Genomic DNA, 124,354 nt, shown 5'->3' with positions numbered 1-124,354 from the left:
TTCCTGGTGCTTCATGGGCAATCCCTCTGACATCCCAAAGGACACACGGGTTCATGGCCAGCACCACCAAAAAAACAGCACTGAAGCCCACAAATCCTTTTGGGGTACCAGCCCTAAATTCAGGAACTGGGCAGATTTTCTGAAATCAACTTATCTTCCACCTTTCTTTCAAAACATATCCACCTATCACACTTGCTATATGCAAGTTGATATTTAGAGTATAACTCAAATTTTTGCACACCAGATTTAGATTTGCCCATTAGGGAAATGTTGTAATTTCAGTGAAAAGTATAAACATTATTTTTTTTGCCTCATTTTCTTTGGAAAGTACCTTTTTATTTGAATCAACTGTAAATATAACTGGCATTTTAAGTGTCCTTTTTTTTTTTTTCTTTTGTTGCAAAGGAAAACCATGATTATGCTCTATCACCACTTTAATCAGGAAATTTGCAGAGATGAGAGCTCAAAAGCTGCCTTAGCAGGAGGGAGGTTCTTACAGTCCCTGTTGTAAACATGCCTATAAAACTTATTCAGAGTTTACAGGCTAGTTCTTGAAGAAATTACAAAACAGAGTGAGTGCAGGTGATACTATTGGAAAGATGCCAAGAATTTTCCTATTTTCTTCTCATTAGGATGGTGGAGCACCATTTATAATCAACTTGTTAATGGTTACTCTAAATATAAATTTTTCAAATCTCAACAGAACCACAATTATCTGTGTTCAATATGCAAATGCACGCGAAAGAAGAAGTGAATCATGCTGATAGGTCTCCTCAGCTGCATAAAAATGGAAAATAAATGGAGGAAGTGATAAAGAAATACAGAAAGTTTAAGCAACATGGGCAGAGTTCAGGGCAACCCTCAGAGCTCTGCTATTCCTCAGCTTTCTGTGCTCGTGGTTGGACGTTGTGTTGTTGTAGTACAAAGAAAGGAAAATATGCAAGGAGTTCTCTTGTGCCTGGGGGAAAGGGCGTAACCTCAGGAAAAGGAAAGTTTTCCTCTGTTTTGAGTCCTAAATCTGATGTTTAAGGAGTGCAGTATTGCTGCTTATCTGTTGAAAGATGAACTCGCATGTTTGGTTCTCCAGAATGAATAGTTTCTAATAGTTTATAGAAGCACAACACTGTCCACTCTGAAGAGACCATGATCACAACTGTGCCATTTTAAACCCTTCTTTGTGGCACAGATATTTATTTTCTGAAAAGGAACTGAAAGAGACTGACAGAGCAAGCAGAAATGTCTGTCTGTAAAGGCAGCGCTGCCTCAATAGATGGATGTTTGGGCTGATAATGAATCCTCCTGGGTTTGTAGAAAACCTCCTATTTTTGTAGAAAAACAGCTACTGGAAAAGCTGGCACTGAGAACACCAACACCACAACAAATGGAACCAGGAGCCACACAAAACGATAGCACAGGCATGGAGGCCCAAGTTGCAAAATAACTGGGTTATCTGGAAGGGGATGGAGACAGAAATCCAGGGAATCACTAACTGAGGAGGCCTGAAGGGAGATTTTTGGGGCTGCTGGAGGCCGGAGCTGGCTGCAGGCCCCGGCACCGCCACGCAGGAGCAGCGCTCTGTAAACAGCGCCTCATTAGAGATCTCTGAAAGGAAAATCGCTGGGAATCAGAGCTGGGAGTGATGCTTGGGAGATGGGAGTGATGTTTTAGAGCTGGGAGCAATGTTTGCAGCCAGCAGATTTCACGTTCCCGGCAGGGCACGGGAGGGATGAGGTTGGGGTTGGGTTTGAAGTCTGGCTTGTGGTGCTGTCTCTTGATACTTCGAGTTTTCACTTTTTATTTTTTTTCAGATTCTGTGCTGCTTCAGTGGGTGGGTCTGGGTTTCATATCAGGGGATGGTGAGCTCTCTGCACAGAGCAGGGAGACAAAACAATTCCTGCTCCAGCTGGGCACCAAGGACAAATGATCTAAACCTCAGCCCAGGAGCACAAACAGTGTGGGCTGGAGACAGAAAAACAAGCAGGGTGGGAGTGCCTGGGCTAAAGCTGGAATGGGACAATTAACTCCAATATGCAAATGGACCAGAACTTACAAAAATGTGAGCTCTCGTGACCAAACCCTCTTTTGCTTCCTTATTGGAGCCATCCAGGCAGAGCCACAGCTGTGGCTCTGGTACTGCCAGGGTGTGGCCAGTGAAGGCTCTTCAATAAATATTCACTTTATTCCCCTTAACTCCATCTAGCCTCTGTTCCAGCTGCTTAAGGGCTCACTCTGCTGTGTCTGAGGCAGGTGAATGAAGGCCAGGCCATTCCTGCAGCAGGAAGAGCAGAAATGCTAAAAAGAATTGAAATACAGGAAGCTGAAATCTTAGAAATTGCAAAGTTGTTTTTTTTTTTCCCAGTTTAATGTTTATCTGTGGAATTTGGCTGTCTGTCTGGAATTTACTGTCTTGCTTTGCCTTTTGCGACCCTACTGGCCTGTTTTAAGCTTCTGGTGTTTTTTAGGGTATTTTAAACATTGCCTTTTAAGTATTTTTTTTTCTTTTGTGGCAGTCTTAAGTAGGCAGGAGGAATTTGCACATGATTGGGCGAAATAACAAGAAATAAATATTTTCCATTGCAATTACAAGGTTGGTCTCCTCCTGTAAATTATTTATGGAAAAATACACTTAATGCCATTACCCAGATTTTCCAAGATAAAGGAAGATGAAGCTAAGGTTGCTGCACTGTAATCCATTAGTCTGGTATGTGTGATGGATCACAGTCAGAAGCAAACCATGTAGAAAATAGCTGTAAGTAATCCTCCAGCTGGACTTTTGGAGCTTATTTTCCACTACCAAGGTGTGGATAGTTCTGGTAGAGCAGAAGAAAACTTTCTAGGCACATAACATCCTTCCTCGCTGCTGTGTTATTGGGAGGGAAGCTTCCTTCTCCCTTTGCACTTGGGGTGAACATGTGTGATTTAAGCCAAACGTGCCTCTAAAGCTCCATTCCAAGAGGTGATGTGCTGCCTCCATGTCTGGAAGCTCACTCAGGAAGAGCTTTTGGCATCCTGCCCTCCTGCCCAGCCTGTCAGCCTTGGGAGGGCTGTGCATATCACACGCCAGAGATGTTGCTGCAGTACTTAAAGGAGGCTTATAAAAAAGACAAAAATGACTTTTTACGAGGAAAGGTAACGATAGGACAAGGGGAACAGTTTCAAACTGACAGAGGGAAGATTTAGATGAAATGTTAGGAAGGAATTGTTCCCTGTGAGGGTGGGGAGGCCCTGGCACAGGGTACCCAGAAAAGCTGTGGCTGCCCCTGGATCCCTGGAAGTGTCCAAGGACAGTTTGGGCAGGGCTTGGAGCAGCCTGGGACAGTGCAGGTGTCCCTGCCCATGGCAGGGGATGGAATGAGATGATTTTTGAGGTCCCTTCCAACTCAAACCATTCCATAGGTTCTATGATTCTTCTCTAGGGACTCCATGCCTAGGGCTGCTCATTGCTCTGAGTTCAATTTTTGTTCCTATCTCCAGTTCCCCTGTCCTAATTGAGTACCTTTGCCTCCCTTCTACATCCTCAAATTGTCATTTTTGCAAGAGAATTCCTGTGCTTGGGTTGGTCTGCAGCTGTCTGTATGTTGAGAAATCAGCTAGCTAAAGAAAACAGAAAATTCTTAAATTCACCAACACAGTTTTCCATCCCTGGGGTTATTAACTTGGCTGTGTTTTTACTATTCAGCCAATTTTCAAAACATGTGATGGGAATTTATTTGCCATCTTGATTTTTCCATTCAGTTCAAATGAAATCCATCAGGAATTGCAGCATCACTAGAGATGAGGGCACTGCAGATGGACAGACTTCTGGGAAAATGAGCAGGCAGACAGCTTGGTGACAGGGCAACACAATGGGACAGGCATTTCCAAAGAAACTACTAAATCAATTCTCTTCCACGGGCCTTGAGGGAGAAAAAAAAAAAAGAAAAAATGATGCTTCTGTAACAGTTTGGATTTGCCAGAGGTGATCCAGATGTATAGGAAGGGTGTGGCATATTTGTAAAGACCAGTTTTGAAAGGACTGTTCGCAAGAGACTTCTAAAATTTATAAAACATTTTGGCCTCATGTGACTGTAATCTCATCTAAAATATATGAAAAGTACCCTTAAAACCTAAAGCTGTCACTGAGCATTAAACAACCAAAATTTGTGAGTCCATGATGGAGTTCTCTGGAGAAAGGGGAGCCACGTTTTCATTTTTCTCATTTGCCAGCAGAGGCCTTTGGTAACACTCCCTGCAAATGCCTCTCGTGAGGCCCCAGATCTTGGGAGTTTCTGCTGGGATTTTGTCTGAAGTGAATAAAACACAGATGATGAATGCATTTGAAAATGGTTATATTTAGAAAACACATCCGATTTATTACAGCTCCAAACCACCTGTGAAACGAGATGAAGAAGATAATTATGGGATGGTGTTGGCCTGCACAAACACCAGGCCAACCTGAGGCTCTGCTGACGTCTGTTCAGGATACAGAAGGACAGAAGAGGTGTTTAAAAGATGGTTTATTGCAAAATCAGTCTCATGGAAGGGTGACACTATAAGGTCGTTACATCCAAAGCCATCACATTAGAAGCCTTGCATCAGAATCCATTATTATTCTAGTTACGATGTCTTTTATAAATTTCTTATTTAATCGGCTACTTCCACAAGGCTCTCTAGCATCTTCATAACCAATTGCTAATTGCTATGTTTTACACATTTACCACAATGTGTCTTTTTCTATCCAGTCACATAACTCTGCAGAAACTTAACTGCTTCATCTACTTTTTATCAACTCTGTAACAAGTTCTATTGTTAAACCCTAAAATCTTCTATCTTGCTTAACATATTTGTTCACTTATATGAGGCCTGTATCTAATTGCTTAAAGCATATTTCTGCTTAAACTGCAAATCTTTATTCTTATTTCGTGTCTGTTTCACAATTCTACTCCAAAGCTTCAAGCCTTCTCCGAGGTCTTAGGTCAAACACTGTATCCATCTCTATCTCTGAGCTTGTATGCTCGAGGCCTTGGGAGCTCTCAGTTCCTGCATTTCCCACAGATGTCCCATTCCCCAGGCTGCCAGCCTTGCAGGAGTTCTGCTGATCTCATTCCCAAACCACTGCAGACCCGAAATCTCCCATGATGTGGAGCCCCGAGCCTGTGGTCCCTCAGAAACAGAGAGGAGCCGTAAAGCAGGGCACAATCCCAAGCGTGGGGGAGGTCTCCTTAGCAATATTTGTGTGGAAATCCAGGAAAGTGGCACTGGGAGCCTCCTTGGCTCCATCACACCTCACCATGTGGAGGAGAACCTTGGCCCTTGCTCAGCCTCTCCCCTGACACACTATGCTGAATGTCATGAAATATCAATAAGAGGAGGCCCTTCCCAGGGCAAATGCCTAGGGACCACGAGAAGGAGAGAAAGAGAAGATCATAAGCAATAAAAGCACATAACAGCATCTCTAAAATGCCAGGAAAACGCTGAAATTGCTTCCTTCCAGTTTTGTTATCAATCCAGTTATAGAAATAAAAAGGGAATAAGAAACTCCCTTGTCTAAGTGCTGATCAAAGGCACCAGCAGATCTTCTTCCTTTTAGTCACAAGTGGTTTCCTTTCAAAAATATTATCATTGTTTCTGAGATAAAACCATCTAAGTCCTGATGGATGGTTCTGGAAATTACTCCCCACTCTGCTGACAAGCTTATCTGGCCTCAAGCGAGGCCGAGGTGTTTTGCTTGGACTTAGTTTGCCATAACCAGTAGGAAGCAAACAAAACCATATCTGAACTGCACTACAGGGTGCATTTGGCTAAATTTCAGACCTTCCGAAACCAAATTCAGAAAACTAAATGATAATGACATTCTTTAGGATAACATTTCTGCACTCAAGAGTACCCCTAGAACTGTTGATCCCAGTAATGAATGGGATATATAACCTCTGAGTGAGAAATATACTCTGTCTTAGAGATCTTATAGTTTAAACATACAAAGAAGGTTAAAAAAGGGAGATGCTGATGTCAAAAAAATCTCTTTCAACCTAAGCTGTTCTATGATTTTTGGAAAAAAAATTACTTCAGATAAACTTTAAAATGCAAGGTAATTTTTATATCCTGCTTTTTTTTTTGGCAAAATTAGTGTGAAGTCCTGTGTGGAAAAATATATTAGTGTTTTTCAAACAGTGAAACTTTATAATTTATGTTATGCCACCTATTAGCAAGAATCTGCAAAGCATTAAAACTTCACTGTGCCTTTAAATCCTATCAATTCACCTCTCAAATAGCCTTGTCCAGCATGCTGGCACAAGCCCTTCTTTATTGGCTACAAGTTAAGTTCAAACAAGTTTATTACACAGCTGTGAAATTATATTGGCATATCTGGTAATGTAAGTCTGACATGAATCTCTGTGCGACAAGTGAAAACTCATTTCATTGCTTTCCTTTCACATTAATTCTTGCATTTCCACTGTTTTCATAAGTGAATGAACTGTGGAAGGTACCTTCAGTATATTGGCAAAAATATGTGATTATGAAGATAAAATTAGATCTTCAAATATTGGCTTTAAACGTCACTAAATTAATCAGTCTAGGGTTGGAATTAAGCTATGCAGAGACGTTGTTATCATATGAAAATGTTGCATTACATTAAATATTTCTTCACCCAAAGTAATCCCAGCCACGAATACTGCTTGTACCCGAAAGGAATAATTCCTGGCTCTTCTGTCTTTAAAACACCATCTTTAAATACAGAATTTTAAGGATTACTTTCCAGTGATGTGTTTGCCAGCTCCATCACATTGAGCATAACAAATATTTCTACATTTATGTGCCATCTTCAGTTCCCACTGGACCTTCACCCGTGACTTCTCAGGCTACACTTAGGCTGTGGATATTGAAGGAACCCCAGGAAAAAAATGACCTTTCAGACAAACTCCACACTGCATTTCCCTGCTGCTGCCTGGGATGTGTTAAACATGCTGCTCACACTCCACATGGCACATGTGCAGCAATTTCAGTCCAGGAAATACCAGACTGAAATGTGAGAGTCGTTACTTTTTGGGATTCAGCTGTTGGCAGGTAGATGATGTCCACAGGGGCTTGCTGGAAGTGGATGTTTTCCTCCAAGTGAACCAAAAAGGGACGTTCCAGACGGACTGTGAGCACAGCAGGGAATTTCATCCCATTTTCTCCAACTGTTCCATATAACCACTGTCATCCACTCATCTCCGTTGTCTCAGTGCTGTCTCGGTTTTACAGTTAAAATAAAATTTACACATTCAACTTGCCCATTTTTGGACAATGCAGACAACTCTAAACCACTGACTAGGGCAGAACTACAGTCTTTCCAATGCTGATGAATCAACAAAATACTAATAGTATTAGGAAAAAATAAAATATTAGTTCTCCTTTGTAATGCTAGCATTAGAGAATTTTTAATCCCAAGGCTGCCTCTCCAGTCCCTTTCCTAGTGATAATTCTGCTGGCTTTGGTCCAGCAGTGGCTGCCAAATGCCAGGGCATTGGGATGTTAACACAAAATCTACAGACATTCTGGAGCATGAAGAAATGTAGTTACCATAATAATAATAAAAAAAAAACCCAAACCAAAAATATTACGTTCTTTGCAAAAAATGCCAGAAATTCCTTTTCTGGCTTTGTCTATATCACTGGTTAACACTGCCTTTCTTAAAATTCTGTTTCTTCTCAAGTGTTCAGCACAGAAGGAAAAAGTAAAGAAAACTCTGGGAAAGTGTAGGTAGAGAATTTTCATTTCTCCAGCAGAATGGGGCTGATGCAGATGGATCTGATGTAAACATCCCCAAACCATGATGATGGTGGGTGCAGCCTCTGCTTGGCATTCACAGCATTTGTACCATGAACTGATCCATCACTTTGAGGTGCTCAAAACAGGAAAACCCCACAATTCCATTTCTGGCTTGGAAAAGGGCTCATGCAGTGAAAATGATATCACAGCACGGGGAAGTATAAGAGAACAAGGAACTTTTGTTTCCATGGCAATCTGAGATCCTTCTCCAGACACAAGCACAAAGGCAATATGCTGAATGATTATCCGAAGGTCATGTTGTTCTTAGGAGAAAAAGTTAGGGAGAATGCACTGGGATGAATTCCCCAGCCAGGATGCACATTGCATTTCTAACCAGCTGAATAAAAATAAAATAAACAACTGCTGAAGGAAATAATTGCCTTCATTATTGGCATCAGTTTATTTTAAAATCTGTTTGCCCAAAGGGAACAGCAGCCTGCTCAGGAGGATATTTTGTACCACTATTTGATATGTTCAGAGACAAATGTTGAGATTCTGGGTATATTTGGCATCCCTCACCTGGTAAAATAATTATATTCCCTTTAAAGTTAAATGTATCTCTTAAAACTGAGTAAAATGTCTCCATGTAAGAGCTTGTTTATGTTTCCAGTCATTTTTTTCTGTGGTAAGAACCACTCTTGTAAGGATCTGCCTTATCAACAAGTGCAAGCAGGGCTTTAAATGCCAGGATACTCAGGGTGAGCAGGTGAGCACAACCTCAGTACCTGTCTCTGTTACACGTGCAAGAAACAGGCATCAAAAAGCCACACAAATGTTCAATGCAGTTTCCTTTGTGTTTCCCAGTGTCTTTTTTGGGTTTCCATTTCCTCTGAGATGGTTTGACCTTGTTGACAGCAGGGGTAAATGCTTTATGCAGCAAAGAAAATGACTTTAGAAAGTGTAATTCTCTTTTCTTGCTCCATTCTGTGCTTCATGATTTACTACAGAGCTGAAGTACAAAGGAACAGAAACTTCACTGGTGTTCAGGAGGAAAGTTATTTTTAGAGTCATTTTGTTGCCAAAGCATATAGAAACCTTATGTGCTACCTCAGAAAGTTACCCTGGAATGGCAAGGAAAACAGAGATGCCTGGTTTTTTGTCTTTTTTTCTTTTTTCCAACCATGAAGCTTTGCTCCAAGTACAAAAATGATTTTCCAAATGAGAAGTTGCAGGAGTCACTGAGCTGTCTGGGTTAAACCTAAATGTGTGGTCACTGATTGTGGGGTATAAACACAAATCAAGACCCTCAGCAAGGACTGTGCTTACAAGGTACAACTTTACTTTCTCCTCAGTGAAAAGCATTCCAGAATCTGCACTTTCCAGAGTCATTTGGGTTGGAAAAGATCTCTAAGATCATTAAGTCTTTCCATTAACCTGCTAATCCCACACATGTCCCCAAATGCCACATCCACAAAGCTTTTAAATCATTCCAGGGATGGGGACTCCACCAGTGCTTGAGCACCTTTTCCCTGATGAAACCTCCCCTAATATCCACTCCAAACCTCCCCTGGCAGGGCCAAGGAAGAGCTGGCAGTGCCTCTTTTTCCAGAGGTGTTGTTGAAATTAGCCCAGCTTAGAGAGCAAACCATCATCTTCCCAACAAATCCTTCTTGGGAACAGAGGGGGAAACCCTGCTCATTCACAGACCACGTTGTGTCTCACTGCAGCAGGACAAACATTTCAAGCAAAGTGTGGAATGACTTCGACACTCTCACTGGCACCGTTTCAGGGAGGGAGGGTGATGCTAGTTACAGTTGTTTTCGACAAAAATCTCAGTTTGCTTTATCTTCTTCCACATCAAGGCAGGTTTTTATAAGCTATTGTGATATTTCCCAGGCAAAAGAAAAGAAACAGCCCTTAGGCCCAAAACATCTGAGCCCTCAGTGATCTTAGCACTTCTGGGCCACTCTTAGAAGAAAAAAACCTCCTTTCCTGTAAGTTGTTTCTAGGATGCTGACAGATCAAAAACATTTTATGGTGAAGGAGATCAAAATTGTGCCTAGAGACAGACTTCTGTGTGGCCTCAGCTGGCTGAATTCATGCACATCCCAAAAAGAGAGGTGGGTGTGGAAGGGGAAGCAGTGAATCCATACCCACACCCACAGAAAGTATTAAAACCCTAAAAAAGAAATACAGGGGAGCTGGTTATTTGCACAGGTTGATACCCAGGAATAGGTATTGATGAATTAATCTTTCTGAAGGGTAATTAGAGACAGAGAGAAAAGAGGGACTGGTTTGTGGTGACTGCAGGAGGAGGAGCAGCAATGGGTTTAGTGCTGCCTCATGTCCTGCAAAGTTCTTCCCCGTGGAATGCAAAATTTCCCCAAATCACATTCCTCAGGTCTTTAATTAAAGTACACTCAAACTTGTATTTTTTGAAAATGCTCCTTGTTATCCTTGAAAATGTAAATACTCGTCTCTCTGTCCATCTTTAAACACTAGAGCAAGTTACATAATGATCTGCAGCTAAAGCTCCTTCAGTTACCAAACAGCCAACTCCTTATTGACGTCACGGAAAAGTTTATTTTTCTACTACTTCTTTAGGTATGTGAATATTCATAATGTTTTCAGAAGACTGGCTGTGCTGCAAATGGCAGCAAAATTAAACACATTTTCTGGAGCTTGTGCTCCGCCCTCAGAAATTAGGACCAAGGAGGGAGAGGACTCTGGAAAGGGAAAATGAAGTCAGAGTATTTGTGAAATCACTAAGAGGGGATTTCCAGGATATTCAGCCTGCTCCCACACTGCTCCCAGAGGCAGAGGTGACAAAGACATCTATTACAGATAAAAGGGCCTGAAAGTTTGATGGGAAGCAGCTTTTCATCAAATAAAGTTTATTTATGTATATATGTAAAATTCAGCAAAGCAGTGAAAAAGAAAAGTGCATTTCATTCCAGTTTTAAAACCCCAAATTTCCTATATTTAAAATAGAAAGGTGCATAGTTTTCAGATTTAAAGGGAAAAAAAAAGTAAAAGTTCAGTATAAAAGTGCAGCTGCATTTTTATAAAAGGCAGGACAACAGACACAACATAATCACTGCATTCCTTTTGGGATAGCAACTAAGAAAGCAAGGATGATCATTGTATGTATGGGACAGGATCACCCACAGCCTGGAAACCAAACATATCAAAAGATATCAAAAGATATAAAAAATATATAAAAGATTTCAAGACATGAAATGATGCTTATTATGGTATTAAAATTATGAGAAACGCACCAAAAATGCAAGCACAAAGCCAGAATAAAGACTGGGGTAACAGATGTAATGATTTTTCTCAGCTGACTGGACTGTGGCAAGAAATACAATGAAATAAAATCTACAAATACAAGAAATACAATATACATGATGAAAATATAAGCTGGTATTTTCAACACAGGAGTAAGAATTCATATTTCATGTGAGCCAACTGTTGCACATTTCCTTCAGCACCGAAGGTTATTTTAGAGGTATGAAAAAGATGAGAGATAAGATTTTGCTCTCAGACAAATCGATTTCATTAACGACACTGGCGTGCGTGTGTGTAGCACAAAACATCCTGCTCTGCTGGGAAGATGTTTCAGGGGGAGCAAATATCAGGATTATCCCAAAAAAGAGTGGGAAAAAGGGCCACAGATGAGCCATGCTCTTCCTGGTTTTCAGCTGGGCTGAATCCAGGCAGCTGCCAAGTACTCCAGAAGAAGCCTCTTATAACTTGGCACACGATGTGTGTTGAGTTGTATTAGTTACAAATACAGTTAGTTAATATAGATGCCAGTTATAGATATAGTTGTGTTAGTTATAGATGACTTGCTGTTAGTTGCTATAAAATAATAAGCCACTGCAATGTATAGGTTTATCTAAAGCTATATGATTCAAAGTACATTATTTAAACAATAAACTGTAAGTTACTATAAACTAATATAACCATATATACATAAACTATACTAATTATATAGATAAAATTATATATATAAACTAAAATATAGCTTTAGATCTATAAGTTATATAGAAATTTTGTTGTCATGTGTATGCAAACTAATATAAAGAAGGGGGGGATGAGATTGATGCTTGCTGGAGACGGATCCTACTTTGTAAAAGTTTAAAGGGCGGGAAAAAAGCATCACAAAAAGGGAATAATAACTTCTGTGGAATGAGGACTATTTGCCACTGTCCCGCATCCCCCTGCGTGCCCGGGGTGGCAGTGCCAGCAGATGACCCCTGCCAGGCTCGGGCTCTGCGCGCCCACCCCCATCTCCCGGGGGAGGGAAGCGCTTTGGCCACGGCCTGGGAGGAGAAGGCTGCCTGCCAAGCTGCCTTTCCTTGGAATAAGCGCTCTCTTGGATGAGCTGCGCGCAGGAGGAGCGAGGAGTCCGGGCACGGAGCGGAAACTGCCGCGGAGCTCGGCTGGGACACAGCGGCACCGGGAGCGGCGGGGCAGGGCAGCAGAGCGGCGGGCATCCCACCTGCGGGGCGAGTGTCCGTCTGTCCGTGTGTCCGAGTGCCCGACTGTCCGAGTGTCTGTGTGCCCGACTGTCAGCGTGCCCGACTGTCCCAGTGCCCGTGTGTCCGACTGTCCGTGTGTCCGAGTGCCCGACTGTCCGTGTGTCCGTGTGTCCGAGTGTCCGTGTGTCCGAGTGTGCGTGTGTCCGAGTGTCCGTGTGCCTGTCCGTGTGTCCGACTGTCCCAGTGCCCGTGTGTCCGAGTGTCCAAGCGCGCGAGTGTCCGAGTGCCTGACTGTCCCAGCGCCCGACTGTCCGTGTGTCCGAGTGTGCGTGTGCCTGACTGTCTGAGTGTCCGACTGTCCGAGTGCCCGTGTGTCCGAGAGCCCGAGTGTCCGACTGTCCGTGTGTCCGTGTGCCTGTCTGAGTGTCCGACTGTCTGAGAGCCCGTGTGTCCGAGTGTCCGTGTGTCCGAGTGTCCGTGTGTCCGTGTGTCCGAGTGTCCGTGTGTCCGAGTGTCCGGCGGTGCCGCTCTGCCCCCTCCCCGCAGCCCCGTCCCGGCTCGGGCTCCATCCCCCGCCGCTCCCGGAGCGCAGTTCCAGCTGCCCAAAGTCTCTTTGCCCTCTCTCCCAATAAAGTTCCGGGACTCGTGCGACAGCCAGCGATGATCGCCCGTGGCCACTCCGGGCTCTGCCTCGCTCTCTGCACCTTTGGGCTGGCGCTGCTGGGGGATGTGTCCCGGGCTGTCCCCATGGACGATCAGGATTATTACCTGCAGGAAATTACCAACAGGGATCATTACTACTCCTTTCCATATCCTGGGGAAGAGTTCTTTCCTTTCACGGAGCAACCCGGAGAGGAAGGACCAATCCGTGCTGCTGAGACAGAGGAGCGCCCAGGGTTCAAACCGAGCAGGAAGGAGTTAAAACAGAAGAAAAACAACAAAAAAGGGAAATCCGTTCTTGAAACGCCACCAGGTAACTTTCCACCTTCTCCTCCAGAGTTTGGAGCCTGCTGAATCTCACGCTGACTGCGACTTTCGGTATTAGTGAATATCCAGCTAATGGCTGTCTTGGTAATAATAACAATAAATGAAGTTGTGGTGGTGATGATGATGACAATACATTAAATTTTAATGTCCCACAGAACAGACCTGCAGAACTTTTGCACACTTTGAAACAATCTCTACTTGAAAGGGAAAGAGTTAAAGAGTCGGAATGTTGTAATTCTGCTGTACTCTGGCTAGTCTGTGGACTTTTCCTTCTTAATTATTCTTAATTACACTTGGCAACTGGCTTGCTGTGAAAGCTGCTGTTCTATAAGTGAAAGAACAGAGACATTTCATAGTAAAAGGTGATTATAGATAGTGACATCTCACCTTATCCCTTGTCACTTTAAGAGAGGCTTCTGAATTAATTTCTCTTCTAAACCTGTGAACTCCTCTGAGATTTCACTTTTAAGCCCTCCAGAGGAAGATATGTAAACAGAGATCTTCCTGGAAAAGACTAAGCCCTAACAAGCTCCATTTAATCATCGACCAGTTAAGTAAAGAAATTAAACAGCAACAAAACCGTCCCATAATAAAACGGCCACCCTTAATTCCATTTTCTAAAGTTTGCAGAAACTCGATCAGCTTTTACCACCCACTTGTTCCCATTAACACCTGATTGCACCACCCCAAAAGAGTAATCCCTTCCTGTGTTCCGTGACTGTCTGGTAGGTACTTTACTGGTTTGGGATACTTAGGAGTGAGTTTGGTCCATGAAGTTTAGAGTGGTAAAATTTGGGGCCAAATCTCACTCCCCTACAGCTGAACTTCCCTTTACTTCAGGAGGAAACTTTATGTTAATGATTGAGGCATATGGCCACAAAATCTGTGATTTAGAACCATCAGTGCAGCAAAACGGGATCGGGGTTGTAGGGTGGCTTTACCTTTGTCCAGTGACATCCAGCAGGTAGCAAACAAAATATTTGAAATTTAATGTTAGCAGTAATAGAAATTAATTAGCATTTGTGCAGCAAAAACTGGGCTTTTATTCTAATAAATAGTGATAAGAAAATGGAATTTCTAACATCTAACATTTCTAAAACCACTTGTAGGGCAGGCAGCGTGGCTTGTCAGGGTAACTCCAGGTAGAAGTCAAGGGTGGTGGCAGATGCACCTTGTCTGGGGAGAAGAGACACAAAACATGTGTGTCCCTGTCCCCTCAGGGTCCAGCAGCTTCCCAAGGGGATGACACTGCCTGGACCATCTCAAGTTCATTATCTCAGTATGGTCATTGCAGTCTACAGGAGAACATTCCAGTGTGTCATTTGTGTGGCTTTTTAAATTAAGGGAAAAGGCTCTGCTTTCCACCTCCACAGACTGAATCAGGTGGATTGACAGGACAAGGGGGAACCACTTCCCACTGCCAGAGGGCAGGGATGGTTGGGGTATTGGGATGGAATTGTTCCCTGTGAGGATGGCAGGCCCTGGCACAGGGTGCCCAGAGCAGCTGTGGCTGCCCCTGGATCCCTGGCAGTGTCCAAGGCCAGGTGGGACATTGGGGTTTGGAGCAGCCTAGGATAGTGGAATGGACTGGATGATGTTTTAAGATCCTTTCCAACCCAAACCATTCCATAAATTCACGACCATGGGAAACACTTGGATATTAAACTCTGTAATTAGGATTTTGATTCCTCACTGTGGTGGAGACAATTGAGATTTCCATGCTGTGGTGGGATGTTCTGTGGTTCAGCTCTGCTTTCACCTTCCCTGTTGGTTTTTCCCCAGTTTTCCCAGCACTTGGGGATTCACACTTGCTCCAAGCATGGGAAGAGAGTCCCATGAGGGCAAAGTTTATTTATCTTTCCAGACTGGCATCTTCCTCCTTCCCCGCCTGCTGCACGGAGCACAGGGGGAGAGGCTCGTGGTGCACCACCAAAAGCAGCTGGGAATGGCTCAGTCTCTCCTTCTGCAGCAAGTTTGGGCTCTTTGGACACAGCTGAGCTTCCAACCTTTCACCAGCCATGTGCAATAAGAGGTCTCAAAGCCTCTGAGCTTTTAGAAAACAGCCAGAGGTACAGCAAGCACCTGATCTCCTCCACCAAACTCCTTCTCCTTGATCCAGGACATTGGTGATTGACACCAACTCAGCCATCTGCACTAATTTACATGGGAAAATTCAGTGGATCTCCCTGGGAGCAGCTGAACAATTTTAACTGCAAGAGGCACCATATTCCCTGAGATGAACACACTCAGTGAGGAGAAGGGTCACCACTTGTTAGAGATGGGAGTGAAAACAGGAGGGTTCCAGCGGGAAGTTTGAGCTGCAGTGTTAAAAGTCCTGGCTACAATATTAAAAATTCCTCTTTTCTCCTCACCCAGAGGCGGGCAAGGGCAAGGTCCTGCCAGGGCAGTCACTCTGATGCTTAGTGCCATGTCCCCATGTCACCAGGGATCAGTTTGGAATGAAGATCTGACGATCTGGCCCTCACAGAGATGTTGAAATACTAATACATACCTGTATTTGCTCACATCTGGATGTTAAGAGGCCAGCTAGAAATAATCATAGCAGCTGTCAAACAGATATCAATAATAATAACCATAAATCTGGCTGGGTAAGAATGTGTCTTCTGCTTATATGTACACAACTGTGTTTATGCATCTCTCCAGAGGTGGAATTAATTTATTGGACATGCAGTAAATACCAAAATTTGGGGTTAGTGAGGCTCGCTGGCAGCCAGGACATGTGGCATTAATTAGTTGTAACAAACAATAGCCTGGCTGGGAGCTGGGATGGGGAAGGAGGAGCAGTGGGAATGTGTGATGTGCCCTTTGGCTGAGCAGCTGGTCCTGATCAACCCCAGCTTTGAATCAAAGTGGAAATCAAGTGGAGAATTCTCAAGGACATGGCACTAAACAGATGACACACACTCCATTTATTTCAGCTGATTACTGAAGGTGGCCAGAATATAGGTATTTTCAGTCTTTGAAATATTAATGTAGAAAGAAATCCACTTGATGCCAGTAGGTTTGCAATTTTTTTCTTTAAAACATTAAAGTCAATATTTGCAAATAGTTAATTCAGATAGAAGTTGAAAGTATCAATCTCCCTCTTTGCCCTTTAAATACCTCCTAAATTTAGTGGTACTAGGTCATCTTTGGAAGGCAAACAGTTGGATTGACAGGTTTGTGTATATAAACAGATTTCCATTTTCTAATTCCGTCCTTGTTTGTATAGGCCTCTGTCCAAAGCCCATTCAAATCAGTGGAAAGAGTCTTGTTAACATCAATGTTTTTCTTTTATGAGGCTTTTAATAGTTTGATATATGGTACCTCAGCTGCCATCTGTGGGGCAGATCCCTTCAGAGTCTGGGGGTCTGACTACAGGCAAAAATTCATCATCAAGAGATTTATAGGGCTGAGGTGCCCAATAACCTCCTCAGTGTAGCCCAAATCTGCCAGAGTGAAGTTTGTAATTATTTTGATTTGATCTACAAAACTGAAACTTGTAGTTCTTGTAGAGCCATACCTCAATTCTGCAAGTGTTTAGAAAATAAAGGAGAGATGTTTATTTGTATGGCAGCACTCAGAGTGGGGCTTAGAGCACATTTGTTCTGTATTTCACAGATCTCCCAGTGTTTGATCTCTGCACAACCCAACATTTGTCTGTGTTTAGCTGAAATCAGGATTTCCTTTGTCTCATCTCATTTGGTGCTTTCCCCAGGCTTGATGAAACTCCTCAGATGCATCACTGTTTACTTGCCCCATATTTGTTTATTTTTCTGCAGTCTTGCCACCTGTTCAATAATGCAATTCTTAAGGGCTTTGGTTTGTTATTTTTAATTCCTGTAGTGCACAGCATGGGCCAGGTCTTTCCTGGGATGTGTGTGCGAGGAGGAGTCAGTCAGGGAAGGCAAGGAGAGGATAAAATGGACAGTGCAGGCAAACATGGAAATAATCCAACAGAGAGAATGTGAATTTATAAAAATAGACCAATAGTACTTTATTTGAGATGTTTATCAAGTAAATGAAAGCTTGGAGAGAGATCAGTGAGTGAATGAGGAGGGAAAGCTGAATCACAGGGATGTTATTCAGGAAAAGCTGGAGATATTTTGGTGCTAAATGGGGGCGAAGATCTGAGGAGTGTGTGAAGTTAAAAACATGACAGGTTTGGGTGTTACTGGCATTCGTGTGGTGATTTTGTTCACTAGAAAGAAGAAATGACAGAGTGACACAGAAGGCATTGAACTGACAGCTGAAAGCACTTGAGACCTGGTCACCAAGATGCAGCAGCACAGAATTTCTCATGTGCTGGGGAACCACCAGTGCTGCTCTTTTCCTGTCCTTTGGTGTCCCCTCTCTTAAACCTTCCTTCTCTGAGCAGCTCAAAGTGGAGCTCTCCAGTGACCTAGAACACAGATTTTAATTTTAAAGCTTTTTGCTTAAACTTCTCATAATAGGAACTTCTAAGAATGGACTTCCTGGCCCTAGGTGGGTATCCCATGAATTTTAATATGACCTGTATTGCATCCTAATTGCCATATGTGACAAGCAATGTGGCTTTTAATGAGCTTCCTTTCATCTGGCAGCCTCTATTTTCTCCTCAGCACTTCTAAAACATGCAGAATAATGTAATGTTCACTATTCCATTTAAGAGCCCATCCTTTAAAGAATGTCACAACAAAAGAGGACAAGGGATGACTAAGAATGAATAATGAGCAATACCCTCAAAATTGGCCAAATCTTTTTGATTAGCATCTTTCCTTACCCATGGCTTCAATGAATAATGTAACATGAGAAAGAAAAAAAAAAAAGGAATAAACACATTTGATTATGCCAGAGAAAACCACTTTCAAAGATAATTCTTCCAGCAGCCTTCTCTGAATCCAACCTCATGTTTAAGGTGAGAAAAATGTCTCTTTAAAAACACATCTTTAAAAAGGGGATGATTTCACTGAATAGATTTTAATATCTCAACCTGAGCCTAGAGCTGTTCCTGAAATGCTAGCAATTATGAGACACTCATTAGCTGAATTCAGTCTTGGGGTTTAATGTTATTATCTGTTCAGTGAGCTGGCTAGACAGGTCAATCCCATGGCTCAGAACCAAATTTCACTTATTTCTTTTAGGTTTTGAATGAAGGTTTCTGTCAGCTCTGTGAGCTTCAAATCTGTCAGAAAGATGAAGTGGTGGAAGTAGAAGTTGTGGTGCAGAAGAAATTACTTTTCTGAATTTTCTATATCTGACCTGGGATTTTTAAGTCTTGCCCAATTCACTGTGTAAAAAGCAAACTACCAAAAGACTGGTGGTCAGAGTTGGGATTTAAGTGTCATATTCACAGTGGTTGCTTGTGATTTTATTGTTATTTTGCAAAGGATGCTCTAGATTTGGTCTTCTTGTCAGGCCTCTGGTGAGGCGATGTCTTGTGGGGTTATTTGCTCTATGGAAATATAAATCTGTGCCTTTAACACTGGGTGCTGCAGGAAACAAGTAAAGCTTTGATGTAGTCAAAATTACTTGCCTTTTAAAATGCACTTTTAAATTCAGTGCCTGGGAAATGAAATGAGGATGTTCAGAGGAAACTGGCCAGCCCAAAGATGGGTCTCCACCACTGCTGCTGTCTGGTTATTTTCCTGATGAGGATTCCTGAGCCACAAATTCCTGCATCGTTCATGGTCAAGCCTTGCTCTTGTGGAGCCTTCTTATGGCTATTTCAGCTTCAGAAGGTGTTTGGTGGGGTGTTTGCATACGTAATCAAGCGATGAGAAACCCCTACATCAAACCATTCAAACACACTGCGGTGTTAATTCACTACTTCTGAGGCAGCCACATTTATCATTTCCTTGTGGCACAGCAAAGGGACCATTTATGATTCCATTCTCCTGTGGTTTTAACATCCCAGTGTGAGCAAGAACAGGCTATTGTGGATGTCTGCTGTGTGCTGGAAGGGATGGAGCACTATCAGATTGGAGCAAGGCTTTTTGTTCCTCATGCACGTGCCAGGCGGTGCGAAATCAACTCGACAGGTGTGAAGGGAAAACTGTTCCTCTTCTCTACCCCTGGCTAAAAATGGCAACGGAAAAAAGGTGAGAAAAACGAGAATGATGAAGAGATGCCAGCGGGTGACTCAGGGAGTCAGAGTGCCTGTGAAGGCATCAGAGGGAGTGTGTGTGGGTCACTTAAGGCATCTTCAGAGCACACGGGCTGAGCTGTTAATCCCTCCAGCCCTGCTCTAATTGAATTACAAAGGATGTTCTGGTGAGTCTGCTGATAGGTATCTAAAGTCCTCTTTTGGACAAAAAATGCTTCCCTTCTGGTGAGGAACGTCCCGGTGTTATGGAACATCCATTTATTATGGGTTAAATGGAGACAGGGAAAGACAAGGGCTTCATTCCTTGTTTGCTCAGTGATTTACGAACAAAAAAAGGCTTTAAGGTGACTTTCTGATTCTGGAGGGGTGTTTAAAGGAGCTGTCTGATAAATGGGAATCAGCCCCAATACACTGTGAAGTATATTTTCTAACAATCCATTTCAAAGAATTACATGAGATACTACTACTTTGTCAGGAGTGGAGAAACTCATTTTACTCTTGGCTTAGGAAGAGTGAATCTTTTCCTGTTCTGACACCTGAATGCCCCCCAGACCTGCCCTGCCTGGGCTCTGTGGGGCTGCCTTGCTGGGATTTGGCATTGCAGAAAAGTGAAAAAAAGCTGGCAAGCTTCAGAGGACCACAGTGACTTCCAGTAGCTGTGACTCATGGCTGGAGCTTGATTTAGGAGTAAAAGTACCCAGGTATGGGATTAATTTTCTGTTTCTTTGTGATTATTTACCTGTAACTGTACAGGTCTGTAAATAAGAGTAAATAATGGAGTTTTGCTCCTGCTTTCACATCATTAGCAGGGTGCTGTAATTGCAAAAGTGCTGCTGCATCCAACATGCCAAGCAAGGAACACTGTAAAAGTAAAAGCTCTGTACATAAGTTAAACACAGATCACAGTTACATGTCTTTTTACTCTGCAACACAGTGAATCTGCTCTGTAGCTTCTAGCTACTGACATAGAAAATATGACTTTCAAAGTGGATAGTGGAAGTGATTAATTGAGGTTTTTTTATAGGGGAGTTAATTACCTACAGATTTATTTTGTGGTTTACTATTTTTTTAGATGAATTGCCAGACAGACTTCTTGTGTGACTGTACATCAGCCTGGGGCTGTGGTGAATTATTTAAGGTGTGTACCTGGCAAAACTCTTCTCCTGCAATCAACGTGATTCCCAAAGACCAAGTCCAACTGAGATCTTCCATGAAGTTGATAGTAAAAAAAAAAAAGTGTATATCTATAGTTAAAGACTTTAAAAATATGGGAATTTTGAAAGTTCTACACTAGGACTCAGCTGGATAAAGCACCAGAGTTCTCAGTTCATGTTGATTCTTTCTTTTGGACCTCAGCAGCTCATCCAGACAGTGGATGATCTGGTAGACCTGGATGACCTGGTAGACCTTCCTAAATCTGATTTTCTTGCTTAGGTTATGGAGCCTGAGTGCTTCCTGTAGATGATTTCTTCCTTACTCTCCCATGTATCACAAATTTAGTGGTTTTCTTGTTGCTTCCCCTCATTTTGGCTCTACAGGGTCAATCCTGGCTGGGACCTAGAAGAGATCCTGAGGGTGAAGCCCAAATGTCCCTGCTTGTCTTCCGGGAGGTCTGCAGTCCTCACTGTCCCCAGATTTGCTTTTTAGCTGTTTTCTCATTTGAACTTTAGAAAGCAAAGCAGCCTTGCATTTCAAGGGGGTTGTGTTTGAAAGAGGGAGCATGGAGCAAGGCCAAGCATCTTCTTCCTTCTCCACATCCCGGACTGAGGGGAAATGCCAAGCCCATCAACCATCCTGGCGTGCTGGGAGAAGGCATTGCTTGCAGTGGGAGCGAACTGAAACCCATCTTTGTCCCTCTTTCCCAGAAAACTGAGTATTTTTATGTCCTCCCCTTCAGAGATACAGAGGCTTATGGTAACAAGTTTATGGCTCCTCATGACTTTCAGGGTGCTCCTGAAACATCTGTCAAAGGAAGGGAACAGTTCAGAGTATTTTGGAAGAGCTGATCTCAGACCTGGCTGTCAGCACTCCTGACACCACTGGTACAACCACCCCTTAGGCCAGATTTGGCTCAAACACACTCTTTTTTTCCTGCCCCAAGATTATTTTCAGTAATTTTATGAATTTTCCTCATGTACAGGACAGAGGATTTCTGAAAACAAGGGACCAAATCTCAACCTTCCCAAAACTGCTTCACTGACTGATAACAGAAACTGCAATTTCAGCCAAGCAGCCTTTCCTATGTGATTGCCTAAAAGTAGAACTTCAGCCCTTTACAATGTGATTTTTCTCCTTTTTCCCCTTAATTGCTCAGGTACTGAAAAAAAAACTGTTAAAGGTTGGACTTGATGATCTTGGAGGTCTTTTCCAACCTGAATGATTCTGTGATTCTAAGTTACAAAAGGCATTTCAGAAACAGTTAGAAGTGTGTTTGTCATCATAGGCTGGATGGAAAGTTCCCTATCCCAGAGGACAGACCCAGCTTTATCCCAGAGTTTGTAGACTGCACTGTCTTTAAATTCCAACCAAAAATTCTAATGAGAGCTCTGCCAAAAGCAAATCTATATATTCCATATATTCTCTGTATAGATGGCTGCTGGGGAGGCTGGAATTTCCCATGGTAAATCTGGAGTGGATTTGGATTTGTTACAGGATGGGGCTGACCCAAGAAGATGGGGATGTGTCCCAGCCTTCAGTGCATGTCCCTGGAGCAGGAGGCTTCCCCCAGGTGAGGCAGGCCCAGCACACACCCCAGCTAAAACAAAGAGAAAAGTGTCTGACAGCTCTCCTAGGGGTTGTTCTGTTCCTCAGGCTCCTCTGGGTAATTCTGGATCCCAGCAGAGGACTGCAGTCCAGACCTCCTGCAGCCTCCCCAGATGAGTCAGCTCAGATCTAGACCAGTTCCTTTGCCTTTCATTAGATACCTGGAAGTGACAAAAAGGGACCCAAAAAACCTTGGTTCCATCTGGCAGTGGAACAAAGGATTGGGGAATCATGCACAGAATCAGAAATATGACTGATCTCTGAGTGTTCTCCCAAAGACCCTTGAAAATGCTGACAAAGTGAGTCCAGGTGCTGCAGAAGCCAAGAGATGGATGGAAGGCATGAGCCCCAGAGAAGAAAAGGGATAAATTCCAGGCTTGCAGGAATGAGGGCCGAGGGGTCTGAGCCTGGCAGTGTGGTATCCAAACTCCTGCAGACATATCTGGTTTGTTCCATCCTCCTGATATGTACTTGGCTTTTTTTGGTGCTTGAATGCGAGTCAAATGGCAATCAGACATGGAGACCCCCTGCTGTCTTACAAGAGCAATAAAATGGGAATTTAAAAAAAATATGGTAAAAAAGTGCTAGTAGGGAGTTAGTGCAGATACAATGCCACAGAACTCTTTGAAAAAATGGACAGAAAATAGCACAAAACTTTTCCTCTGTGGCTCTTTCCATATTTCTACTCATTAATCCTGAATCAGATTTTTTTCCTTTCCAATTAGGAAGTGGAAAAATGAGGAGTTTTATGCTTGGGAAGGTTGCCTTGAAGCTTTCCCTATTCCATGGCTTTTCAAGTGCAGAATACCTGTACTTAACAATACTTTTGGCTCCTGTGGATGGGAAGGAAGCTGGGCTCTCCAAGGCAGCACTGGAGTTAATAAATCCCAAATCATGACCTGAAGTTTTCACATTAACACCTTGATGTTTTGCAGTGCAGATGAATCTCTTGGTGACAATGTGGGCACTTTTCTCCAGGGAAAGGATGTCAAACCTCACTGGGCAACTGATAAAAATTAGATTTTATCTGAATGCTCTCCTGAGCCTTTCTCCTTGGGTCCACAGGCTGGGAAATGCATTGCCTTCAGCTTGGATTGTTGGGCTTTCAGCCTGGAGCAGGCAGAGATGAATGCAGTCAGTTTTATACTCACTAATAACTCATATTCCAATTCATTTGGAGCTCCTGACACACTTTGCTTTGAACCAGTGAGGCCTCCAGTGTGCTAAATGTGGAGCCTTGTGTGTGATTCTGAGCCTTTGCTGGACCACAGCTGAATTGTTAAACAAAGCAGAAAAGATGTTTGGACAGAATGAATTTTGGGAACCGTAGGAAGCTGGAAGAGGGAGAAGGGAGCTCTGAACATTTGGGCTGGAGAGGTGCCCACCCTTGGAGATATTTGTCTGAACCTTGCTTGAACTGCTTTATCTCCTTTGTTCCTTGGAGCTGGAGCTTCACACCAACTTCCCAGCTTAAGCTCCAAACCTTCCCTGCAATCCTCCCAGAGATCCCCAAAAGCAATGTCCCGCTCAATTTTAACATTTCTCTTCCTGCAGACAGGAAACTCAGAGCCTTGAGAGAATGCTGAGTGTTCAGAATTTAAAAGGGAATAACCAAGCTTTTAAATCCACAGATTCCTGGTGCTTGCTTGGGCTTGAGGCATTTTAAAACTTACTTGTTTCCATAAGCTGACTTTTCCATGATTGGTTTGAAGGCAGGTAGAGAGGGGGAAGTTGAACAGACTCTGGTGTGTCCAAATGTCATCTTCACAATGGACACAGGAAAGCTAAATAGTCACCTGAGAGCTGAAATCCTTGGGAAGATGAGCAAAAACTCAGGGAATCACGCCTGCTGAAATGTGGGAAAGGGAGAGCCTGTCTGCACAGGGGGCTTTCTGAGCTCCCTAAGGATCATGCCTTCCTCTAAAATTACTGGTTGTTGGTTTGCTTTGGGTTTTTTGGTTTTTTTGTTTGTTTGTTTGGGGTTTTTTTGGGTTTTTTAGGTTTTTGTTTGTTTTGTTGTGTTGTTTTGTTTTTGTTTTTGTTTTTGTTTTTGTTTTTTTTTTAAAATAAAAGAGGGTACTCGCTCTTCAGTCCAGGCCTGGATTTGGTTTTCTCAGATCTCAGAGATTTAGTTGTTTTTTGAATGTTGCTTCTTGATGCTTTGAACTCTTAAATCCTCTGCTCTCAGGGTGCTTCTCAAGGGTGCAACAGCTTGGACATGGTGGGCTTTAAAGGAAACAAGAAAGCTCTGTTATATGAGTTGCTAAATCTTTTGCTTTTCTGCACTTCTGGATATTTCCAAAGAACCTCTGGTTATTTTCTGTGTGTACCTGGCCAATTTTTTATCCCTCCACTGAAGCAGTTTTCCACTGTTTGGGATTTAGTTACTTCTGATACTTTAGTGCTTTCTTAGAGTTGTGTATCAAGGAATACTCAAGAATTCAAAGAATTCTGTGCATTCAAAGAACATGCAGTCTATCAAATGAATAATCAGTTAAATAAAAAAGAGTAATTGAGGAGCAGACAACCCAACCAAAGTTATTTTTGCTTTTTACTCTGCCTTAGAACTTACAAACTGATTCCTTTTTAAGGGTTGGGAAGGAGTACAAAGCTTGAGTTCAGGTTTATTGTAACCACACAACTTTCTTCTGGAATCACTGCCAGAGCAACAGCTCCAGGCACTATGAAGACTTCTATGCCTTATGAGAAGTGTTTGGGTTTATTAATTTCTCTTATTATTTCCTATGAAATGATAACAACAGATGTGATGCTAGAAGGGGAAAAAAAACGTGTATAAATATCTAAACTTGCTAGAGCAGACACACCAGGTCTTCATAAAACTCAGACCTTACACTTTATAAAAGCTTTTAAAAGCAAACTGGATTGGTTTGAGGTATTTCCTGTCACAGGCTCCTTATATAGGTCGAGTATTTATCCCAGATGTGCAGCCTGGCAGAGGGCTGGGCAGGGAGGGGAGCAGGGTGACAGCTCTGAGGGACCCTGGGGCTGGAGCAGAGCCTGCCTGCGATCCTCCCAGTGCTGCTGGAGGAGAAGGGGGGGCAATTCCAAGGGTGAGGCTTGGCTTGGCAATCCCAGCCCATCTTTGAGGGCGTTCCTTGTGCATGGAGCTGCGTTTGCAGCCGTGTGTTCCAACTTTCATGGCAGCACTGAGGAGCAGCACGCTGTAGGGAAGATTTCAGTTCCAAAGCATGGAAGGATTTCCTCCATCCAAAGGATGAGTTTTTCCCAAGGCAACAGGACTGATGATCAGGTCAGAAGGGTGATCCTCCCCCAGGTCTCACTGCAGATATAGACTGCTGCTAGTCTGCACTCTGTTGGCCATTTGAGTATTTTTAACTTTAATAATAAAAATATGGAAGGTGACAGCTCTCAGCTGAGATGACTAATGGCTCTCGGCTGCCTGAGGCACAGCTCGTGCTACTTCATCAGCGTGGCTCTGGAGTTTCCTGCCTTGCATCAGGAGCTAAGTCACAGGGGTAGAAAACAGCCTAGGAAACCCAAAACTGAAGAGCCAAGTGATTCTATCCACATCCATGATTTACTCACGTTTGAGCTACATCATGGAAGGAAGTTCGCGCGTCTGGTTCAGTGTCATTTTCAGCTCATTTTCTGCCTTGTTGAGAAGTAAAAAAAAACCATAATCTTGTCTGTGCTGGAGTTGAACTGGATTAAAATTTGAATAACATTAAGTGGAACTGACTGGGAAGCTGCTGGTTTCAGTCCTTCTCAAGTGTAAATTTAGAGCTTGGGAGTGGAGGTGACTGTAGCAGTGGGGATGAAATTTAATGGCTCGTCACTACTAATGAGAACTTTACAGTTTCTCAGGTTTTCCCTGCTCCATGTGTGTGGGGAGGGTGGGAAGGCGAAAGCTGGGTGACATCAGAGCAGTGTCATTGTTCCAGTGGAATTAGGTGTTTCCAGAGGATTTCTGAAGCTCTTCTTGTGTGTCTCAGGCCCAGGTGAGCAGTTCTGATTCTCAGGGTGGAGCATTTACAGCCCCATTCCTGTGTCCTCCCACTTGTGTAATTCCTTTGGGCCACCTCAAATCCATGTGGGTTTTTTTTCCCCAAAAAGCACAGCTGCGTTGCAAAATCCTCAAAAAACAGTCAGAATGCTCAGTAAATGTGTATTTCTAGGACCAGGAGTTATGGATACTTTCCAGTTTATTTATGTTTAAGGAATTTCATGACTATGCTGTCGCTCTGCCCAGTGAATGTTCTATACCAACTATGGATATATTGGACATATTTACTGCTGTATATAATTCCTACTACAGCTCTCATGGAGGGAGAGGGGGCAAATTGCACCACAAGCCTGTTTTATACTCATACTTCTTATATATTTATGCTATTTTTGGTAAATGCACTCAAATTGGATTGCTAATAGGGTTAAACTTGAGCGCTTCTAAGATGTCTCATTTATTGAGCCAGGGTTGTACCTTAAGATCAGAGTTATTTCTGTCTTGGTTTTATATTTGTTAATAGTATTCCAAGTTTTAATGTTTATTTTTGATGGCTACAATTAATGCTCTGCGTGTAGAATCTCTGCTCTTGCAGTACACCTCAGTGACCTGGTATTTTTAGCTATTTCTGGCATGAAGATGTGTTTTTAATGGTAATTTTTGTCCCGTACCCAGCCATTGTGCAAGTGGTCTGTCTCAGTTTTGTTCTCCATTTTTTTTTTTTGGCTAAGTCTGTTTGTTCGGCTCTGGAAAAAAAAAAAAAAAAAAAAAAAGAATGGTTCTCATTTTTGATGGCTGTACTCAGTTTTGTGGCTTTAGCTGGAATTGCAGAAACTCTTCACCCTGTGCTTCAGAAAAAAACCATCAGAGGAGGCATTTTAAAATCAAGAGCACAGAATTCAGCCTTTGTCAAAGCTCATAATAAAAAGTTGAGAGCTGATATGATGTTTTTCAGGCTGGGTTCTTTTGGCCACTAAAGGAAATATGTTTCCTTCAGAGTGAATAAATTAAATACTTTCTCTGTAGAGAGGGGGGAGATCTTTGCAGATATGGGTACAAATTGGAGGGTAACTTGTGCCACATCACAAACCCCATCCTGTGCCAGGCTGGTGGCAGCAGAAGGCCGTTCAGGGGGTGAATGTGATGTCTGGAGTTTAGATGAACCTCTTGAGTCTGAAGGCTTGGCCACAAAACTCCCAGGCACTCTGGAAACTCCTGCCTCCAGCTGTGCCAGCAATAATAGAAGCTCTTCCTGCTAAATGTTTCATTGCATCTGGAGCCAGCCACAACCTGGGCTTGTGAGAGAGCAAAAATGTGAAAAGTTAATGAGAGAAAATCAAAAAGTGCATTTTCAGAATCTCATTTGGTTTCATGTCAGACCCGACCTAAAGAACCAAGACAATTCCTCATTTATTCTTTATTTCTTTTTAAATCTTCAGGAGCAATCACAAGTGTAGGTTGCACTGCTGTGATAAATATTTCCTCCTGAGAGGAGTCCCTGATGTTGAAGACCTCAATGCAGCATTTGGTGCTTGTCCTGGAAAAATATACAGCTTCAGTGCAACATTGGCCAATAATTAATGTGGTCTTAGGACAGGAAATGTTGGCATCTCCTTAATTCTTTGTTTGATCTTTGGCCTGGGACTGTAATTCAGTATTTCAACTTCTGTGCAGGGGATTTGTTGTAAGTGCACTTTGCTTGCTTTGCTCTCTCAGTGCTCTGGGAATGGGTTTGTCAGAAAAAGTAAAGAAAAGCAAAAGGTGTTTGAGGAACTTTGAGCTGCCTCAAGATGCTGCTTCAAATGATCTGGGGTGTAGGGTGGCTGGTGGCCAGAATTCAGGTCAGAAAAGAAACTTGTTGTTAGCAACACTCGAGATATGAGCAGAGTCAGAAAAGCACTCAGACTGAAACCCAGGGACGTTTTTCCAGGGAAAAGCTGGGCCATAGCAACTGTGGAGTGTGAGTCATGAACATCTGTGGGAATTTCACACTTCCGTGATCACATCATCAAAGCAGCAACATTTAGAGACCTAAGTTTCACCCTTCCATGTCCTCATAAATAAATATAAATTATTTATGTAATATATATATAACAAATTATTTAGAAAATGGAAAACTTTATTCTGTTGAACTCAGCCCTTACAAAGGCTGTCCATCACAGAAATGTAATCAAAAGATATTTTCAGCAAGGTGAAGAAATGTGCTTTTACTGTTATTTCACCTTGCAGGTGCATTGCAGTATTAAAGTACTTTGCCTACCTGTGACTTAAGCAGAACTTTAGCAACAGAAATGAGTCTGCCCGAGTTCCCATTAAAAGTTTCTGCTGTTAGAAGATGAATTATCAACCACACTTTTCATAGGAAAACTTCTAAATTTAGCTGCTAGGGCAAAATTTATGATATTGGCCTCATCAAGAAACTTTAGTGCAAGACCATCGAGACCTAAGAATGGGTATAATGAACATTAAAGTCTTAATTCCCACAAAATATACACTTATTTGTGGGCTTAATTTACCTGTATCTGTAGATAAATTCACAGTTTTGCCTCTTAATTGCACGTTGAAGTGCTTTGTTTAAATAAGATTTAAATCCTGTATCTCCCCTGGGGTAGGAGATTGTCAGATGCACAAAGCTGATATTTCTCCATTTCCAGATCCCAGTGTCTCTGCTCATGAGGAGTTAGACCAGCACAGACTTGTAGGAATTGAAGAGGGTTTCAGGTATGGCTTTTATGATGTGGGCTGAAGAGGAAACATGATGCTTCTCTCTGCCCTTCCATTTGAAAAGCTGAACATATTCCAAAGTTGATGGAAAATTCTCTTAAAGAACTGTTTGTCTGCTTTGCCTCTGAAAGAGGAGGACAGAATGGTTTCCTAAATGCATCTTTGTTAGATACAAGAGCCATAAAGGCAGTGTGGACTTACCTGGCATTCTTTATTTAGACCAGAAGGAAATAAAATAAATGAGTAATTTAGGCAACAGAGATGAGCACAAGGGTTTTCCTTGCCTGCTCACACAGCTGTGTGATGCAGAACAGCTGAAATTGCAGCACAGCAGCTGTGATTATCCTGCAGGAGTGAAGGAAACCACGCTGGCTCTGCAAAAGGTGGGGTTTGACCAGGGCTTTAATTGAAGATGCTGCTGCAACTGGACAAAGCCATCACGAGGATGAAACTGCTTTTCAATATGCTCCCACAGTGAGATTGCAAAGTGGGCCCCTGTTGGCTTGAGGAGGGAGCTCAGCTGCACATCCAGGTGTTGTTCTTGCTGTAGGCACACCTAGGGTAAGAGGTAAATTCAGATTTCAAGAGATGAGGTGGAGATGAGCTGATTCCTGAGTGTTTCTCCTGCTGATTTTAAGGGCCAGGGATCTCCCCCCGTGCCCAGGTACCAGAACTGCCCTGGTGCCCTGCTGGGCCTCCTGGGGGAAGAATAATTGACAATAATGGGCACTGAGATGTGGCCATTTAGCATTGCTGCAGGAAAGCTGCTCTGGACTCAAAACCTCACAAGAACACACTTCCACAGACGAATGTCATTAACTCTGAACCCAAGCCCTGTCTCTTTTTACTGGAATTAACTCATCTGAACCAGACTTCTTATTAATGTTCATTTCTAAAGTGAACACCTATCCATGGCTGCAAATCACACACAGAATCATGCTTGAATATGGGCCAGGAGGGAAGAAATTTCCACAACAGCCCCTTCCCTGCACCTTTGAGCTTAAGGTTTGTTTTTTGTCCCTCTAAACCAGAAATGCTGTAGGTGCATACATTTATTAAGTTCTTATGTACACAGGATGTGTATTTCAGTGTCTCAAAGCCACAGTTGAGTTCTCTGTGTTTTATAATGATTAAATTTTCAGCTGGTTAAAGAAACAGCCAAATAATTGGGTCATTTCCAGCTGAATCCATTATGCAATAGATTCACACAGTCTCTGGTCATTCCTGCTGTCCAATTTCTGTGGCTTCCCCAAGGTTTTTTCAAACTGGCACAGAGAGTGCAAAATCATTAAGACAGCCCTACTGATTGGGTGGCAATTTTCATTGTTTCGTGAAATATTTCTTCAAGTTAAATAAAATGTATTAAAGCAATACTTTAAAAAGGAAAGTTTTTATGAATGCCATAAATCAGTTTCTTTTCCTGTTTGTTTTTCAAAAAACAGTCCTGGTTATCTCCAGTAGCTTTAAGAAGCAGGGGACACACACCCCAACAAAATAATTTATCCAAAATGAAATTCTCAGTATGACTCAGAATTTTTTTTTTTTGTCAGTAGTGATATGGCAACTTCAGGTGGATTTTGTTGTATTATGATGAGTAAATCTGAGGTAATCTGAAGAGGCTGTATTGAAAAATTTGTCCCCACCATCTCTGTACATTACAAATTGTTGTTTTGGTCTACATGCTCCTCTTTTCATCCCTTTATTGATGTTGGAATTCGTATGCATGTGGAAAACATTTATATTCCTAAAGTGTTAATATTCAAATATTATGGCTATTAATAGAAAACATTATTTTAAATAAAAATCAAAAGTCTTTTCTTGTGGAAAACTGCATGAATCCCATACATCCAAGCTGCTGCAAACAACAGTCTGGATGATTCCAAGAATATCATCCCCATGCAGGGTTACACAGATGGAAATGTCTAAAGGTCTTTGAATGCAAATCCTGCTGCTCTGCTCCCAGTTTGGGATGTCCACTGGAGAAAGAGGAGCCAACAGTGGAAGAAAGTATTTTCATTAATTTTCAGTCAAGTACTGAAGCAAAATATTCAGGTTTTTTCTTACTAAGATAAAAGAAAAAAAAAATGATTTGTTTAGTTTGGGAAGTCACAGCTTAAAGCCTAGAGAAAGCAGGGGTTCCCCTATTAATTTACATGGATAAGTGTAAAAAACACATTCCAGGATACTATTGAATTGATGGTAAAGATCTTTATGACTTCACTTGGAACATGATAAGGCTTGAGCAGGTTGGGAAAGGAGAGTTGGGAACATTGTAGGGTTTTCATCAGTTACCTGTTCTGCCTGCTCTCGCAGCCCAATCTTGCTTTCATTGACAGCTCTTGCTAAATCGAGCATTTCCTAATGTTAGCCTGGTGAAGTGATGTATCCACAGACAGCACAAATAATTCATCCTTGAAAAATAAAGAGCAGTCAAGCACCTTTCTCTGAGATCTGCATGAACGTTTGTTATTAAGCTTCAATTCCTCTAGAAACTGAGATAAACACCAAAACACTCTGGGAATTTTTTTCAGCCTGGAAATACCCATCTTGCAGCCTAAATCCACAGGCAACCCAGGAATTCTGCTGCTTTACAGTGAATTGATAACATTTTACTCTGAATAAAACTCAACCCGCTTCTCATACCTGCATGGGCAGGTGAATGTCACTGAACTGCTCTGCCAGGCTCAAAAATAGTGGATTTCCTACAGGTTTCATCAAAATGGGGTTTTGCACAGCCAAGGGCAGTGGTGGGTAGGTGTGGATTCTTTGCTTCTTTTTTCTGCCAGGGCTGGGATTAATGTGTGAGACAGTATTTCTTGTTCAGACTCTGATGTTTATTAGCTCTTATCCATGTTACAATCCCACAAACCCTGAGTTCTACAGCACTTCACTCCAACAAACTAAAAATGGAGCCCCATCTCTCTCTTCCCAAGGCCTTTTAAAGATAAAATGTCCAATTAAGAAAAGACACCTAAATTATTTTTCCTTTTAACCCAATAACCAACCACCCATGGCCTGCAATGGGGACTTTTTTATCCAATGACACAAAACCACCCAAACCCATGGAGAAGAAGGAGAAGGACCAGCCTCCACCCTAAAACCTCCATCTTACTTTATATATATTACTGTATTCTGAACCCTTAAACTCTAAGTTTTCCACCCTGTGATGTCAACACACTTCTATCCAAACTCCACACCCACAATCCCAGTTCTACCATTCCGTTTTGGAAGCTTTCTCCATGGCCTCAGAGTTCTCTTGGGGTCAGTGCCTGTCAGCACAGAAGGTCTGAAATTCTCAGCAGCCAGGGTTCCAACAGGTTGGGACTGCTCATCCTGTGCATCCCATGGAGCAGGGAAGTGACACCGGGGGTGGCTCCAGGAGCCTTTGCTGCAGTTTGGCAGCAGAGAACAGGATGTGAAACACAGAGACTTTTCACCTTTTATTTTATAACTCCCAGCAGTACCTGTAGATCTCCCCGTGGCTTTGTTAGGAGCAGCATAAACACTGAATTAAATGATGTTTTATGAACTGAGCGTGCAAAACCAGCTTGCTTTTTTTTTTTTTGCAGCTCATCTTTATTTTCAGCTCTGACCTGGCACAGGTAGTTCTGGGTAACTTCTGGGGAATTTGAGATTGTTCACAGAGGAATATACACCAAAGTGCCAAAGCATTCTCAGGACTACACCATGAGATTGATTTCCAAACCTGTCTTGAGGACCAAACTTGTTTAAAAAGGCAGGCAGTTCCAAACGATGTAATTTACTCCCAGTAGAGATCTGTCAGAGCCTGAGACTTCCACTTGGAATATGATGAAAGATGCAACACTCTATAAGGAAATGAAATTAAAACAATCAGACAATCAACCCAAAATCCTCCCAGCTATTCCTTCCTCTGCCTTTCATTACACATCCTGTTTCTTCTCTGTTTTGGATAATTGAATTGAAAGCTCTTTGAAATGAGGAACTGTCTGCATTTCAGCTCTTATGTAACACTAAGATCACTGTTGGTACTTCAGAAAATATATTAATTTTTACCTTATATCTTTACTACTTCTGAAGGAGACATTTGGCCCTGGATTTGTGTGAGAACTTCCTAAGGATGACCAAAGAAACAGCAGCATGAATTGGCAGCCTGTCACATTTTTCCTGAGGGATTTTAGTTTGTTGTGAACTAAGGAGGAGCCTGGGAAATCTCACACATTGCCAGTTTGTGCCTAATAATGCAAAAAACTGCACCCGAAAGTTAAATACAATCAGGTACATTCCCACTGTCCAGGGCAGAGTCCCCATCCCTGGAGGGATTTAGCAGAGCTGTGCATGTGGCATTTGGGGACAGTAGTGGTTAACATGGCAGTGATGAGGGAATGGTTGGACTTTCTTGAGGGCTTTCCCAACACAAATGATTCTTTCATACTTTCATAACCTCATGACATTTTGGTGAGTGATTAAAAAGCCAAATATTTGTCTGATAATCACAGAACAGATTTCCCCCAACCTCTTATCTTCCAAAGCCAGAGCTCCAAGTACTGCTTTGCTGAAGTCATGGAATTTGCTTTTCTGTCCTCAAGGATGTGCAGAATTTGGGGCTTAAAGAGATGGTCCTTGAGTCAAAATTGCTCTGTTTGTGTTTAATCACCACCTCTGCAGAGCTCAGCTCTCTCTGGGCTCCCAGACCTCTGGAACAGATGCTGTTGTGCAACGGGAGGAACTCTTGAGTGAAGTTTCCAGAAGAGATTTTAATTAGAAACATAATTTCATACAGTAGCTTGGAACGAGTACAGGGAGGGGGAATAAAATCCAAGCAAGGGATGAAAAAAAAAAAAAGAAAAATAAAAAGGGGCGTTTTACTGGTGAAAAGCACTTGACAGGAAATACTGTGCATATCTGTGAAAAACTGAAGCTCAGAGCAAGCAGTAATAACTATCTGAGCCCCTGCAAATGGTGTAAATCTGCATTGCCTCATTGATTTTCTGAGAACTGCCATTCCTCATTGCCCTCAGCACTGCTCTGCTCCTTTATCCCAGCGAGGTCCCAGCCAGCTTGGCACTGCCGAAATCCAGAAACTGAATACTTGTTTGTTTTGTGTTGTTTTGTTGGGGTGGTTTTTTTCCCGTTTAATTAAAATTTAATCAATCTTTTGTTTTGTAGATTGCCCTCCACTTGGTCTGGAGACATTAAAAATTACTGACTTCCAGCTCCATGCCTCCACAGCAAAGCGCTACGGCCTCGGGGCCCACCGAGGAAGGCTCAATATTCAGGTAACATCAATTTTTTTCCTCCTAAGTGGGAGAATGGCTCCAGGTTGTGCTGCTGAATAAAGAGAACCAGTGGACACTTATTGGTTCTGACTGCTTTGTCAGCTCATGTAATTCAAATGAAGGGGAAACACTGGGGCTGCAGAAGGGAGGGAGGTTGATGGATAACCTTTGGATTCAGGGGCTACTTGGGGAAATCTCCAGACTTGGTGTGCAGATCCAGATCCAGATCCAGATCCAGATCTGAGCAAGCTGCAGAAGGGAGGGAGGTTGATGGATAACCTTTGGGTTTGGGGGCTATTTGGGGAAATCTCCAGGCTTGGTGGCAGATCCAGATCCAGATCCAGATCTGAGCAAGCAGAGGTGGAGGCAGCTCCCTTTCCTGCTCCCTTCACAACCAGCCTGCAAGGAAGCTCTCACAGCAAGTTGTTTTTTCCTGTGTTGTCTGCCTGCAGTTAATGACAGCGGTTAATTGAAAGTGTGGTTTCAAGTGAAGCCCCTTCCCTAAGGCAGCTTTTTTCAGAAGCAGTGATTATACCGTCCAAAAAATGCTTCACTTCAGAACTCTCTAACATACAATCCTGTTTAGCTTCTTTTGTTTCAGGTTAAAAATGTGTTTAGGTGCTTTGCAGGACCAAGTGCCATTGTCATATTTCTCGTGTTTCTGTTTCCCACTTTATTACAAGGGCTGTTCTCTGAATTACAGTCTGTCCAGACTAAAATTGTTACTTTGCATGATAAAGCAGAATACTCAGAGTCATAAACAGGATATCAGCACCGAGCCAACAGTGAAAGATCTCTGAAGTTTATTTAATTTATCTTTCATTTTAGACCCCTTCATTTGTGTTTCTCCCCAACTAAGGGGTGTGATGCTTAGGCTGGGACTAGGAGGGGTGAGCTCTAATCAGCAGTGCCACATTCCATATGGTTCTCTCTGGAAGAGGGATTGATTTTAACCAATCAATTTTTGATTTTTCAACCAATTTTTAAACCACTGTGCCTCTGCACAAACATCTCTCTGAGGAAGATGCCTGCATAGCCCTCCTAATTTTTTTTTCCCAGTGTTTGTTTTAATGCATTAAAGTTGGTCAGAAAGCTGAGGAAACCACTTTGGAAAAGGCAGCTGGAAAAGGGGGAGTGGCAGGCAGCCAGCACAGAGTGGGAATGGGCCCTTCCTTTCCAATCCAGGGGCTGTGTGCAAGGTGAGCTCTCACCTGCAGCCTTCACATTTATTGTCTTTGGAGAGCCCACTGAGGGAGCTTGCTTCTTTACTTGATATTTCTGCTAGGAAAAAAAAACCTTCATTATCACCCCAATGGAATGCAGATGATGTTCAGGGGGGTTCTAGAGGAATGCTTAGTTATTTTATTACAGTCTTGTACAATGGCATAAAACCAAGGAGTGTGATGCAAACTTCTGAGTTTTCTGTTGGTTCTGGCTACTTATTTTTCATGCTGCTGTTGGAGTTCAGTTTATTTAAACACAAGACCACACTGGTTTAGACCAGGAGTCCATCGAGTCCTGTCATCACCATTAGTGTGTTAAAATAAACAGAGAGGTGATAAGTAAATATATAATATATATATAAAATAAATAGAGTGTTACCAATGGCTGGTGTTTCCTCTAAATATTATCTCCAGAGAAGCCAAGGGCACAATCTTTTACTGAGAAGCAGAGCAGAAGAAAAATGCCTCTCAGCTCTTCCTGAAATTTCCCAAAGCTTGGATTAGAATAATTTTTTTTACCCCTACTGAAACAATTGATACAGTAATTCCCTAAACCCCCTCACCACACAGGGTTACTACTACTCCTTAAAAAATTGAGCTTGCCTTTATTTTTCTTTAAAAATAGTTTTCTTTGAGCTTAGGTAAAACTGAATAGCACTAAAACTTCTCTAAACCTGGAATCTGCAGGTCCCTGTCACTGGGGTTTCAGTGCGTGAAGATTTCTGAATTTCACTCATATTGAGAGGGAATTTGCTTTACCCAGGGACAGGTGCTGCAGGTGGCTGATGTGCCAGCTGAGTAATGAGGTCCCTGGTGGTTTCTCTTTGCTGCTCAGCACAGGAGGTTGCAGCGAGCTGGGGAGAGGCAAAAGGCACTGGGGTTGAAGCTGCTGGGTTTTCCTGCTGTTCAGAGCTGAGCATGAAGGAAAACACTTGGCCAGCTCAGAGACACTGCTGTGCCACTGGAATTCTGTGAACACGTTATGCTGTGGGGATGGTGACGAGCAGTTTTATGGGCTGCTGCCCCTGTCCAGTGATCTGGATTTCACCATGGAGCTGTCACAGTGTTCTTGGGACTGTGGTGCTCATCCCCCTGCAAAATAATACAAAGTCCTCTCTCTGTCCAACCTCATCACCTGATGCAAAGTCAGCTGAGAAGCTCAGGGCTCTCCCCAGGTAACTGGCACTGCCTCAGTTCTCAGAGAATTTGCAGAATAATTAAGTTTTTCCAAAGCTTGTTAGGATTTGCTTTGGTTACTTCATTTTTCCTGTTTCGATTATCTGAGGCACATGAAATGAATCAGTTGGTGTGTGCTTTATTCCAGAGGAGGACAGGCTTAGAATTGGGTAAGACTTTGCAGGATCTGCTTCTCTTGTGCCCTTGAAATGTGTGGGCCCTGATTTTCCTCCCAGTCCTGCCTGAGTGTGGGGATTAAGGTGGGATTTCTCAAGGGCACAAGCCATTTTAGTAGAGCCCCATGTTTTGGAGATCTAACTGCACTAGTGGTACAACCAGGAGTCATTTAACATCATCAAGAGAAATCATGGCATAAAATAATATGAATTGAGGCTCTCTGCCTTCGGGGATAAAATTCATTAGTATTTGTCACTTACATGATAATTAAGAGTGGATAATTTGTCAAAATATGTTTCTTTCCCTTCCTCATTTTCCTGGTTGGAGAAATCCAAACACTAAAGACTACCCAAGTAAAGCAATCCCATGTCTGCAAACACAGGCATTTGTGTCTAAAGAAGACCTCCCTGTGCCTGAAGGGGCTCCAGGAAAGCTGGGGAGGGACTGGGGACAAGGGATTGAGGGACAGGACCCAGGGAATGGCTTCCCACTTCCAGAGGGCAGGGATGGATGGGATATTGGGATGGAATTGTTCCCTGTGAAGGTGGGGAGGACTGGAATGGATTTCCCAGAGAGGCTGTGGCTGCCCCTGGATCCCTGGAAGTGTCCAAGGCCAGCTTGGAGCAGCCTGGGACAGTGGAAGGTGTCCCTGCCATGGCAGGGGTGGCACTGGATGGGATTTAAGGTCCCTTCCAACCCAAACCATTCCATGGTTCCATGATCGTCTTTCCAGGTCTTTGTTCCCTTTGAAAAGCTGCATTATCAAATCACAAGGAAAAGACAAAATTATTGAAGATTCACTTGCAGCCTGTGTGTTTTAGTCCTTCCCTACTGGCAGTGGTTGCTATAAATACCTGTGATGAGTAATGCTCTTTTTTTTTTTTTCCCTTCCAAACTTCCTTGACTATGGTAAAATAATTTTTTGATCATCCTGCTGGGAATGGAAAAGAATTTAAGCAGAGGTGGTTTGGTATTTGGTGTATTTTCACTGCTGCTCCAGCTGATTTGTGGCAAAAGACTGGAGTTTCTTTCTTTATTTGAGTACATTTTGGTAGTATCATCTTTCTCCTCATTATAGAAAAGGCTTTTAGAACCCTGATATTGTGAGCAAGTTTTTATCCTGCCTTGCACACATCTAATTTGGAAGAGAAACATGAATTGAAATGCAAAGTCATATTATTTGTAAAGGAATTTGTAACCTTCATATTATTTTCTGGATACCTAATAAGCAGCTCATTTGGTTTAGCTGAATTACATTTTTCAGCTTTGACACTTGGGAATAGCTGATTTGTGAGTGACAGAAAAAAGTCTCTTTTCCTCTGTCCAAAAGGGTTGTTGTTTTTTTTTTTCCTCATAAAACACTGTATATTGAGAAATATTTTTGCATTTGGCTGCAAGTGAAACACAAACTGGGTTAGACTTGGAGTTATTCTTGAATATTCTGTGAAGGGAAAAAGACTTAGCCCTGGCTTCCATTTTTCATTAGCTCCTTCAGTCTCCTGCTTATGAAGATAATTTAAGTACCCATGACATAACTTGAATGTGCTTTTTCCAGTAATTCAATATGGATTTTTAAAATTCAAGGAAACACCTTACTGAGGAAAGTTCTTGATCTGTATTCTTTGATAGAATACTTGGTGATAACTGTACCCGTCTCTCAGGAATGATCATTTTTTCCAAAGAAATTTAATAGGAATCTAATTACTAAATACTTGATTGAGTCTATAAGGTTTTATTTTATGGAAACAGTTTTTTGAAGTGGCCATAGGGAAATAAAGCTCCTTCAGAAGAAAAAATATAGACTTGAAGCTTGAGAAGAGAAATTGTAGCATAAGTTTCTTGATTTTTTTCCCTTCAGAAACATTCCTAAAAATTACTTCTCATTGATTAAACTCCTCTTTTTCACATAGCATTTTGGGCTGATTAGACACAGACACCTGCTTCTTTTTACCCAGTAAAAACCCTTTTTTAGCTTCGGAGAAGATGATATCAGAAAATAAGAGAGCGGGGAGAAGTAGCGCCATGGGGTTTCATCTTATTCCTCTTCTTCTTTTTCCCCTTCTTCTTCTTCTTGTTTTTATTTCATTTTTATGGTATCTTTGCCCCTGTTTAAGGCCAGAGTATTTTAAGCTTTGGATAACTAAAACTCCCCATATTTTATAAGCAACTTCAGCTGAAATTTATTTAAACCCAGTTGAAACCATGGATACTCAAGAGTGCAATTTAGGTGGGAGGGTTTTTTTATTTTAATAAGCACTTTTTCCGTATTTTTTCCCTCTACTTTCCACTTCTCATTGCAATCTGGAGGAGAGGTTTATTCCCTGATGAGCATCACACCAAGGGGAAATATCCTCAGCTTAAAAAGGACCAGGGATAGGGAGACAGGGGCACTTTTTCTGCAGGAACTGGTGGAATTTCCAGTGTGAAGGGATTAGCAGGATGCTGGTTCAAGGTGCTCTGCAGATCTTAACACTTCCTGGCAAGGTTTTAGAGCCTCAGGCTACTTCAGATTCCATCTTACTTTAAAATGCATTGAAACCTTTTCTTGCCAAAGGTTATAAGTCAGGTTAGTGACCATGTTTGTGTTCTCATTGTTTTCCCATTGTTCTGCTCTCCCTGAAGAATTTATCTCCCATTGTTAACAGCCTTTTTCTCTGTGTATTCTTATTTGACTTTTATACAAACATCTCCTTAAAGTATCAGAGCTAATGCATAGAAGTAGGGGGCTTAATTTAATTTTGGTAGATGTAGGAAAACAGGTAATTTTTAAGCTGCCTTATCTCAGACCTGAAAATGAGAAGTTTTAGGAATTGAATCAGTGTCCTGTGTTTTGCAGCACTTCCTTCAGATGCCACCCTGGGTAAAGGGATTAACCACTGCATCCTCTCTGAGTTAGAGCCACCCATTTGGGTAGAAAAAGTCTGTAAACCTCTTCATTTGCATGTGGGAAATATTTAATGATATCCATTCCTGGAATTGCATGGATGGCAATGATAAATCCACATAAACCACAGATGAAATACCACAAAAACACAAGTAGCCTCAGAGGACCACATGGCAAAGCTTCTGTGCTCTTTATGGCAGTATCCAGCTTGGTGCCAAACATTTCCTGGGCTTTGGAAGGAAAATAAATCTCTGAAAGCTTCAGATGCTATGTTTCATTAAATTCTAGTTCAGATTTATTTGGAAAACAGCTTACCCAAAATACCTTCAGCTGTTTGTTTGAAATGCTGGGAAGGCTGTTTGTGGTGGGTTTCCCAGCAGAAATTGGGATACAGATTGGTGCTCAAGTTGAGGAGCAGCCAAACATTCCTGAATTTTTAACCTTTGCCACCCTGGCTATGAAAAGTAATAATTCTGGTTTTGGTGGGAAGTAGTGCTACTGTTTCCTTATGCCTTGCACTCTGCTTTGCTGCTTCCAGGGAAAACAAGATTTTCTAATCACAGACCATCATTTACATGGGCTGGAGCTGGCTTTATAGGACTTTCCAAGCTCTGCAGACCATGTGGATCATTTGTTCTGGATAACAACTGTGTCTCTAGATCTGTGGCTCTGTCAGGCCACAAGAACAGAGTGAAGCTCTGTTTATCTTTTCTGGCTTGAATTTATATGTAAACATTCTTAGTGTTCAAGGGGACTTCCCAGAATTTCCTGCCCTGCCTTGAGTAAGGGAATATTTTGTTGAGGGCCTCAAGGGTCTTAAAGTGAGGGGGGATGAATGATGTGTTCCTTTCTTTCTCCCATGAAAAACCTTCAGTTTCTTAGCTCTGATTTATGGTCAGCTTTGCCTTCTTTTCAGGCAGGTGTTAACGAAAATGATTTTTATGATGGTGCTTGGTGTGCAGGAAGAAATGACCCCTACCAGTGGATTGAAGTAGATGCTCGAAGGCTGACAAAATTCACTGGAGTCATCACCCAGGGAAGAAACTCCCTCTGGTCGTAAGTACACTGACTTTTCTCCATGGGATTCTGAGCTTGCAGACCAAGACATGTCCTGATGTGCTTTGGTTCTTCAAGGAAAAAAAAAAAAACAGATTGGAAATGCTGTGAGACATCAAGTCATTGAATGGGGCAAGGGTTATTATACATAGGGCAAAGTCATTATATATATATTTATAAAAATCTAAAAATATAATATAATATAAATAATAAATATAATAAATTAACATAATATGATATAATATAATATAATATAATATAATATAATATAATATAATTAATAGAATAGAATAGAATAGAATAGAATATAATATGATATAATATAATTAATATATTTTTATATCTAAAAGGCAAAGTCATTATCTATAAAATACATAAATATATATTAAATAATAAGAATATTATATATATTTACATATATATAAGGTAAGGTCATGATATATAAAAACCAAATATATAAAAATAATAATTATATACTATATATATTTACATATATATATATATATATAAGGCAAAGTCATTTTATATGGCATAGAAGAGAAGTTTAAGGGTAGAAAACTTCTGTAGTCATGATCTACATCTGGGCCTTTACACTCATCTTGTCGTATTTGCTTGTGTTAAACTTCCTCATTCTTTCCCAATATTTAACTTGCTAACCTTAGGTTATAGTTTTGGGGACCTATTTAATTTAGTTTAGAGTAACTATGCCTCTTTGAGATGTCTTAATCCCTAGGTAATCCCCAAGTAATTGCTGTAATTCCAAAGCAACATGATTTTTATGTGAGCAGATAAAACAAACTTCACAGTACTATATATATTTACATATCTATTACATATGTGAATACATTATTTATAAATTTATATCTATTTAGAATGAATTCTCTTTAAAATATTACCTTATTACATATCTGCATATAATTCTGCAGACATATATATATATATAGTATATATATAAAATATACTGTTTTTGATCCTTCTGGCCACGGCTTGTGCTAGAGAATGTCTCATGGCACTAAGTGTCTTGCCCAGATTTGTCTGCATTTACTCCTCTGTGACTGGAGTGTATATGAGGGTTACGGGAACAGGAGGGGAGGATTTGAGGCTTTTTCCTGCTCTTTTCGTGTTTCTTTGGCCTTTTAATTTGTCACTGAGTCTCACAGCTTTGTGTGAGCAGATAATTGCACTTGTGCTGCTGTGCCTTTTGCACAAGTGTGCAGGAGCTGCACAACCACTCTGAGATCCATTCTGTCAGAACTCTCCCTTGGAAAATGAATGTGACGCGTAATTGAAGGTAAACCAGGAAAAATGTCACTGTATCTTAGAAAAATCATATTTTCCTTTCAACAGCTGAATTTTCTGTGGTTTTTTTTTTGTTTAATTTCTTTTAACGTGCATGTGGGAGTCGGTGCTTATTTGGCAATAAGGTTTCTATATTTATTCCACATTGTTCTGGGGTAGGTCGGTAATTACTGTAGCAAAGCTTTACTCTTCTCTTTATTCATCCTCTTGACATTGCTGTTCCTCTCAACGCCAGAGCTGCACTGCTTCATCCTGTCATGCTTCTATTTTTAGTTCAGCTCTGCTAGGAGTTTACAGCAGATCTTGACACTCTATTTATGTCTGGTATTCACAGTCATCTTGGGGTTCTGGGGTTTTTGGTTTTTTTTCTGAACCATGGAAACACCAAATCACAGTAAGGTTTGGAATGGACCTTAAAGATCATTGTGTTCCAGCTCCCCTGCCATGGGCAAGGAATTTTGGTTTTGCCTCTTTCCCCATTAAAAAATTGGTGGGCAGAGCCCTGAGGGTCTGCAGGGAGAGCAGGATTGGCGCTGGCAGAGCAGCTCCAGGCTCCTCCTGGATTACTGCTGAGATTTGAGGAAACCCAGGCACATTTCTGCCTGACAGGAGCAAAGATGCTTTCACCAGGGGCAGGTTCCTGTCTCCTGAAACCTCCTGAAGACTGAGCTGTGCCCCATGGAAGGAGCAGGGCAGTGGGGAGAGAGAAACAGTCCCAGTAAGGGACAGAAAGAGAAGGGTGGGACTTGTTTTGGGGTGGGCAGGTTCCTTTGTGCCTGTTTGGCTCAGGAAGCAAAGGAGACTCATCAGCTTCCTTCCCTGACCCTCAGCTGCTGACAGGGATGGTATCAAAAAGGATTGTTTGTGATAGGAAAGTTTGTACCTTCTGTTACCTGAGGCACCTTCCCAGCTTTATGAGCCTGTGTGACAAGAAAAGAGTGCTTTCATGACTGATGGAAACATATGCTGGAGAATAATCTTATTGTAGGCATGAGAGCCAAAAAAACACCTCTCTGATCTGTGTTGTATTAGAAGTGAAAACCTGCCAAGCAAGGGAGCCGAGGTAAGATTTTTATTAGTCCAAAGCCTTGGAGACTTTCCCAGCTTTATGTTTTAAAAATAAAAATCAAGGCACTGAAGGAGTGCTAGCTTATATTAGATATTAGGAAGAAATTCTTTCCTGTGAGGGTGGAGAGGCCCTGGCACAGGGTGCTCAGAGCAGCTGTGGCTGCCCCTGGATCCCTGGAGATCCAAGGTTGGACAGGGCTTGGAGCAGCCTGGGACAGTGGAAGGTGTCCCTGCCATGGCAGGGATGGAACTGGATGATCTTTAAGGTCCCTTCCAACCTAAAGCATGCTGTGATTCCATGACACTGGGATAAAGAACCACTAAACTGACTGTTTTTATTGAACAAGAATCTTTAACAAAATGAAAAAAAAAAAACTGTACTTCACAGGAAGATGTGCCTAGATCAGATGTGTACCTGTCCTGGTCCCTGTAGCTTCCTGCTGCTGACCTAATGAGGACATTTAAAATGCCAAGGGAGGGCAGGCAAGGACACCCTGCTGAATCCTCTCTCAAACATCTTTGCCCTTCACTACCAAGCTGCAACACCTGAGCTCCCAGCAGTCTGGCCCTTGCTCCCTGTGTGTGATGCTGCAGCCAGAGCTCTTTTTCTGCTGCTGGACTCATCCTTTTCCTCCTTTGGGGCAGCTCTGGCACCTGGAGCCTGGTTTTGTTCATGACCACTCCTATCAGACACAATCTGCTCGCAGGCAGCTTTGCTCACCGGGGGTTTTTGGGCTTTCTGGGCAATGATGAACTGAAGGTTACACTGCACACAATGCAAAAAAACCACCAAAATGCTTGGGGTTTCCCTTGCCTGTGCACTGGCAGGAGCTGCTTCTGCTCAGCCCTTGCTCTCCTGCTATTCCCTGTGTGTCTCCTCTGGTGGATTGTGGCTCCCCTTGTCCACGCCAGGCTTGAGACAGGAGAGCCTTGAGGAGGGAGAGGCTGGGTTGCAGAAGCAGCTGTTGGCAACACAGATGACCTGATGGGAGAGAAGGAAACTGAGCCTGGTTTGTAGTGAATACTTGGATTGTTTCATCATTTCCTTTTTGAGGAAAAGCACTTCTGAGTCGAATTTTTTTGCTCGGCTGTGAATTCTGTGAATCAAATCTTTCTCCTCATTTTTTTTTAAGCCTGAAACAAGTAAAAACATGCTTTGAACAAAAAAAAATCCTGAATTTGAGGAATCCTTCCTTTTCCCAGTCAAAGCAAGCATGTGAGCTCGAGGGCTGCTGCTGTTCAGGCACCTCAGTCCTTCCTGGGAAACCTGAAATCATGGAAAAATGTTCTTTTGCCACCATAAATGGGCCAATCTGCTTAGATCATCCAGAAGATCTGCAGATTATGAATTCCACAGAAAAAGTGGAGCCCAGCTGCAAGAACCAGGACTTCTTTTTGATGTTTACACTGACGATATCCAAAAATCAGGAGTGCCACAAGTGCTGGTTAATAGGAATAAAATCCAATGCCTTGAAAGTGAGCAGGAAATCTGTTGCTTTGGGGGAGAAACAATATATGTAATAATAATATGTAATTCTTAATAACAAGTAATTCTTAAGAGATAATAATATATGTATAATAATAATTGTAATTATAATATATGTGATTCTTCATATTCTGCCAATACATCTATCAGTTTTAGGAACCAAATATCTTTAAAGAACTGTTCAAGGCTGTAGAGTGGGACACTGGAAGCATCACTGTGGAATTGGGCCAGGGATTTAAAGCAATGATGTGGTAGTTTAAAGTATGCACTCTCTTGACAGAAGGAAAGAAACTATTAATCACTCTTAGCAGTTTGGCAGGAATTTGAAAAACAGAGTAAACTTGTTTCCCACAAACCAAACTCTCTTCTGATAATTCAGCATCATCTTTTGCATCAAGAGAAAACCCACATGTCAAAATAAAGTCAGTGTGTGCTGACAGTAATGTAAAGCTTCAGGCTGTGTGAATGCAGAGGATGTTTTGGTTTTCAGGAGAGGATGTAATGTTGCAGTGAGTGAGATGTATTTTCTAAAAATTAACCTTTCAGTCATGGCAAATTGTGAACTATCACCCCACGCCATGGAATGACAAAATGACAACAATAAGGAAAAGCATGGGTGAAATGATCTGTGCAGAAAGTTGGAGTTGTGCAGCAAAATTATGAAATTTTTACAGAAAAATCAAAATAGACTTACTTTCAGGCATGTTCTCTTTAAGACCTTTCAGCGTCATAAAAATATTGAAGATTTTTTACTTTTATTCAAGATATTTGTCTTTAGAAAAAAACGTGTAGGGGGAACACCTTAATTTTTCAAGTCTGATTTGGGTAGAAGTTATTCCCTATGTCTTCCAAAACTGCAATAGCTCTTAAAAGGTTTGAGGGGACACCAAATCAATGGTGCTGCTGGCTGGAAGGAATGACTTCCACGTATTGCCTGGTTCTAAACTGACACCTTTTTAAGCTGGTCACTTATTTTCATTAGTGCTGAAGGAACATTTTAACCAGAAGCTGGTGTAGACACCATTGCACACTGCCTACCGTGGCACTCCTTTGGTTTCCCTGTGCTGCTCTGTAGGGATAGCAAATAATAAATACCCAGCAGATTTGTGTCTGCTCATGCTTTTGCTACAGACAAGATCCTTGTGATTGAATTGGGGAATGATTTGGCAATTTTTTTTGGTAGTGCACCCTCGACCTCAGCCTTCCCTGTGTGCAGTGTAGCTCTTCATGATGCCCCAGCATCCCTTTTGAGAAACTGTCCTGAGGGAACTGTGGGTCTGTGACAAGCTGGGTGCCTTCCAGAGATGCAGCTGAGGATAAATTTAGGTCAGTGCAATTTGCCTGCTTGCTTCTAATTTCGGTGGTACAGCATTCTGCTCTTCAGTCACAAAATGAATGTGCTGCCCCACATTCCAGCTTACTGCTGCACTCACTGGCAGTTTCTCAGAAGCTCAGATTTGGTGTTTTAGGCAGTCTCTATGGCAAGGGGGTAACTTCCTTGCTTGCAAGGCAGTAAAAATCAGAGTCACAGAATCATTAAGGTTGGAAAATGCCTCTAAGATCATCAAGTCCAACACTGCCAGGGTCTTTTCAGCTATTCCTGGTGCTAAGGTCATGGTCTCAGTAGTAACACTGGCTTCCTGAAGAGGGAATCACTTGAGCATCTTCAGTATTCCAACAAAAACAGAAGAAAGAGCAGTGATAATCCTTCCTGTGACAGTGGGGCAGCATTCAGGAAAGTGGAGTGGATAATCACAGGTATTTTGAGCTGCTACTACAATCTCAGGAAACAGAATTTTGCACTGCGCACATGAAGGGTCAAAATTCAGCAGTGCAGGGCTGCTTGTGGGAGCAAAGAATAAACCCTAAATCCTGCCCAGCTCACGAGTACAACAGACAAAGCTGGCTCTGACTTTCAGAGCAGTTCTTTCTGTCCCCTCGCAGGAGCTGTGAAAACACACCCTGGTGAAACTTCAACAAGTTCAGGGATGTGTCTCAATGTTTTATCCAGATCATGTAACAAAACAAGCAGCTGCTGTGTGCAGACTTGGGTAATTCGTGTGCATTAAATCAGTGCAAACTGTTATTTGCCCTGACTGGGTGACAGCACTGCAGAGATGATTACAGCTTCCCCAAAGTCAGCCTCATGGGGTGAATTGCTCCAAATCCATAGAAATCATATCAAGTGTATCGATGGGAGTTATAAAACAACCTGAACTCATTGCAGGAAAAGCTCTCTTGAGATAATAATGTCAGTGGTTATGTGTTACACTAATGTTTATGATGGGTTTACCTAATAAGTTAGATTTTCTCTTGGCGTGGCTTGGTGAATCCTTCTCATGGGCTTTCATGAGCCAGCCTTTGGCAGCTGCACCTCCAGGGCTCTCCATCTATTTGTTTAATTTCACTCCTTGTGCCCTGTTGATTTTCCAGCTCAGTTCTTGTCCCCTGCCCAGGATTTTGTCACAGCCTTGGTCACCCTGATGAGCCCTCCCCACCTCCCCTCGGCTCTGGGGAGCTGCCTTGGTGACCAGCCAGGGTGATCCTGTGTGGGTGGGGTGCTGACAGCACGCCCAGGGACAGACTGATGCTTTCACAAGTTTGTTTGACAGAAATGTCAGAGCTGATGCTGTCCTGTTGTATTTGTTGGGAAATGTTCTGAAGGCAGGAATGATGCATCTGATTCCATGTTCTTAGGAGGTTAATTTATTACTTTATAATACTGTATTATATTAAAGAATACTATACTATTCTAAAGAATACAGAAAGGATACTTACTCAATGCTAAAAAGATAATAATGAAAATTCTGACCTTTTCCAGGGTCTTCACACAGCTTGGCCCTGATTGGGCATTGAGTGAAAACAACTCCCAGCAGAATCCAATGAAACAATCACCTGTGGGTAAACAAACCCCAAACACATTCCACATGAGCACAACACAGGAGAAGCAAATGAGATATAAGAATTGTTTTCCTTTTCTCTGAGGCTTCTCAGCTTCCCAGGAGAAAAATCCTGGGCGAAAGAATTTTTTCAGAGAATGTGAATGGCACACTGTTGTGGCTCTGATTTGTCCCAGGGTTCCTCTGCCCAAGCCTCTGTCACTCACTGGCAGGGAGCAGGTCACTGCCACCCCAGGGACAGCCCCTGCCTGGTCACTCTGCACTCTCAGAGGGTGCTGAGGAGGGGACAGAACCTGCCCTGCACAGTGGGGATGCTCAGAAGAGCAAGCTTTTTATCCTCCATGGAAGGGACTTGAAATCAAATTAAATCAAATCCTTTTGGAAAAGGAGACTTCCAGTGAATTTGGGCATCTGCTGCAGCTGATTACTCACCCTTACTCATCACAGCCTGCATTTGTGTCTTTGGCACGTGCATGATGACTTGGTGCAATGAGAGTGCTTGGGTGAGGGTCGTGTTGGGGTCATCAGGCTCCTTGTCCTTCCATTTGTGCCCTTCCCAAACCAGTGTCACTTCCACTGAGTGGCACTTGGCCACCTCTCTGTGGGCTTGGTAGCCCCAGGGTGAGAGCCTTCAGCATTGCTGTAAATATTCTCTCAGCTGTGGACACAAATGGCAGTGTTTGTTTGCTGGTTACTCTCAGGGCTTTTCATTTTCCTGTATTTTAACATTCATGAAGTGAGGCATTGCCTGGAAAGTCTGGATGTCTCTCCTCAAACACACGACTGATTTACAAAGGTGAGGTAGGAAAAAAAAAAAGAATGGAAAATGAAGAATGCCACAAAAAGGTTCAGAAGAAAAGGCATCACAGCTTGGTTGTGTTCAGCAGATACAGATGATCTGCTGTAGAAAGAATTTCAAACTCATGCAGATCTCATTGCAAAGAGTGGCCCAAAATGAGGGGTTTTAAGACCAAAATGTTTGGGGCAGAGGATGTCTCTGACCCTGGCACCTTCAGACATTACTGGCTGAATGCACAACAGCAAAAAAGAAACATCCACAGCTGGCACCAGATTTTCTAGAAAGTCATAAAATTCTTGTAAAAACCTGGCTGTAAGTTGCAGATGTTGGGTTGGAAAGGTATTTGCAACCCCAACTCCTGTTTATTAAGTAAAGCTTTGAAAAATCTTTGCTGAATTCAGTTCAAGCAAGTGAAATTCTGGCTCTGAGCTTTTCTTCATAGAGCCTCTAAAGAGATGGATTTCACAGCAGTGCATTCATTTCAGTCAGCTAGAAGCAATTTTAAAAATTAAACATTCAAAGATTTCAATTATTAAAAAAATACCCTTGCTGGCTAGTCAATCTTCATCTCCTAAATCATATTTATTTTAATTAGTTTGCAAAACTTGCTGGGCTACCTGTGGTTTGCCTGGGCATTTTTTGACTTGGCTGATTTGGAAGCTGTTTAGCAGTGGGTGATTTAAAATTTTATCAGCATAAATATTATTATAGAATATTAATATTAATGGTTTTACATTTAATTGCATGAGAGTACAAATTAATTTTTCAAGTAGAAAGCCATTTAATTGCCAGCATGCTGATTGTGTTGCATGAGTATCATTTAGTATAAGGCTTGTCCAGCATTTTTTTGGTATAGAGATATTGCTATATCAAGTATTTTGGTGTGGCAATTTATTTATTATTGCTGGGTACACATTTATTTGCCTGACTGGGTCTATTTTATATTAATTTTAGGGGTTTCTATTGCAAATAAATCAGGTTGGCCTGACAGCCGAAGAATAAAACGCTCAGTTGGAGCCAGGTCTGTTGTTCATGGGAGCTCTGCTGGTGTTTGCTGGTCTCATTCCAAGAATGTCAGAGAATCAGGGGATAGTTTGGGTTAGAAGGGACATTAAAAGTCATCCTGCTCCAATCCTGCCTTATCCACCTTTCACTATCCCAGGCTGCTCAAAGCCCCATCCAGCCTGGCCTTGGGCACTGCCAGGGATCCAGGGGCAGCCACAGCCTCTCTGGGAAATCCATTCCAGTCCCTCACAGGGAGCAATTCCTTCCCAATCTCCCATCCATCCCTGCCCTCTGGCAGTGGGAGCCATTCCCTGTGTCCTGTCCCTCCATCCTTGTCCCCAGTCCCTCTCCAGCTCTCCTGGAGCCCCTTCAGGCCCTGGAAGTTACTTGAAGGTTCAGTCCAGAGCCTTGTGCAGGCTGAACACCCCCAATTCTCTCCTTTCCAGACAGGAAGGTGCTCCATTCCTTCAAACTTCTTTGTGGCTCATCTCTGCCACTCTGGGCTTGAGCTTCTGCTCACCAGCACTTCAAATCACCTGTTGACCTCAAATCACCTGGGCTTTCCTTGATGTGGAGAAGCACCCTCAGAGATGAGGATCAAAGTCTTTTAGATTTATTTCACTTGTTGCTAGTTCAGCTTTCCATGATTGAGAAGCTTGGCATTAAAATAAGACATGCAGCAGGAGCTGCTAAAAGAGAATAAACCCAAACAATCCCAATTCCCAGCTGATCCACTGCCTGATGGAGCCTGGGCAGGAAAAACCTGGCATCCCTCCACTGCTTCCCTTTCTCCTGAGCTGGGATTCAGCCTCGAGTCCAACACACAGAGAGAAGTCAGGAAGTTGTATCAGGGCAGGCACAGCTGGAAGATGTTTTGTTGTTCTGGTGCTGCCCATGATCTTTTTGTTCAGTAGCTGATGCTGTGGTTAGATAAGGAAAAGCTGATTATTGGGACAGGAACCTGCCAAAGCTGTAGGAGATCTGCTTTTAATTCTCTGCTTTGATTCAGGTTTACCTTCTCTGTCCCTGGGCAAGTTATTTAATCCCTCAGCTTTTCTTTTTTGGATGAAAATGGAAAAGCAGGACATTTCCATGCATCACAAGAGACTGGATTTGAAATTGAAGGTGTTCCAATAAGCTTTGTTCTAAGGCCAGTGCATTACTGATAAAAATCAAATAATTAGTAATAATTCAAAAATCCACCACATTAAGTGAATTTGAATCATATTTTGATTTTTGCATTTACTATCTCTGAAAAGAATTGATTAATATTGTCAGTGGATACTGAGACTTTTCAGATGGGCTGTTTCTGAAGAGATAAGGCTGCCATAAATTTCAGAAGGGATTATTTAAAAGGGATGCATCTGAATCCAAAGGTTCCCTGTCAAATCTGTACCTCGTGATCTTTTTCCAGCATGAAGGACATTTGTGAGGCAGAAGTGGCACTTTGTGGCAGAGGGTGGGCTGGGGGTAACCTCAAACACTCCTGGATTGTCACATGATGGCTTCTGGATTGCCTCGCCCTGTGCCAACAAAGAGCTCCATAATTAATGCAGTCTTTTTTGAATGCTGGCTTAGGACTTCCCTGGAATTCTGTCTCCTCAGCTCTATAAACCCAGCAAATATCTGTATTTTTCTCTTTGGAGTACAATGGTACATCCTGAGAGATTTTATAAAGTGAAACCAGAAAAGCTTGTCTGAAACAGCAGCATGGACATCCTGAGTCTTGGAAAACATTACACTTTTATTTCAGCCTTCCTTAGACATCTTTGTTGTTCAGTGCTTTGATGGGCTCCAAAGAGATTGGATGTGACAGAAATCCCTGTCTGCAAATCCCAAACCCGAGGAGATGGATCTTTGTGTCACCAAGTGATCACACAGACAAAATTCCCCAATACTTCTTCTAGCACAAGGCTTGGCTTTCGCTGCCCTGTTCCTCTGATGGATTGCTACGAAAAAGCTTTAGATTTCTGTGCCTACATGAATAAAGCAGGTGTTTCTGGAACTCCTGGCTCCCAGGAAATGCTGTTCTTGGAGCATCCAGCTGCTTCCTGGGGTTAGCAGCACTCCTGTGCCACACATAGGTGGGAAAATTGCAACTCTTGGGTGGATTTAGTGGGTTCTTGTCTGGTCTGGAGCTGTAGAAGTGTCTGGGATATGAAGACAGTCAAAGCCCTGAGCATTAGGCTTTGCTGGTTTTTTTTTTCCAGATCTTCTGACCACAAGAACACACACACAGCTCCCCTTCCCCAGCGTGGGGGATGTGGCTTTTAGGGAGAAGGTGCCATTTCTCAGGGGACTCTGAATTTACAGGAGTCTCCTTAATATTATCAGGAGCTGGTTTTATTATGGCATTGGGGGGGAAAGGGGGAAGGATTTAAGCCCCTGGAGGCAGCTTTGCAGGTAGTGCCAGTGAGAGAAGGATCTGATTCCCTGTGATGTTTTTATTCTGTTTTTTCCTCACAGGCAAACACAATGGATAGTGTATGGTGTGTACCTTCATACATTGCACTGATTTACCTCCTCCATGACCCTCTGAGGTCCTTCTGTCCTGCCAGTGTCCAAGACTGGATGCAGTCCATTAGGATTTTAATTGCATTCTGCCCCTCCACAGCACGTTGCTTGTTGCCATTCAAGATGGAAAATGTGCAGGACTACTTGTATATGTTTTCCTTTGGGAGAAGTTTGAACTTTTGTAATGGTAGGGAGTGAGAAAATCAAAATATGCTAAATAAAAGTCCCAGCTTAGAAATGTTACTGTGACAGCAACATTTTCTCATGCCAGTAAAGCAAGCTTGTTCTTTTAAAACATCCTGTATGTGCCATGATTTTCTTACAAAAATCTGTCCACGTTTGTCATGGTTTCATGTGACTTTAGTACCCTGTTTGAGTTTCTTCTGCAAATGTTGAGCAATGAATATGGATGTGTTGTGTTTGCCCTCCTAATCTATCTGTGCAGTTGAAGTGAAAAAATTCTGTAATACTTCAGAAGCAATGATGTTACTTGGTTTGTGGCATTGTCTCTTTTGGTCATTTAGCCTGATTTTCAGAGATGGCCAAGATTACTAAAAAAACAATTATGCAAAGCTCATACAAAATCCCCAACAAAATGAGCAAAGAATTAAAAAAAAAAAAACCAGCAAAAAGCCCAATATAATTTTATGTGCATTGACTATGTACAGTGCCACCAGCACTCTCCTTCAAACCCAGGAGTTTTGCTCTCAAGCTTATCTTTTCCCAGTAATTCAGAAAAAGCTATTTTCATCTTTTTAGAGTTTTGCTGTTGGCCATTTTATAGAATGGTTTTGCCTGGAAGGGACCTTAAAGCTCATCTCATTGCACCCCCTGCCATGGCAGGGACACCTTCCACTATCCCAGGCTGCTCCAAGCCCTGTCCAACCTGGCCTTGGGCACTGCCAGGGATCCAGGGGCAGCCCCAGCTGCTCTGGGCACCCTGTGCCAGGGCCTCACCATCTTCACAACCAAGAAATTCATCCCAATGTCTGATCCAAACCTACTTTCTTTCAACACCCCTGTCCTGGCACTCCATGTCCTTGTCACAAGTCCCTCTCTTTCCCTCTTGTCAGCTCCTTTATTTGACAGAAGTAAATCAGCCTTTCTTCAACTTAAGAACACAGAGAAGCTGAGGGAAGAAAGTTCTTTGCAAGAGTCAGGAGAAACTTATCCAGCATGCTGAAGTCACTGTTTATTTTGTTGTGTGTCATTTATCATCTTGCAGCCAAATTTTAAAGATGCCAGCACGGCACTTCTCAGCTCTGCAGTAAATTTCCTACCCCAGGAGCCCTTCCACTGAAAGGCAGGCAATTAGGATTTTCAGAGTGCTGCTAACTTGTTACAGTTGTTTACCAAATACTAAAGTTGTGTGCATTACAAGTGATAGATGTACCCTTCTTTTCATTGCCATAACAAAAAGTTGTATGCTTGGCAATAGTCAAGATTTTTCCATTTAATCTAACATGAATGGCAAAATCTATTCACTGAAGGAGGCTGGTGAAAGAGTTGCAAAGGACTGGTTTAGTGTCTAAAACAGAGCTGGGTTTGTTCAGTTGTTATTTTGTTGGGGTTTTTTTTCAAAATCTCATTTTTTTACTTTTGGAGGCATGAATATAGAATGTCCAGTAGTGATTTTCCAAATCCTACTAAATATTTACCTCATCTTTGTTTTCAGATGTGTAAAAAAACTCAGTTGTCTGTTTTGTACAAGGCTTGGTGAACTGGGGCTGATGGTTTTACCCTTGTTCCATCCTTGTCCCTTTTTGGTCTTCATTAGAAGCCTGACTCTTTAGTGAGCACATAAAGGCTGGTTTGTCCCTAAGCACAGGCACAGTGGGTTCAATGTGTGTTCATAGGTAGTTTGCTATTATTAGTTGATTTTAAAAGAAAAAACAAAACAAATAAAAGTTGGATTTATACAGGACCAGTACAAGGGGAAGTCCTTAGGTGTGTCTGTCCTTCCAGGCACTCCTGATCTCCAATCTTTTATGCTCTGCTGCTTCTTCAACACCTGCCCCAAAGTCCCCTTTTCTTCTCTCCAGTGCCAAGAGCTTTCCTAAGCCTGGTTTCACTCCCAGCCATGGGACTGTAGCTTAGCTAAGAACCTGTGCTGAAGAAGAGCAGCTCCAGAGCCCTCTGGTTGCACATAAATATGGAATTGAATCATCCTGGACTGACTTCATGGTACAAATGTTCCTCCAAGCCACAACTCTCCTCCAAGTCCCTGCCCACTGAAACCAGGTGTTAGGGGAAAAGTTAAATCACTGCTGCTCTTTCTGAGTAACAAATGTGGGAGGAGAGTTGGGCATTGCCTTCTCCAGCCTTCTCCAGCCCTGTACACACATTTCCACATTTCCAGGTAATGCCTGAGCGGTGTGAAACTCCACAGCTTTAATCCAGAATATAGGAAGCAACATTTTACATTTGCTTATACTCTTCTTTAGCTGGATCCAAACGAGGCATAACTGAAGTATTTGACTTTTTTAGATGAAAGGGGATTTTGCTGTAAATCAGATGACATTAGAAAAATCAGCCTATTGGGGATTGATCAGGATATTGTAGGAGTGCAGTAGTCTTGTGATCAATTGTCTCTCTGTCTCTGTCTCTTGCTAATAAATACAAGAATAACTGCAGGCACCAGTTATTATTCTATTGAAAGAAATGGAAATTTTGCTGGTTGAAATTCACAGATGTTTCATCCCTGAGGATTTATTACTTTTTTCTCATCCTCTCTGATAATAACAGCAGAACTAATAAATGTTCTGCAGCTGAAAAGATGATCTTTGAGCACTGCATAAATCTGTTCTAGATAAGCCATTTATTCCAAACTCTGCATATAAAAGGAGAGGAGAGCAGCAAGTCTCTCACCCCCTGGAATCTCAGAATATTATCTCACCAGGATTTTGCTTCTATGTGTCAGGCTTTTTGAATAGTGTGTTGAATCCAGATTGGCATGACTTTGCCAAATGGGATTTCCACTGCTAGCAGCCTTATAAGCTTGATTATATTAAATAATGTGCAGTCATTCTAAGTTCTGAAAAGTAACTTATTTATTCTCTTTTTCAAGGAGTAACTGGGTGACCTCTTACAGAGTGTTGGTGAGCAATGACAGCCACGCGTGGACTGCTGTCAGGAACGAATCTGGAGATGTGGTGAGTAGAACAAAGCATGTTTTGTGAGGAAGAGCAGAGGTGGGAAAGCATGGGCTGGCCACAGATTAGTCAGTGGCAGCATCTGTCAGTGGTCCCATGGATTTTAGGAGCAAATCCCAAGGTACAGAATCAGACTTGCCCAGGGGGAATGGGAGGATTGCCTTCCTCAAAGAGCAATTCTGGCCCGAGCGCCATTAGTAAAGATGATTTTACATTTCTCTTACCAAAACCACTCCGAGACAGTTTGAAGCACTGATGTTGCCCTTTCCCCCCGTTTGGCCTGGCCAGATTTTTGAAGGGAACAGCGAGAAGGAGATCCCCGTGCTGAACATGCTGCCGGTGCCGCTGGTGGCGCGTTACATCCGCATCAACCCCCGCTCCTGGTTCCAGGAGGGCAGCATCTGCATGAGGCTGGAAATCCTGGGCTGCCCCTTGCCAGGTGAGAGCCTTTCTTAATTATTGTTGGCATGGCTGCCTGTGGCAAGACTCAAAAATTGCATTTCCTTTGGATAGCTTTGCTTTTGGTATAATATTTGTCTTTCGTGAGTAGGGTTATGCAAAAAAAAAATAGAAATATCTGCCCAAGTCCACAGACAGTATGAGGATAACTTCTGATATACAAGCCACAGTATCTGTAAGTGCCTTTATTAAAAAAAAAACAAGATTGCATGGGTGATCTGTTTTCTAGGGCAATTTGTATGTAAATTCTCATGATCCCTTTCTCTCCCTTAAAACAGCATCTAAACAGGAAAAAAGCAAAAACATCAGTATTTGGAAAGGTGATTTTTATTGAGTGCAGCAGTTTTTTACCCTAGAATCTCACTGGCTTTACACCCATCCGGGGCCAGATTCTGCTTGGCAGTGCTGGCATTTGTTACCCTTCAGCTTCACGGGTCTGTGTCAGTGGGTGAAGCTGGGAACACATCCCCACCTTCAGCACTGTCCTGCTGAGTGCTCTTCCAGCTTTTCACAGATCTTGCATTCACATGGAAACAGCATCAGAGCATCCCCCTGGTAATCATTTATTGAGTTAATTGCCCGCAGTGGCTGATTCAGTATATTCCTGAAAGAAAATACCAGAATCATTCATTGAGAAACACAATGGGAATGGGGTGTGTTCATTCAAAATGTAATTGGACTGAAGAACTAATAGGTTTTGATAAGTGCTGACCCATCTTTTTAGCTCAGAAAGAGCTGGCATTTCTTTCTCCTTGCCCATTTTGCGTGTCGCACGCGAGGTGCCCGGGACAAAGCAGTTCCCCAGGTTCCAGATGCCTTTCCATGCACGTTTTCTTCCTCTAGGATGGGACATGTTTTTGCAGCTCCCTCCAAGTGGATTCCTCACCCTTTATTGGTGCCATTTTGCTCATTCCAAGTTAAATATCTGGATGGTTTGGCCATGGGAGCAACAACTTTGACAGATTTGCTCTAACACTCTGTATTGACTGTGGGACTGGAAATCAAAGGATCTTCTTTTCTCACAGGATTTTTTTTCCATAAAAATGACCAATTTTCCCAAATTCACCAAAATCAGGAGGTGGAGCTCTGTTAGTTCACACACCTCTAGCCTTTCCAAAGCCCAGGGCATAGGGAAATAGCCCAACAACTAAAAGAGGGGGGAAGGAAAGAAACCTATTTTCATAACTGAATTTCTTTTCACATCTTCTAGACTTGTGATTTTAGGGTTTATGCCTTCATTAATCCCTGAATATATTAAACCATTTGCATTCAGGCTGTGCTCTGTATCAGCTTTCCATCAAGCAGGCTCACAAGGGAGGGTGATAAAGGAATAAGGAGAAAGGATAAAAAGAAAAGAAAAAACCTGAATAAGGTTGATATTCTAGGTTAGCACTGTCTGAATGAGACGGAAATGGTTAAAGACAGCTAGAACCCATTCCTGTGGGTAGGGCTCTGTCCGTAAAACCTGCTGCATGTGCTAGATGCACTAAAAATTGGATAAATCATGATAAAACACTATTTGGACAACTGGAACATACTTATCTAAGCAGTATTATATAAGATAATTGCAGTTTTTATGAGTGAAATACTTACATCTTATCCATAACATACATTTTTGTTGTATCTTAGGCTCATGTGGACAAACAACCTTTTCTAGATTCTTACAGTAGCTCTAAAAAAGAAAGAAAGAAAGAAAGAAAAAAAAAAAAGCTGTGTTGTCCAACTATGTCAGTGCTATCTTTGGCCATCAGAAGGGATTTGCTGTTTCACCAAGAGAAAGACATTTCTCCGTGGAGGAAAGATGCCAGAAAATCTTACCTGTAACAACAATCAGTGCTGCCATGTTTCAAAAAAGAGGGCAAAAAGAGGACAAAATCCAAAAACATTTAATTCCCTCTCCACTTCCATGCTGGTATTTACATAGAGGGAGGCTGACACACACAATCTTTTGCAGTTGCCTCAGAGGGATGGATGTGCTTTCCTTGCCTTCTTTCTCAAACCTAAGGAAGGTCAAAATGAAATTGCATGTGATCAAAAGCACCCAGAGATTGGAGAGAGAAAATTAGTTGAGTTCTTCATGCATTTATTTATATTGTAGCATATTTAAAGCAAGGGACAATTATTTTAACGGAATAAATTTGTGATGGAATTTAATTTTTAATAGTTCTTATATAGAAAACTATCGCTGGTACCATGATCATGCCATTACTTTGAACCCACAATAAAAAAAAATTAACAGCTCTGTAATGGAGCTGTTTAGCAGTGGCTTCAGTCTTATTTTTACTGCTTCTCTCTTAGTGCCAGGCTACCTGGTCAAGTCTAAAGTTCTGTGCATTTTTTGATTTAAAAAGTGTCTTTTTTACAAGTATGTTTCATTATAAATGTCCATGTAAACAGCAGTTCTAAATCCAGCATCTACTTCTGAGAATAAAAGGAGAAAAGGATCAGTTCATAGTTGAAAAATATTATTTCATTGCTGATTTCATGTGTGATGTTAATGCTCATGAGCAATGCTCATGAGGCTGCCATGAAATAGATCATGTGGAAAAAAACTTCGGATCACCTGATGTGGCTGCCAGCGGATTTATTTCAAGATTACACATGTGCTGTCTGTGAGATGTTCAATTTAGTGAAGACAAGTCAAATTCACTTAAATTGCATGGAAATTAAAAAAAAAATCAGTCATTTGCAAAATAGCACATGACGGTTTTTAAGGCAGTCTACAAGATTTAAAACTGAATATTCTTTTTATTAAAAACTTCTTGGAATCCCTTGGAATGTCTTCAGTATGCCCTGAATTTGGAGCAGCACTTCTGAGAAGCTGAAACTTGCTGGAAGCATCCAGGCCTCACTAGCTGAGGTGCAGTAGAGCTGTAATAAGTGAAAATATCCTTGTTTTTCATCAACTGCTAAGCAATTGGTCCTTTCTGGTCCTTTTTCTGGGCAGTTTTCAGAGCCCTCATGCTGCAAAGTCGTTGGGCATTAACCCACTTGGAGTTTTGGGGCTCTCAGCACAGGAAGGGATGCCTTGTGAAGGCTGACCTAGAACAGAGACTGGACAGAGCTAAAGAATAAAGCAGGGATTTATTCAAAGGATCTCCTCCATGGATCCACCTTGGGCAGCGCAAGAGCCCAGCCAGGGCTGCACCCAAGATGAACCCAAATGGTCCCAAAATGCACGAGCGCTCCCGGGGTCTCTCCCTTGGCTCAGTTCTGCTCCATTTGCACCTTGCAGTTCATTGTCCCGTTCCAGCTTTAGCCCAGGCACTCCCACCCTGCTTGTTTTTCTCTCTGCAGCCCACGCTGTTTGTGCTCCTGGGCTGAGCTTTGGATCATTTGTCCTTGGTGCCCAGCTGGAGCAGGAATTGTTTTGTCTCCCTGCTCTGTGCAGAGAGCTCACCATCCCCTGATATGAAGCTCAGCCCCACACACTAAAGCAGCACAGAATGTGAAGCATAGAAAAGCTAAATAAAAGCTAAAACCTGAGGCATCAGAAGGACACAGAGCTCTTGAAGACCTCAGAGAGGATCAGAGGGATGGAGCAGCTCTGCTGTGAGGAAAAGCTGAGGGAACTGGGATTGTTCATCTGGAGAGGAGAAGGCCTTGGGGTGATGTATTTGTGGCCTTCCGGGGCCTGAGGGAAGCTACAAAAAAGATGGAGAGAGAGGCTTTGAACAAGGGCCTGGAATGAGAGGACAAGGGAATGGCTTCCCAATGGCAGGGGGCAGGGTTAGATGGGATATTGGGAAGGAATTTTTCTCTGGGAGGGTGGGCAGGCCCTGGCACAGGGTGCCCAGAGCAGCTGGGGCTGCCCCTGGATCCCTGGCAGTGCCCAAGGCCAGGCTGGACAGGGCTTGGAGCACCCTGGGACAGTGAAGGTGTCTCTGCCCCTGGCTGGGGTGGCACTGGATGGGATTTGAGGTCCCTTCCAAACCAAGCCATTCTGTGTTTCTATAAATCTGATTTTTAACAGCTTTAGTCACTTGTCCATCTTTCCAAGAGTAGAAGGATGAAGAGCACAAAGTGCCTCTCCCAGTAAATTTCATTACCTCTACTGGTGATGTACAGACAGGTTAGTGGTAGAAAAAAGCTAATATATCCCTCTGTATAAACACGAGTGCCACAGTTTTGCAGGTTCTTTTCTCTATGGACGTTAGAGAGACTTCCTCCAGAATTTCTGTGACTAAATCAGAATATTTCTCTTATAACTCTTCTGTGTTTTGAGTTTTTCACTCTCTTATTCTCAGTTTTACAAAAAAAAATTGTTTTTTGCCAAAGTGGACCCATCCAGCTGTGTGCAAGCCTTGTTTGCCTTTCTACATTTTAGCTTTTAATGTTCTAATCTGTATTCCTGCTGCAGCAGAAATCCAGCAATCCAAGCAGGCTGCAGCAGAGCCTGGCAAAGTATGAGTGTTAATTCCCCAGGGAACTGTCAAATTGAGCTCTGTTGTTGAGGAAGGGCCAGAGATACCATCATTCTCACTGCACAGTTTTTTTAAGTTTCCACCAACTCTACAGCATTCACAGTCATTCCCATGATATTAGTGTTTGATGTATGGAAAAAGAGCCAGGCTTTGAAAGGCATGGGATTAAAGTATCAGGGAAAAAATCAGTTGCTGTATATTTTGGCTCATGGGGATACAGAAAACTTTCAACATCCTGGCAGTTTAACGGCGTTTATTTTTGTATTTTTACAACATGGAGGTAATTTTTTCAATGATGAAGATACTCTGTGGGGCATTGAACACATTGTCTCTTTTGAGAAGAGGTAGAGGTTTTCTTTATGATTTCCATTTCTCATCAGCATATTAACGAGTAATTTCTACAAATTAACATGGGTTTTGATGAGACAAGATTTTTTTGGACATTTTTCTGTCATATTTGTAGAGCAGCCTTCAACTGACCTTCTCTGTTGTAGATTAGGAAATGGAAGTGGAGGCAAGGATGGGTCATTTTACTGAGAAACTTAATGGGTCTTGCATGTTTCATTACATAAATAACTTAAATAGTGCAAAAGGTACCCCCCAAAATGTAGAAGTTTATGGGAATATTTAGTGGTTTTAACACCAGAAATATGAAACTTTAAAATGTTATAAAGTATTTTGCACTGTTGTGAGTTTTCCATAATTTCAGTAAGGATTTGTTGCTGTGGGATGGTTGCTACATATTTTTCCTACTCAGAATTGTTCTTTTTTCCCCCCACAAAAAAAAATCACAGCTGACAGGTGATACTGTTTAAAACCTTTTTTTTCTCTAGGGACGATGTCTTTTTGTGTTGCAATAAAGGTGACATTTAGACTTTTTCATATTTCGCTTTTCCCTCAATAATTTTAAACCAATGAAGATGATTTTGTGTGAAGGGAAACAATTTTTCATAGAAGTCTGACAACCACTGGCTTGACAAATGATTACTCAGAATTCCAGACATCCCAGATGTGGCAAGTTAAGGAATGTGTCTGATGTTTTCCAAAAGGACTTGTTTGTCTCTGAAAATAAATCATAATAGATTAGGCTAGGAGCACATTTATCAGGAACTTCCAAGCTGAGCCATAACAGTCTTGGCCTGTTTGTTTTTTGGTTTTTTGGTTTGTTTTTTTTCCAGGTGAAGGGCCTGGAATATCAAGGAGACAAAAGATTCTTTTCTAACCACATATCCTCCTTTGATACTTCAAAATGAACAAACAATAACCAATATCCATAAATAAGTGAATATGTAAATGTTTAGTAACAAGCACCTCTGACTTCCACAGGAACTGCTTTGGAAGGTAATTTGGAATTCTTAATATGCCAAATTATTCCATTCCATGTTTTGCAATCAGCGCATGGACTTGGAAAATACTCATCAGGAAAACTAAAATTCCTTGCAATAGTAAATTAATCAAGTGGACACAAAGCATTTTCTGTGGCTTTTTCCTCTAATTTGATTTTTCTTCCACTCTTTTATCTTGCATCTGACTCATCATTTCCCAATGACTTTTTCCTCCTCTGCAGCCTAAGGCTGCCCTTCTGCTTTGCTGTTGAAGTTTGGGGGTTTTTGTGCAGAGGAGCTGTCTGGAAAGCTGGTGCCTCCTTGCTTTTGTTTGGACCTGTATGAATTGATTTGTGCAGTGATTAGAAATATTTCAAATGAGTTGTTTCTCTGAGTTTTGCTTTTGAAAACCTGTTTTAGATACACACAGGACAGTGGAATTCAGATTTCCCCGTTTCTTACATGCATTCTGCCAAAGCACCTCTATATCTGAAATTCCTAAGCGTGAGAAAACTCCTTTTTTTTCTTTTCTCAGACCCAAACAATTATTACCACAGAAGAAATGAAATGACAACCACTGATAATCTGGACTTTAAGCATCACAACTACAAGGAGATGAGGCAGGTAGGCAAAGAAGGATGGTGTGTGATGGAGGGTGGATGGGTGCAGGCTTTTCAGCCCTGTGGAATCTGAATTCCACAAAAATTAAAATATTACTTTCATTTTAAAATATTATTAAACTCTGTCTGCAATATGTTTTTAAAATATTTCCTCTGTTTTGATCTATTGAAAGAAGCAGTCCAATAAAGTCCCAAAGTCTTAATTTGTACATAAATGAACCTGAAAGAGGTGACACTGCGTGACAGAGGAAGTATTTTCATATAATGTGTCACTCTTTTTCTTCCATATGTATTTGAGTGATGAATGACACAGTGATTTCTCCTTCTAGATTTGACTCTGATTTAGCCATCAGTTTTCTCATTGTGTTTCAGTGAGTTTGAATAATCAGAATAAACTCTAGAGTCCAGTTCCATATTCAGTTGTGAAAATCAGCAAAAATTCACCAGAAACACCAGAAAAAAAACCTCTGCTAGTATAATTTTAAACCCACCAGCATTGTTAATCTTGTTCCTTTAATTCAGACAAGTTCTTGGTTTTGTTATTGTTTTTAATCTTGCTTCGTATCACCACAGACACAAGTGTGGGTTGTCCTGAAGAAATATTTCTGCCCACTTTCTCTTCAGATATAAAGATAATATGTTTGGACTTGATGTGTGTGAATCACTTGCTGTGTGCTGGATTTTCAGTGTATTTATACTGCATGAGTCACCGCTGGGTTTTGTTGAGCAATTGTGTACTGAGTCACTCGTTTATTTTGGTAGAGATTTCATGGCCTATATTTCTTAGCCCAAAGATTAGATGAGTAGGAACTCAATTGGCATAATTACTGTCAAGAACAATAAAACAAAATGCATTTATGTTGTCATTGCAGAAAGACAGGTAGGTCAGGTAAGAAATATCTTGGGGGGAAAAACCACAGCTCTAAACCAGAGTGGTTTTGCATTCTTCATACAAATGGAAAATCTCTGATTGTGGTTGAGAATTGTGAACTGTGTGCTCTTCCAATTTCTGTCTTCTTCTGTGTCAAAATAGTTAATTTTTTTAGAGCTCATTGGACTTTAATTGCTGATGGGCAGAATTGGGTTGCATTGCAACAAGTCTTATATTCCCAAAATTATTCTCAAAACTTCAGTGCATCATGGAATAATAACTGACAGAGTCAACTTCTTATTAAAAACAAACAAACAAAAACAACAATCAAAAACATCCCCAACCCCCATAATATGCATTATTGTCACTTTTCATGACTACTTCACCACCAACATCTTAAAAAAATGCTGGGTTTGAAGTGATTTATTATCTACACTGAAGGAGGAGGAGATGGTGTTCCCTGGGCCATGTTTTGGAAGCATCACATTACATTGCAATAAGTCAAGTATTTGTGAGAGGGAGGGATTTTCTCAGGGTCAGGTGATTTTAATAGAACTCTGTAGTTAGGAAGATGAAATTTGCAGCTCCAGTTTTCTCCTTATAAAAGAGCATTCAATATTCTTCTTCCAGTTAAGGGGAACCCTCACTGTGTTTTGTGTGCAGGATCATCTCACAGCCCAAAATATTTCTTGTTTCTTCATTTCTATGTATATATTTGTATATATTGATGTGGTACAGGAAGCTGTGTTTGATGTGGATATTTGAGTACAACCTTGAGACAACAAGCCCAGATCATAGGTGAAATATTCTGCCATTTGTAGGAAATGGGAATGAGAAGATCAAATATGAAATATGTTGATTTTCAGCGTTGTATTTACATTAACTCCACTGCATTACATGTTACCAAGAGTCATAGTAAATGCTACTACAAAGGCTCTAATGCAGGAAAAGTTCTTGCATTAAAAGTTCTTTGACTCAGAAAATAATCACATGTTTGCAATTAAAGAGATGATGGGGAGTTTGCTGAGGCCAACACAAATATTTCCACTGAATGTAATAGACTTTGAACTTGGTTCTGGGCACTTTTCTCACTTTTAATGAGCATTTCCATACTTTCAACCACTTTTCTAAATTGATGTTCCTGGTATCCTGTGAGCACTGGAGGCCAGACACGTCAGGAAAGCTTCTGCATGTGGAAGTTTCAGAGTCAGGAGTTTCAGAGGAGCTCTGAGACAACAGGCTCACATTCTCCATTTCTCAGCTTGTGGATGCAGGGAAACATCAGCCAGCTCAGTTTGCTTCAATTTGAAGAAGGTGTGAGGAGAGAAATTAGTAAACACAGGTCTGAGTCAGTAACATTATTTATACAGCAGGGTTTTAGCCTTTAGCTAAAACAGAACTGCTTTTAATGCAATATCTCTGCTTGCTGGCAGAGTGGAAAAATTCAAATTTCTATTGAAATGTGGCAACCTGCAAAATAAATGCATTTCTGTGCACTGGCACCCTGGGTCACCTCAAGTCCCTTATCTATAGTACCTCACAGAGTGTGGTTGTTTTAATTACTCTCCATTATTTTAATTACTCTCCATGGCATAATGTTTTAAAAATGAGATAGCAGAGCTATAAATTCATGAACTAAACATAAAGTCTTTACAACTAAGAAGTAACCAGAGAAGCAAATGAAGAGTTTGTGCCACATCCAATTTAGAATGAACCAATTTGTCGTGGATCTATTTTGATGCTGCATTGTGTAAATATATTTTTTCCCTCTTTTTTTGTTGGCAGCTGATGAAAACTGTGAATAAAATGTGCCCAAATATCACAAGAATTTACAACATTGGAAAAAGCAACCAAGGACTGAAGCTGTATGCAGTTGAGATTTCTGACAACCCAGGAGAACACGAAGTTGGTTAGGATTTTAATCTTAACTAAATCTGTTGAAAGGGTGTTGGGATTTGGCTTTTTTCCCCCTCTTTCTCCATATCTGCACTAATTATCACTGATGGAATTATATTCATGGCAGCAAAGATTTCAAATGTATGTGGGAGGAAGCTCAGTGCTGTATTTCTAAATCAGGAAGGGGAGGGTGAGCACAAATAGAGGACATTTTGGATGTGGGATCAAATTCTCTAATAATCATTCTTCACAGTAATAAAATAAAAGTGAACTTTAATACTGGGGGATGGATTTTAGTCATGGAATTGATGTAGCTATGGATAGAAATTTACCTTAATGCATTGCAAGCAGGGACAGGCCAAATCTCCAAATAATTTTTTACTCATGAGGTCTGGGGTTCAATTTCCTACCATGATATAATTCTTTGGCATAGAAACTCATTTGATCTTTGGTCTTTCTCACTGTGGTAGTGCCTGGGACAACTGTTGGAATAAAGGAATTTTGTGCTTTGCCATATCCATGAATAATGTCCTTAGATTGGTTGTCAGGAAAATTCTCTTCTAGCAAAGTATTTTTCATGTGACTTTTAGACCTTCAAAACTGTTAAAATCTACCTCTAACATGCTGAAGTTGTGAGTATAATTCAAGATCTGTTTAATCAAATATGAGTTTTAGAGGTTTTACATAGTGGCTTTAGATATCACTGATACATAAGCCAGTTCTAAAATAGCAACAGAAAGCAATTTATTTCTCCAAAGTGACATTTTCACCTCTCATCTGTGCAGCTGAGACATTTCTCCTCACTCCTTAAGTGAAATGTTGCTGATTGACATCGATGCCATTTGATAGAGATTTGATTTGCTGCTCTGACTACAACTCAGCTCCGTGGTTTTTTTTCCACAGGGGAGCCAGAGTTCCACTACATTGCAGGAGCTCATGGGAATGAAGTGCTTGGACGAGAGCTAATCCTCCTGCTCATGCAGTTCATGTGCCAGGAATACCTGGCTGGGAACCCACGCATTGTGCACCTCATCCAGGACACCAGAATCCACCTGCTGCCCTCAGTGAACCCTGACGGATATGACAAGGCCTATAAAGCGGTAATTAGGATGATGAACACATCAAGGAATTCTTTTCTTTCCAGTAGATGAATCGAAAATGCTCCTCTTGTCTTTATTTTCTTCAAAGATCATGTTTGGCTAGAGATCGAAATTTAAAAATGAAAAGATGGGCACATCAAAGTAAACACAAACCATCTTGGGAAAAAGCTGAAAGAAACGGTATTTGATGTGATGTTGGCTAACAGGAAAATGTACAGGAAAGGAGGGTCACAAAGGCTGCCAGAGCAAACCATCCTGAGGTGTACAGAGCCATGGGAACACCATTATGGAAAATGGAAATTTCATGCAATCTGTTTCTCATGAGAAACCAAGCTCAGCACGTGAAAATCTGCATTCCTCCACAGCTGAAATTTTATAGTGTGCCTTTAAGGAGAGCATGATGTGTTGGGCATTGTAATAATTCAGTCTGGATGAAGACAGACACCAGGAAAAATTGTAGGGGCTGGTCAAATGTGCTGGAAAATCTTCCAGAGCAGTCTACAGAAGACTGGAACAGGAAAGTCAAAATCATAGTAATGGGAGGGAATGTCTGCTGTCTCCATTGAGAGATATATTTTGGCTACCCTCAAGTAAATTTTCATGGGTTTTCCTTCACCTCATTCAAGTTTTCATACAAAAAATTTTTTAAAGCGCCAATGATTTAATTCAGTTAATTAAATAATCAATCTTCCATTTCTCTGTATAGAATTACCTCTGGCACATTCCCAAACATTCTGCAGGGGCTCACAGGTTTCTGTATTTTGAATGAACATTAATATTTTTTTCTTTCTTTTTATTTTTGTTTAATCCAAGGGTTCAGAACTAGGGGGATGGTCTCTAGGACGGTGGACTCAGGACGGCATTGACATCAACAATAACTTCCCTGACCTAAACTCTCTGCTCTGGGAGTCAGAAGATCAGAAGAAGAGTAAAAGAAAAGTTCCAAACCATCACATCCCGATCCCTGACTGGTATCTGTCTGAAAATGCCACTGTGAGTAAGGCTAGGAGAGGGGACACAAAGACTGGGATGTGCTGAGAGAGTGAGATTAACATTTCTCAGGACATAAATAACCTGGGAGTGAAGTTCTGATCTAAGTCACTAATTCCCTTTATGTCAGTGGAAATAAAAATGCACCACAAAAGCACAATTTTCACCCAGGATTTAGAGGCAGGTCTTGAGGAAGAAACTGTTTCCTAGAGGATTTTCTTTTCCATCAGCTATTGCAAGAACCTGGAGGACTCCAAATCCAACTTTTGGGCAGCAAGGTAGACAAGGAGAAGCACAGCATGAGCTCAGCCATGTGGATTAGGCTTCTCTCAAGTTTTGTGGCATAGATGAGCTCTTTGAAAACTCGGTCACAGATTTGTCCTGGGATTTTCTTACTTGCTCTTACTTGAAATATATTCTTATCTCGAAAAACACAGCAACAGATCAGGTATATGCAAACCCAGTGCTGTGGCTTATGTTAACGTCGTTTATTTGATGTAGTGCCAGAAATTTAACTTATTTTGGCCTGACCTTTGAATTATAATGGCAGCTATTGATAGCAGCTTCACTGTGGCCGTTTTTAGTACTTTAAAATCACACAATCATGGAATAGTTACAGTTTAAAGGGGCCTCTGGAGATCAGTCCAAGGCAGGGTCACCTGGAACAGGTGACACAGAAACACATCCAGGTGGGTTTGGAATGTTTCCAGAGAGGGAGACTCAATGACCTCCCTGTGCAGCTGTCCCAGTGCTCTGCCACCCTCGTGGAAAAGTTCATTTTCGTCTTGAGGTGAAACTTCCTGTGTTTTAATTTATGTCCTTTATTTCTATGTTTAAAATCCCTTATTTTGGAAACAAAGAGGGGGAGCAATGTCACCATCTGACACCTCTGTCAGTTCCTGCTCTCGGCCTCACTTGACATAGAGGTTCCTGTTCCATAAATTACTGATGTGAAGGTTTTGTTAACTCTTAAGGGATGTCTGTGACCTCCCAAGGATGGCTGACAAGCACCATAATTCAAAGAAGGCCTTCTCCTTGCCCACATCCCTTCTGCTGGCCCCTCACTCTCAGGAACTCCTGAGCCTGCTCTCCCTTTCAAGCAGCACAGTCCGATTTCCATGCTGAACCAGATCTGCTGCCCCTTTTTCTCCCAGGTGGCGGTGGAGACGCGGGCAATCATCGCCTGGATGGAAAAAATCCCTTTTGTGCTGGGCGGCAACTTGCAGGGGGGAGAGCTGGTGGTGGCCTATCCCTACGACATGGTGAGATCCATGTGGAAAACCCAGGATTACACGCCCACCCCAGACGACCACGTGTTCCGCTGGCTGGCCTATTCCTACGCCTCCACGCACCGCCTGATGACGGATGCCAGGAGGAGAGCCTGCCACACTGAGGACTTCCAGAAGGAGGATGGCACTGTGAACGGAGCCTCGTGGCACACCGTGGCTGGAAGTAAGTGGTAGAAGCTCCAATTAGTGTTGCCTTGCTAATTAGGGTAAAGCCAGCAGACACAACCGCCTGGTGTACATTGCAGCAGCAGTGGTGGTAAAATGTACTAGGAGGAGTATTTCCAGATGCCATTACTGCCATTAATACCCAGTGACTCCTACTTTTACAGCCAAGTTTTGCAAAAATGCACATGCAGAACATCAGCTTTAAAATTCTGTGCACTCAAGATAGTTTGTCAGGAAGAAACCAACCCAGTGCAAACCCCCACAAAAGGTGACAAGAAGAAAACTGCGGCCAAGCACCACAACCAGTCTCAGAGCTGAAGCAGTGGCTTCAGGGAGAGATTCCAGTGGCTCTCAGATAAGGAAATCCTGATTTCAGCCTCCTGCTGATGGAAGTCAGCCTCAGATCAGCCCTCACTCACATTCACTGGCAGTTGCAATGAAATGCCATAAAAAGCTACTGTTTGCCTGCTACTCTTATTTCTAAAACACCTGGACGTCCTTACACTTAAATTTTGCATGGGCTCCACACGCATTCCTGCTGCCAGGATAAATCACAGCCTGGATCAATCTCCACACACCCAAGCCTGTCACCCTATTAAGGAGCACAGAGGAGAAGCCATGGCCTGTGGTGTGGCCAAAACCTCAGTTTCCAGGAACGCCCAATTAGAAACCCATTTTTAACAGTATTAGACACGTTTGCCTTTGCTCAAAATCCTCGTGTTTTTCTAAGTGCATCAGTCAAACAACATATTCCCTGAAATTAGGAAATGAGACAGGCATCTGCCACCAGTGGGCTGACAACAGGAACAGCAGTAATGGCAAACAGATGCAGGGCAGTGTCTCTGAAACCCAGGTTTAGTTGAACCTGGCTCATGTTTGGAACTCGCAGGTACTTCCACTGCATAAACATTTTGGGATTTTGGATGTGGCTTTTATGGCTTTTATGTTGGCCCAGGTGGAGTTAGTGTTGGCCAGCCTTTGAAGGCTACAGTCGAGAATTAGCTTTTCAAATATTTTTTCAGGAGATTAAAAAGTGTTGGGTGAGTTTGGGGGGAAACCTTGAACTCTTAGGTCTGACAGTACAATCCTGTGCATTTCTGCAGATTCTAAAGCATTCTCTGAGAGCTAACTTGACCACTTAATTATCTAATTTATGAATTTAATTTTCCTAAGTGCAACAAGAAACATCATTATGAATCAATTCATAAAGGATGGCATTGGCCTTGTCACTAACATCTGTCACACTGAGTTCCATTAGGTAAAGATGGACAATATAGATGCTGAATATTACACTGATTTCTTAGGACCAATTACATTTTGGATTTGTTTCATCTGATTTGCTTTATTTCTTGATCATGTTTTAATTATGATTTATGTCCTGCTCTGTTACATTATGGTAAGACCTCCAAAAAAGTGCTTGCAGAAGCTCTCCCACCTTCTCAAGTGCTTGAGAAGCTCTCACCCCATCCTTTTTTGTGGGGGACATCTCCTCATTGTACCACACCTTGAAACTGCCCCCCTCCTCATCCATCTGCTTCCTTGCAGTGGTCCTGCACAGAAATTTCTCGCTGCTCATGCCATGGGAAAATGTAGATGGCATTAGATTAATTTAATTTAGATAATATTTAATATTTATTTAAATACTAAATAAATTTTTAATATTTATTTCATTTAGAAATATTAGATTTCCTTTCAGTCCCTAGAGAAGCATGTGCACCACAGATACCCAGCACCTCCTCATGCCTTTAAAACCCAGCCATGATATTTCCTGCACATTATTTTGACTGCAGAGAATGCAAGTTCTCCAGCAATTTTACACGTAAAGTTTCTGCACTGGATGAACTGCACAGAGGCAAAAAAGGGATTGATTTCATTTTATTTCCTGTGTTTTTGAGGCTGGATTTGCATGTTCAGGCACTAGGAAAGAGTCGCTCTTGGCAACGCAAAGCCATTTTCTTAAATACATGTATTAAAACTGAGCAATTAGTGTGTATGGCAAAACATTTCACAGCAGATTAATCAGGATGTTATACAGTATGTGAGGGGAAAATAATTGTGGCTGTTTCTCAAGTGGAGGGGAAGCACATTTATGTAGAGTAGCATATGCCACTGGCTGATGTTTAGGTCTTCCCCATCAACAAAAGTGAAAAGTTTAACATCTGTATTATATAATCCTCCTGCTCTGCTTCCAGAAGGCACTGAGGGCTCATTAAATACTTGACTACTGCTCTGTGCTAATTGGACAGGAACAGGGATTTTGGTTTAACTCTTCTCGGTCAGAAGCACTCGGTGAATGCAACTCCTGCTAATCTTTGCTATTTAAAACATAAGAACTAATGATCATTAATAAACATATTTTAAAATATTTTCTTATTAGAAGTGCAGGTGGAGCAAGAAATGAAGCTCAAGAATTTCTTCCTTTAGGGTTCATGTTTTGTATCTTGTTATCTGTGTGAGAGTGGAGAACTAATAAGGAGGAAAAATAATGGTGGGAATCAGGAGAGAAACCTGGAGAATGGAAATGTTTGAGATCTGTATGTTAAGACAGCCCTCCTTAGTGCTCCAGCCCTGTGCAAAGGTTACAGTGGTCTCTGTAATGCAGAATTAAACTGCAGCTCCTCAGAGACTGGAGGCACTGAGCTTCCTGGGGCTTGATAAGGACATATTTCTGATGGAAATCCCTATTGCAGAGCAACAGCGCAGATCCCAGTCTTCTGCAGCACCGTGATAGAGAGAAAAGAGACCCTTTCATTTCTTACAAACTACAAACACCATATGTAACATAAAATAATTATTACTACCTTGATTTTTCTGGCTTTTCTATCGGTTAGATTTCTCAGGGAGGAAAACAGACTGAGGAACTATTTCACCAACTGCTCTGATAAATCACTTTTACATAACAGCCCCTGTGAGCACATAGCTCTGTGTCCTGGCATTCAGGGTTCTATCAAATGGGAATTCTGTGAACTGGGTGAACAGCTGCACCTCCCTGCCACCCAACACAGACAATTCCCAGGGCATCCATAAGGGAGAGCTGCTCCCTGGGCAATGTCCAGGATTAGGAATGCTTAGTGCTTTCTTTAAAAAGCACAATTTTTTCTTGCAGAGAGAGACCTTTCTCCTGGTTGTGTCCCCATCTTCTCCATCAATAGAATCCCAGAAGGGTTTGGGTTGGAAGGATCCTTAAAGCCCATTGAGTTCCACCCCTGCTTGGAGCAACTTTTCACTATCCCAGATTGCTCCAAGCCCTGTTGTCTTGGTTTGAAAAGACAGGTGTCTGCTAAGGAAGGCAGGAGCCTCTCTTGAAATGGAAAATGTAAACTCCCTCCCTCTGAACTGTTATAATTTTGAAATTAAGGGGATCTCAGGCAAAGATATGGGAGCAGGAATAACAGTTCTTTACTAGGAAAGAAAATGAAAATAGAATTAAAAATGCAATAATACAAAACAACACTGCCAGAGTGTCAGAACAGGAGCTGAGCCCCTGTGGGTCAGGATGGTGGCACAGTTCCATTCCATGGTGGCTCAGCCCTCCTGCAGTGCCAGCTGTGGTTCTGCTGGAGCAGGGATCCTGCACAAGGCTGGAGTTTTCCTCTGCAGCTCCAGGGCTGCTGGAGATGGGCCTGCTCTCCCTCTGGGAATGCAGGGCAGGAGAAAGCTGCTCCTCTGGGAATGCAGGGCAGGAGAAAGCTGCTCCTCTGGGAATGCAGTGAGAAGAAAGCTGCTCCTCTGGGAATGCAGGGGGCAAAGGCTGCTGTGCTGTTCCCAGGCTCAGATTGGATCCAGGTAGGAATGCTTGGCTCCTCCCCTGGGCAGAGCATCTCCCATGGGATGATGGAATTTGATCAGCCATGCAGGGACACTCAGTGGCCATGGACAGCAGAGATCTCCTGGAGGGAGGATTGGCTGTGGGAGAGATAAAGAAAAAACTGCCCCATGAACAGAGGATAACTGCCCCAGCTCTGACAGATGGCAATGGAATGCACACCCCCTGCCACGTCTTGCAACCCAGGACACCTGTCCAACCTGGCCTTGAGCACTCTGGTGATTTGTTACAAAACATTTGGTATTTCTAAAACCTTTCTGCCCTTCCAAATCTGCGGGCTAAGCCAGAGGGATGAATACCCAGCTTGTGTTTATAGAAATTAACATTAATTTGTGTAAAAACTCAGATCTGATCAATAGATTGAAAAGGCCATGATGCTGTTCCCTTTTTCCCCAATATTGGCAGGTATCAATGACTTCAGCTACCTGCACACGAACTGCTTTGAGCTCTCCATCTATGTTGGCTGTGACAAATATCCCCACGAGAGCGAGCTGCCAGAAGAGTGGGAAAACAACCGCGAGTCCCTGATTGTTTTTATGGAACAGGTATTCACCGGGTATCTTTTGTTTGGATTTAGATGTTTAAACTAGTTTTATTTATATTAGTTTTATAAGTTGTGAGTTTTATATTATTTTATTACTCAATTTAAAAATGGAGGTGCATTTTTATAAGGTTTTTTAAGGATAAATTTTCTAATTAAGAAATTATACTTAAATTATTTTTATTTTTAACTTAATTAATTACTTGTGTTTTGTAATGTGCACTTTTTTATTTAATTACATAGTACTACTTAAATTTATGAAGAAGAAGGTGAAGAAGGGAAAGAAGGAGGATTACTTTCGGTTTTAAAACTTTTATTTTACATACATTATTATATTCTAAAACTTTAAACTTTAAGTTTTCTATTATGTGATATTACACTTCATTTAAACTACACACTTATAATTTTAGTTTCATTATTTAATTTTGGAAGTTTTTTTATGGTTTTAGGTTAAATGTAGTGGTTTTTTGGGGGGTCAGTGCCTGATAGTACAGAAAGTCTAAAATTCTTAGCAACCAGGGTTCCAACACCTGTTTTTCTTGCATGACTAATTATATGGTTATTGGTATTTTTGATAGACACAGCACTTCAGCCAGGCTGGTTTGAATTCAGGGAATAAAGTAATGAAGCTTCTGAAAATGTGATGTGGGTGCTGAGCTTGCCAGAAAGGGCTGCTGGAAAAAGACCCCAATATTGTGTCTGTTGCTTCATCTGTTGTTTTTATTTATATCTTGAATTTGATGCCTCAGGAATCCTAACATAATTCACAAACTGATTAACAAGTTAATCCTGAAGGGCTGCTGCAGGGTTAATAATGATGTTCCACAATGTTGTGAGCCATAAAGTAGGAATATAAAAATATAATTCACTTATGGAATTAAAGATTCATTGTAAGTTCCTAGGAATACTGCTGTTCTTTGCTGTGCAATACTTTCTAGATTTTTTTGTTCTCTTCCCAGGTCCATCGTGGCATCAAAGGCATTGTGAAAGATGTGCATGGGAAGGGAATCCCAAATGCTGTTATTTCAGTAGAAGGTGTTAACCATGACATTCGCACAGGTAAAATAAATAAATAAATAAATAAAAATACAAAACATCAGTGCAAAAGAACAGATTTCTGGTTTAAAAACAAACCCACTGAACCATGTTCCTGAATACCACATCCTCATGTGTTTTGAATGCTAATTTTATGTATTTTTTATCTCTTTACTTGTGTTCTGTGCTCTTCATTTGCTGCCACTTCAATGTGCTTTGCCACTGAGGCACAGAGTGAGGCAGATTTGGACACATAAACTGATTTCAGGCCCTGGAATATCATAGAGCTTTGTGACTTCCAAATCTTTAATGTTTGCCACAAGAGGTGATCTGAGCCAATAATGAATCTTGGAATATCTAACTTAGTTTATGATTAATTTCAGTGCTACTGTGTCTCCATTGTGAAAGAAAGCATTGAATGACAGATACCTAATTAGGCAATAATGATTCTGCCTTAAATATTTCAAAATGGGACCACTGAGAAATGACAGTGGGAATTAAAGTAATCAGCTGGTTTTTCCTGTGTTGGAAGCCTTGGCAGTGCTGAAAGTCTGCCATGAAGTGTGGGTTGTATTACTCCGTTAACAAAATTAATGTACTGCTCTGAGTTAATGCAATATGTGATTAATCTCCAGCTCTCTGTACTCTAGATTGTCATGTGAAAAAAAAAAAAAAGTGCAATAAATGTGTAAGATCCCAAAATCCACCTTGTAACACTCAGGGAATCTTTCAGCTATTTACATCTTGACTTATTGCTGAGCCTCTATGGCTCAAGGCCATCTGCACTTGTTAGTAAAAATAAAAGTACTTATTTCATTCCCCTTAATTTTTCTTTTTAATGAGACGTTTAAGCTCACACTCCGGAATCACTGTGGAGATGGAAACATAAAAGTTCTATCTTGTTTCATATTATCCAGATAACAATACACGTCTCATTAGTCCCTGAAACTAGAGGATTTATGCTGGAGCCAAAAAGCTAAAATGACATGTATAACTCCAGAGAAAGAAGGCAAATTGTCAGCAGTCTTCTTTCATTTATACCTTTTAAAATGAAAAATGTGCCCATTTAAACCTCTGAGTTTCCTTGATGTAAAAATAGGCCAAGCAGGAGAAGAATTATGGCCAGAATCTCTATTCATAAAAGTTTTGTTTCAAGTGAGCAGAGCTCTGCTCTTTCACTGCTGCATTAATGTGGTCAGCTGCCCCGTAGAGCCAGACAGAAGTTGCCTGTAAAAGCCCTGTAATAACATTTAAAGGTTTGAGAAGATTCCTTTGCTTCTTCCTGTGGACTGAAAGAAAAGCCGATTGGTTTGGCTTTCTCCTGGATACAATATCCCTGATGGAAGGAGAGGGATGCTGACATTCAGCTAACACCATTAATGGGCTAATTGAAGGCATTGATTCCAAGAGCAAGAGCTTTGTGGGGAATTATTCCATTTTCCCTCAATGCAGATGAAACTATTGATTAAGTCTGAGTGATTCCATGTTGTTACAGTCAGACTTGGGCTGGACTCTGTGAAAAAACCCTCTGGAAAAAGAGTTCAGTTGGGTGGACAAATGTACCTTTCCCCCTCCATGGTGCCAAGGCAGTTTTGGGGGTTGCTTCCTGTAATTTGGGAAATGACAAAGCAAGTATTGATGGAGAAATGTGCAGTTTCTTCCTGGTGAACACTTCTGTGTCACAGCCAGGCTTCAAAGGCAGATGCTTCTGTGTGGTTTCTGGAGCAAAGTGTAATTAATTTAATTTCACACAGTGTCCAGAGGAATTTTTATGAATATCTTGGTAAGTTTGCAGTGATTTCAGTATACTTTATGGACCAAAACCCAAGGATTTTGAAGTAGCATTTAATATATTAAATATATTTATGTATTAAATATTTATTTAATTATTACAACCCTCCAGCCTCACTCCTGGCTGCCTGGTCCATACAGAAAAGTTGAATTTAAGTTGTTACTTGCTTTGGGGGTGCAGCACTATGGCCAGGTTTCCTGGAGAGACTTTTGTTGGTGAAAAAAACATTAGAAGGATTTTTATAATGATTTAAATCAGTGCAGTTTGGCACATTCAAATGTAAAAATTGCTTTTGCACTTTTACAATTACTTCATTGCAACTAAGGTCTGTCCTATCGGGCTCAAAGGACATTTCTCTTAATTGTAGAATTTATGGAGTAGTCTGACATATTAAATTCATAGCAATGCTATCTTTGTCCTGTAGTGCATTGTTATTTTATCTAAGCAGACATGGCAATCCCTCTCCAGCCCCAGTAGGTGGGTATGGATGCAGTCTGCCTCCAGCCTGCTCCCACTGGAACCTATTATTTCAGCAAACCTATTATTTACTAAATTTATCTGTGTTTTTAATTGTGTTTCTTTTTGCCATCTGTTCTGATTTTTTTTTTTAACTGGATTTAATCTGATTTTCAGAAAACCCCAACCTTTTAGCCTGGTATTAAATTCTGGGCACTGACAGCTGACAGAAATACTCCTGTCTGCTTGCTTCTATGTGGAAAGCAGGGAAAGTGCATCCTGCTGAAGGCTTAATACCCAGCTTTGCAATGAATTCCCAGTGGGGGTGTGAATGTGTAGGTTTATTCCTGGCCCTGTGTGGGGTTGTGATGAACTGGCTGCTAAATGTGCCAGGAAAATGTGGGTCAGCTTTGCAGTCCTGGGGCTAAAGCCAGGCTGGGAGCAGGGATGTGATCACAGCCACCCACGGGGGGATCCAGAGCCCTCTGCCTGCCCTGTGGTATTGCCAGAGCATTTACAGCTAAAAATGAGCCCTTGGGGATAAATAGGAGGAATTTGGGCAGATTTGTGGTTTGGCCTTTTGTTCAGCTTCCAACAGCCCCAGTGGTGAGAGAGAACTGAATGAAGAGCCCCTCTCAGAGCCTTTCCTAAAAATGCCCGAGTCATGAGGAGCAGAAAATGTGGACCTTCTTAGCACCCCAAATGTGGTCAAATTGACTTAAAACCCCCCTGATCATATTGGGATGTAAGAGTGGACCAGATCAGGGACAATTCTGGCACGCTCAGAGGCTGCACTATCAGGGTAGAGTCAATATTGGCATTTGTTAACACTTGCTGTTTGCAAACACATTTTTTTATTTTGCCAAACCCTGAATTAAAAAGCTGTTTCTTTAAACAGAAGCTGACCAGCCTGATCCTTCCCCAAATAAAATATTTTTATGCAAATCATCTTCAGTTTTTGCTACACTCTGCACTGCCAGTGAGCCCAGGCTGGTGTTAGTAAGGCTGTCAGGTCTCATCAGTGCTAAAAAACCCCAACCCCTCCTCATGCAGGAGATGTTCCATTTCTATTTTTACATGGAATTGCATATTTGAATATGTACTTTATTTCACAGGGAGTTCCTCCAGGACAGAGTGCAAAGCTAATTTTAGGTAATAGTTTTTCCCCTTTTTCAACTCACAGCTAAGAATATTCGGTGGTTAAAATCATATTTAAAAGAAGCCTAAAACAATCCTGATGCACATATGGGTACATAAAATGGGTGTATCTGAGACCATTCGTGGGGAAAAAGAAGAAACCAAAAACTCCAGATTCAATGAGGTGTTAAAATACATTTTTATGAGTAGCTTAGTTGATTGCTGGAGCTTGGTTTGTGCATTTACATTTAACCAGGTGGTTAAACATCCTGGTGAATTTACTTTGTAGGAAAATCAGTGTAATAAACCCCAATGTAAGGCTTAATGGAAGGGAATATTTACTTACACCTCAAAGTGAGTTGATATTATGTGTTCACACACGTATCCTAACAAATAGCACCAAAATCTGTGTCCTGGTAGTCTGATCAGGGTTGTGTGATGTGAATATTTCACTGGGGCTCCTCTGGATGCCTCAGTTAGGATTGGTTTGGGAAAGGTCTTTTCTACCCCATGGGAATCACCAGATTTTGCCTCAGGCCTTTCCAAATGCCAAAAACCTACAGCTGGTGCGGAGCCTTTTTGCACCATTTGGAAAATATGGTTGAGGTGTGTTTATCTCTAGGGTGGCAGGATGAAGAGGGCTATTTGTGGTGGGGGCAGCCCCTTGGACACCTTCCTGGTGTGAGGATGGAGGGTTCTACCTGTGGTGTCATCTTACCCATGGCCAAGGGCTTCTCCTGGGGATGGTCAGGGCTGGGAGTTGGACTCGATGGTCCTTGAGGGACCCTTCCAAATCAGCTTATCCCATGTGATTCTGTGTCCTCATCTAATGGACTCAGGTTGCCCCAGGAAAGGTTTAGATGTGATATTAGGATAAATTTCTTCATGGGAAGGGTTTTAAAGAAGTAGAGCATCCCTGCAGGCTGCAGGGATGGGGTGGAGTCCCCATCTTTGGAAGTGTTCAGAAATTCTGTGGCTATGGCACGTGAGGACATGGTTTAGTGGTCAACATGATGGTGATGGTTGATGGTTGTACTTGAGTATCTTAGAGATGTTTTCCAACCTCAGCAATTCTGTGACTTCATAAACACCACTTTCCTCAAGGAAAAAGAACCAAAGACCTGAAAACCATCTTCTTCCCCCACCAGGAGCTGACGGGGATTACTGGCGTCTCCTCAACCCGGGCGAGTACGTGGTGGGCGTCAAGGCCGAGGGCTACACCGCTGCCAGCAAGACCTGCGAGGTGGGCTACGACATGGGGGCCACCCAGTGCGACTTCACCATCTCCAAGACCAACCTGGCGAGGATCAAGGAGATCATGAGGAAGTTTGGGAAGCAGCCCCTGAGCCTGTCGGCGCGCCGGCTGCGGCAGCGGGCGCGGCGGTGGCAGCGGCGGTAGAGCTCGGCGCCAGCTCTGCTTCTCTCAGCCTGGCTGTAGTCGTAGTGAGAGTTACATAGCCCATCTCTTCATGCCTTTTTCTCTGCACCAGGCCTTTCTGTTTGTGGAGCTGGATGGATGCTCGGGGGGGTTCTCATTTTTGGTGGGAGAAGAATCAGAAATGAAGTTCAAGTCGAACCGAAAGGAGCCCCCCATTGAGGGGAGGGACAGAGAGAATGGAGGAAGGTGATTTGAGTTGAGCTGGAATGAAATGTTTTGCTTGTTGGGTTGTTTAATCCTTTGTCAATCTGTTTTCTTTAAAAATTGAAGAGAAAGGATAAGAAACAACAGCAGCAAAAAAGAGATACTTATAAACAAGAAGTGTTCTGAATGAAAAATTGAAAAAAGTATCTAAAGTATGAAATTGGTATATTTTTGCAACTCAAAAAAGTTTTGACACTCTTTATGTTTTATTCCCATATGGGAGGAAAAGCTGAGAGGAGATAACTTCTGTTTAATGTGATTAAAACTTGTGTCAAAATTTCTCTTTCTCTGAAAGTTCCCCTTTTGATAAGCACTATATTTCAGGAAAAAAGCCTGCGGTGAATAACCCACCTTTGCTTTCCTGCTTGGGTTGTTTAGATTTAAGGATGCTTTGTGCTGCCAGAGTTTAATGCCAGGAGCATTTTCTCCTCTGGCTTTTTAAGGCTGCAATTTTACTCCTGACAAAAAGGTTTTGGGATCAGGACCACTGTGGTGTGGCAGTGGGAGAAGGAACTGAACAAAGCTTTTCCTGAGGATACGGCCACTTGTGCCACGTATGAGAGGAGAGGCTTAGTCACTGAGAGGTGCTTAATTCACAAATCCATCTTTTTTCCTAATTTTTGGCCTGACTTGAAGTGCCTTTTGTGCTCCTGCACATCTCATGCCACTGTCTTCTGTGACATGCAAGGGGTTCTGGGCTCCTCTGCAAGCCTGCTCCTCTTGCTGCTGCTTTTCTGCCCTTGTGCCTCTTTGGGAGCAGGAGTTGTGCTTTATTGTTGGCTTTTGAGTAGTAAAATTGTACAGCAGGACACTATTGAGGTTCAGGAAAGATGCAGAGCACATCTAGGAAAGAATCAACACTGGGCAAAGTGCCAGCTGATGAAAATATGACTTTGCTCCATTAGTTTCAATGTTATGACCTGAATTATGCCTAAAAAAAAAAAAAAACAAACAAAGCTGCATGATTTTAGCCAGTCTGTGGCTAAATAAACATCTCTGCAGACTGCAGCATACTCTTCCAAACACAATTCTGTTTTAAACATTTTGATTGCTGTTTACAGTTTTTGCCAGTTTGATAGGATTCTTTGAAACAGAGGAAAAAATAAAGCAGAGTAGAAAAGTTACTGTAAAAATACCACATGCCATCTGTATTATTTTTTATTGTCAAGAAATGAAGGAAACATAAAAGGTAAAAGACTGCAGAATGAAAATCATCATCTAGAGCCCTTGCATAGTAAATATTCATATTCCTAAATTTCTTAGGCAATTTCAGCCCTTCCTTGTTCTGCAGATACCATTAAATAAGAGCAAAGGCTCCAATAAAACAGAAGAGTGCACTTTTAATTCTCTGTGACTGAAATTATGGAATGCCTCCAAGTCTATCATTTCAATTAAGTAACAGAAGTAAACATCTCATCCAATCATTCCATCATGTGGAATTATATTTTACTAATTTCACCCTCTTTGCACCCTTACAGCATCCTCTATGTCATGTATTTCTGTATAGAAAATATAATTGCAGTTTGTCAAGAAGGGATATTTTTTTTCTTAACAGATGGGAATTAATGATGTCTTTGTGCAGGTAACAAAGTGAAATAATTTTGGAATGGAGTAATGACAGCAGACGATTTGTTTGCAGTTAAATTTGATGTGCTCACTGGCATATGTAGATTTTATGACCATCATGATAGATCAAGAGCACACAAGATTTTTTGGGTTATGAATGGAGTTTTTTGGGTGGATTCTCTCTGGAGTCTCACAAAGGCAACTTTGTGGGTGGTTGGAATGCACTGGCAGAAGTGGAACAAAATAGCCAAATTTAAATGGGATTGAAGGTGGAAACCACTGCTTTAGTCCTGGCAGGTGAGGTCTTTCTACCTTGAGATAATGGTGTGAGAGTTTAACTTCACAAACCTTGAGGTTCCTGTGCTTTGCTCTCAGGACTGAGGTTCTCCCTATGAGAAAGTATTTTATCATTTGATAACAAGAAATGGATTTGATGGGGAATTCTTGGACATCTGTTGGCTAAGACTGGATGGACTGTGATTGCTGAAGGCCTCAGGTGCTGGGGACAGTGGCTTTGGTGCTCTTTCCTGGCTGTCACTAGTGCTTACACGAGTTTGGGCACAGCAGAACTGGGACTGATGCAGGTGACCTGACTCCATTTTAGTCCAGGCATTCCTAAATAAATGGCCTAATAGCTGTCAAGTGGACTTGTCTGTGCAATTATTTTCTGATTGTCCAGCACTGGAAAACACTCAGGCTCCAAAGAGGTTTACCAGGAATATCAGGTGTGTGAATATCTTGTGCTGTTTATGCCTGCCCTGGATGTAATGATGGCAAACTGATGTGTGCCCTATTTACTGCTGTAGTTATGCACTTGGGAGTAAAATGTTCCTTTCCTTTGAAATACATAGCACCATTATTTTCCCTTCAGACACATCCCAAACCACAAGCCAGTAAATCTGGATGCCAATGTTTTCTATTTAGCTGCCTTTCCCACCTCTTTAGAACAGGTAATTTTTTTTTTCTAAAGTCTGTGCTTTAAATCTCTTTTCCTTTCAGTGTTGTAGGAAAACAGACAGCCCTGCAGAGATGGCAAGAAATAAAACTTGAGGGTGGATTCAGCCCTTTTGTAATTACAGATCCATTTGAACAGCTTATAGCAGCTCTCTTATGTGAGAACTTTGCTAAATCTTGATCATCCCTGATATAAAAGAGAAAAATACAATCCCTTCCAAGCAGTAAGAAATTCAGCTGCACGACCTCACCCACACAGGAAAGGTTAAACAAATGAAAGGTTAAAACAGGAGATACTCCACTCTGCTTGATAATGCCAACCATCAGTCATCTGCTCCCATGCAGAGCCCTGACAATCATAAAACACAGTGGGAGCTGCCTGGCTTCTCCTAAACTATCCCTGCCAGGTTATCCAGCTGCTCATTTTTATTGGTTTCATTATCATCTGGGTTTTTCTCCTCCAGCCTGATAACCACAAGTGCAGTAACCTCTCAAAGACAGCTCTCAGTACCTGCAAATCTCAGACTGGTTTGGGTTGGGAGGATCTCGAAATCCACCTCATTCCACCCCTGCCATGGGAAGGGACACCTTCCACACTCCCAGATTGCTCCAAGCCCTGTCCAGCCTGGCCTTGGACACTGCCAGGGATGGATGAGTCAGGTTGGGAATCTACAGAAATGACATCTGCTCACACTTGTTGGTAGAAATGTAGTGCCATTTGGTAATCTCTAATGCAAGTTTAATTTACTGGCAGCAGAAGAGTTTTAGGAATATCTGAGCATGGCTTTTACCAGGAGGTTGAGCTTTGTTTGGGTAAAACACTGATGAAAATGAATATGAATGAAATAATTGTCTGTGCTAGTTAGGAAATACAATTTTTTTCATTGGATATTTTAAGCCTGTCACATATTTTCAGCTTCTGTCACCATCCACTTTCCTTTCTCTTATCCACGTATAGTTGTGGGCTTTTTCCTCTAACTTCAGCTCATTATTCTCACAGAATTTGGGACATGTCCCCAAAGTGGATTTCAGCACTAGAGTGACAGAGACCCAGCCAGATTTCCTTGTCTCTTTTGTCACACTGTGGCAGGTGCTTGACCTTTCTGAGAAACACCAAAACAGAGAGGAACTTGAAACAGAACACGAGTGGATTCACACCAATGCTTCCACTAATTAACCTTTAAAAACTGGCATGGCATACCTTTGCTGTGGGTCTGAAAAAGTCCAGGTTTGGAGCTTTTTTTTACCTTCTATTTTGTCACCAGGCTCTGAGTGAATTTAGGCAGCAGCCTTAAGCCTGAGGGGGAAGTGTAAAAGCAGAGATAATTTGTTTGAATTGTGGTGGCATCACCTCCTGCTGCAGGACAGCCAGCTCTGTGTGCACCTTCCAGCCCTCCAGCCAGAGCCCAGGGAAGCTCTGCTGCTTCACACTCCCTGAGGACACAACTTTCCAAAGCCTTTTTCCTCTCCTACTGTGTGGGGTTTCACCCCCGGATTGGGATGACCCCAAAAGATGGAAAAGTCTCTCTTCCAACTCGTGCCTTCGAAGAAAGACTCAGTAGTCTTCTGTTGTCTGTTCTCAAGGTTGTTTATTGTTGGTTATCTACAAGATTCTTCTCCCTGAACTGCTGTGTCCCGTTCAGCAGGTCAGACAAAGGCACTCTGCCCTCCCAGGGGGCTGGTGCCATCTTTTATATCATATATTACGTACTACATGTTTATACCTTTTCCCCAATGCCTACTATCTGTATTGAATGGTGACTTTCTACTCTAGACCAATCTGTGAGTGCCAACATCACCAAAGACATGGAGGTTAGGAAGGAGAAAGAAAGAGGACAGGGCACACCCAAGTCTCTCTATCTTAGATCTCCTGACTCCCATGTACAAAACTTGGACCCCTGTGTACAAGGCTTAAAACCCCCCTGTACAGCACTCAGAAATCCTACCCTTTACTTCGTGACTACTTCTACTACAATATCTAAACTTTTGTGACTTCTTGTTCTTCCTGCAAAGTTGGTAAACTGTTCCATGGGTCAGATTCAAAGCCACAGGGGTCTCTGGCTGCATGCCAGGGTCTCAGATGCTTTTGACCTGGGTCTGGAACGTCCGAGAATGTCTGCGGGACATTCTGAGTTCCGACACTACTGCAGCAGCTGCACACCTGGAGAAAGAATCAGTGATTTTTACCCTTGATATCATGGGTACTTTTGTGACCATTTTGGCTGTGCTGCTTTGTGTTATCATAGAGACAAGCAGGTTTTTTGGCTCTTTCCAGTCCTTAATAAACACTTATGAATCCTCTTGGCTTCAGGTGATTAACTTCAAGAAGTTTTAGTGTTTTCTTCTGATATCTCCTTAATATTCCAAATTTAAATCACATCTATACACTTAATCTGAAGTCTTTACTGATCTCTAATTTCTTTTTGAAGGTCATTAAACTTCAGATGACATTTTTGTATTTCACTGTAATGTTTTAAGATTTTTTAGCAGAAAAATTTGCATTCAATGAAGCCATAACAGTGAATGCAATCTTGTCACTAAATAATATACTAAATACTTGTCACTAAATAAATAACCATTCTCTGCCATTGGTCAAATCAACATTTTGCATCATCCATGGTCACTTTATAGCTAGGTGAGGTCTACAAATCCACCAAGTCCACACTGAGATTTGCAGAATGAATTTTTTTGATCACTTTTGTGGCTTCTCCATCCTCCTAACCTGACAAGAGACTCAATTTGATTTTCATGGAAATTACAGTTGCCAATAAAATTTTAAACATTGCTCACATGCTTGAGTTTAATTATCATCTCAGTTTTTCTCATTAGGAACATAAAGAATATTTTTATACATTTATACATTTCACAAATTTCAGAGGGGCTGTATTGACTAAACAATTGTTGGTGGAACCTTTCAACTAAATAGATAAATGAGTGCTTTCATCAGTAAAAAATTACAATAATTGGATTTTTGACAGCTTGTAAAAAAAAACCTCCAGGCAGTGAACACAAAGGTACTTTACAGGTGCATGTTTTTAATATTTAATCTGCCTTTTCAGGAGTTTGAGTGCCTTTGTTCACCTGCTGGGTGTCACACTCAGAGGTGTTAAATCCCCCTTCCCCTCGCTGGTGATTTCCACGGGCTGGATTAACCAATATCCCACAGTTTTCTGCTCTTTACTAAACTGATCTTCAGACCAGCCCTCTTTCAAGCACTTGCCTCTCCCAGGGGAAGGTCCAGCTTTCATCAGGAAAGGTCCCTGGAGCATGACTGGGGTGTCAGCAGAGGACACTTGGATTTTCACATCACAGCAGCACTTTTGAAAGTGTTTTTTTCCACCAAAACACTACAAAAGAGCATTGCTGTGTATTCTGAAATACTGGTGGTGTTTAGAGAAAACAGTAACGACTCCCACCTATTATTACACTAAGTAATCTCAACCACCTCATATTTTAATTATTCTAGTCCTTAACTCTCTCCCTTAATTTGCAGCAGCTGCTTTCTAAAATGCAACACATCCCTTATGTCAACAGCCCAATCATTCTTATTAACTCCGCTGTCCCAAAAGCAACAAAAAAGAGCATTCAGAGTAAACTGTCATTTATAGATTAAATATTCATCCAGCCTTACTCTCAGCAAGTAGAAGTATGAGAAATGGAATTACTTTTTTGTGGTTTAGATGTGACAGAAATTCAATAGCTGGGTTACTAAGGAGCAATGGCAATCTCACTTAACAAAACCAGGGGGGTTAAAATCTGAGACCTGTTTCTTACCACAAAGATCTGGATCTGGTTCCATGGCCTCAGTGTAAAAAGTGGTAAAATCACTTTGCTATTTATTACAGTTTTGTGAGCCCTGGAACTCACACGTGAATAGAATAATTAATTTGGGTTTGGCTCAGCTCAGGGATCATCTCCTCACTCCAAGGTTGTCCTCATGAGCAGAACGGGTGAATTTACGGAATACTTGGGAGAGGAATGGGAACTGGAGGAAAAAACTGATTCTGTTTCTATGATCTACCCTGTATCTGCCTTATTTTTATACATTTGGCTAATGAAGAGCAGCTGGAGCCACTGTAATGAACATAATGATTTCTGGGAACATCCAAACCCCAATGATTGCACTGAAGGACCCAGACAATCAATCAACAACTCCACCAGAGAGACATAAGCTGTTAAATCTCCTTATTCAGTTTAATTCTAAAGGGCTTTGCTACTGCTGGCTGCTATATGGTCCTTTTAAAATACTAAAACAAATTCCTTGAGTGTTAGAACTTTGAGAGTTGCTCCTCAGAGGTATTTATCTGCTTTTACTTACACACTTTCTGTGACTTTTGCCCTAAAAAGGTCATCAAGGACCAGTCTGATGACTCTGAGTCACTGTAAATTTGGGTACTGATGGTCCTGTCCACCCTCAGTCAATGCACCCTCAGCCCTGTGTGCAGAACATACCTGATTTGGAGAAAATCCAGCATTTTAAAATCTGTTTCTCACTAATGAAAGTGTCCATAGAAATTAATTGCTGATTTCCATCTCAGCTTCAAGAGTAACGTATGATTCTTAAAGCAGTATGAGCCCCCAGAGGGTACTTTTCAGATTATCACAGTCTTTAGATGTATTATTAAGACCTTGACTGCTGCATGATTGATTTAGTACAAATATAAATCAATAGAGCTTCCCTAGAACTCTTCTCTGTCTTCTGCAGGGAACTTGGTAGATTTTTGGGAAACGAGACCACAAAAAGTGTGAGATTGGGGTGGGAGAAACAGAACTTCTATTACAGGGGGAAAACTGAAAGGTGGAAAAGAAGATTCCAGTTGAAATATTCTAGGCCCATATTTTTTCCTGAATTAATTTTATTTTTTCCTGAATTTTCAAATAGTCCATGTTCCTGAAGCAGCCACTGAGGTGAACAAGAAAGGACATCGTAAGTGGTGGCGTTTCAAGATTGCCAGTCCAAGCCAGAGAGTTCAGAAGCAGATGGTGGCAAATTATATTTCAGCAAATGCTGATAATGAGTTTACCATCAAACAGAAAATTACTCTGAAATTTGGGATCTGGCAGAAAGCTGAGTGGTTTTTTTTTTTCACACCAAAGCTGATAAAAGCCCAGGGTAGGGAATGGGATGGTCAGAGCAGCATTCCTTCAATGAGTTTGTGATTTGACAATCAGCTGTTGATTGAACTGTTGAGGATGTTGAAAGCACCCATTTCCAGTTTAAAATAACATAAATGCCTGTTATTAGAAAGAAAACTTTAAACTCTGGAGGGGGTGGAAGGAGCAAATCAGGGTGTTAAAAATGAAGTAGAAATGAATCTCTGTGACCCACACCAGCAGTGGGGTGTGCGTTTGTGTGGGCACACAAGAAATGAGAGGGCAGGCAGCCCTCAGGGGGCATCAGCACTGCAGAGCTGCCAATTGTTCCACATTAGAAACCCCAAATTGTACAAATGCAGCCTTAATACAGTAACAGTCAGAGCTGAGGGTAGGCGTCCCCAGTGTTTATCTGCTTCCCTGATTGCATCTCCTCGAATTTCAGTGAGCCTCAGAACTCAGGATGTAAAATCGTGGTTATAACATCCCTCCCACATCCAAAAGAAGAAAATAAGGGAAAAGGAAACAAACAAAACAGAAGCCCCACCCTGCTGGTGAAACCCCAGAATCTCCTGTGACTTGTGTATCTGAAAATGCTACCTTGAAATATTTGATAATTTGGCCATAGTTTATGCCAGGTTGTAAAGAGACTTTAGAGAGGAAACAACAGATTCTCATCTGCTGAAACCATACAAAGGCTGCTGATGTCGAGATAAAACTGCCCAGCCCCTTTGGCACTGCATTTGATAGACTTCCTTACCAGCATCCCAAAGCTTGCCAAGACTCTCTCTTTATCTGATTCCCTCTGGGAAAGTAGGAGGATTTTCTACATCAAACTTCATGACCCATCCACACCTGGATGTTCATAAAAGGTCCAGCACATTGTGGGTGCTGCCGGAAACAAACCACTAATTAAAATGTAATTTGAGGTATCTCCTTAAATTTATAGAGCCTTTCATGTAATAGGATTGTTCAGGCTGGAGAAGCCCTCTGAGGTCTCTGAGTCCAACCATTCCTGCTGCCAAGGCTGTGTCCCCATGTCCCCTGGAACCACATCTACAGAGCTTTAAATCCCTCCTGGGATGGGGGCTCCACCACTGCCCTGAGCAGCTGGGCCAGGGCTGGACAAACCTTTCCATGAAGAAATTTGTCCCAATATCCACCCTGAGCCTGCCCTGGCCCAGCCTGAGGCCGTTCCCTCTCCTCCTGTCCCTGTTCCCTGGAGCACAGCCCGACTCCCCCGGCTGTCCCCTCCCGGCAGGAGCTGTGCAGAGCCACGAGGTCCCCCCTGAGCCTCCTTTTCTCCAGGCTGAGCCCCTTCCCAGCTCCATCAGCCCCTCCTGGGTTTCCAGAACCTTCTCCAGCTCCGTTCTCTTCCCTGGACACGCTCCAGCCCCTTCTTGCAGTGAAGGGCTCAGAACTGGACAAGGATTGAGGGCCCTCAGCAACCCCAGCACAGGGGACAGGCACTGCCCTGGTCCTGAGGCCACAGAAGTGACAATTATATATTTTTAATTGCCTAATACCTCAGTGCTCTGTCGACAGAGCCACTGGTTAGCACTGGGGCTGTTCACGTTGCACTGCTGCTCTGTGCAAAGTGAGTAAGTGATGATTAGAGCTCTGACAACCTCCTGAAGATCAGCCATTGCCACCAGCCAAGGTGCTCCCCACAAAGTGCCCCTTGGCATTTCAGCCACTGTGTGTCACATCAGCTCCCTGTGAGCAACAGTGGTGCCCCTCTAGCCCAAAACCCCTGAAATATCTTGGATAGCTTCAGTGACTCAGCAGCTCTCTAGCCCTTCAAACAGGCAGGGGGTAATTTGTGAGCCAACAGACCTAAATTCGATCAGCTGTCCACAACAAATAACTTGAACATCTCTGTGTGTGCAGTCAAAGCAGATCATCGTAATGTGAAAATGATGGCAAGTATGGAATCAGTTTAATAGGATGATGAAGAGCTGTGGGCTCCTGGGGAAAGCAGTGCAGCAGTGTGTGCACCTGCATCCATTAAAAGGAGCAAAATATAGGGAATAACGAGCTGTAACTGAGCAGCCCATCTGTGGGGCATGAGATGAGCTGGTAGGAACTGGGGTGGACAGGGAAAAGAGAAAATACAGTGCAAGGCAGCCTGGGATGGTGTAATGAAGCTCACGTGTGGCCACACTGGGTATTTGCCTCCCTCGTAAAACCGATGGAGGTTTTGGAACACACGGGGAATTTGGGTTATGGAGGAAGAAAAAGTAAAATTAGAAAGGCATAGGTGGTGATGCTTTGTGAAGGCTGACCTAGAACAGAGGCTGGACAGCGCTAAAGAATAAAGCAGGGATTTATTCAAAGGATCTCCTCCATGGATCCACCTTGGGCAGCACAAGAGCCCAGCCAGGGCTGCACCCAAGATGAACCCAAATGGTCCCAAAATGCACGAGCGCTCCCGGGGTCTCTCCCTTGGCTCAGCTCTGCTCCATTTGCACCTTGCAGTTCATTGTCCCGTTCCAGCTTTAGCCCAGGCACTCCCACCCTGCTTGTTTTTCTCTCTCCAGCCCACGCTGTTTGTGCTCCTGGGCTGAGCTTTGGATCATTTGTCCTTGGTGCCCAGCTGGAGCAGGAATTGTTTTGTCTCCCTGCTCTGTGCAGAGAGCTCACCATCCCCTGATGTGAAGCCCAGACCTGCACACTGAAGCAGCACAGAACCTGAAACATAGAAAAGCTGAACCTGAGGCATCAGTAGTACCTATGCCACCAATCAACTCCATCTACTCTGCCCATTTTCACCATAACAAGAACATGCCTCAGTCCCTGGAAGGAATCTGTGAACACTGGCCAAAAACTAGAGGACAAAACAATCCAAAGTAACTACAAGTTCTTCTGAGATGATCTCACTGCCCATGTATATTCATTGTTTGCTGCTAGGCAGAAGGAGTCTTTCAGTCCTCTTGATGTGGAAGAAGTGGAGATTATATTTACAAAATACTATTATCTTCCATAAAATTAATTGACCAATTTTTAACAGATAATAGATTTTATTGCCTTTGTAGTATTCCTTTGGAGGAATATGTTTGTAAAGGCCATACATATTTATAGGTGCTACAAATATAGAAGTATATAAATATGAAAAAAAATGCATAGATATATATTCCTTTCCTCTTCTTTCTTTTGCATTGCAAAGCAGGGACAAATTATGAGAAAAAATATCTGTAAAGAACCGACCCAGGCTGCAATTGCTGTGTTAAGGCTACCAAGGTCACAGGAGAAGATGATGTTTTATGTGATTGCCAGTGACAAATATCAACACTAATGTGAGTTTATTGACAAGCACAATGGTAGAAATGGCCAGGAAAGCGAGGTACAGGCCCTGCAGTACACAGAAACTGAGAAAGTGATTTCTCATCCAATAAAGGATGCTGGTATGTCCCTCCTGGGTTGGATGTATGTCCTTGAATTATCGGGCAGCACTTCTTTACATGGAACATCTACCTGCTGCTAAACACACCATTATTTAAGGAATGGTGTGAGTTCATCATCATTTACATTTTTCTTTAGATTCAGATACCATCTGCTGCTCTGTTTTCTTTTGCCTAATGTCACAGTCATAAGCATGTAATTACCATACTCCTACTCATTTTTTTTCATGTTCTTATTCATTTCAAGCTTAATTTCAGTCAGTTTTTGTCCTTAGCTTTCTTAAACCCTGCAATTATTAGAAGACAGTTAATGAGATCAACAGCAACGTTTCATGCTGCAAGGATAAATTTTGAAATGGATTAAATGAGGACAGATGACAAAGCACTGAAAGCAATCTTTAGGTCAGAAAAAAATGGAAGGGAAAAGTAGCCTTCTACAAACTAACAAATGATGATTTTTAAAAAAACTCTAAATTTCAGGGTTTTTTCTCATAGTGATGAAACAAGAATTTGCAACCCTGAGAAAGTGTAGCTCTTTGTAGATATTAATGGAGGAAAGTGCAACCCTGGCTCTACTCTTCTGCCCAAGTTCAGAAAAAAACTCAGCATGGATCAGTTCTGACCCTCAGAGTCCTGCCAGGCTTGCTGTTTGTCTCTGGGTTATTCTGTAGCTTAAGGGGGGAGTTATAAAAGGGAGGGAGGGGGACACTGCATACAGGCAGCTGGTGACAGGACAAGGGCAATGTCACCCTCCCAGGGAACAATTCCTAATTCCCAATCTCCCATCCAACCCTGCCCTCTGGCACTGGGAGCCATTCCCTGGGTCCTGTCCCTCCATCCCTTGTCCCCAGTCCCTCTCCAGCTCTCCTGGAGCCCCTTCAGGCCCTGGGAGGGCTCTGAGCTCTCCCTGGAGCCTTCTCCTCTGCAGGTGAGCACCCCCAGCCCTCCCCTATCAAAGGTGCTCCTTCCCTCTGATCAAAATGGATATTTCTGTGATGTTTGCACAGCATATTCCAGCACACCCACAGGAAAACAGTCTGTGCAAACCCACAAAGAGATGTAATACCAGTTTAGGTCAGCTGCTTGTCACCAAATGTCCCAGAGGCCACTGAATGGCTCCCAACCTTTTCCCTTCAGAGGCCCCTTGGGTCCCTGGTGCTGAGATTTGCTGTGCTGCTCCAATGCCAGGGACCAGAGGGGCTCAGGGGCACACCTGAGCTCTTTATTTTGTGTTGGGACTCCTGCTGGGCTCTTTTTCTGCTGCACATGCTACTAAGTACAGAGGATTCCAGTAAATATTGGCATTGTTGGAGGTGCTGGAACGTGCCCACTGTCTTGCTGGCATTGCAGCTGCTTCCCTCCCAAAGCCAGGCCAGCACAAGTTGGCATGAGGCTTTTAACTTGGTTCTAGCATGATGCTGGTAAAAGAAAAAATAAAAAGTTATATAATGCTGTGGATGGTAAGTCCTTTGCAACTACACTTCTTTACATTTTCCAGGGTAATTATTCTGTTTCTGCTAAATCTCCAGGTGAAACTTTCCAGGAATTAATATTCCTTTGCATTTGCCTTTGTACTGTGAAAGACAATATTTAGGTCCTTCCTAAGAGGTGGGAAAAAAAAAGTTGTAATGGAGACCGGAGCAAAATAAAACCTCCCACAGATTCAGAGAGGGAACAGCATCCCAGAATCTCTCACATGGTGTTAGCAGCTTTCCTCTGCCTGTGTGTTGGAGCCTGGAGCCCGGGATGGAGCTGCGATCCTGGGAAATGTCTTCCCCCCATGTGAGAGCACCATCGTTGAACTGAGGTTTGCAGAACCAGCTTCTCCTTTCAAAGATAACAGTGAAATCCTTGGATTTGGAGCCTGATTTGTGCCTTGCTCTCAGTGTGAATTAAAAGTGGCTGCAGGCTGAATGTGAATAAATGATTTACCTCACCCGGCCCTGCCAGCCTTTGTGAGAGCAGGGTGTTAATCTGTGGAGACTCCTGTTAATGTGTGCCTGGCAGGGAGGTGGGGCATGCACACGGAAAGGTGGGGAAAATAGTTATTTAAAATAATGAGGGGAAGCGGGAATAAAAGATGCAGCACAAAGTAATCGTGTTGGTTAAATCAGAAATTATTTGATGTCTGAGAATTTTCAGCTCTTCTGGGATCTCTTCTGCTTTTCTACAGTTGAGATTTAACACCTGGATGGGAAGCAAAAGAGCCCTTAAGAGGCCTAATCTGGGCACTGGAGTGGAATTTAATCTTCAATCTCTGTCTGGAGATCACAGGGAGAAGACTGGAAATGCTGGAGTGGAAGGTGTCTGCCCATGGCAGGGGGTATGGAATGAGATAACCTTTAAGGTCCACCCCAATCCAAGCCATTCTGTCTTTCTATGTTAATAAAAATCAGAATTAATTATTATTAATAACGAACCCCTTTAAATCAGAAAACAAACATTTCGGGACCAAGAATTTGTACTTTACACAGAAAATTAAAGACTCTGCTCTGTGAGGAGCAGAATTTTGCCCTGTGCAGGGTGCAAATCTCTTGGGTGGTGTTGAGGAAGAGCCTTCAACATTTCTGTGGGAATTCTGAATGGGGAGGGTGTTCAGGGAGCAGGAGAAGGAAGCCACTCAACCTTGGTTTCACACCCACCCTGAAACCTGCCCAAGATGTCAGGGAAGAAATCAAGTTAAGTAGAATCACGTGTACCAAGGCCAAACATCTATCCAAGATTAGACATAAGCACTGTGTATTCAGACTCTCCAATTCTTCCACTTGTGTTGCTGACATTGGAATGAAGTAATATTCCATTGCAATGGACTTTGTAGCTGTTTTCCAAAAAAATGGGAGGGACTGACCAGGTCATAGCATTGCAGTGACAGCACAGGGTTAACTTTTGCAGCAATGAAGTGAAACAGGCTTTTTAAAACATTCATTTTATATGAAAAAATAGCTCATGCCAAGTCATTTGTCATAATCACATCATAATCAACAGTAAAGTTAACAAAATCACAATATACAGATTTAGTATGTATTTATTTATATATGTCACTTTGTATTAACCATTAACTCTATGTAATAAAAATATATTACAACATTTGATATGTATCCACAAAGCACAAGCCATTGTAAACAGAACAGACAGCACAGGCCCCATTATCCAAAATCTGAACTCGGGAATAATAATTATTTTGTTGTATTCCTTTAAACTGAGGACACAGAGGATTTCACATGTTTGCCTTTGTGTTAATAGATCTGTTTCTCTGGAATATCTCTTAGGAGACTCTCAGAGTTTAGCTTACCCTGGACTCTAAAATCCACGTTAACTTGTGGCACTCTTGAGTGTGTTGTCATTACAAAGAGGTCTGTGCGTCCCTTTATCCATGCAACTTAAAAAGGTCTCATTTATATTCCCATTTCCCCCCTAAATAAATAGCCCCTGCAATTACACCCCATTGTTATACAAAAAAAAAAAAAAAGTTAAATGCAATAAATTATAGTGGTATATTTATAATAATATAATCAAACATGCCCTATCTACAGCAGCTATCAATGTTATTTCATAACTATCTTCCTTCAGACTGGCTCTAGGTGCTTTTAGAAATAGGAAACCATCTATTTTTTTTCAATATTTGCAAAACAAAATAAATACTTTAAATACACAGACTGAAATTTTTATACCTCTCATGATATGAATGGTCCTTACTCACCCAAGCAACCCCACTGTCCTTGCAGTAAGGAGTTGTAAAACCAGCTGCTAATGACTTTTTAAAAAAAATATCAAATAATCTTCTAATAGTTTAATCTAGGGACAAAAGTGTATATCCAACTGTATCTGGAAGGATTGGTACTAGGTTACATTCCTGCAAGAATTCAGAAGGGAACGATTAGTGATTGCCAAATACATGGAAATTTTAATCATAAAATAATCTTCAAAAATAAAAACGCTGTGAAAAAAAAACTCTAAGGATTAGAAAAATGCCCTGTGTGTAAATAAAGTTAATCAAGGCACCTCTTAGTTACCTATTTCTATTTTCCAAGGCAATATGTGATAATAGTTTTCAAATGTCTTGTCTGGGAAGCCCTATGGTTTCTGCTATAAAAAGACCCATTCTTCAGTCTGGCTGATGCAGGTAGCTTTATTTTACTATTTTTTAAATGAGGCTGGGCACAAAGCACAGAGAACTTGTCCCCAACCTTGTCACGTGTTTGCTGTGCGACCCTGAGGGCACCGAGCATTTCACTGACATTTTCCTCACAAAAGTCACTCAATTAATGAGATTTCTTCCTGTGTATTTTTTTCCCCTCTGTTGGTCGTTGATCCCATTAGCGAAACAGGAGGAGAATTTACCTGTCTGTGCACAAGGGTTCAGTGGTCAGGAGGTAAATTAAAAACACTTTGGTATCTGACAGGGCTTTTTGAAGTTGTTCAAGAGCTCAGAGTGCAATACAGAGCAGGACAGTGGGATGGGCAGAAGGGGGAAGGCTGCAGCCAGTTCTGCACCATGGACCTGCTGCACTCCCACTAAAATCTCACTGGGATGGTCTGGCATTGCACTGAAAACCACTGGATCCAAATCCCAAGGGAATGGGGACTTTTGACTTTTTTGCTCTTTGCATGACTTTTAAAAAAACATTTGTTTTAAAGCTCTGATTGTAGAACTACAGTGGCTAGAAAACAGAAAGATGGAGAGGAACTTTGGACCAGAGCAGGGGGTGACAGGACAAAGGGAAATAGATTCAAACTGACAGAGATTTAGATGGGATATTGGGCAGGAATTGTTCCCTCTGAGGGTGGGAGGCTCTGGCACAGCTGTGGCTGCCCCTGGATCCCTGGCAGTGCCCAAGGCCAGGCTGGACAGGGTTTGGAACACCCTGGGACAGTGGAAGGTGTCCCTGCCCATGGCAGGGGTGGCACTGGATGGGATTTAAGCTCCCTTCCAACCCCAAACCCCTCCATGATTCTCTGACTCAGTAATAATTCCAGATGGAAATCCTTTTCCTAACATGAATTTGTGTGTAAATAATCAGCCATATGGACTTGTGCCTTTGGGTATATTGAAGCCATGTGAAATAGCATTTCTTCAACAAAAAAAATATTATTTTACTCCTCTTGCCACCCCTGCTGTCACATCCCTGATGCTTCTGCTTCTTGGCACACACATTTCTGAAGGGCACTTACAGCCTGTAGGGCTAATCCTCCTCCTTAGAAATATAGACATGTAGGATAAACTACAGCAACTTCTTCAGCTCGTAGATCAGCAGTATTTGCTTAAAAACCAACAATCCTAAATACATATTTACACCAAACACACCAGGAGTACAGGTGAGAAGCTGTCATTTTACAAAGACTGCAGCAGCTCTTTTCTCTGTGTAAACTTTTATACCCTCCCAACAGGGACAAGCTGCCTTTTGGAGCAGGATGGTTTTCCTAAAAATAAACTTCACCCCTCGAAAATTTTCACTATATTGAATGCTGAAAGCATAAGAAGCAAATTAAAAATAAATAGATTTAAGGCTACAATGACATTGTTCTCACTTATTCAGGTCTGGGCAGGTTACAAAGACATAATCCCTGATTCTGCAGACACAAAAGCCTGTGCTCAGCCCTCACCATGCAGCAAAGCAAACACCCAGTGACTCTGGGGTCAGGATCTAACTGAGCTTTCCCTGCTGATCAGTGACTTTTAGAGTCAAGTAACAACGAGCTGACAGAGGTGTGAACTCTCTGTCTTTGCTTTTAAGCTTTGTTTAATCAGAAGAACACTGAGTGTGGGGAGAAGACAGATCTAACAACAGAGAAAAGCAATTTCCAAAGGGTTATTCCAGAGATATTCACTTTACACATAAAAACGCATAGGACAAGATATTCAGAGCCTTCCTCATTTAGGATTGGGAGAGCTGAGGGAGCTATGAGACCTTCGGCATGTAGGTCCAGAAAAACTCACATTCTGACCTAAACCTCCTGGACTTTAAGAATTAGAGACTGGTCATTCAAACTATGTGAGTAGTTTCCACAAAAACATCTGAAGACCATGAGAGTCGATCGTTCTATGGCACAGATCCTTCAATCTATGGCATAGCTACAGGGCTTTGACAGGATTTTCACCTTTTTCTTTGGAATGAATGAATGTCTGAGAGACTTGGAGAGCTCTCAGGGTGGAAACAGGGCACTGGGAAAAGCTCACTGCAGCCAAGGAATCCCAAACCATTGCAGCAAAGCCAGTTTGTACTTCCCAGCCTCCCATTCACAGTCATTCCTGCCTCACTTTTGGAGCCTCCTAAAGATGTTCTGATACAGCTGGGTTTTAAAGTTTAGTCTAAGATGTCTTGTCAAAGTTATTAAAATATATATATCCTTGCCAGAAGATTTTACTGTTGGCCTGAAGCAGATCAAGATAATTTTCTAGGTGCACTGGCAAAACTGAGAGGGTAAATCATTGCCAGAGGAAGGGATGTGGATTTTGGGAGCTTTTGGAGGCTTTTTGAGGTTCCTTCCGACCTCAGCTGGCCTGAGATGCTGGGATGTGTGTGGCTACAGCTGCAGCAGCCATCAGGCTCCATGAGGATTTGTCTGAAGCATTTTTAATCTCTAGGTTTGTAGGTTTGGTTTTTTTCAGACATAAGGGAAGTTCTAAAAAGTCTGATTTGGGGCTACTGAAAAGAGGAATTTAGGGTCATCTACTCAAAGTGTAAGAACAGGGATAGAACTTAATTAGTTACGTGGCTGCCTGATATTGGAAGTGAGCATTTGCACATCAGAGGAACTCCCTAAATCCTGTTAACATCCTTCCATTTTTAAATACCATAAAAAAAGGGCCCTACACATGGAGAAGAAACCTATAAACCCTGGATAAAATCACCTAATGGACCCAATCCTCAGGTGAAACCACCATTATTTTGATTTATGTCAAGAAAGGGCCTGGTACTTAATAATTGTTCAACAAACCCTTCTCAGTCTCTCATAGTTTTTGCCAATTGCACTTATTCAGATCTTCACATTCAAACTGACTGACGAGCAAAACAGAAACCAGGATCCCAGCTCACAGTTAGGGCTCTGAAATGGTGTAAAAACCGTTCAAATGAACAAAGGGAAAAGCTCAAAATCCACAAAACAACGTGGTGGACTACATTCTCTTACTCATCTGCCAGTGCTCTGCCTGCCAAATTCACAAGCTCTGAAGGAAATGTTAATGGAACATGCGTGTGAGGAGTAGATACTGCATATGGGTCACAGATACAACAAACAGAAATCTGCATATTGCCTAAGCAGCTGCCCAGATTTTGCACATGCAGCTCCAGATTTTGGGCACAGGCTGCAGCCAAACTCGACAAACTTTTTCAAAAATATTGAAGTAACAAATGGAAATTGCCCCACCCCCCCTCCTTGCACACACGTGTGTTAGACAAGAGAAGAGCCCTGCTTCATGGGCAGAGATAATAAATACTGTGCATTACATTTACCAGCATGATTTTAACTCACTCCAGTCAGAGTGCTGTGTAGTACATATAATACTCAGCAGGCAGATAGTTACTCATATCTACATTCATCACTGAGACACACATTTTAGAAAATTTTGCCAGTTGCCTATAAGAATTCAGCTGAAAATCTAGCACTTAACAAGCCACAGCATCATATTTTGAGTTTCCTATAAAATGTCATCAGGAAATGCTGGGGTGGTGTTTTTATTTCGTGTACTGAGGCAGTTTGTCAAGCACCAGCATTTACAACTCCTGCTTGCTTCAGATGGTCAAAATATGACAGAGAGCTGATGCAAGGAAGGGGAAATCATATCTATTCTCTGTTATAAGATTAATTATGGAAGAAAGGCACCATGAAAGAGAGACAAATTTTTAAACACATACAAGGGGAGAGATTTATTGCTCATGGTGGGATATAAATCAACCAGTGACTGACTGTGATACACAAGCATGATGAGACAAGTCCAGTGCTGTATTCTCCATCTTTTACTAGGCATCCTAAATGGATTATGCTTTTTTTCTCCTGGGAAATTAGCTTACTCTCTTTGAATTTGAAGGTCTAAATGTTTCTGGAGCTGCCATTATTGACATACAAACCTCCCATTGGCTTTGGCATCAGCTCCATGTGTAAGTTTACAACAGCTGTGGCCTTTCCTGGTGTAATTTAAGTCAAACATGCTCAATAGGGAGCTTTTTACCTTTTCAAACTCAATAATATTCAACTTTCTAACATCCTGTATTCCAATACAATCCAATCATCAATGTGTCTTGAATTTCTTAAGAAACAAGTATTGAACTGGGTGTTTTTATCTATTGCACCTGAGAAAATTATGTTAAGCCTAAGAAGCAAAATGATTAAGATGAGGTAGGCTATTTAATCTGGCTAAGGGCTCATTTGAATGCAGTGTTTTAAAAGCTTCCTTAAATTCTGTGGCTATAATTATGTGTGGATTGTATTGTAATAATGGTATTTTTTATAACTGAAATTAAGAATTAAGCTGAAAATTTTTATTTACATGGCAGCTGATAATCTTCAGATTATAACTGAGGTATTACCCCACATTCACTGACTCTGGGGTGAAGCCCCTCACTGAGTCCCCAGCCTGGGCTTTGAATCAGAGGCCAGAAAATTCCACAGTGGACATTTTTTCGCAGCACACCAAGCCCTTCTCTTTCATGAGAGAAGGTGGCAACTAAAAAGTAATCCCACATTTTTTACAATTTGAGGCCTTATTTCCTCAGAATGGCATTGACAGTTGGAATATGAGCAGGGATAGATGGCAGTACAGCCAGTTGTGTCAGCTGTTATTGAAGCTGCCATTGCATTCATGAAGGCTAATTAACCAAGCCTATTTTAAAATCTGGGCAGGCATCTTGAGTGCATGGTAAATGTTAATAATGTTCCTATGCAGAACTGCTATCTAGGGCTATAAAGATTTGTACTGACACCTCCAGAGATTTGCACATTCAGATGTGGATTCAGATTATTGGCTCCACTTTCATGGTGGAGAGGGAGGGCTATTATTTGTGCTCCACTTGCTTTGGAAATTATACTTGAAACTCAGACTTAGGTTCATCTTTCATTTAAGTAGGAAAAAAACCCATGATTAATAACTCCTCAGAAAAAGAGATTTGTTATTTTTCCTCCTGGGCACAGGGCCCAGATCTGCAGCTTTGAGCAAAATCCAGCTATTCAGAGCTCAGATCTATGGAAGGGAGGCAGGAGGCATCCTGACCTTTCCACCCTGTCTACCATTTGTATTTTCCTGAAATTTAGTGGGAAGGATATTAGTGGGATTCTATGTAAATAACTTTTAAAATTTAGAGAGGACACAGATGAACCCAGCACACTCCAAAAGTGGTTTTTCTCTTCCTTCAAATCTATGGGATTCTTCCTAAAATATATATCAAAAAAGGCTGAAAACTGCTTTGGGCACTGGATGAATGTTTAGATTATTTTTTTTAAGCCTTTCCTACTAAGATATTTTCTACACACAACCTTCTCAAGCCACTAGGGTGGGGTGGTTTTGTAAAGCCACGTTGGCAGCTACATCAGAAGGAGCTTCACCTGCAGCCAACGACAAACACAGCACAAATATCCCTGTGCAGCTTTTCAGGGTAATCTTACACCAGCAGCAGTTTGCTCCCATCACCTTCATGAATCCCTCTGCTGAGGACTGGTTTTTTTAATCTATAAATGCAGCTGCTGATGGAAAACAATGGGAGATTTGTATTTGTGGAGCCTGCAGGACCACGGATCAATAGCGCTCTTCCAGTCGGAGGGAGGAGGTCCAGAGCAGCCTGGATGTTACACGGGCTGCTGGAGGGACACGGTCTGGGCTTCACCCTGCCCACAGCTGCCTCCCAAAACCCGGACAGCTGAGGAGAGCTACTAGGGGTGGGCCAGTTGCTGTTGCTTCACAAATATCCCCTGACAGGGGCCATACCAGGCTCCTCACTCGTTCAGCTGCGGAAGGTTCCGGTTGTGCGACTCGCCCGCCAGCGCCGAGGAGTTGATGGAGCTTCTCTTGAGGATCTTGTTTATGATGTCCTTCCACGTCTTCTTGTACTGGTGCCGTAGCAAAGAGTACACAAAAGGGTCTGAAACAGCTTTGCTGTAAGCCAAGCACTTGGAAATGATCCCCCAGTGGGAGTTGATGTGGACCACAGAGGACAATTCAACAAGTCTGGGGAAAGAGGGAGGGTGAAAGAGTGAACGTTAAAAGTTGCATTAACCCACCCCAAGCCCACAAATTATTGCTGAGCAATTGCAACAAAACTAAAGAAAAGAATGCCCTGCTTGTGAAAATGTGTATGTTGTCCTCCTCTTATAAATTTTAAAGGCTGCAAATGTAAACTTGAGGCCTGTTTGCCAAAGTGCCGTCGCTTGGTCTCATGGGAGTCAAATTCTTCTGCTATGAGCAACCTAAAAACCCAGTATCAGTCAGAACTTGTGGTTCTAGGTCCCCTCTAGAGCATCTGAGTCACCTCACCAGGGCTAACCAGCTCTTTTGGCTGGTCCAGCTCCTAGAGAGAGTTCAATGCCTTTGAACTGTTTGAGCTGTAGAAGCACGCACGGAAAATTCATCGCTGAGAGACGGTGTGTCGTACCTTGAATTTAAAAACTGGCCAGCTCAAAGGGCAAGGGTTCACATTTGCAACAAATATAGCAAGACAAAACTTTAAAATCATTATGGGAGGAGGGGGAAGAGCTTGATATACTCCTCATACCTACACTAGCCCCAGTAGTTCACTGTGTGCTGAGAGAGAGCATTTTTGACAGGGAAATATTGAAATATTGATAACTCCCCACACCTTTTTGAGCAGCATCAAAGGGCAGCTCTGTTCAATATGCCTCTATAGCTGTTAGAAACTATTGATTTCTGTAGAGGTCAAACAGCCACGTGTGCTGTTACAGAGCCCCACGTGGCAGGTCAGGTCTTTGCTGGACCTGTCTGCAGCAGCAGGTGTTCTTAAATTTGCCTGGGAAATTCTTTCTCCTGACAAGCTCCAAGGAGCATTCTGGAGGGTGGTTCCTGCAGCAGCAATGACAATAATGTTGGCACTTCAAGCAGTTTAGAGATGAGGATTTTTTTTCTTCAGTCGTTCCCATTCCATAACCTTTCACTACAACATGTTGTTTAAAATAATGCTGGCAGATGTCACAGTCCAGTCAATGTGAGGGACATTTCAGGTGACCAGGGATTGTCACATGAAAATACTTGGGAATTGTTGGTGCCACTCCACTGGTGCTGCTTGTCTCAGCAGCTCTGAGGTCCCAAAAAACCCTCATCTGTCCCATTTCTCTCTCATCTCAAATAAACAAATGTTCTTTCAACCTCTCCCTGTAATTCATGGTTGTTATCTTTCCCCCAAAGATCAGAACTGAGACATAATTTTCATCTGCTTGAGTTTCCAGGTGGTCTCATCTGGTGTATTCTCTCTTCTTTAATAAAATGCAACTTACGGCATCCACGTTAACGTGTTCTAAAATGAGAATTGACAATTTTGAAATTAATCATCTACTGAGTCATATTTGCTTTGTAATCTACCATGAGCCATCCTTGCTGTTCGCCACTTCATTTACTCAATGCCTACTTTCACATTTTGAATCTCACCACGTTGAATCTCATTTGGATGATTTATTTTTACTGAGTGCTTTACAGATGTGAATTTGATTACGTTTAATTAAATTCAGCGGATGCCTTGAATAACCAAAATATGACAAATTTGTGTCTGAGGCTCTGTCAGTCAGTTCTATGAGACATTAACAATCCCCATTTAAAGCACATCAAGCAGACACTTCAGGGTTGCAAGCCTAGACTTGCTAATTTTACCTTCATTGACTGATCAAATGAAAAGCCTACACTTTTATTAACGAGATCTTAAATATTTTCCTTGAATTCTGTAAGCTTCCTTGACATTTACACATTTTTCAATTCCCATGCATTATTTTTTATAGTAAATTACATTTGCTGTTATCAAGCAGCAAACACAGAAATGTAGCCAAACCCTGAGCTATGCATTTCCATTTCATGTACAAACAATTAAATGTCAGCCTTTCAAGGCACATCACAGAATTTATTGCCTTTGAAAGGTTTTGTTTCTCATTTGTGAGGGAAATTATATGCACAGCTTCCATTTTCATGAAATGTTTCAGCCTAAAAGAAGACATTTTCAGTGAAGGAACATTAATATTTCAGTGCTACCTGTAAATTAAATTTTACAGTATCAACCACCTAATTCCCTGGCTTGCTTTCATAAGCCTCTCTTCTACTGTCTGGTGTTCAAACCCTTTTTATTTCAAAGCTGTAAGCTCTTTTTCTGTGATGTTTTGTTCATATTTTAGAAACTTAGAACTCTGTAGAGTGTGTCGTTTCACATGGCTATCCAATTATTTTATTTCCCCTTCAGTAAACAAACAAGAATGCCATGTTGAAGAGTGTGACCTTGATCTCTACACACATAATGCACACTGGAAATCCTTTATTTACATGTGCAGTTGATCACTACACTAAAATATTGTACTGAACGTGTGCCCACCCAGCAGGAATGCTGAAGAGCACAAATTGCAGAAGAATTCTGAGCTTCTTGTGTGCCCAAGCAGGATCTGCATATACAGAAGGCAAACAACAGTTTAAAACCAGGGTTTGCTTACCCCCTATCCCCTAGAGTTGATACAACAGAATTTTAATCATCTTCTGCCTGTTCCACCATCCTCCTCTGTAACCTGAGGGCATGGGATTATGAACTTCTGCCTGCTATTACTTCAGGATTTTTAATTTAAGGCCAATTTCCTCACACATTGACAGCGCTTATTAACTTACATGAGCATAGTTCTGTATTTCAGTGTGAAACGCCTGGAAATTTTAGAAACTTGTGTGACTTATCTTCATTTTTCTTATGAAAAAGTTCCTTGGAGAGAAGAGGTTTGGAACAAGTATATTTAATTGCATAATGATGAATACAGCAAAGGAAGAAATGTGTACCAGCAAGTTATTTTACAAAACAACAAGCTATGCCTAGAAATATATAATGGAGGATTACACATGTCATGCTGGTAAAGTGGAAACACTGGGTCAAAGGCAATCAGATTCTGATACACTCCTTAAGGTCATCCACTCAACTAATTAGAAGGGTGTTTTATTGATAAATGAAATGCCTAATCTGATTTTTGCCTCAATGTGATCTGAAAAACTCAGGTTTACCCAGAGAAGCATTTCTCTGTCTGGAGTCATGAGCACAACTCCTTCACTCATTCATGGAATATTTTTAGTGTGGAAACAGGAAGATGTTACAGTGAAGCCTTGTGATTTGCTGCTGTCAGCCCCCAGTTCAGGGAGTACCTAAAAGCATGTTTAATTGAAATATATTGCTGATTAGGAGAGGCTGAGCAAGGCACTCCCTGTCCTGACTTCTGTCCATGGATTGAACTGTGATTCATTGTGTCTCTCTTGAGAATGCAAAGCACTGGATGTAGTCCAGAAAATACACACACTTACACACTCGCTCACACAATAAAAATCCAATTCTCCCAATCCCCTCGGTGTCTGGGTGCTCAGCCCTGTGTGTGAGACCCAGGGCAGGCAGGGATGAGTGTCCTGGAACACCCAGTCCTGCAGGGATTGGGTCCAGCAGGGTCTCTCAGGGAGCTCAAGAGGGAATTCCCCTTAGCCTGCTGTGCAGCTGTGGGAATTAAAAAAACAGAAACTCCCACGGACACTGAAGGGTTTGATCTGCAGCCTTGGAGGAAGATTGGATTGATATAAAAATACAATACACAGAGATTAAGCAGAAAAATCATAAACTCCTATTTCTAGAGTTGTAAGTAAGAATATGCCTTAAGTGATGGTGAAGGGTTTGTAATGTAGGGGTGGGGCTGTATGGAATAAGCTGAGAGTTTAGAAGTTATAGCAGAAGCAAATGTGTGCCTGTGAGACAGAAGCCCTTTGGACAAAAGCATCCAGAGTGCAGCAGAAGGGAGCACAGGTGATGGGTTAGAAAAGCAAAATAAACCCTGTGGCAACTGTCCATTGGGTTAGAAAGTTCTAGATTGCCTTGTAACAAAGAACTTGTGACTGCTCCTGAGCTATGGCTGAATGCTTGCTCCTCTGAAATCTCAGGGCCTCTGAGACTGATGTTTGTCTGAGCAATAAATCATTCTTAGCCTGAAAATAGTCCCATCCCTTCATTATTACTGGTGACAATGATATGCAGTGATCTTTTTACACATGTCAGAATAGAAAAGGCCAGGAATGTGGGAGACTTCACCCCTCCTGATGTGTCTGACCAGCTCCCACCCTGCCCCAAAATGTCCCCATGTGTCCAGGACCCTGCATTTCTCCTCTCCTCACCATCACCCTCTGTGGAGAAGCTGTTCCTCAGCAGGAGAACATTGAAGTGATCCTTGTACAGATAGAGGGAGGAGGCCCAGGATTTTTCTACCCCCTCTTCTGTATTTTAAGGCTACTGGGACACAAATTTCAATGCCATGGAGTGAAGAGGAGGTGGGGAGGTGCTGCTTGAGTGCTGAGATGCCTTTGGAGGAGCACAGAAATACTCCTGACAGCTCTGGTTAGAGCACTCAGTGTCACTCAGGATGAGCTGCCAGCTATTCTGTGATTGGGAGGATTTTCACTAAGTTCAGAGACCTAACATGAAATGAGAATTAACCATTTGCAAAAGGACAAATACTTTAATATGTTACAGCTTAAGAATTAAGGCCAAATGTCCTTAATTACAAGGCCTTTCATACCATTTAAGTGCATGGCTTGCAGTGGTGTCTTGTGGCCACAAAGTGAAAGTGAAGGTAATTCTAGTAAATTACTTAAATTTTCTAATTCTGGGAATTCAGGGTATAAGACTGAATAGGAAAAGCTCAAGGTTGGCCAAATGTTCAATTATATTGACTCTTAATCCAGATTTATAAATTCTTTTTTTCAAGTTGGATCTGAGTTTGAATTAGGTCAGCCCCACTAATTTCTACTAAATAGTATTGGAATAGGAGATATCTTTTTTTTTTTTTTTAATTTCTCTGTTGTGCATAGCAGCATCTCAGTTTTTCCAAAATCTTATAATAAGGAATGCAAGCTGTAAATTTCCTTTAACAGCTAGATAACTTTTTTTTTGTGGATGTACTCACTTTCTAACACTTTTTTATTTCACAGGAGTAATTTAGTGTTTCCCACAGGAGCCATTTCCAAAGATAAGCTGGTGGATAGATATCTACCATAAATCATGAGAAGATTTTTCAGTTGAGAAGATTTTTCATGAGAGAGCACAGCTTTGATATTTGATATTTATGACTAATAAACCCTACCCAATCAGAAAAAACTGTTGTCTTAGACTGTGGACTATGTTCTCACCTCAGCTGAATCTTGTTGACCAGATTTTTACAATCTGAGCTATTCAGGTGAGAGTTTCCCTGGAGATCAACCCCTGGACTTGGAAGTCAGTCAGAGCAGTAGGTGACAACAAAAAAAATGTCTGTGATGCTTTGTGAAGGCTGACCTAGAACAGAGACTAAACAGAGCTGAAGAATAAAATAGGGATTTTTAAAAAGGTCTCCATGGATCCACCTTGGGCAGCACAAGAGCCCAGCCAGGGCCGCACCCAAGATGAACCCAAATGGTCCCAAAATGCACGAGCGCTCCCGGGGTCTCTCCCTTGGCTCAGTTCTGCTCCATTTGCACCTTGCAGTTCATTGTCCCGTTCCAGCTTTAGCCCAGGCACTCCCACCCTGCTTGTTTTTCTCTCTCCAGCCCACACTGTTTGTGCTCCTGGGCTGAGCTTTGGATCATTTGTCCTTGGTGCCCAGCTGGAGCAGGAATTGTTTTGTGTCCCTGCTCTGTGAGAAGAGCTCACCATCCCCTGATATGAGGCTCAGAGGTGCACACTGAAGCAGTACAGAATCTGAAACATAGAAAAGCTAAAACCTGAGGCATCATCTGCAAAACCTTACGGACTGAATTCCTAAATCCCTTCCATGCAAGCAGCCCATTGGCTGGGCTGAGTGAGCAGGGTCTGTCCCTCAGACTTCATCAGGACTGAGAGGAGAGGCACTGGGACATTTTACATCATTTGTTAGCTCAGCAAACGCTCCCTCCGTTACAGGGGCGGAAGCGGCGCATCAGATTTCCCCAGGAGACTGGAATCCTGTTCTGGCTCAGAGTGCCCTACTTCCCTGAGCCAGGAGTGCCTCTCAGCAGCCTTTTGCAGGATGTAGGTTCACACTTACCTTGTGATTACGTAAGGTGCAAAGCAAAGGATGAAAGTACCAATGAAGGTACTGATCTTCTTCGTCGCCCGCTGCCTCCGTCTCCTCTGCTCCTCGAGACATCGCTCTCGCACGCTGTGTGACATTCAGCACAAACCACAACATCAGTCACAGACAGCATCAGGTAACAACTCCCCATGGCTTTACCATGGAATGATGGAGAACAATCTGTTTTAATTGTGCGCTGCATTTAAACGGGACAAAACCAAATATTAACGCATTGTCTGTTCGTCTTACCCTCCACAAAGCTCCTGACAAATACCTGGTTGTATATTTATGTGCACACACCCCAATTATACCAACTGATCTATAGAAAAATTGGTGGAATTCATCCTTGAATTCAGTTTGCAGCTCCTTCTTGAACTACTGTGAGATTTATTTGCAGGCACAGTGGTACTCAGAGGTTTGGAAAATATCCTGTTGGAATCCAAAATGCAAGGAACTCTCAGGAGCTTGGGCTTGTAAGCCAAAGCTTAGAATTAAACACAGAATTTGATCTGAAACCTTGGAAAAGGCTTCCAAACTTAGGTGCTAGAAGCAAGAATGTGGATTTGTAGTTTAAGGCAGAGACACGTTACGCTGAGTAAAGGAAAGTTTAGAGTTTTAAGAGTTGAAGATATAGAAAAAATAAAAGTAGTTACAGAGGTGAACAAGGAGTTTAGAATGCAGTGCTGTAGGTTTGTGTGTCAAAGCATGACTGGCTAAGAAAGCTTACATTGTAGCATGGGTCCATAAGACAAAATATTTAAGGATTGGGTGAAAAACATAAATATCCTTGTTAGCAGTGTTTAATTGGTCAACAACTCCTTAAAAGGTCTTGCAACTAGAAGTCTTGTGATCTTCTGAACCATGCAGTGAAGATGTGAGCTGAACTTACCCTTCCTTTGTAGAAGATAAGAAAAATAAACCACATCATCACAAACAATTCAGAGGTCCTGTCTCTAACTCATTCAAAATTCCTTCAAAAATCCCCATATATCCAGAGTGGGATAGGCAACATGTTTCTTCCCTAGAAACAGCAATTCCAACGCCACTGCCTTGGAGAGGAGAAACGTCCCAGCAAGATACCCAACAAAACAACAAAATCATAATGGGAAAAAGAACACTCTGAACCTCCAGCCCAACATGGGAGCTCTCCCTGTGTCCCATTGAGCTGTGTGGCCAAAAACATCCCATCAGATCTGCAGGGCTGAAGGCTCCACAAAGCTGGAATTGTTTCATAAATCCATAGTCTTGGGATATCCTCATTCCTCACCTCAAACCAGCCCTGTTTCTAACAAGACAAGTGTAAATTAGTCACACCTTGGTTTGTTTTCTACCTGTGGTATTTTAGAACTGGAGCTTTTCCTGTGAGTTTTCTGTTGGTGGTCTCAGCAGGCCACCAGAGAGTTCTGAATCCCCTCGGGGTGCCAGCAGGCTTGAGACCTTGCTTTCAGTGCAAAAAATCCCTGAAATCAGCACATTGGCTTGTGAAAACAGTGATTAATGTGAAAACTCATCTTCCTCCTCTGTCTCTTTGAGGGACTCCTGTGCTCCCTATGGTTTCTGAGGGAAGTGGATGAGCTCCTGTCTACTCCAGGCAGGTGGATTGGGCAGCACTGGTATCTCCCACAGTGCCAGGTCTGCCTGTACCTCAATAAATCCCTTTGGAAAGGGCACAGCAAAGCCAGGCTGGCATCCTGAACCCCTCTCTGTGCCCCTGGTAGAGTTGCTGACTCTTTGCACAGATCTCACAGTGACACAGTCCCTTCTCAGGCAAGCTGAATGGGCTGGCCCATGTCCTGCACTTTTATATATATATATATTTATTTATTTATTTATATTTATATTTATATTTATATTTATATTTATATTTATATTTATATTTATATTTATATTTATATTTATATTTATATTTATATTTATATTTTTAAACCCAACTGTTTGGCATTGGTCTTTCCATTTTTGTTGTAAATTTTTAATTGATGACTCACTCTCAGGCTCCACACTCTCTGTGGCTCATGGCCATACCCTTACATTATTTACTTCATCTGTAAATGTTTTATCAACACCCAAAGACATGCTGTGTCCTGAGGATCTCAGTGTGTTTCGGTGATCTCTGTGGCAATGAGCTCCTTTGGTTCTGTTAAAGAAAAAGTGGTTTTTTTGTTCCATTCTAAATTTGCTCTTACATTGCCAGGCTCAGAGACTTATCACGATGTGATGAAATAATACTGGAGGAAAAGTTTGTTCTTCTAACAAATTGTCTTTCTCTTAGAGAAAATTACACATTTAAAGGTGTTACGTGTCCTATATGTGAGTTATTTGCAGCTAGAAATGACAGCTGAGAAGGGGGGAAAAATCCACCTTTTCAAGGGAACCTGTGTGCTTTCAATTCTGCAAGAGCTGGGGAACTTGGAGTATTTTTATGTGCAGAAAAATGATCTGAGAGTTTCATGAGCTTCGTTAAAGACCTGTGTTCTTAAATTCAGAATATCCCAAGCCCATGGCAATACAGGAAAGTGCCTCTCCAAAACAGGTTCAATTGAGGTGTTAGGGAGGAGAGGGTGGTGTAATTTTTGTCTCTTTCCCCAGTTCCATCTTTTCCTTTCTGGCGCATGCAAAGCTGACTCTCACTCCTGGAGCTCACCCATGACTGTCCTGGTAGACTTGAACCAATTTCTTTTGTTCAGCCCTTCCAGATGTATCCAATAAATACCACATCACAGAGGAAGGTATTTTATCTCACTCCCTCATATAGACCATGCACACAGAGGAATATTTTGTTTTTGCACACACTTTCATGCACTAAGATAAGATACATGTGAGTTCTAGCAGCGACATCAGTAAAAGAACAGGATTATTGGCTAAGCTTTCATTTAAAGATTTTAATATCCTGGGAAATCTGAGCTATATCCCTTTGAAGGTTTGGTATTTTAAACAAAGTTTATGGGATATTGGACCTTAAGATGTGTAGAGCTGGATACACCAAAAAGATAGTAGAGATAATTTGAATTAAGAAATACATGGATTAAGCACTTAAGTGAAGTTTCGCCCAAATCTCCCACAATACCCAAGATATTTTGGTCTTAAGAACAAAGAAAAAGCAGGATCCACTAAAAAAGCCTCAGCTAACTTGAAATGCCCCGTGCCCTAAACATTCACACATATTTGGAGGTTTCCTTTGTGCGCGTCCTGAATGATCTTCAGGAGATCACTCATGTCTTTCTAAGTCACAGGTAATAAAGCCATCTGTCACAACTCCTGTCACCAGACCCCCCCCGGGAGTGGATTCTGAGTCATGGGAAGCAGAAAATTGTCTGTACGCATTTCCCAACACAGAAACTGGACCCTGCCATCAGCCAGAGTAGCCTAAAGTGAGATTGCAAACTTTATTCTCTCGTTTGGGCTCTCCCAGCATCCACAGCTGTGCTGTCAGCTACTACAGCGCACCCTGAAATTGCCTGTTACACAATGCAAATGATGCCTTTGATGCTTCTGAGCATCTCTGACTCTGCCAGCAGAGCTGCAGCCCCTGTGCATCTCTCACAGGAGGGCTGGTGACCTGAGATCTGCCTCTTTCAGCAGCAGGAACTGTCACTGGTTAAAGCAGCCCCTCCAGAAGTGAAATCAGCCACCAGCTCTGCAGGGTAGAAAACTCCTTTCTTAGAATAACCTGTGCCAGAGGTAAAGGAGTGGTGCAGGTTACAGCAAAGTGCCTGCACAGCTCTGTCTCCCCTGAAGAGAGGAAAGAAACATCCTTCCCACAGCCCCACTGCCTCCTTCCCGCAGTGAGAGGATCACAAAATGCACCAACACCCTCAAATCAACCTCAACCAGAAAAAATGTAGGGGAGGAGAAGCAACACTGAGATTTTTGCCCTTTTACTAAACTCTGCTGTGCAGTCCAGGCATACTTTTAGCATTAGGCAAAACGAGTGGGGTTTCAAACAGCCCTGGTGGGTTTGTGGCACTTTCCTGGGAGTAAGCACCACATCTCCTCATGCTGCAGGAACTGAGGTAGTTGAGGCACAGTTCATCAAGCAGACAGCACGAAGGGCAGGAGGGTGTTTTTTTCCTCAGTGTGACTTGGTGAATAAGGGAAGATTTATCCCTGTATTTCTCAAGAGCGGCAACAAGACTTGCCCAAAGTTCTGCTCTGCATTCTTGGTCAAGAGACAGCTCAAACAGCTTAACAGGAGGATTCTGAGCAAATGTTTCTGTTCCTCTAAAATGTGCTGCCCTGCCCTGATCCTTCCAGACTTATTTGTCTTAGCCTCAGGCATCCCCAAACCATGACCTGTGTTTGAGGACAGCCACATGTGCTCTGAGCCCTGCAGCTCTGCTCCTGGCTGCTGCAGATGGAGAGGCTGGTGGAGCAAAGGGGAGCAGGGATGGTCAGATGGGATGTGTGGCGTGGGACTGCCCTCTCTGTCTGCTCTCTGCTCTCCTCTCTTCCAGGCAGATTTCCTCCCCATATCACACACCAAGCCTGCATCCCTTCCAGACCTATACATCGATTATTCATGCAAGATTTATGGCTTGTGCATAATCCCTGGTGTGACTTCTGCACATATTCCTCTCCCTGTTAGGTTCTTGCCTTCCAGCCCACAATCCTGCCAGTCCCTGGGGACTTTTCTCCTCTTGTCTCAAGGCACAAGGGACTTGCCTAAAATCTCCCAGTTGAAATGAGCTTTATACATCCCTTGTTTGTCACATTAACACTGCTGCTGAATTCTCTCTCACTTAAGGTTTAAGTACAGGCATTCGAGCACATGAATTTTGCAGATGAAATTCCCTTAAGGATTCTGCCTTCAGGAATGATGAAGTTACAGAGAGCACAGCAATGAGGAAACTGCTGGGAAAAGGAGCAGCAGGCAGCGCTCAGCTTCCCTTCCAAACTCCAAGGGACATGTGCAGCCTCCTCCCTCTCAGGGATCCAGCAATGCTTTTGGGGCTGACAGTGCCCAAAATATGCAAAGCTACCAACCACTAAATCCCCCTTCAGAGACAAAGGGCAGTGATCTGATCACTGTCTCAAAGGGAAGTGCATGCTTGGCCAAAGCTGCCTGTTCAGTTGCTCTCCCTCCCAAAACAAGTCCTTAAGTCTAACAAAAAATGAGTTCTGCAGTCAGAGAATTAAACACAAGTGAAAAGAAACGTGCAGAACAGAAACAGGGTGATAGGATGTTTGTATCCTCCCCCTCCCCATCCCCTGCTGTGAGACAGATTAGTCTCTATTTACAACAACACTGAGCCCCCTCCTCACTTCTGCCAGGAACAGTTGCTGAACTCAGGGGAAGCTTACCTGGGATGGATGTCCACAAGCAGCACCAGGGTCTGCATAGTGATCACGTCGATGCGCTTACAGTGGAACCGTGCCACCTTCAGCACTTTGAGATATGTGAAACACAGCACTACCAGGGAGAGGAGGAAGCTGAGGGCGTGAAAGACCCCAGTGAAAATCACAAACTGTGTCCTATCCTCTGGTCTCTTGTTGTAGAGCGTGCAGGAGGCGTAGAGGTGATGGAAACCCACCCAGGAGAGAGAAGCTGCCACTATGGGGAACGACGCCGAGTGCAACCACGTGTAGCTCAGAATGAGAGCGGCGTCTCGGTACCTCATTTTGGAGTGATAGCTTAGAGGGAAGACCACAGCGATCCACCTGTCAATGCTCAAAGCTGCCATGCTCAGCATGGAGTTGGTGGTGAGGAAAGTCTCCAGGAAGCCCACAACGTGGCAGACCTGATCTCCTGCCGGCTGACTTTTGTAAATGATCCCAGCCAAGGTCAGGGGCATGCTCGAGACGGCCATCAACAGGTTGCAGAAGGTGAGGTTGAGGATGAACAATCCCGGGACCTGCTTGCGGATGTCGGCGCTGTACAGGAAGCACATCAGCACCAGCACGTTGGCCAGCAGGGCCACGAGCATCAGCAGCACCACCACGAAAGCCAGGAGCAGCTCCCAGATGCTCATGGTGCGTCCAGTCACAGCAGGGACATCTCCGAAACTGCGCCGCGCCGGCACCGGGGGACCATGGTGCGAGGTGCCCCCGCCTCGCCCTCCTCCCCAGCCTGCTTGCTCCCGTGCATGCCCTCCGTATTTTTAGAGGAGCTGCAGTTTTCTCCTCCAACCTCCCCCTCCTCGCTGCTCCTTTCCACGTCAACGCTTCCCGAGACGTGCACAAAAGCACTGGGAATGCCCATCAAACTGCAAGGAGGGCTTAAAAAATATCAGCAGGGCTGAACCACCGTCTGCCGTCGGTCCATTTGGAGGAGAGCGTGTTATTCTGAGGAGCTGCTCTCCTGAGATCCCTAATTATCAGCCCCAAGCTTGCAAGCAATCCACCGAGTGAACTGTGCTCTCTTTCTCCCTTGCTTTCTGCCTCTCTCTCTCTCTCTCTCTCTCTCTGTCTTTCTCTCCCCTCCCCTCTCCTCCAACCCTCGCTCCCTTCCAGGCTGAATGTAACCTGCTTTTTATGATCACAGATAAAAACCCCATTAATGGATTAAAGCATGCACACTGCTGGTGATTCGCAAACGTGATTATGTCATCCCTGCTCCACAACCCCTCCCCTTCTCCCTGCCACCGTGACTAGACTTCCCTCAAGAGAAATCCCATGCTTTCATTTAATTGATTTAGCCATTAATTTGCAAACGAGCCTTGTAACCGAATTCCTGCACTCCAGCGTGTTCCCTATATTTCGGTGCATCACTTGCAGTGCTGCTGCTTGCTCTCAGCCAGGGCAGGGGCTTTCTTTTCTTTTCTTTTGCTCTGCTTAAAGAGCTGGGGGGAAATGGATATATTCTGCTACTTCTCTGGAGCTGTCTTCAGGCTACGGGAATGGTTTTACTGCTCGGGTTCAGCACTTTGCAGTTCGTTGTCTCCAAATACCATGTGGAGGAGGAAACTGCTTCCCTTCCTTTATAAGCAGGGAAATCAAAGCCCAGATGCCAGAGCCACATGCCCAAGGTGACAGAGCAGGTGAGGGGCAGAGGCAGCATCGTGCTGCAGGTACCTTTATTCCCTCAGCCTTTCTCCTCTCCGGGAGTTTCTCCTTCCTCCTAATCAAAGCCTCCCTCCCTGTGAGGGTGAGCACCCTGTGAAATCAAAACTAAAAAGCAGCTTGGCGAAGGGAATAGGAATGAGCCTGACTTGCACATAATTAGGTGTCAAAATGAAGTTTGTTTTAAAGGACGGAGCTGGAGCTGATTTCTCATCGCTTTTCCTGTCTCTTTAAATCAGTTTTAACCGGGGAGCCTGAGAGTTCGTGAGCAATCAGGACAGCTTTCTGATCGAGGCAGCCAGGCTTTAATCCCTGCACAATAAGAAGGCAAAAGATACCCTGCAGCACAGTTATTGGGGCTTAGCAAGTGCCTCTGCACGTGTGGGAGAGCTCGATGCTCGATGCTCGATGCTCGGGCAGTTTTCCCTCGGAGCCCTCCAGAGCTGAGCATCTCCATGAGCAGCAGCTGTTCACTGCAGCTCAGGAGCAGAGCTGACACCCTGCTCGCTGCCAGAGCTTGGCATGGTGGAGAAAAAGCCTCTTTCACTTCAGTTTTGGTTTGTTTTGTTTTCAAAAGCCAGGCTTTGAAGGGCTGAAAGGAGCGGCTCAGGGTCTGTCCCTCAGCCCTGAGCGCTCCCTGTTTCCAGAGCACGACTCCTCACGCTGAGGGGATGAGGAGAGACCTGAAGTGTTTGTCTCCTTTCCAAAGTCAGGGAAGTGGTGGAGTGACCATCCCTGGGAGCGCTCAAAAAACCTGTGGATGTGGCATTTGAGGACGTGGCTTAGTGGTGAACATGGTAGAGATGGTGGGTTGATGACAGGACTTGATGATCTAAGAGGGATTTTCCAACCTTAGTGATCCTACGAGAAAAGCCTAAAGGTTTTCTCGTAGAAGAAAAAAGAAGCCTAAAGCCTTCTTTAAAAACGAGGGCTTGTGACCCTCTTAGAAGAGGTGGACTGAGGAAATGAAAGAGAAGATGAAGGTTTTGCTGCTGCTTCACAGCACCAGAACCTCAGCAAGTTTTCTCCTTGCTGAGAGGGGTCCCCTGGCATCGACAGCCTGAGCAGGGTGTCCAAGGGACACTCAGGGACAGCTTAAAGCCTTCAAGCTCAGCAGGCAGAGCCAGCTGCAGGACCACAGGAAGGTGTGAGCTGGGAGCCACTGTGGAGAAAAATGTGGGAAAACTTGCTAGGAAGAACAGGGAGGAAAAAATGGGAAATCCTGGTGATACATTTATGAGAGGCAGGAACTCTGTGACAGGGTAAAGGGGAAACTCACCCCCAGCTGGCATCAAGGAGATTCCTGGCTCTTCATCCCACACTCAGCCTCCTCCTGGGCTGAAATGAACCCTGCAAGACCCCCAGCTGCACAAGGACTGGGGAATTCAGATTTTTCCTCTGCCTTCAATGCACAAGGCTGGGTTTATCGGGGTAGTTTCCTGACACAGCATGCTGTTATCCCTTCAGTGAGCCGTGGTGCCTCCAGGATTGAAAAGCTCTGCTCCTGAGTAATTCCCTGCTGTGACAGGGGTCTGGCATCAGTGTCAAGCCTGGGTGAACAGTAGGGGAGGAAATTCATGCCCGGAGAAAAAGGATTAGGGATGACAGTCGGGAAAAGAGGATTCTCCCTAAGCAATAGATGTGAAATAATGGGAGGCAGAATGAGAGGGTTCAGTGAAGCTGTGATGAAATATGGAAGGTCAGATTTGGGGAAAATCTACAATCAGGGGAAAACGTTTGTACAATCAGGAGGAAGCTGAAGCTTTCTCTCAGTGAGTAATTTGAGTCTCCATGTGTATTTTGTATTCTGAAGGCCCAAGTGATTTACATAACTAATTCCCTTGCTGCTAATCCCTGTAAGAGGGGGTTTGCTGAACACTTCTGGGTTTATTTATTTTGTGTACCTAAGGGAGCACGATGGACCCATGAAATGGCTTCATTTTATATAAATCAGGAGGAAAGAATCTGCTGGGCATCTGTTGAGGGCTAACCCCAGCTGGCAGCTGAGCACTGCTCAGTCACTCCCCTTTCCCCAGGGGATGGAATCCTGGGATGGAATCCTGGGATGGAATCACTGAGTCATTTGGGTTAGAGCAGAGTCTAAGGCCAGAGTCTAAGACCTTGGATCAGAGTCCAAGGAAGAAGAGGAAGCTCTTTAGGCACTCGTGTGGGTAAACTTTGGTCTCTCCTCAGCCAGTAGTGTTCAAACCCCTGACAGGGCTGCTTGATGGAGACAGAAGCCACAGGTCTGTGCCTCTTTGGGCCATCAGAGGTGACCTTCACACCTCCCCTGTCACCTTCCATGACCAAAAATTAATTTACTTCAGTCCTTACTCTTCCCAGCCCCAGATAATGAGCATCACCCAGGGGATTCTTGCCTGGCTCCCTCCTCTCCAGCAGGTTCTGTGTGTGGCACACTGGGACTAATTGGGAGCTCCTGGCCAGCCAGATGGCTTCTCATGGGCCACCACTCTGGGGATGTGGGCAGAGAAGCCCTTCTCTGCTTCACCTCAGAGCCCTGGAGCTGAGAGTGCCAGGACAGCTCCTCAGCTGCTGCCCAGAGCCCTCCTGGTGAATTATTCACGCTCGGGCTGTCGCTGCTGCTTTGCTTCATAGAATTAAAGAAACATCAGGCACGTGGCTGGTGCTCCTGGCACTTCTGCCTGCTGGATGGGTTTTTAAGGACTCTCAGGGCAGCTAAGGAAATCAAATCAAGCCAGGAGGAGCAGAAAGGCATGGGAAGCTTTGAGTCAGGGAGGGTTGTGGGTGGATGTGTGTGTAGGTGGATGGCAGAACTCTCTCCTTCCCTGAGCTCCTTTGGAGCCAGGTGAGAGCTTCCTTCCTTCCTGGGCACCAATTAGGGGATGAGCAAGCTCAGTGACTTGGTCCCTCTGTGTTATTCTGGCAAATGCAGGATGTTAAATGACATATTCCAGCAGGGGCTCTGGTTCACAATTCGTATTTTAGAATCACTCCCTATCAGCACCATCAGTGATGCAGATATTGAGTCACACTTCATCTTCATATGGAGCTCGGTAAGAACAGCATTCTTTTAAAGGAGGGAGTGCGTGGATGTACCTGCTTTATTTGGTTTACCTCAAAGACAAAAAGGGGGGCTCAAAATAGAGCTCGGGCTTTAGATTTTAATTGCACTGCCATTGCTCACCCTGGGAAATATTTATTAACAAAAATAATTAGCTACATTTTAATGTTTTTAAAGATATAAGAGAATTCTAGTTTGGTTTTCTGATTTTTTTTTTTTTTGTTCTCAACCTATTTTTACTCCTCGCCTCTTGCTTAATGCTAATGAATAAAAGAGTAACTAATGGGAAAATTAGCATCTTTGAGGGATGTTGAAAAACTCCAATTAAACAAACAAAATTCCATCTTATTTAAATGGAATTCAATTAGTATAGCCATAATATCACAGCCTGTAGAGTTATTCAGCACACACCAACACCTTTTCTGTTTCAAACTTTTCTGTAAAGAATGATTTCCAGCCTCCAGGAACTGCTGAAATAATATCTTAGAAATATAATAATAAAAATATAATAACTCTAAATAGAATCTTAGAGTGGTTTGGGTTGGAAGGGAGCTGAAAGCTCACCCAGTCCAATCCTGCCATGGCAGGGACACCTTCCACTGTCCCAGGCTGCTCCAAGTCCTGTCCAGCCTGGCCTTGGGCAGTGCCAGGGATCCAGGGGCAGCCCCAGCTGCTCTGGGCACCCTGTGCCAGTTTCCCATTTCCCTTTCTCTCTGGGATGCTTTTTGCAGCAGCTGAAAGTGAACTGTCTTTGCCATCAGAGCTGCCTTGTGAATTGATGTAGCAGCCTGAGCTTTGCTTTGCCTTGGGAAGTTTGTTCTTGTTCAGGGGACCCGGAAAGGGCTTGAAGAGATTAGGGACCTGTATCCAGGTGGGAAGGTGATGGAACTGGAAAGTTTTAATTCAGGGAAAGAAATTAACCTCAGCGTGACCTCTCCTAATGTCACCTATGATGTGCTGTCACTCTGGCATTTCAATTGTCCTGGGCAAAGCTCTGGGTATTTGAAATGCAGAGGAAGAAGGAAGACAGTTGCTAATTTAAAGACCCCAAATACTCTTGGCTGTCTGAAGACAGGTAAAGCAAATTAGTTCCCAATTTTTTAGGAGTAAAGGCAGGACTGGATTTGCTAGATGTTACATTTTATATTGGTCCTATATGCGATATAAGTGACATAAGTGACACCTGTCAAATCTACACTGCTCTATATAGAACTTGTTCACTTTACCCTGTACTCCTTCAAAATGTCAGAGCAGAAATCACTTTTGTCACACTTGCTCTTTTTAGATGTGTGGTATTTCAGTTTCCTCTTGTTTTAAACTGGGCTAGCTCCTTCTCACTCAGCAAAGATGAAAATAGAGGCTTGAACAGAAGGCTTTCAAAATGATACGTAGATGTCAGTGCCTGCTTCTATATAAAAAGTCATACATGAGCATGCACCCTTGTAAACTTCCATTTGGCAATTAGCTAAGTATTTTATTTCTCATTATTTCCTCTACTTTAGCAATTTATTGTGGATATTCTTATCTATCCACTTCTTTGCATGACATGTCCATTATCAATCTTGTTCACTTGTGATTGCAATATTTGATTTTTGCATCTTGGCTGGTTTGGGGTTTGGTTTGTTCTGTTTTTTTTAAACTGAACAGAATAGCATTTCTGCTCTTTCTAATATGTTCTGCAGGGGAGGAGGTTATGATACATATGGGGATGATCTAACCAAATATGTCTGTTTTATTAACGAAGGATATTTGGATCTTTGCCGCAGGCTGGGCAGAAGAGTTTGGGTTCAAAAATACATTTAATTTCCATGAGCGTATGTATTTTTTTTGCAGAGCTTGATTTTGCTTTGCCTCCCTTACTCTGCTGGGATTCTGGATTTCAGGGCTCAACTCCTTGTGTGTCACCTGCAAATTCTGCACAACTAATTTAAATATACTGGAAAGCTTATTAATGTTATTCTAGCTCAGGGAAGGAGACATGCAATTTATTCTCTCAGAGACTAAAAGACTCATTGCAAAGCAGTCTATTAAGGGCTTAAGTTATGTCCCTGTAACAGCCCTTTTGGGGTTGTGATTCCCTTGGATCTGTGATATATTGACAAGGTTTTATAAGGCTTTTTTCACTGGCAGCTTTTGTACAAGTCCAGTAGGTTTAAGGACTTTGAAAGTCTAATTTTAATTATTGATTTAACTGGCTTACTGTGGTAATGAAGAAATTATGCAATCCCTTCAATACACTCAGCAGCCTTTTAAAAATACATAAGTTATTTCCAGGCCATAGTATGGGAAGCACTATTAATGAGGTGTGGCCTGCCCTTGCCATCAGTTTGGCTTTAGCATTTTGAAATGTTATTAGTGTAAAACGGTTTTGGTTAGAACCTGTAAATCTCAGTCAATATTTTACAAGCAAAATAGAATCACAGAACAACTTGGGCTGGAAGGGACCTTAAAGAAAATCTCATCCCACCCCCTTGCCATGGCAGGGACACCTTCCACTGTCCCAGGCTGCTCCAAGCCCCAATGTCCAGCCTGGCCTTGGGCACTGCCAGGGATCCAGGGGCAGCCCCAGCTGCTCTGGGCACCCTGTGCCAGGGCCTCCCACCCTAACAGGGAACAATTCCTTCCTAAAATCTAACCTAAACCTACCCTTTTTCAGTTTGAAGCCATTCTCTGTGCCCTGTCACCTCATGCCCTTGCAATTATTCTCTCTGCAGCTCTCCTGTGGCACCTCTAGGCAATGGAAAGCTGCACAGTTTGCTTGTGATTTCTTCATCCTTTTCACTTTTAATCTTCTCCTCTGAGCCCATTTTTGATTTTTATCTCGATGTTGGGAAGGGCAGCAGCAGGACAGAATTAAAGGAAGTGTTTGTGTGCATTTGAACTCTCCTTACATTTCCAACCCAAAGGCAGCCAGGAGTCAACCTTGCAGCCAGAGCAGGGAGAAAGAAAGCAGAAAACCTCAGCTTGGGAGGCAAAGGTTTGATGTTCTTTCATTTCTCTCCGTCCTGGAAATGCCCTTGAACAGAATGATGCCAAGAGTGGCACAGGTTGTGACACCAGCCATGGACCTCTCTGCTCCTCACCCTCCTCTACAGCAGCACAAAATGAAACTCTTCTCGTGCTATCAAAATTAGGGCAAGCTGTGGTTGTTAAAAAATCGGGAGAAAATTAGTGCCATCTATCAAAGCATCATCTTTCTCACAGAGCAACCTGGAAAAATGCAAAGCCCAGTGAAAAATATGTAATTTTTATTTCCACCACTGCTTTTGATCTGACTTTTGCTGGGGAGTGTCATAGGGTTTTATATTTTTAATTGCTCCTGGGAGCAAAATCTCAGAGAATCCACTTGAATAACAAGATAGCTTTGAATTTAGAGAGTGGAAATCAATAACTTAAGGGGGAAGAGGTTTCTTTTTGTTGTTGAAAAAAGCAGTTTTACCTTCTAGAAGCAAATTCAGCCTGCATGGGTCCTGTAAGGCTTGCAAATGCCAGAGGGTGTTGTAAAAAACAGAGGCCACAATGCAGAGTGAGTGCAAACAGAGCCAGGTAAGAGCACACTGAGTATCACTCAACAAGTGGAATAAAATGTGTCTTATTCCCCATTTTACCTTTCCACCAACCATTTCAAAGTTTATACTTTCTTTTATCTTTTCTACAAGAGCAGACATCTCTTTTTCTAACCTGAATTAATCTTTTTATTTTTTCTTAAAAACAGGAATAAAACCAGGTGACATGCTTAAAATCACAAGACTCTTTTTAAATGCTCAATTTTCAGTGTCTTTAGAATAATTATATTTGTTTAAATTTACTCAGTTTCTTTCTTTTTTTTTTTTTTTTTTTTTTTTTTTTGGAAAAACTGATGCAATTCTACTGGAAAATATTTATTCCCTTGGCTAAGGACAATGTTGATACCACCTTTAATTCATGTTGCTATTTTGTCAATGGCAAACCATAATATTTCCATGTGTAAGGAATGTTTCCTATACAACATTCTGCATAAAAAAGCTGGAAAATAAACCCATTCCTTCAGAGAGAAAAGAACTGGTGGGACTGGGAGAAGTCTATGAGCCAAATATTCTTCTGCTTAGGTCAAAAGCAGCACCCCCCCCCCCCCCCCCCCAAAAAAAAGCAGTTTCTTTGTGCATCACCCACTACACTTGTCAAAATAAATTGTATATTATGTATTTAGGAGAAAACAATAACCAGGTAATTAGCTCAGGCTAATTTAAACCAAATTAATTAACCTACCTCAGGAAAATACAAATCAATAGCTCATTTTTTTTCCCAAAGCTTTTTATAACTTCACGAGAGGAAAAATTCCAGAAGAGCAATCCATAGCTGCACATGCAGCTGCCTAAAACACGAAGAAAGTAATTTATTTCTCTGTGCCTCTGACATTTTTCTTGGGTAAAAAAGATATTTAAGCTTCACAGCACAAATATCAAGACTGTAGGGTCTTCATTTTTCTGGGATAGACTCATTGTGTGCTTGCCTCTGTGAGATGAAGCAGAAGAACCAGGACAATCTTTTTGGCCCATCCTTTGTGTGCCCCTTGTAATTTTTCTTTTAAGGGTTTGTCTGCTTTCAACTTCAGAATCTTCTGGGGGCTCCTGTCAGTAATTCCTTACTCAGAAGCCACATTGCACATATTTTTACTTCCCTGTCACTTTAGCTCTCAATGACCCCCTAGAAACACTTTCTGGGGATATTAGTTGTGAAAATCCACACTGATACCAAGAATTCATCTTTTTTTTTTTCCCCTAAAAATAGTCTCATAAATATAAAAAAGGTCACTTGCAGAGATATTCATGAAGACTGTATCGTAGGGATTTGCAAAGGTGGCCTGGGGGAAAATGTTGGTTTTATTCAGGTAAGCAGATAAATGATGTTTTTAGAAGCTGCATTGTGCTTGTGTGTGAATTTACATAGATAGATATATAGATATAGGTAGATATATTATATATGTATATATGTGCCTGTGTGAGTATTTATATACATAGATGTCAGAGTTCTAGTTACTAAAATTTTAAACTTTCTGTACTAAGAGACTCTAACTCCCAAGAAAACACTACATTTAACCTAAAACCAGAGAGAAAGCTTCCAAAATTGATTAATAACACTAAGATTACAAGAGTATAATTTGATTAGAAGTGTGTCATATCACAAGGTAGAAAACTTGGAGTTTAGAACTTTAGAATACAGAATATAATAATATATATATAGAACGAAAATAAAGATTTTAGAACAGAAGCTAGTCCTTCTTCACCTTCTTCTTCATAAGTTTAAGTAATATTTTGTAATTAAACAGAAAAGTCCGCATTGAGGACTTAAGTGATTAGCTATTAAGTTAAAAGTAAAAATAATTCAAGTGTCATTTCTTAATTAAATAGTTTAATCTTTAAAGACCTTATAAGAAAAATAATTAACCATTTTATACCTTATTAGTAAAATACTACAAAACTCACTACCTGTGAAACTGTAACATAAACAAGAAAAAATAAAATAAAAATAAACATTTAAATCTAAACACAAAATCCTATCTCAAGTACCTTCAATCCCAACCTCAACAAAAAAAAAAAAAAAAAAAAAAAAAAACCCAAAAAAAAAAAAACCAAAACAAGAAAAACAAAAAGCCAAGAACCAACATTTGCATACTTGTGTATAACTACAGAGAAACAAAATAAAATGTGCCGATGCCAATCCTCAAGCCCACTGAGGATCTTTGTGCCCAAAATGTCCTCATGAAATGGAAAGCAAGGCAAGAATAACCCCACTTGCTGAAGCTCCTGAATGCCTGACTATAGAACCAAGTGTTCCTATTTATGATCACTGATATGGCAAAGCACCGGGGTTTTTTGTTTGTTTGTTTGTTTGGGGGGGTTTTTTTGTTTGTTTTTTGACAGGGTTTCCTCAAAAATCTTCATCCGTGCCCCTGAATAGATTGCAGACTCTTGTGAGGCAGGAATCTCTCGAAATTGTCAATACCTGCTGTGAAGAAGATGTGGTTTCAGCCCTTCCTTTGCCAAAATCAGTACCTTGAGATACAATCCTACATTCCTGAGATTTCTGGGAATCCAAGGCAGCTGGGGAGATATTTCATCCTTTGGGCAGGCTGCTGGCCTGAAGCTCTAAGGAATGGGGTATCCAGCAGCGTGGATCTGTTGTCATGGGTGTGTCGATGACAAAGCTTGGTCCTGATGAGATGTCTTAGGTTACAAGACGTGGCAGGGGTGTGCATTCCATTGCCATCTGTCAGAGCTGGGGCAGTTATCCTCTGTCCATGGGGCAGTTTTTTCTTTATCTCTCCCACAGCCAATCCTCCCTCCAGGAGATCTCTGCTGTCCATGGCCACTGAGTGTCCCTGCAGGGCTGATCAAATTCCATCATCCCATGGGGAGATGCTCTGCCCAGGGGAGGAGCCAAGCATTCCTACCTGGATACAATCTGAGCCTGGGAACAGCACAGCAGCCTTTGCCCCCTGCATTCCCAGAGGAGCAGCTTTCTCCTGCCCTGCATTCCCAGAGGAGCAGCTTTCTTCTGCCCTGCATTCCCAGAGGAGCAGCTTTCTTCTGCCCTGCATTCCCAGAGGAATTCCAGGCCCATCTCCAGCAGCCCTGGAGCTGCAGAGGAAAACTCCACCCTTGTCCAGGATCCCTGCTCCAGCAGAACCACAGCTGGCACTGCAGGAGGGCTGAGCCACCATGGAATGGCACTGTGCCACCACCCTGACCCACAGGGGCTCAGCTCCTGTTCTGGCTCTCTCAGTGGTTTGGGGTTTTTTTTTTTGTACTCTTGCATTTGTATTTTTAATTTACCTAGTAAAGAACTGTTATTCCTGCTCCCATATCTTTGCCTGAGAGCCCCTTAATTTCAATATTATAACAGTTCAGAGGGAGGGGGTTTGCATTTTCCATTTCAGGGGAGGCTCCTGCCTTCCTTAGCAGACACCTGTCTTTCCAAACCAAGACATGAAGAATGAAATGACTGGATTGCAGCTGCTGTCTACCAGCACATGCACCTCAGGGATGCACCTCAGAGATGTGAGATTTTTTACAGGAATTTGGAGAAAATGTGGGAAAGTGTTAATGACACCTTCTGGAAGAGTCTGTGGGAGTCCCCACTGATACATCCCACAAACCCCGCTGGCACTGAGGGTCTCCTGGACTCACGTGTCAAAAGCCATGTGCAAAGTCCTGGAGGACTTCCAGCTTCCTGGGCCCTCTGTGGGTACAACAATATCCACAGGGATATAAATAAAGAAGGCATTTTAGCCCAGAAATGCACACGAAATAGATCCTTGATAAAAAATAATTTACAGCAGTGATGAAAAAGTACAAAAGATAAAACCCCATTCCAAAGCCAAATCATCCTCCCCAACTGAAGACCAACCACAGACAAAACTAATAACTAGAAGCAATTTATAAGGAGCTGAGAGCACCATGAGAATAGGGGAATAAAATACATTTTGACTAGAACAATATCATGTTATTGGCAACACAATGGCATACAAGCCTCTGGAGGTGTCATGCTGTCTTCCTTGATTAAAAGCTTGAAGAGAAGCATGAGTATTAATTTAGAAAAACTGTTTATATCTTCTGTCTCTCTAGAATGTTATTAATTGGAGTGTGCAAAATTAGGTCTTCAGAGCTCTTGCAAATTACTGTAAGCAGCAAGTCTTTATGCAGAAGGATAAAGCAAGGATTTCAGAAGCTTTGGGAGAAGTAATTAAGGTCTGTTACTTGCAAAGTTCTGTTTGTTTACAGGAAGAACTTTCCCTACAGAAGTGGACATAGTTGTTTTCCTTCGTTTTCCTAACAAATATTTCCTGAGGGATGACTACCAAGATTAATTAATCCTATTAAATCTAAGGCAGAAAACATCTCACTGCTGTGAGAGACTTGAAAATCAGCACTGGTTGTCCTGGATCCTCAGGCTCCATGACTTGGAGCATCAATAATATCACCCCATCCAAAGGCAGGAGACAGCTGAAAAAATGTCATTTGCAACAATGTCATTCTTTCAGCTGCCTAAAGAGATTAATTCCACTTTTAAATGGGTTCAGGTAAGACAGACATGCCCCTCTGATCTTTCCTTTAATGACAGCATGGGATCCATGAGGAGCTTTATTCCTGGGTATTTGGTGGTGTGGGAATGGAGAAAGTGTTTTACATTTATCCCTCCTTCTATGATTTGAAATCAGCATCCACCATTCCTTTTATATCTTTTTTGTCTGAATCCATCTTCACATATCTCGATACTTTTAAGAGATACAAATCTGGGGCTTAAGGACAGCAAGAAAGAAAAAAAAAACAACACTGTGTGATTTGTACCATGGAGCAGTAATTTGAAAAAAACAGGGGTCCTATTGTTACCTAAGCACAATTAAATTACTCCCTAATTTTCTCAGCAGTCTCTTAATGGAGGCTTAAACTCTCAAGCTCTGCAGGTCAATCCAAGTGATGGTGTTTTCCCATGAATAAGAGTTAAAGGATTGGGACCCCAAATCTGCAGCTGGTGCTGAGCAGAGAGCAGTGGCTGGGAGGGAGGATGATGGATGCTCAACCTCCAGCTAAAGCCATTAGAGTGAGAGTAAAGGAGCTCAGGGAGTGCCCATTGCCCAAATCCAATTTTCATAGCAATGTGTTGCTGAGAGTGCAAATTACTGAAAATTTGCCAATCCAAAGGTAATATTCAGAAAAGCCTTTCCAGTAAAAGTGGAAACAGCCTCTCAGTTAGCAGTGCT

The 124,354-nt window shown here is 42.3% G+C and overlaps 2 protein-coding genes across 2 annotated transcripts; one reads left to right on the top strand and one right to left on the bottom strand.

Moving 5' to 3' along the window:
* Positions 1–12,843: 12,843 nt before the first annotated feature.
* CPXM2 (carboxypeptidase X, M14 family member 2) lies at positions 12,844–80,529 on the top strand. Its single transcript, XM_038141012.1, has 13 exons — positions 12,844–13,188; positions 33,905–34,014; positions 40,391–40,530; positions 54,669–54,753; positions 55,042–55,192; positions 61,497–61,585; positions 64,238–64,361; positions 65,252–65,448; positions 66,262–66,441; positions 67,593–67,890; positions 72,124–72,263; positions 73,219–73,318; positions 77,828–80,529. Exons 1-13 carry the CDS (start codon positions 12,876–12,878, stop codon positions 78,076–78,078), a joined length of 2,178 nt encoding a protein of 725 aa, XP_037996940.1. The 5' UTR covers positions 12,844–12,875; the 3' UTR covers positions 78,079–80,529.
* A 15,108-nt stretch (positions 80,530–95,637) lies between these two features.
* GPR26 (G protein-coupled receptor 26) lies at positions 95,638–112,235 on the bottom strand. The gene is made up of 3 exons (XM_038141333.1): positions 110,871–112,235; positions 105,546–105,659; positions 95,638–99,495 (listed from the first exon to the last, which is right to left on the bottom strand). The coding sequence occupies exons 1-3, from the start codon at positions 111,536–111,538 to the stop codon at positions 99,264–99,266; spliced, it is 1,014 nt and encodes a 337-aa protein (XP_037997261.1). The 5' UTR covers positions 111,539–112,235; the 3' UTR covers positions 95,638–99,263.
* Positions 112,236–124,354: the final 12,119 nt, after the last annotated feature.

Source organism: Motacilla alba, chromosome 6 (assembly GCF_015832195.1).
Source record: "Motacilla alba alba isolate MOTALB_02 chromosome 6, Motacilla_alba_V1.0_pri, whole genome shotgun sequence".
In the NCBI taxonomy this organism is placed as follows: domain Eukaryota; kingdom Metazoa; phylum Chordata; class Aves; order Passeriformes; family Motacillidae; genus Motacilla; species Motacilla alba.
The sequence above is the reverse complement of the archived record's forward strand: the minus strand, read 5'-3'. Positions and strand labels throughout refer to the sequence as shown.

Excerpts from the sequence above, each read along its gene's own strand:
- CPXM2 (XM_038141012.1), top strand. The coding sequence starts at position 12,876 with ATGATCGCCCGTGGCCACTCCGGGCTCTGCCTCGCTCTCTGCACCTTT. Across the intron at positions 34,015-40,390 it reads GAGGAAGGCTCAATATTCAG|GCAGGTGTTAACGAAAATGA; the intron begins GTAACATCAATT and ends CCTTCTTTTCAG. Across the intron at positions 61,586-64,237 it reads ACTACAAGGAGATGAGGCAG|CTGATGAAAACTGTGAATAA; the intron begins GTAGGCAAAGAA and ends TTTTGTTGGCAG.
- GPR26 (XM_038141333.1), bottom strand. The coding sequence starts at position 111,538 with ATGAGCATCTGGGAGCTGCTCCTGGCTTTCGTGGTGGTGCTGCTGATG. Across the intron at positions 105,660-110,870 it reads CTTGTGGACATCCATCCCAG|CGTGCGAGAGCGATGTCTCG; the intron begins GTAAGCTTCCCC and ends AATGTCACACAG. Across the intron at positions 99,496-105,545 it reads GCACCTTACGTAATCACAAG|ACTTGTTGAATTGTCCTCTG; the intron begins GTAAGTGTGAAC and ends CTCTTTCCCCAG.